Genomic DNA, 144,179 nt, shown 5'->3' with positions numbered 1-144,179 from the left:
AAGTACTGACCCAGTGTTTACAAAGTGAATGTGCAAGGAGGGTCAAACATTCTTTACAAAAAAAGGTAAAACAGCGATGTAGGACGATTTTGAAGTTGGAGGAGAAAAAGAGATGGGAGTTTTTCAACATACCCTAACTGCCTTGAACCAGCGTGCACAGAGTACGAATGTGCATCGCAGAGCTAGACAAGATGAGCATTTGTGGTTAAAAAGTGTATAAATCTTAATATTTTTAAGAAAATTACCAATCCTTTCGCTAGATATAAGACCCTTATTCCTCGGCTGGGATCATTTAGAGCTCTTTGAAGCTGCATTGAAACTGTTTTTTAACCTTCAATCCATTGAGCACCATTGAAGTCCACTATATGGAGAAAAATCCTGGAATGTTTTCCTCAAAAACACTTAACTTCTTTGCTACTGATGAAAGAAAGACATGAATATTTGGGGTGATTTAATTATCAGAAATTTTTTATTCAGAAGTAAGTATACATAGACAAAAAAAGCTGTTTTGTTTCGCTAAGAAAAAGATGTCACATTCATATACCCCTTTTTCTGCATCATAGTCGTAGTAGGATATCTTATCCTGCGTGAGTACAAACAGCCTTTCTTTGAAGTTTAAAGGTGATGTCTTCTTCTTCTGCTGGGACCGTTTAATAAAAATCTCCTCCAGAATGCTGTCTGGCATGTTCTTTTATATCTGATGTGCCCTTGGGGTGGAAAAAAGGCAAACTGTTATGTTGAACATGTTTCATGTCGAACATGTTTCATATCTTTTGATAGTTAACTAAGTGATGGGTAACTGTATTGGTTTAGCTATAAATGGGTTTCCTCTTCATGAAGGGAAATGTGTTTATATCCCCTGCAATAAAACCTCTTTTATATCTAAATGTTAGTATTTAATGGTAGCATGTATGCTACATCCAGTTTTCCATCATGGTCTAACGCTGAAGATGGATCCAAGCGACTGTGCCTGATTAGAAATGGTTTGCATGAGGCCTGCTGACAGTGTCAATGACATCCTTTGTTGCCAATATTTCCTCCTGTAGATCATCTCTTTCCTTTGAACACTTCTTCCTTCTCTGGTCTAAGCTGTGTAGCCACAACCTCACTCATCATCATTTATCTTCACTATCTACAAACCAAAAGCTGAACATTCACATCCTTCTCCCCAAAAGGCTTGCGTCTTATTTTAATGCAACAGCAACACTATGCACAATATTTTCATTCAGTATTGACACTGGAGGTTGAAATATATATGTAGACAATATGTGACCCTGGACCACAAAACCAGTCTTAAGTCGCTGGGGTATATTTGTAGCAATAGCCAAAAATACATTGCATGGGTCAAAATTTTTGATTTTTCTTTTATGCCAAAAATCATTAAGAAATTAAGTAAAGTTCATGTTCCATGAAGATTTTTTGTAAAATTCCTACTATAAATATATCAAAATCTAATTTTTGATTAGTAATATGCATTGTTAAGAAGTTAATTTGGAGAACTTTAAAGGTGATTTTCTCAGTATTTTGATTTTTTTTGCACCCACAGATTCCAGATTTTCAAATAGATGTATCTCGACCAAATATTGCCCTATCCTATCAAACCATACACCAATAGAAAGCTTATTTATTGAGCTTTCATATGATCTATACATCTCAGTTTTGTAAAATTTTACCTTATGACTGGTTTTGTGGTCCAGGGTCACATATAAAAAAAAACCTAAATCAACAGTATCCAGTAAATGGATGAGAAAGAATGTGTTGAGGAAAAAAGCATTTGTTAATCATTAATGACCTTGTTCATGAACATTGCGAATGAACACAGCTTTTAAGTTTGCTCTGCAGTCTCTAACCTATGTAACTTCACACATTTACATGAAGCAGTAAAGATTGGCCTACTAGGTTTTTGCTTAATATCTTTTAAATATACAAATATGTTGTATTCTGTTTAAAATATGGAAATTAAAAAAGACGTTTTACTCCAAAGAAGCATTTGCTAAAGTTACCTGTATCTCAGTGTCCTTTAAAACATCTCAGTTAGTTCTGTTCCTCATTACTTTCAGTGCCTCCGCACTAAGCTTCTCTCACATAGTCGTGTTAAATGCTGAGTCGTCTGTGTTCTGTGGTAGAGAAACTGAACTGCCTATTTTAAACATGTTGCGAGCATTTCCTGGTTTCTTCTTTTGCCACCAACACCGCCTTTTAACACCTTCAAAAGCTTGTCACAAAAGGTTTGAGATAAAAACTGTGACAAATGTGAACACTATCACAACTTTGTTTGAGTTGACTCTATATTCGCTATTAAAAGACTACAAGCAGCCACTGCTGTATTAAACACACTCTATTAAACACCTGGATGATAATAGTGTGGGTTTGGGGTTGGTTTGGTATTTTAGACCTGCACATGTACTGGTTTTAACAGCCGTGTTTACCATGAAGCTCAACAGCTTTTTCAAAGGGCAATGACTTATAAGACTTGACACAGGGAAGTTGCATCAATGTTTCTCTGTGATACAGAGGAAGGGGAAACACAGTTCGTATCAGCATCAGTAAGCAGTACGAGTCAGATAATTACTGTTAAGCTTGTCTCTGTTTCACATCAGGGTTTTTTTTTTCAGGCAGATGTTGCACATTTGTTGATTTACCTAATACTGCCAAGATTGTGACTTCCTATGTTACTTAGTGTCAGGTCTTAGGCCAAATTTTACAAAAATTGGTAAAACGTTACAGAAAGTTGGATGTCAATGAAACATAATGTCTGTTTTAAGCTTGAAAGAACTCATGCACACCCATGAATATACTCCCTGTGGTTAACAGTTTACATACTTGCTTATTTGACTCGTGTTCATTGAAAGTCATGTTGAGCAACAGGAACCTTCTAGAGTGTCCTGTGTCTGTAAGGTTCCTGAATGATAAGTATGCAAGTATCACTCATGTTCAGAGGGAGGGAACTGGGCAAAAGATAGACTGTCACATTTTTCTGACCACAATTTATCTATACCTCTCTAGTTCTATACCAAGTATCCCTTGGCTAATTTAAACTCAAATGCAGTATTATATGCGTATGTTTTCGTATAATTCTATAATAACCTTAGTATAAACAGGACAGGCCTACTGAATGTCACAGATGATGACGAGCATCACAGTAAATGTTATACGCTGGAATTTCAATTTGCATTACATCACGGATATCCACTAAAATGGACTCTTTTCATTGTGTGATGTACAAATGCAAAGCACTTTTTTTCCTGATTGTATCTTGTCGTGCATTTAGCCTTACAAACATGGTGTCCACATAGATGTGTAGGAGTATGGACATTTGTTTAAATGTTTATACAATACATATATTACCAGTGTTGGGGAAAGTGTTTAAAAGTAATGCATTACAACATTGCGTTACTCCTTAAAAAAGTAACTAATTATGTTTTATGTAAAGTAATACGTTACATTACTTTGGTGGTACTTTATAATTCTGGGCAGGGCTTGCTTTGTTTGTTTTTAATATAAAAAGTACGATTTTTAGCAAATGTAAAAGGCTTATTCATTTCACTTTTTGGTGTGAAAGGGCTAAGGCTGAAGGAAAAGTAAATTCACGTCTCTACAGTAGAACTGTAGAAGGAAGTCCAAGCACAAATGTTAGTTAATCTAAAGTAAGTTTTGCTTATTAGTATGGTTGAATTGGAACAACAAATAGGTTAATAAAATGGGATTAAATACATTAAATAATCAAACAGTAACTTAAGATATTTTCTTGTAAATGAAAAAGTTAAGGCCTTTCCACAATGAGCACGAAAAAGCGAAGCGAATTTCGCATGCGATGACATGCTGGAATAAGCACCAAGAAGCAAATGTTTTTATAACAACCAGTCTGACTAATCTTTTCAATTTCGCAAACAAAAACACGGCCATCCAATAAGATTTGAGCATTACATCACGTGCCTGGAGCAGCTGCTGTTGCACAAAAGGACGAGACTGGTGGCGCTATTTCGAAACCCAGTGTACACAAACACAGAAGAAGAGTATTTACGAGAGAGTAATATAATAATAGTATGATTCTTAGTATAATTTCTGTTAATTCTCCACTGAATTATGTGATCTGGAGGAGAACACTCTTTTTATTTTTCACTCGTTGTCTTCCACGTGCACGATTGTTTTATGAGTCAGAGCCAGCGCGTTCACACTCAAAATCATCTGTAAACATTTTTCTACTGTTCTACACATGAAATATAAAAGCAAACCGACATATGATTATGTTATGTTATATATGTATGACATATTTTCTGTTTTGTATGCAGCTCAGGGGCGGATTTAGCCATTTTGGGGCCCAAGACAAACACAGACATGGGGCCCTCTACATATTTTGTTCCTCCTTGTAAAACCGTATTCTCATAATATATTACCTGTGCAATAATATTTATTATCTATTCACAAGGAAGAGTTGCCATTTGTTCTATTTACCTTGGTTTCCAAGCAGAATCTCCTAACTAGATCTGTTTGCTGCTGCCTAAATTGGAAAAGTTGTTTATAGTCTTCTATCTTGTTTTTCTAAAGCGAGAAGAAACACACGCCATAAATCATGTAAATGATCAATATGGACACATAAATGTAAAATGCTGTATTACAGTCTTCGTCATTACTATAATGGCCAAAAGTGAACAGGGACGTGCTGTTACCTGCACAGGGCTTGAAATTAACTTTTTTACTTGGTAGCACTGGTGCCCCCACGTTCAAAAAGTTAGGAGCACCAAAACAAATTTAGGAGCACCCAATTTCTTTTAATAATGCACGATGCACCGATCTTGATTATTCATGGCCGATTCTGATTGTCGATGTTTTACAAGCAAATGGGCTAATTCTGAAAGCCTTTTTTAATATATTTATGTTACGCCTTAAGCAAGGGACAAGAATTAATGTAAACATGAGTACATGAACAAGCTGGTTAATTTCTCTATTGTAGGTAGAGGCAGAGCCATTTAAATTAGAGGCAGCCACTGCATTTTTAAACAATCTACAGTAGAAATGACAAAAAATAAACGACACAGTTCTTTCTTAGTGGTGTTGACAAATGCAACCATAATCAAAGTAGGCTACTCTGTTAATATTCAAATTGCAAATAGAGACCGAATTTTTCAAGCATGATACAGAGCTATAGACAACATTATCATCTTATTATCTGCTCACATACTAATAACAGCCTATATATTTTATGTAGCCTAATTTGCGCGCATTGGGAAGTCACTCTCTAAACTTGAGGTATTAAAATTGCTTTTGAATGTGCGTGTGCGTTTTACTTTTGGTTTCGTTTTAACAATCGCGCGAAACTCTCGACGGCGCTGAGCATGTTATAACACAAGAGATTACTTTAACAAAGCCATTTGAAAGTAGGAGGACACAAACGGGATTTTGAAAAGTGCGTCCTCAATGGAAATTACGCCCCTGCGTGAGTGGAACTCTGCCGCTGAGTTATCATTTGACGTGGATGTATGCTGCGTTGTTCAGTATATTGAGACGGAGGCGCCAGAATGTATCTGACAGAATGTACGCTGTAGCACGAAATATAGAATATTTCTTCAATCACTTCCGCAGTTCTGCAGCAGATGCAACGTGAAATAATGGAATAGTCCAACAGTGTGGTGTTCGAGGGAGGCGCCAGTTTCCATAAAATATATTCTATAGTATTCTGATGACTTTTCAGAGAATCTTTGACATTTGCCATAAAGTAAAAAAAAAAAAAAATCACCTCGACCAAATTTTTTTGAGGGGGCCCCCTTGCAGCTCGGGGCCCAAGGCAACTGTCTACATTTGCCTAATGGCAAAGTCCGCCCCTGATGCAGCTTTATGTATTTTTATAACAATAAAGGATATTTATGATAATAAGCAGTGTGGCATTATTAAACATACAAAGAGTGCATCTGCCCATCAAAATCAACTGCAGATCACAATCAAACGTTATTACAAGCACTCAGCAAATACACATTAATAATTATATGCATTTTCAAATGTGTCATGATGCTAATTTGACTTCTATTTATATTTTAAGATGTAAGCATAGTTGTGTTTCTGGTGTAAACCCCAAACTTTGTTTATCTCAAGTTAATGCTGTATATTGAGCAGCGGATGATGTTTAAATCCACAATACAAGATACATATTTGAGGTAAAATGCATTTTTGGTCGACGCCACCCAGCGTGCAAGCGTGAATTAGCAGAAGGCGAACAATCGGTTCGCACTCAGTGTGAAAGCACCATTTGTCGTCGAATCGCCTCGCGTTTTCGCATCGCGCTCAGTGTGGAAAAGCCTTAAAGCGTTACTTCACTAGTTACTTAAAAAAGTAATCTGATTACGTAACTCGCGTTACTTGAAATGCGTTACCCCCAACACCCCTGCTGAAAAAAACAGCTAAGACCAGCCTAGGCTGGTTGGCTGGTCTTTGCTGGTTTAAGCTGGAAGTAGCTGGTTTAAGCTGGTCTCCCAGCCTGGCCAGGCTGGTCAGGATGGTTTTAGCTGGTGGTTTCCCAGCCTGACCAGCTAAGACTGGAAAAATGGCCAAAACCCCTTTAAAACCAGCCTGCCTTCCAGCTATGACCAGTTAAAACCCGGCTGGTTGACCAGCTAAAACCAGCCAACCAGCCTGGCTGGTTTTAGCTGTTTTTTTCATCAGGGACTGCATATCACCACTATGAGATTACACTATAATCACCATAGCCTATACATAATTTCTTAATAAATGTCTCAGTCCTAAACTTTAATATCTAGTCCCCTTGTATCTTTCATGTTAGGTTACATTGTGGCTGAAAGAGGTGACATTGCTGCAGCGCATGTCTCTAAAATGAATCCTTATTGTACTTTTCATATTTGATCAGTTGTTTGTTCACAGCCATTTTGGATAAAACAATCTACTACATGGAGAACTATAAATGCACTTTATACATGCAAATGACCCTTACTAATAATGCTATCAACTTACAATATTGTCTTCAAACCACTGTGGTATAGTCTGCGGATCTGTTTTAACAAAGTGCAGTAACAGGAAAGGGAAAGTGTAAAATAGACCAACCAGTGGAGATGACTATTTTCATGTGCAAATAGTTTCACTGTTTGTTCATTTCATATTAATGCATATAAACATCTATTCTATGTAGTAAATGCCAAACAAACAAAACAAGGCCCTTAATTCTCCATATGTGCCAGATATGTATGCAGGATCCATCTAATTTAGCACAGGAATATTGAGTTAACCCCTCTTTATATAATTTATGAACAAGTAGATAATGTGAAATGATACTATAGTGAGATCTGTAAGTACATGTAAGTAATTTTCATGTTTTATTATTATTTATTATTTTACTCATGCATTCTAATTTCTGTAGACATAAGCAGTAGAATTAGTATTTGAATCGACCAGAAACAGGACCTTAAATGGTTTAGTTAATCATGGAGTGTCTCTCTCTCTCTCTGTTACATTGTTAGAATCTCTCATTTAACATGTTCTGATATATTAAATAACCTAAATTGTTTGCTAGTTGGTTAGTCACTTTGTATCTTAAGTAACCGCAATATTCTATGTCACAGCTAATGGCAAATTGCATAGTCTTACTCCTTGACAGAGAAACTCCTGAGAAAGATCTAAGAGATTTAAGAAATCTTACCTGAGGTCTTTTTTTTCTTCACTGTGATCTAGCACCAAGATGAAACCAGTCAGACTGAGTGCAGACTATTAAACTGGACTGTGAATGTGATCAACAGTGGACAAAACTCCACCCAGCCACAGGACTCTTGTTACTCAGTTCCCCTTTTGCTTCCTGCTCATTTTCATACTGTCGCTCATGCAGGGCTACTGTTAACAGTTTCATGCAATCTGTTGATACTTACATATGCTGCGTGCAACTGATCTGTATGCATCTTTGGTGTACTGTTTGAAAAGGCTGAATGTGGTTAATTCAAATCATTTAATCTAAAGCCTGCTTGACTTGATAAATATGACATTACAGTTGGTTTCACATTTGGTCAGCACCATTTAAACCAATAAAATATTACAAATGATGCACAAAATGTGATCTGAGGTCTTATCAATAAAATCTGTTAATTTACCTAATCAAATAGTTGACCTATTCCTGCTCTCACATGCCAATCACTCATATACAACAGAGCGAAAAATATGTAAAATGATGCAAAAGCTGCAAAGTTCATAATGTCAAAAACTTCCAGATGGTTTTTGGTCATATGCTGCAATTCATGCATGTGTGGATGACAGGAATGAACCCACTGACCCACTATGTAAGCAATCATGTGCCTCCCAAACACAAGGTGGTGCTATTACAATGTATCCATCTTTTTTTTGTATAATATGTGATGGTTGATTCATTTTTGTTATATGTGACTCTTTGTTTTTTAAAACGAACTAATTTTTTGTACTCACATTTTGTTTGTGTTTATCAAGATTGACATGTCATTTCCAACACAATGCAGATTTTATTATAATTTGACATTCATTCAATCAATCTGACCAGTGTTTGTAAGAACAGAAGAGACTTAAGAGATACATGAAATACAGCTTCACCAGTATATTGATTACAATATTGCATAGTAAAAGGTAAAAATGCAAAAAGTTGCACTGAAACGTACACAAATCAATTACACTACCAGTCAAAAGTTTTTGAACAGTAAGATTTTTAATGTATTTAAAACAGTCTGTTCTTCTCAACAAGCCTGTATATATTAGATTGAAAGTACAGTAAAAACCCTAATATTGTGAAATATTTTTACTGTTTTAAATAACTGCTTTCTATTTGAATACATTTTAAAATGTAACTTATTCCTGTGATCAAAGCTAAATTTTCAGTATAATTACTCCAGTTTTTAGTGTCATGATCCTTTACAAATCATATTGAAATGCTGATTTGCTGTTCAAGAAACATTTATTGTTATTATTGTCATCAATATTTCAAACACTTGAGTATTTCTTTAATAAACAGAGAGATCCAAAGATCATTTTATTTCATTTATCTGAAATAAAATGCTTTTGTAACATACACTATACCGTTCAAAAGCTTGGAGTCCCAGTTTTTGGGAAATACATTATAGAAATGAAAACTTTTATTTAGCAAGGATTAAGTAGAGGAAAGTACAGCAAAAACAGTAAATGTATTGATGATAAAGGCATTTATAATGTAAAAAAATCTATTTCAGATAAATGCTGTTCTTCTAAACTTTCTATTCATCAAAGAAACCTGAAAAAAAAATTCTACTCAGCTGTTATCAACAAAATAAATGTTTTTTGAGCAGCAAAGCAGAAAATTACAATGTTTTCTGGAGGATCACATGACTGGAGTAATGATGCTAAAAATTCAGCTTTGAAATCGCAGAAATAAATTATATTTTAAAATATATTCAAATAGAAAAGTTTTTTTAAATATTAAAAATATTTCAAAATTTTACAGTTTTTGCTGTACAATGAATCAAATAAATGCAGGCTTGGTGAGCAGAAGAGACTTCTTTAAAAAAACATTAAACCTCTCTTGGTAGTGTATGTCCATTTCAGAACAAGACATGAGCTGCCAAATGATCTATAAAATCCCTGAGGGTCTTTATGCATGTTAAAACAAAAAGTTTTTTGGCACTGCAACCTTTAAACACATTGTAAGTCTTCACTGTGAAGTGGAACAGATGATTGATGCATATTTTGATATGTTTCTGTACATCTTACAGTTCTAAGAGTTAAAGTGCTTTGTAAATGTACAGTAAAATGATCCGTTGCTACAACTTCTGAATTTTGATTCCTTAGTGTGCCCTTCTAAAAATGTAAAAAATCATTCTACAGCAGTATTCAAAAGGAAAAGTTTAACTTGATTCCATTAGTGCAATAATACATTTCCCATTTCTTCGGAAAGTTTTGCTTTCCAAGTCACAGGATGTCATGAGGATTGCTTTTGATAGGGCTGACAGTGAGAAGTGTTGTGCCTGTAGGATTGACTTGCACCATCACCTTTGAAAAGAGATTCTGGACACCCATTTCTTGGTAGACAGGCAGGATCTGCGTTACATTGCACTTCGGGTCGCAGAGCTGCCAACTAGGCATCGTCGCCACAGAAATGATAAATCTGCGTGGACCGCCAATCTCCTGTCTATTCATCACTGCCACAGCCAGCCTGTTGCCTGACAAGGGCCGTTCCCACACCTCAAAACTGTCACCCTGTGAACAAGATAAATGTATTCCAGCTTGCTGACAGATACCGTAATGAAACAAAGAATAGGTTAAGACCGTCATTTGAAACTAAGCTGAGATACTTTACCTTTAATGTACGATAGCCCTGCTTGCCCAGAGGGTCCTGGTTGATGGCAATGATCTGTTTGTTCTGCAGCAGTTCTTTCGCTTTAGGACAAATGTTTCGCAGGTCGTTGGACATGAGAAGTGGGGAAGCCATGATAGCCCACAAAGCCATCTGAGTCTGTTGCTGATCGTGGCTGAGGCCGAAGTTCCCTAAAATCAGCTTGAGTCGTCGTAACAAGAAATATGTTATGATTTGAAGGATTAGTACACATCTTGATAATTTATTCAGCCCCCATGTCATCCAAGATGTTCATGTCTTTCTTTCTTCAGTCAAAAAGAAATTAATATTTTTAAGGAAAACATTCCAGGATTATACTTCACATAGTGGACTTCAATGGTGGCCAATGGGTTGAAGGTCAAAATTGCAGTTTCAGTTCAGCTTCAAAGGGCTCTACATGATCCCAGCTGAGAAATAAGTGTATTATCTAGCGAAACGATCTGTCATTTTCTTAAACAAATAAAAATGTATATACTTTTAAACCACAAATGCTCGACTTGCACCAGCCTGACCTCATGCATTACGTAGTGGTTAGCTCTTTGCCTGTGTACTTTGGTTCAAAAACATAATGTGAGGCAAAAATCTGCATCTCATGTTCTCCTCCAACTTCAAAATTGCCCAACATTATTGTTTTACCTTTTTTGTAAAAGACGACTGACTTTCTTTGCATGTTCGCTTTGTAAACACTGGGGCGGTACGTCCGCCAGTGTCATGTGTGACCGTTCCAATGTTAAAAAGTATATAAACTTTTATTTATTTTTTAGACTCTTATTTCTCAGCTGGGATTGTGTAGAGTCCTTTGAAGCTGCAATTTAGACCTTCAACCCACTGGCCACCATTGAAGTCCACTATATGGAGAAAACTCCTGGAATGTTTTCCTCAAATACCTTTATTTCTTTTCGACTGAAGAAACAAAGACATGAACATCTTGGATGAAAGAGGGTGAGTAAATTATCAGGAAATTTTGATTCTAGAAGTTAACTTATTCTTTAAATTCATTCACATTAAGCTTGAATTAAATTACCCAGTGTGAATTTGTGATTTGAGAGTAAAATTATCAGATGAGAGGCTTCATACCATGTCAGGGTCATTCCACCCACCTGGTCCTGCCGCTGGGACCAGGATCTTCTGATGATCAGCTGTCCAGTCCAGGATGCCCTTCACACTGGTCCACTGGTCATAAACATCTCCATAATTTCGCCAGTGGTTACAGGCCTTGCGAATTGCCTCATAGTCAGGCTGAAATATAAGATACATAAAACACTTTTATTTAAGAAAACTATATAAATTATATTACAGAAGTTTCATTTGTAGATAAACTATCCCTTTAAAGGTATAGTTCACCCAAAAATGTAAATTCTTCTATTAATTACTCACCCTCATGTTGTTCCAAACCCGCAAGACCTTCGTTCATCTTCTGAACAGAAGATGTTTTTGATTAAATCTGAGACCTTTTTTGACCCTCCATTAAAAGCAAGGATACTACCATAGTCAAGACATAGAAATGTAGTAAAGACATGTAATTTTATAAAGCTACAAGAATACTTTTGTGCACAATAAAAACAAAAATAATGATTCAGCGATTTATTCTCTCCCGGGACAGTCCTCTGTCACAGGTCTATGTCTATTGCTGTCTATGCAGGGTCAGAAAGCTCTCGGACTTCATTAAAAATATCTTAATTTGTGTTCCAAAGATGAACAAAGGTCTTACAGGTTTGAAACGACATGAGAGTGAGTAATTAATGACATAATTTTCATTTTTTGGGTGAACTATCCCATTAAGATTGCAATGTTGCAAAACTGAAAAATTACTTACTGTACATTAATTAAAAAAATCTCCATTTGTCTCACCTGTTGGTGTTTCCACTCATATAATGGCCATTCACAGGAGTATACAATACTCCTACCTGTCTGGTTTAGAGCTATCGACATGTTGGTGTAACCTGGGAGACATCAAAAGAGTGTAAGCATTTTGTTGCAAAACACAGCAACTTATTATCATACTGCTGAGGCTTGCATATTGACCTACCTTCTCCTAGTTTTTGCCAGTCAGGCATGTAGCATCCATCGAATTTTAACAGATCCACACCCCAGTCTGCAAAGGTTTTAGCATCAATGTCATAATAGCCCAAACTCCCAGGGTAGCCTTCACATGTGTTTGTGCCAACATCTGCATATATTCCCAGCTTCAGACCTTTGGCATGGACCTTGGAACACAATAAAGATATAATATTTATTATAAAAGATAATACATTAAGACAGAATGTCGTTTTATTGTGATATCTGAAAGGCAACAGTAGGGGGCGATATATAACTGGCCAAAAAGATTTGGAGAAGCCAAGTTATGGCAACAAAATATAATTTCTCAGTATTGTTATTGTGTGGTGAAAAGTTAAGTGTGTGCTAATTTACTATTGAAATGACATTTATGTGGACATGAAGACACTTTTATTAAAGGGACAAAATTTCAATGTACTGTACATAATCATATGTTTTGTTCTACTATCGAACACAAAAAAATAATTTGATTTATTAAAACGTTTTATTTAATTAAATTAGTAATTATTGAAAATAATATTTTTAACTGATTTAGAATAATTCATTTATTAGCTTTATTAATTAAAATATAGTTAATAATGTTAATTATTTTACCAAAATAAGAGGGATCACACAAAATGCATGTTATTTTTATTTAGTACTGACCTGAATAAGATATTTCACATAAAATACATTTACAAATAGTCCACAAGAGAAAATAATAGTTGAATTTATAAAAACAACCCTATTCTAAACTTAACATACCCTTGATTCTTAAAACTGTGTTGTTACCTGAATGATCCACACACCTGTGTTTTTTGTTTAGTGAGAGTTGTTCATGAGTCCCTTGTTTGTCCTGAACAGTTAAACAGTTAAAGTGCCCTTCAGAAAAATACTTCAGGTCTCACGAATTCTTTGGTGTTTCAGCATTTCTGTATATTTGAACCCTTTCCATCAATGGCTGTATGATTTTGAGATCCATCTTTTCACACTGAGGACACCTGAGAGACTCGAATGCAAATATTACAGAAGGTTCAAATGCTCACTGATGCTCCAGAAGGAAACATGATGCATTAAGAGCCAGGGGTGTAAACTTTTGAACAGAATGAAGATGTGTACATTTACTTTATTTTGCCTTAATATATATTATATTATATATATTTAATTTAGTACTGCCCTTAAGAAGCTACTTACATGTTTCCCAAGAGACAAAATAAGTTAAATTAACCCTGATCTGGTTCTTAATGCATAATGTTTTCTTCGGAAGCATCAGTGAGCATTTGAACCTTCTGTAATAGTTGCATATGAGTCCCTCAGTTGTCCTCAGTGTGAAAAGATGGATCTCAAAACCATACAATTATTGATGGAAAGGGTTAAAATACACAAAAAAAAAAAAAAATCAAAGAATTTGTGGGATCTGAAGGATTATTTTGAAGAACAGCAGGCAGTTTAACCTTTCAGGACAAACAAGGGACTGATGAACAACTATCACTAAACATAAAACACAGCTGTGGATCATCCAGGTAACAACACAGTATTAAGAATCAAGATTCTGCAAAGTTGAAGGTAACTTTTTAACTTCAACTGTATTTATTAGATTATTTTAATAATATTAAAATATATTATTTATTGCAATAAGTAATTTAATTGAGCCAGATGCACGTATCCTCTTCTAGCCTTTCATGATGCCAACAGATACTCACATAATCAGCCAGTTTTTTTATCCCACTGGGAAACCTCTTTGGGTCGGCCTGCAGACGCCCCTGGCCGTCCCTCTCGTGCAAGGGCCAGCAATCATCAATGCACACAAACTCATATCCAGCATCCTTCCATCCTTCCTTCACCATCACATCTGCCATCTCCATGAACAGCTCCTCTCTGCCAGGACACACAAGGGCATGAGGAACAGGGCATCATGCTCGAACATCTGCCCACTGTACGGGACAGATTGTCTGAGTGTGCAAGTGTTAAAAACAGCATCTGTTATAAACAGTTTTATAAACTGTTTAAGACCCATAAACGCCATTTGCTCTTTGTATGCAGGATGAGAAGATCTCCGTGTATGAAGAGATCTTACATCACATGCTTTAGCAGATACTCATGTGACATTAGTACTTAGGTATGTAGTTTTCTACAAACCTCATTATCTTACCATTTTATGCATGAAAATAATTTAGCTAACTATTTTGTCAATTTGACTCTATATACAAGCATTTAGATTTTATATATATATATATATTTATTTATGAGCACCACAGAAACATTTTAAATAAGCTAGTGAAAGCAAAAAGGTTTTATTATTTTATTTTTTGGAATTGGTTACCAGTCACAGGATCTATGTCAGGACTTTTTTTCTTATAGAATCATATAAATTTTGTTTAAAAATCATTGCACATTACTATATATTTACCTAGTAATTCTGTTTTCTTTGTTCTTTATGATTTGTTTGGTAAAACGTTGACAGTAATCAGGTCACTCGCTCACCTAATGCAGTTCTGAGGATCCGCATCACAGTCGATGTTGCACATGAATCTCTCCCAGTGCAACCAGCCCATTGTGGGAGTTATCGCCAGCCCATTATCCAGCGCCGAAGCTGGGACTAATAAAGACACAAGCCCGAAAAAGACTATATTTGAGGCACTCATTGTTGTGCAGATGAATGACTGAATCTAGGGCAACAAGTTGATTCACTTCCGTGTCACTGTTCACAGCGTATCAGTCAGGTGCAAACATGAACGCTCCTCCACCGGTGACGTCACACGCACGCTCCAGTCAAGACAAATCCCAAACGTGGGAATGATTTTATTGGCTTTAATTTTTTTGGCGGTTTATTTGATGTTGACAGTGTTTTGTCTGGTACATAAAAGAAGAAACGCAAATATAAAGTTACATATGCGCTATTAAGGAGTGTAACGCATTCAATCTTGAATTGTGTAGCGTCTGTTTGCACTTGTAAGTAATTTTTTATCCACTACAATTGTTTAGAAATCTACTACTTGACCTTAAACTGTGTACATTAATGTCAAGTGCAATGTGTCCTGTTGTTTAGCTGGTCATAGCTGGTCAGCAGGCTGGTTTTAGAGGGGTTTTGGCCACTTTTCCAGCCTGGTCAAGCTGGTCTTCTTAGCTGGTCAGACTGGGAAACCACAAGCTAAAACCAGCCTAGCCTGGGGACCAGCTAAAACCAGCTACTTCCAGCTTAAACCAGCTAAGACCAGCCAACCAGCCTAGGCTGGTTTTAGATGTTTTTTTCAGCAGGGTATTTATTAGCAACAATTATTAACCAACCCAAATACAAAATACACATAATGAATGTGGGTTCACACAAGTGTTGCAACCCTTCACCATTATATTTTAAATTTGTCATGTTACAAATCAGTTTAAACTGATTTAGTTGATGCTAGTTTTGTCATTTAATTTTTGTCATTTATCAAAGAACATGATCACAAAACAAATAGAGGGTTTGCACTTATGTCACAATTGGATCAGTTACCTGGATGCAAGGCCATACTAGAGATATTCGGATGTAAACAACAGCATGGATTGCATGGTTAATGTACTACTGAATAAGTTTTTCTGCTAATTTATGCTGTCTAAACCATGGAAAAAATGTGAGGAAGTTGCTAAATCATACAGAGATGGACTTCGTAAGCTGGAAAGGGTGCAATATTTTGACAAACTAAAGTTAATAGGTGGTAAAGATACGTACAAGCAGTATTAATTAAGATATTAGTCTATTATTTGACATACCTGACCAGAAATGATAAGAACAAACAAGAATGTTGTCAAGATTCTTGGAAATCCTGGTTCAATTTGGCCAACCACAAATGCCTTGTTTCCTCAGATAGTTTTTTGCACTCTTTTTCTTGATTTGTTATAACTTTTGGCAGTCTATAGTACTCCAAATGATTTTCAATCCAAAACATGACAATAATTGATCATTTTCAGCAGCAATAATCCGCAAAATGTGCTAGTTTTGTTCGGTTCAGTGGCATTGTTTATGTTCAGTGCCGCCAATATGGCCGATTGATGACGCGTTGACGTGATACCGAGGGTGGTCATCCTGTAAGCTATCCATTGCATTTCTTTTAAAGCATGGGTGTTAGGTAGAAATATAGATTGGAATGCTATATTTACTCTCAGATTTACCCCTGTAGTTCATTTCTAATTGATTGAGCTGGTGATGTTACAACTCACCCAGTGTTACAACACCAAGTTTTTTGAGTTAGGCTATTCATTTTTTCTTCAAGCATGGGTGTTAAGTAGAAATATAGATTGGAATGCTATTTACTCTCAGATTCATTCAATCTTACCATTGTTTTAGGCTGAACACCTCCAGGTATAACTCTTGTGCTTTTGTCGAGTGCATTGAAAAGGTTGGCTGCTATAAAAGACAGAATTGATTGTTATAACAGCAATAGCAGTTTGCTGAACACTCTTCATCTTAGCTAATTAATTTCCTAACTATCGATTTTCTTGAGTTGATTCACAGTGATCAGATTTTTTTCCAGGTGTGGGAAAATAAAGATCTCTTGCAAAAAGCACTTGGCAGAGCATCTGTGCACAATTTATCACACACTCCATAATCTGGCATTACTTTAATATGAAGTTTTGCATTTCCTCGCTGTCCATGCCTAAAAAAAATTGACTGTTTTGAGGAAACAAAGTCTGACCTTTTTCCAAATGTCAAGAGTTTGGGTAACAGTAATATCAACCTAAATGTTGTACCAAGTGGGGCAGGCTTGGTACAAACAATTTATCACTCACAGTAGTTTCTATCAAAGCCAAAGCAATGGTGCAAAGGACTCCAAATGTCAGAGTTCAGTTTTTCTTGGGCTTCTTGATGGATGGAGCAGTCAGTGGGTCTGGTAACAAAACTGGTTTCAGTAGCGTGGCAGAATCCGGGTTTGCAACAGTGATAGATTCTCCCATTTTTTGATGTTTGTTTCGTTGCATTGGAGGAACTGCCTATCTCCACCTCAGCTGTGTTTTTCATAGGATGGATTGTGGAGGCCCACATCCCACTCTTTTCTTCCTGGGGCACAAATGCCTATCCATCACTTTCCGTTTTGCCACTGTGCCATTTAATTGAACAGGTTGTCACCTCTGGCTTATGTATAGACATGTAATGAAATAGCGGATAAAAATGGAAAGGAGTCTGGGAGGCCAGGAGGTGGGATTGGTGGGAGGCTCCCCAGTGTGGTTTTATTGTAGTTTATAAGATCTGACATCAGGATCTTTTGATAAAACAGCCCACCATAGCTTTAGCAGATGAAATTGATTTAATTCATATTATTTAAGAGTTGAAAGCACTGGAAATTCCCTAATTACCTTTTCACAGGCCTTTCTGGTTCTTTGTGAATGTGTAATATTTCACTGCCTTCTAAACCATTAGTCTGGATGGAGCTGGTTGTACCAAACTAAAATTGGACGGTGTTTGCAACAGCACCCCTCCCCCTTACTGCTCCTCTCCTTTATGAAGATGCCTGTCAAATGTGCAACTTGAGAAATTATAGTCTTAATTATAATCTTAGTGTTGGGTTGCTTTGAAAATGGTTTCCAATAATGGTTTGTTTTTTATTACTCTCCAACATTATTAACAATGATCTCATAGCAACTCCTTCACTGAGGAGTTACAAGGCTGAGGTGAGAGAGCTTTAGTATATTTTGAGAAAATCAATTTTAATATTGTGATCAATACATGATCCTGCTTGCAGTCTTCCGAAGCACCGTGGAGTGAGCAGAAATGACCTTCTTGAACGGCATGATTACTGTACTGTAATAGTGTGGCCTTTTACATTCTACTTTTTGTAAAGACTGAATGATCTTTTGCTCTTGTAGTAATTAGATAGAACTGCTTATTACTGCGGTGTTGCCAGTAAATAGGACACGGTTAAATCAATGACCTGCAACAGTGGTGGTGTACTCCTAAAAGAAATTTTGGAATCTGCCTCCCTTCTCACTTTTCTTGCCAAGAGGAAAATCCAAGGAGCTTTTCAACCTGATGGGTTTTGTTGGAATGCGTTGTGTGTTTGCTTTTACATTGTTAAACTAAGGAGTGGCAAATGATGGAGGAATTGTTGCAAAGACATGAAAGACAAGATGGGACAAAAATTTTGTTTAAAATGTTATTGGCAATATCTAAGGCATCCGTCACATTGACAGTGATTAGCCCCTTTCACACAGTAATACCAGTGAATTGCTGTAAATTTACAGGTAAAGCACAATTGCAGCTGTTTTTGTCCCAGATACATCGTATTAGACAACTTCAGACATTTCTTTGACTTTTGTAAACAGTGCGAAGTAAATGCATCACCAGCGTCAGAATGTTATGATTGGCTGTGTGTTCTGAACTCGTATGAGCTCATATCGGTAATTTTGTTCTGCGCTTACACAGAGCACATTACAAGTAATTTACTGGGAATGTTACAACATCTCATACCGGTAAACTTTTTTTGAAAAGTTCCTGTTTACACATGATATTTTTGGCTACGTCTACATTAATCTGAATACTGAGTTTCCGTTTTAAAGGAACACTCCACTTTTTTTGGAAATAGGCTCATTCTCTAACTCCCCCCGAGTTAATAAGTTGAGTTTTACCGTTTTGAAATTCATTCAGCCGTTTTCCTGTTCTGGCGATATCACTTTTAGCATAGCTTAGCATAGATCATTGAATCCTATTAGACCAATAGCATCACGTTCAAAAATGACCAACGAGTTTCGGTATTTGTCCTATTTAAAACTTGACACTTCTGTAGTTATATCGTGTACTAAGACCGGTGGAAATGCAAAGCTTCAATTTTCTAGGCTGATAAGATTAGGAACTACACTTCCATTCGGGCGTAATAGTCAAGGAAGTTTGCTGTCGTAATAAGGCTGAAGCAGGAGCAGTAATACCACGCAGCACATGTGCAAATGCTAAACTAGCTGGGAACTCATTTCTGATAATACTCTGCCTGCTTCGGCCATATTACGGCAGCAAACTTCCTTACGCCGGAATGGAAGTGTAGTTCCTAATCTTATCAGCCTAGAAACTCGCAGCTTTGCATTTCCACCGGTCTTAGTACACGATATAACTACAGAAGAGTCAAGTTTTAAATACAACAAATATGGAAACTCGTTGGTCATTTTTGAACGCGATGCTATTGGTCTAATAGGATTCAATGATCTATGCTAAGCTATGCTAAAAGTGATATCACCAGAACAGGAGAATGGCTGAATGGATTTCAAAACGGTAAAAATCAACTTATTAACTCGGGGGGAGTTGGAGAATGAGCCTATTTCCAAAAAAAGTGGAGTGTTCCTTTAAAATGCTCTCTGTCCAAATTAGCATTTTCGAGCATTTTCCAAAAGTTTATCATCCATACTGAAACGTCAGAAAATGTTAAATTTGCCTTACTGCGCATGTGTAAAACCCATAGACTGTAAAAAATATGGATGTAGTGTCTGTGACGTCACCCGTAGGTTTCTGAAGAGCGTTTTTGAAGCTCATAGTGGGCACCTCACTCTCGGAAAATTGAAAATGGGCAATAAAAAACTAAATGAAACCACGCTATCTACTGGCAAGATCAGAAATATCTCATCATTCACTGGCGCGTCCTCACTCATGTTTGATCTGAAAAGCAGCTCCTCTCATGTTTTGCTGCAGGACAGCAATTGTGAGTAAATTTTCAGTCATCTTTTAGGACTGTAATATGAAGAGTGTACAAAGTAAATACATTTACCAACAGTGTGAAAGTGAATAGCACATAGCAGGCATAATTACTGGTATACACATATATGTCTGTTGGTATACTATGCGTCACATGAGTAAACATGCGTCATCGTTTCCAAAAGTTTTCAAATTTATCCACTTTGAAGAGCGTTTTTAAAAAGCTCCATTTTCCTTGACAAAAACGCTGTCTCATTGTGGACTGAAGGCCAAAACGGAGAGAAAAATATGTGTTTTCAAATGAAAATGTATTAGTGTGAACATTGCCTTAAAGGTGACATATAATGAAAATCTGACTTTTTCTGTTTAAGTGCTATAATCGGGTCCACAGTGCATCTACCAATCCAGAAAACATCAGTTAAATTATTGCGTCACAAAATGATTCATTGTTTCAAGGTGCTCTAATGGGATCGTGTATCGCGTAACATTTGTTTAAGATTGGGACTTCAAATCGCATATCACAAATTATTTGATTCAGGTCTGGACTTTGGAGCACGATTGCAAATCATTTGATTTAGATAAAAAAAAAAATAAATGATTCAAATCATGATTCTTGATACGATTTGAAGTGATTTGAAGTCCCAAACTAAGTCAAATGAGTCACGATCCGAGTCTTGATCTGAAATTATGGTTCGCGAATAATTATTAAGATCGGGACGTCAGAGCGTGGATCGTGAATCATTTGATTGAGATTAGAAATTCGGAGTGCAAATTGTTTGATTTAGATCGGAACTTCAGTGCAGGTTCACAATCACAAACAGGATTTATGAGCGATTTTCGCAAATCTGTTTTTTTTTTCATGAACAGTAGAAAACATCAAACCATTAAGGCAGCACAGTTTTAAAAACAAAACAAAGAAAAATAAAGAAAGTATACACAAATACAAATCCCTTAAAAATGTTATTTGGTTTTACTAAAAAGTGTAGTGTACTTTGTAATACATCCCTTTATTTTCCCCATTTTTTATTAGTATATTTTTATTTATTTATTTCTCTTTTTTAGAATCTGAAATATAAGACATTGTTTGATAAGTGAGATCTCTGAATGTAGTACTTGAAAATCAAAAAAGTAGTGCTTAAAAAGTCCTTGAAAGTCCTGGAATTTAATTTTACAGTACCTGTACGAACCCTGATAGTCTTATATTAGATATTGTAAAAAAGGGGCATAATAGGTTGGCGCCGATAGCCATGCAGTGCTGTTGCCCAACTCGAGGACCTTTACCGCTCCCGCTCCCTATTTCTCTCCCACTTCACTTCCTGTCAATTCTGATCTGTCCTATCAAAATAAAGACACAAATGCCAAAAATAAATATTAAAAAAGGGGCATAATAGGTCTCCTTTAACAGTAATTTACCAGTAAAGATTGTATTTGTGAAAGGGGCTATTAATATTAATATTATTAATTGCCACATTGATTTGCAGCTTATTTGCAAAAAGTTGAGCTCTTTGTTGCATCACTTATATAATGTAGCTTTGTCTTAAAGAAATAGTGTACCCAAAAAGTAAAATTCTGTCATCATTTACACACTTATAATGTCATTGGGCCAAATAAGTAAAATTATTTTTTGAATATCTTGTTTTTGGTTTGGAATGATATGAAGAGGAATAATTCCATAATGTGTTTACTTACAATTATGATTATCTTTCTTCTTTATTAAGTTAATTCTTTTTAATAATATCAGTCTGTCTTTTTTTTCGCTGTAACTATGTTTATAAAATGATGTTTCTAAAATGATGTGAAATTAGATAAGATACGCCATACTAAATTTCTATTAAATAATTCTTCAGTTTATTCGTTTCTCAGACATTGGCCAATGCTAAACTCTTGAGAAAGTTTGATTTCCTCTCTGCGCTGTCATAATCATTCACACGGCACAGTTGACTTGCTGGATCAAATTGCCTAATCCAGGCTTGAGCATTCTGGTGTTTTTCTCCAGTGCACTCCATTGCGGATTGTCCATTACACTAAATGAAGCCAACACAATCCATTTCCTTTTTGTTACACATGAGTAGCACACCTAGCAGCATGGGATCCACTTGCTGTTGGCTAAATTGGATCAAAATTAGTTTGTGTCCTGTTTGAACAAATCAATTTTGGGCATGTGTATGAAATGGCTCCTGCAGGACTTTATGCCAGAATTATTTTAAGTGCAAATTCATAAAACCTGTAAGGCACTGCCTCTGAATGATTCTACTCTGGGACCAACTTCTAATTATTGTTTTATAGGAACCACGATAGTCATATGCCTTGTAGGTTTAGCAGCGAGCCGTGGTGTGACCCTAAAGTGCTGACTGCATGGGACCACCAAATTCTTGTTTTTTATGTTTATGTCACTTCCGCCAATAATTATGAGCAGCAATATTGTGCAGAGTTGTCAGGGGAATTGCCTACTTCTTGGAGCGAATGTCAACACAACTTTCAGCTTAAGAGATTCGGCTTCATTATGTGTTATGCCTCATACAGTTTTCCTCACCTCAGCCGTTTACTGTCAAGAGGCGGGAAACCGCCTAATTAAGTTTCGCCCCCAATTACTGGATTTGTTTTGGGTTGTTGTTGACAAACCTGGCTGCACAGAAAAAGTAAGCTAGCAAAGGGGAAATGTAATACTAAGAGCTGAATGCTTGACAGATAACTGCCATCTATTGTGTATTTATTTATTTACATTACACAGCTGTGTCTGGAAAGACAAATGTGAGCTCTTCCGGCGTTGCTCTACGCCCAGCGGTTTAAATGAAACATTGCAGAGAGTTGTCGGGAATGCCTGTTTGGACAGCGTGCAGCTCCGTGGGCGGCGAGCAGTAAATAATGGGGTATAGGAACTCCTTCAGCTCGATCCTTCCCTCTGGATGCGGCACGTCGCTGGCCCCTGGACTGAAACGCCATCCTCCATGGGTGATGAGGCAAGCCTGAGCTGCTCTACCACAGTTGTAATAAAGAGAGATGATGTGATTTTTATGATGGAGGCCCCAGCAGAGACAAATGTTGTTGATAGTGATAATGATGGCACTGGGAGTTGAGGGTGGAGGTGGAGAAATGGTGCATGAGCTCAATTCACTTGAGCTCCAGTTACATCTTTTTCCTCTCCTCCTTTCCCTCCACACCACATTCCCACTCTCATCTATTTGCCTCCCTTTGGGTTTGGTAACATACTCCCCCACCCCCCTGCCACTCCCATAGACTTATTACTTCTCCGTCCTTGGTAGGCAATGGTTACCGTGGCAACAAGGGCTGTTCTGTACCACTTGTTTCCCCCATTAGACTATCAAAATTTTTTTGTTAAATAAAGTGTCAAATGCAAATGATGGCATGCTGATTGTATACTCAAAACCTCAAAACTTTAGATTATGTTATACAGACATATATCATCTCCCTGCTTAGTGCTGATCATTATGCTTGGGTAAATAATGAGATGCACAGCTACACTGTAATTTTTTTTTTGTTTGTTTGGTTAAAAAGCTCAACAAATACTAGGGAAGCACAGTACAGTTGAGGTCAAAAGTTTACATACACCTTGCAGGATGTGCAAAATGTTTTTTTTACTAAAATAAGAGGAATCATACAAAATGCATGTTATTTTTTATTTAGTACTGACCTAAATAAGATATTTTACATAAAAGACATATACATATAGTCCACATGAGAAAATAATAGTTCACAGCTGTGTTTTTTGTTTGTTTGTTTGTTTAGTGATAGTTGTTCACATGAGTCCCTTGTTTGTCCTGAACAGTTTTTCAGAAAAAAAACTCAGGTCCCACAAAATCTTTGGTTTTTCAGCATTTTTGTGTATTTGAACCCTTTCCAGCAATGATTGTATAATTTTGAGATCCATCAATACAGCTATTACAGGAAGTTCAAACGTTCACTGATGCTTCAGAAGGAAACGCAATGCATTTGTAAGTATCTTCTGTAGCTTCTGAAGGGCAGTATTAAATGGAAAAAATATATATTTAGGCAAAATAAGAAAAAGAAACACATCTTCATTCTGCTCAAAAGTGTTCACCCCCTGGCTCTTAATGCATTGTTTCCTTCTGGAGCATCAATGATCATTTAAACCTTCTGTAATAGTTGCATTTGAGTCCTTCAGTTGTCCTCAGTGTGAAAAGATGGATCTCAAAATCATACAGTCATTGTTGGAAAAGGTTGAAATACACAAAATGTTGAAAAACAAAGAATTTGTGGGACCTGAAGGATTTTTCTAAAGAACAGCAGGCAGTTTAACTGTTCAGGACAAACAAGGGATGATTCAGATAACAACACAGCATTAAGAATCAAGGGTATGTAAACTTTAGAACGGGGTCGTTTTTATAAATTCAACTATTATTTTCTCTTGTGGACTATTTGTAAATGTCTTTTATGTAAAATATCTTATTCAGGTCAGTACTCAATAAAAACTAACATACATTTTGCATGATTCCTCTTTTTTTGATAAAATAATTGACATTTTGCAGATTCTGCAAGGTGTATGTAAACTTTTGACCTCAACTGTAAATGACATTATACTATATCAATTGTATTAGTATCAGTCAATATTGAATATTTAATTTTAAATGCACATTTCTCCTGTTTTTACATTTAGATGTGATTTCCATTACAGCATTTTAAAACTATGATCATGTCCACCCGTGTTAATCTGAATAACCATTTCCAGTGCTCTTTTATTAAGTTATTTTGTAGAATTGTCCATTGAGAAACTGTTTTCTAGTCACATTCAAGTATAAATAATACGCAACAGTCATCATTTATGTGATAAGTTTGGCAGTTGTGGTAAATTACCCCTTACTACATAGATTTGCACTGCATTTCAGTAAGATAGTAGGCAAATAATCTTCCACAATCACTGCAGCCTGGTGTTTTCATTATGTGTCTGAGATTCCTTATTAAATAGACAAAGTGCATTATTTTAAAACCCGTATAAAGCTTTCTATAAGTAATTCAGTCTGTCCTTGTTTTGTTTTTGTTGTGAAAAAAAATATATTGACATATTGAGGCTACTTAAAGCATTTTATGTGGCTTCCAGAACATTTTTAAGCATCATATTTCGACGTTATCTACCTGCAACCGAAACGCAATGTTGTGAAATGTAGTAAAAACATTTTATGAATGCTGGGCACTTCCAGTCACAATAGGATTCTGAAAATGTATTTCTGTTGAGGTGATAAAAACAGTATATCACAAACTGTAGTCTAAATCTCTGAACTGTCTCTGTTGTTGGTTTCTGCTTATTACCTAGAGCTTGTGTATTGATTATGTGCTGAAAAGCGAGGAAAGTGCTCTGTAAGATTCCCTCAACAATCCGAGTAAACAGTGTCTGTCTGTTACTGAAGCAACAAGCAAAGACAATGTAACAAACAAGCCTAACCTTAAGAAACATCACAAGTGGTCATTAATATGCTGCAGGTGACATTCTGAGAAATCCAATGTGATATTTAGCAGGAGGACTTACCCCTTTTTAATTGCTATGGAAAAAGTGACCTTTTTATTTATCACTAGCCTGTTCTCTCTGGAGCCAATAGGGCAGTGCAGAGGTTATTCCTTCTACAGATGTGTCTCTTCATTTTTAGCTTTCTAGTAGACCGTTAAGACAAATTCACACTTGCTTTGAACATGTGACATTACTACAGACTCTGCAACAGGATATGATGTCACACTGTAGGATTTTGGTTTTATTATCCACCTTATTCTTTAATGTGGAAGTAAGCCTATGGGTGAGACTTCTGGTTCATTATCTGTTATAGGGAAATAACCAGAAGAATAGTAAAACAGTTTGCACTACAAACCAGTGCTTACATAATTAAGATAATACATTAAAATAATATGGTAAGACACACTAAGTTGCAATATCATGCCCACGGGAAAAATAAGGTGAATAGAAAAGTCACAATTATAAAAAATATAATAGAAAAACTGACAATTATCTTTGTTTTATGAGCAATGTTAAAAATAATAATTTTACAGTGTATTATCACATTGTCTATGATAGTAAGGTAATTATTGTTTTTGACATTATTTTGTATATTGCAATATATAGGCCTATATGTTACTGTACAGTATATACTGAAATTGATGTATTAAAATACATTTAGCTGCTAAATCATATAGAGAAGGACTTATTAAGCAGGAAAGGGTGCAATATTTTGACAAACTAAAGTTAATAGGTGGTAAAGATACGTACGAGCAGTATTAATTAAGCCTAATAATTATTTTACCTGACCAGAAATTATATAGAACAAACAAATGTTGTCCCAATTCTTGCCCTAGAAATCCTGGTTCAGTTTGGCCAACCGCAAACGCCCTTTGTTCCTCAGATAGATTTTTGTCCTGTTCTCTCCTTGATTTGTTATAACTTTTGGCAGTATATAATACTCCAAATGTTTTTTCCCTGTCTGACAGATTAGTACGGCTCAAAACATGACAACAACTGACCATGTTTAGCAGCAATAATCAGCTAAATATGCGAGTTTCGTTCAGTTTAGTGGCATTGTTTAAGTTCATTGCCGCTAATATGTTCCATTGATGATGCATTGTGATTCTTGAAAACACTATATAACGGAACGATTGCAAATGTGATATTGATGAACAGCTCAAAAAAACAATAAATTAATATTAAGTGTGTTACATTTTAGACACAACAGTTTTTGTTTTTTGCTATGAAAAGCAGTGAATGAAAGAGAATGAAAGCAGTTCCACAGCAGTTGAATGAATGACCCAATAACTCACTCATGCAGTGATTTGCCACTCCTACTGACAATTTTAGGTTTATATTTAAAGTTGGGGTATCAGACGATTACAATTTTTTTATCTAATTAATTACATGATCTTTTAATTAATTAATCTAATTCATTGCAAAATAAGTTTAACTGTGCAAATACCCACAAAAGATTATTTAAAAATATTTTTGTGTTAAATGAGAAAGTATCAAGTAGACATTACAAATTGTAGCTTTAGAAAGAAACATTTTATTTAATCCAACATAAACTTTATTACGCACAAACATTTAGGCTGTAACGGCCATAAACTATGGAACTTAATTTAAAAAAAAACATCTCAGTTTTTTTTTTTTTTGGGGGGGGGGGGGGGGGTCATCACGCGTCACTCCCGGATAATCAAAAATGGGCAAAAAGGCGGGATGTGGGTGGAGCTGGTTGCTGAAACCACGCCCGCCTAGAGCGACAGTGGTGACAGCAGCGGCAATCCCCCTGTCACTCAAGTGGCCACGCCCTTAATTATGCTGAACTTTAAGGCTTAATATAACTTAAACCGATGCGTTATAAAAAAATTCACCCCCCCTCACAGTTGACATGAAGGGCAAAACTAGCTATATAGACCAAAACCATTTTTTGAACCAGGCTGTAAACATACTTTTTTCTGCTGTAAAGTTGGGCATTTTAACATGGAGTGTCAATGGGATTGGCTCCCTTTTGCAGCCAGCCTCAAGCGGCCAGTCGATGAATTGCAGTTTCAGTCACTTCCGTGTTGGTTTCACGAGGGAGACCGGAAGGTTGCCCCTTGGTGCGTTCACACTACAGCGTCAAATCCATGCTCAGTGCCGCTGGCAGCGCTACAACGCCACTGCTTTGGGGAGTGGCAAATTTAGAGCAGAGCACGCCTATGGAAAAACAATGTTTACACCCTGTTTGCGTTTCATTTGTCTTTTTTAACGGTGGTTCGCAAACTAAACTGTAGCATAATGAAAACATGCAAAGTACATTTACTTTTGCGTGACTTTTTCAATAATATGTGATTTCAGCTCAGTAATCCACCAGTTTCGGAAACATGCGTCATAGTCTTGCCTACTTCTCACAGCGATCAAGAGGACCTGGCTGCAGACATACGGCGAGTGGAGCTCCACCGGAAATACGTCACCTCCACCCTCAAACCGGAAATACGTCACCTCCACTAATTTTATTTTTTTATTTTTAATCAATTTATACAATTTGAATACAAACTTTAACGGCACATTTCAAAACATAACACATATTGCTAGTGTTGATACATCGATTTGAAAAAAACAAAACAAATTTTTTTAAAATTTTTAATTGTAGCCTATTAATTTATCATCACTACAATAGCGAGTTACAACGAGGTTATCATATCATAACCAAACTACTTGTAAAATTTCAATGGACGGAAAACATTGTGGGAAACATTATTTTAATGTGATATGTACATGCTGTTATTTTGTTTAAAATACAAGTTGTGATTAAGATGTTTAATAAAATAACTTCTCATTTAATGTCCAGTGATATTATAGATCTACTGTTTTATTTACTGTTTTTACTGATTTAAAGTCTTTTTTGCCTCTTTTAAGAATGTGTCCAAACCATTGAACTCGAAAGCTTTTAAAACTTTTAAAATTCTTGAGTCAGTTGTACATCTTTGAGGTGTCTTTTTCTCTTCAATATGTGTAATATATTGTTGTTCTGTGAAGCTCATAACTGTATGTGATGCTGTCCTTTGTTTGTTACACCGCAATGGTTATTATTAATGATATAAATAAATGTATATATAATTTTATTTGGAAAAATACACATCATTATTTGAATTAAAAAATACTTTGTAATCCACTTAATCAAGGTGGGCTAAATGTAGGCTACTTGATTTTGAAATATCTAACACTATTTCTAAAATTAAATCGATACAAAATTATGTTCATTTAAAAAAGATAAATAATGGTATTATATCCCTAATATTATGTTTGAAAAAGTAGGTGGAATTGAATTTCTCCTTAATTGTAACTTTAATATTAGCAAGCTTCCCATAAAACTTTCCAATTTTCACAGACAGGCATTATTATCATGGATAATGATATACAAACATATTTTTTTCCCCCTCACAAGTGCTTAATTTGGAATAATAAATACATTACACACCAAAATAAATCTCTTTTTTTTAGTTAATTGGTTTAGAAAAAAATGTTTGGTTGGTTTCACAACTGTAGAATTCTGATGGTCACGTGCTTACGTATGCAGAGTTCTTAAAAAAAAAAAATATATATATATATATATATATATATATATATATATACCTGTAAAGGAGTATGTAATGGTAATTAATGCCATTCCTTCAGAACTTAGAAAATTATTAGTAAATGATATAGATAAAGATCCAAATGTTGATCTCTGTCTTAAATTGAAAGGTATAAATATAAAATAAAAATAAAATGTAATAATAATTATCTTAGAATGATTTGCCAAATTTTTATTGTTCATTTAGCCATTGGTTTATTGTGATTCATCATTATTGTAATCTTTAATTGTGCAGTAAAAAAGATCTACTTTCTAAAATATATTTATATACACATAGCCTATAACTTGCCACGGTAAACGTTTTAATGATAAAATGTACAGAAAATGTAAATATTACGAACATGTATATGTAACTATAAATAATACAAAACGAAAAATTAAACAATAAGTTTTAAATATGCAATTTCTTAAAATTTTGCCCGGACCATCAAGGCGACCGCGTCATGCCCGGACCAATATGGCGTAACATACGTCGGAAGTGGAGGTGACGCATTTCCGTTCTTGAGTGGAGCTCCACTCGCATCCACGGTCTGCAGCCAGACCCTTCTACTGGGCACTATCCGTCCTCAAGACCAAATTCCATTCATGGCTGTAGCGTGTCGGCTTTAGTTTCACGAATTTATCATAATTGGGACGCTAATCGGCCATTTTAATTGAAAGATGAAGGCGGTGATATTAATGTTGTCCACTAGATGGAGCCACAGGAGAAGGAATCTTCTACCCCTAATATAAGTGGGACTGACAGCTTGACATCCATTTTTCCCAGTGAACTCATCTGGCCACAGCACACATGTCCACTGTCTCTTTGACTATCTGAGATGAGCTCTGGCCCAGTGGACCAGCAGCATCACTTGATATATAGCTTTCTGATGAGCCAAACCTGATAACCTTATATATTACTAATTTACCCTGCTCACAAACTGCTCCAAAACAGCCCAATTTAGATTAAAACCCTGTTTTATTTTGCCTCTGTCCCGTTTTTTAGTGTGGTGTAGCCATCAAAATCAAAATTTATTTATATTTACAAAATATATTTAAGTTGGTCAGTGAAACTTTGAAAATCTTTTCTTTGTACCTTTGTCAATTAAATAAAAGTTAAAGAGAATTATCAAATCAACAGATTCCTGATTTTTATTGCATTTTACAATTTGTTATTAAATGATTAAACATTTATCTGAAACATTACGTATTGTTCTTGTTGGGATTTTTATTCATGCTGGAAAATGTATTAATTATTTTAAAAACATTGTGTCTATTTTGTATTTTTTTAGTCATCAAAATAATTGGATAATAAAATGAAAGTGTACTTTGATTTTTATTCTTATGATTTTTTTTCTATTGATCTAGTATTCTAACAATCTATAACTTATGATTTCATTCTTAGCTTAATTCCATGTGCAAGGAGAGTAAGAACAGTGCCTTCAAGTGATGAGATTTTAAAAACAAAAACAATAACTTTTTTTGTATCACAGAAGAAAGAAAATAACAAAAGGACTGAAATTAAATTAAAATGATTAGCCTATAGTGATTACTTGGTTTTGAAGTTCTTGATTTTCATTAACTATCCCTTTAAGTAAAATGCAAATACATCCCTTTAAATAAAATAAAACACAAGGCTATATCCATAAAAAAAACGTGTATCATTCGTCCTTTCCATTTTCAATTGATAAATGAAAATCAAAAAATGAAAATCTTATTGGTTTTTTGTTATTTGATTTTGAATCAGAAACGAAAAATGAAAATTGTCTTGTTTTTCATATTTTAAAATTTCGTTTTGGATCAAAAATACAAAATTGAAAAGGGTCCACACAACAGAATCTGTTTTTAATATTTAATTGCTGGGTTCCCAGCAAGCAATTTCGCGTCTAATAGACGTCTAAACATAGCCCAAGAATAGACAGCTATTAAACGACTACATATATACGTCTAATAGACGTCTAACCATAGCCCAAGAATAGACAGCTATTGAATGACTACATATATACGTCTAATAGACGTCTAAACATAGCCCAAGCTATTGAATGACTACATATATACGTCTAATAGATGTCTAACCATAGCCCAAGAATAGACAGCTATTGAATGACTACATATATACGTCTAATAGACGTCTAACCATAGCCCAAGAATAGACAGCTATTGAATGACTACATATATACGTCTAATAGACGTCTAACCATAGCCCAAGAATAGACAGCTATTGAATGACTACATATATACGTCTAATAGACGTCTAACCATAGCCCAAGAATAGACAGCTATTGAATGACTACATATATACGTCTAATAGACGTCTAAACATAGCCCAAGAATAGACAGCTATTAAACGACTACATATATACGTCTAATAGACGTCTAACCATAGCCCAAGAATAGACAGCTATTGAATGACTACATATATACGTCTAATAGACGTCTAAACATAGCCCAAGCTATTGAATGACTACATATATATGTCTAATAGACGTCTAACCATAGCCCAAGAATAGACAGCTATTGAATGACTACATATATACGTCTAATAGACGTCTAACCATAGCCCAAGAATAGACAGCTATTGAATGACTACATATATACGTCTAATAGACGTCTAAACATAGCCCAAGAATAGACAGCTATTGAATGACTACATATATACGTCTAATAGACGTCTAACCATAGCCCAAGAATAGACAGCTATTGAATGACTACATATATACGTCTAATAGACGTCTAAACATAGCCCAAGAATAGACAGCTATTAAACGACTACATATATACGTCTAATAGACGTCTAACCATAGCCCAAGAATAGACAGCTATTGAATGACTACATATATACGTCTAATAGACGTCTAACCATAGCCCAAGAATAGACAGCTATTGAACGACTACATATATACGTCTAATAGACGTCTAACCATAGCCCAAGAATAGACAGCTATTGAACGACTACATATATACGTCTAATAGACGTCTAACCATAGCCCAAGAATAGACAGCTATTGAACGACTACATATATACGTCTAATAGACGTCTAACCATAGCCCAAGAATAGACAGCTATTGAACGACTACATATATACGTCTAATAGACGTCTAACCATAGCCCAAGAATAGACAGCTATTGAACGACTACATATATACGTCTAATAGACGTCTAACCATAGCCCAAGAATAGACAGCTATTGAATGACTACATATATACGTCTAATAGACGTCTAACTATAGCCCAAGAATAGACAGCTATTGAATGACTACATATATACGTCTAATAGACGTCTAAACATAGCCCAAGAATAGACAGCTATTAAACGACTACATATATACGTCTAATAGACGTCTAACCATAGCCCAAGAATAGACAGCTATTGAATGACTACATATATACGTCTAATAGACGTCTAACCATAGCCCAAGAATAGACAGCTATTGAACGACTACATATATACGTCTAATAGACGTCTAACCATAGCCCAAGAATAGACAGCTATTGAATGACTACATATATATGTCTAATAGACGTCTAACCATAGCCCAAGAATAGACAGCTATTGAACGACTACATATATACGTCTAATAGACGTCTAACCATAGCCCAAGAATAGACAGCTATTGAACGACTACATATATACGTCTAATAGACGTCTAACCATAGCCCAAGAATAGACAGCTATTGAATGACTACATATATACGTCTAATAGACGTCTAAACATAGCCCAAGAATAGACAGCTATTGAACGACTACATATATACGTCTAATAGACGTCTAACCATAGCCCAAGAATAGACAGCTATTGAACGACTACATATATACGTCTAATAGACGTCTAACCATAGCCCAAGAATAGACAGCTATTGAACGACTACATATATACGTCTAATAGACGTCTAACCATAGCCCAAGAATAGACAGCTATTGAACGACTACATATATACGTCTAATAGACGTCTAACCATAGCCCAAGAATAGACAGCTATTGAACGACTACATATATACGTCTAATAGACGTCTAACCATAGCCCAAGAATAGACAGCTATTGAACGACTACATATATACGTCTAATAGACGTCTAACCATAGCCCAAGAATAGACAGCTATTGAATGACTACATATATATGTCTAATAGACGTCTAACCATAGCCCAAGAATAGACAGCTATTGAACGACTACATATATACGTCTAATAGACGTCTAACCATAGCCCAAGAATAGACAGCTATTGAATGACTACATATATACGTCTAATAGACGTCTAAACATAGCCCAAGAATAGACAGCTATTAAACGACTACATATATACGTCTAATAGACGTCTAACCATAGCCCAAGAATAGACAGCTATTGAACGACTACATATATACGTCTAATAGACGTCTAACCATAGCCCAAGAATAGACAGCTATTGAACGACTACATATATACGACTACATATATACGTCTAATAGACGTCTAACCATAGCCCAAGAATAGACAGCTATTGAATGACTACATATATATGTCTAATAGACGTCTAACCATAGCCCAAGAATAGACAGCTATTGAATGACTACATATATACGTCTAATAGACGTCTAACCATAGCCCAAGAATAGACAGCTATTGAATGACTACATATATACGTCTAATAGACGTCTAACCATAGCCCAAGAATAGACAGCTATTGAATGACTACATATATACGTCTAATAGACGTCTAACCATAGCCCAAGAATAGACAGCTATTGAACGACTACATATATACGTCTAATAGACGTCTAACCATAGCCCAAGAATAGACAGCTATTGAATGACTACATATATACGTCTAATAGACGTCTAACTATAGCCCAAGCTATTGAATGACTACATATATATGTCTAATAGACGTCTAACCATAGCCCAAGAATAGACAGCTATTGAATGACTACATATATACGTCTAATAGACGTCTAACCATAGCCCAAGAATAGACAGCTATTGAACGACTACATATATACGTCTAATAGACGTCTAACCATAGCCCAAGAATAGACAGCTATTGAATGACTACATATATATGTCTAATAGACGTCTAACCATAGCCCAAGAATAGACAGCTATTGAACGACTACATATATACGTCTAATAGACGTCTAACCATAGCCCAAGAATAGACAGCTATTGAACGACTACATATATACGTCTAATAGACGTCTAACCATAGCCCAAGAATAGACAGCTATTGAATGACTACATATATATGTCTAATAGACGTCTAACCATAGCCCAAGAATAGACAGCTATTGAACGACTACATATATACGTCTAATAGACGTCTAACCATAGCCCAAGAATAGACAGCTATTGAACGACTACATATATACGTCTAATAGACGTCTAACCATAGCCCAAGAATAGACAGCTATTGAATGACTACATATATACGTCTAATAGACGTCTAAACATAGCCCAAGAATAGACAGCTATTGAACGACTACATATATACGTCTAATAGACGTCTAACCATAGCCCAAGAATAGACAGCTATTGAACGACTACATATATACGTCTAATAGACGTCTAACCATAGCCCAAGAATAGACAGCTATTGAACGACTACATATATACGTCTAATAGACGTCTAACCATAGCCCAAGAATAGACAGCTATTGAACGACTACATATATACGTCTAATAGACGTCTAACCATAGCCCAAGAATAGACAGCTATTGAATGACTACATATATACGTCTAATAGACGTCTAACTATAGCCCAAGAATAGACAGCTATTGAATGACTACATATATACGTCTAATAGACGTCTAAACATAGCCCAAGAATAGACAGCTATTAAACGACTACATATATACGTCTAATAGACGTCTAACCATAGCCCAAGAATAGACAGCTATTGAATGACTACATATATACGTCTAATAGACGTCTAACCATAGCCCAAGAATAGACAGCTATTGAACGACTACATATATACGTCTAATAGACGTCTAACCATAGCCCAAGAATAGACAGCTATTGAATGACTACATATATATGTCTAATAGACGTCTAACCATAGCCCAAGAATAGACAGCTATTGAACGACTACATATATACGTCTAATAGACGTCTAACCATAGCCCAAGAATAGACAGCTATTGAATGACTACATATATACGTCTAATAGACGTCTAACCATAGCCCAAGAATAGACAGCTATTGAATGACTACATATATACGTCTAATAGACGTCTAAACATAGCCCAAGAATAGACAGCTATTGAACGACTACATATATACGTCTAATAGACGTCTAACCATAGCCCAAGAATAGACAGCTATTAAACGACTACATATATACGTCTAATAGACGTCTAAACATAGCCCAAGAATAGACAGCTATTAAACGACTACATATATACGTCTAATAGACGTCTAACCATAGCCCAAGAATAGACAGCTATTGAACGACTACATATATACGTCTAATAGACGTCTAACCATAGCCCAAGAATAGACAGCTATTGAACGACTACATATATACGACTACATATATACGTCTAATAGACGTCTAACCATAGCCCAAGAATAGACAGCTATTGAATGACTACATATATATGTCTAATAGACGTCTAACCATAGCCCAAGAATAGACAGCTATTGAATGACTACATATATACGTCTAATAGACGTCTAACCATAGCCCAAGAATAGACAGCTATTGAATGACTACATATATACGTCTAATAGACGTCTAACCATAGCCCAAGAATAGACAGCTATTAAACGACTACATATATACGTCTAATAGACGTCTAACCATAGCCCAAGAATAGACAGCTATTGAATGACTACATATATACGTCTAATAGACGTCTAAACATAGCCCAAGAATAGACAGCTATTAAACGACTACATATATACGTCTAATAGACGTCTAACCATAGCCCAAGAATAGACAGCTATTGAATGACTACATATATACGTCTAATAGACGTCTAACCATAGCCCAAGAATAGACAGCTATTGAACGACTACATATATACGTCTAATAGACGTCTAACCATAGCCCAAGAATAGACAGCTATTGAACGACTACATATATACGTCTAATAGACGTCTAACCATAGCCCAAGAATAGACAGCTATTGAATGACTACATATATACGTCTAATAGACGTCTAACCATAGCCCAAGAATAGACAGCTATTGAACGACTACATATATACGTCTAATAGACGTCTAACCATAGCCCAAGAATAGACAGCTATTGAACGACTACATATATACGTCTAATAGACGTCTAACCATAGCCCAAGAATAGACAGCTATTGAACGACTACATATATACGTCTAATAGACGTCTAACCATAGCCCAAGAATAGACAGCTATTAAACGACTACATATATACGTCTAATAGACGTCTAACCATAGCCCAAGAATAGACAGCTATTAAACGACTACATATATACGTCTAATAGACGTCTAACCATAGCCCAAGAATAGACAGCTATTGAACGACTACATATATACGTCTAATAGACGTCTAACCATAGCCCAAGAATAGACAGCTATTGAACGACTACATATATACGTCTAATAGACGTCTAACCATAGCCCAAGAATAGACAGCTATTGAATGACTACATATATACGTCTAATAGACGTCTAACCATAGCCCAAGAATAGACAGCTATTAAACGACTACATATATACGTCTAATAGACGTCTAACCATAGCCCAAGAATAGACAGCTATTGAATGACTACATATATACGTCTAATAGACGTCTAACCATAGCCCAAGAATAGACAGCTATTGAACGACTACATATATACGTCTAATAGACGTCTAACCATAGCCCAAGAATAGACAGCTATTGAATGACTACATATATACGTCTAATAGACGTCTAACCATAGCCCAAGAATAGACAGCTATTGAACGACTACATATATACGTCTAATAGACGTCTAACCATAGCCCAAGAATAGACAGCTATTGAATGACTACATATATACGTCTAATAGACGTCTAACCATAGCCCAAGAATAGACAGCTATTGAACGACTACATATATACGTCTAATAGACGTCTAACCATAGCCCAAGAATAGACAGCTATTAAACGACTACATATATACGTCTAATAGACGTCTAACCATAGCCCAAGAATAGACAGCTATTGAACGACTACATATATACGTCTAATAGACGTCTAACCATAGCCCAAGAATAGACAGCTATTGAACGACTACATATATACGTCTAATAGACGTCTAACCATAGCCCAAGAATAGACAGCTATTGAACGACTACATATATACGTCTAATAGACGTCTAACCATAGCCCAAGAATAGACAGCTATTGAATGACTACATATATACGTCTAATAGACGTCTAACCATAGCCCAAGAATAGACTAGTCATCAATTACACTACATATGTAATAGACAACAAAATGAGGCATAAGCATTCTTTTCACTCAAATATACCAGGTTCTCATAAATGAAAATCCATCCAAGCTAATTGAATATAAAGGGATTTATTTTGAACAATTATATAGACAACAACAACTTAGACAACATTCAAACATAAAAATGAACAAATAAACATTGGAAAAATATGTAAAACAAATTAAGATATTAAAATTTTTAAGAATTAACTGTTTACTTTAGATCCATAACCCCCACCCCCTGCCCTCCCTGGTGCTTGTTTATTTTGATGAATGTTGGTAACAAGACATTTAATGGTAGTCATTGACAAGTGTTCTGTATATTCAATTGTTGTACTTTGTTGACTGATTGCTGGATAATTTGCAATAAACAGTGTCTTTAAATCAAATAAAGTGGATTACATCACTCCAGTTCTGAGGTTTTTACACTGGCTATCTGTCTGTCAAAACATTCATATCAAAAAACTACAGTTGGTTATTAAATTAACATTTTAAGGCCAAAGTAAATTTCTAATCTTCTGATGCACTATGAACCATCCAGAGCAGACCTCTCAGGTCATCTGGGACAGTAGCCACAGCCAGCTACTTTTCTCCAAAGTCAAAACAAAACATGGAGAAGCAGCATTCAGTTTTATATCTGAAACAAATTCACTGAAAACTGAATGTATGCTGCATATTGTAATTATTTAAAAACAAGTTTAAAGACTATATGTTTGCCACTACCTTTTATTAATTGGAAAGGATTTTTTTTTTTTATCATTTCTTTTCATGTTGCACTATGCTGCTGTTAAATTTTATGTAAAGTACTTACAAAATTTGCTTTAAATCAAAAACTATTATTTATTACTCTAATTTAAAAACAATATACTGGTATCTTTATAATAATAAAAAATAGTAATGATAAGTTTCATAGTTTCATGCTTACCACATTCATTGAATTTAGATACATTTGCAATAACACGTGCAGGTAACGTTAACTTTTTGGAGAAAAATAGTTCTCTGCAATGTTAATGTTAAAATGTCACGGTTTCTACACATTATAACAACTAACTAATTTAAACAATGAACATATCAAAAATAACACGCATACTTACAAGATCGAAGTAGAAATGTGAAGGTTTTCACTCAGCCTGTTGCTCGCCCGTTGCTCTCCGACAGCTGCCTTGTCTGTTATCACGCTTGCCGGTTTTACGCCAGTTTGCGGAACACTGCCGCATAGTGGTGAAAATCGGAACAGCGGATGAAATACCGAACTGAGCAAACTTTTGATATTGTACCGTTTAAAAAAAATAAATACCGGTATTTTCACAGTACCGGTATACCGCACATCCCTACTGCACTCAGACCCAGAGGCAGTGATGGGCAAGCTACTTGGAAAATGTAGTGAGCTAAGCTAACAGTTACTCTTCATTAAATGAAGCTTAACTACACTAAAGCTACAGCCTTGGGTAATGTAGCAAGCTAAGCTACAGCATCATGGCAAAAGTAGTTCACTACATCTAAGCTATTTTTTAAAATTTCATTTTTCTGTTGAACCAACATCATACCAAGTCAATGCTCTCTCAGTGATCAATTAAATTGTCAGTCATATAGGCATACAAGTTCAGTTTAATGGTTTATTTAACCACTCTTCCAAACCAATTTGGCAAAAAAAAAATCTGTATCATGTACAGGCCTGGATTTATCTCATATTTTGGGGGGTTGAATTCTTTCTTGAAAAAAATAAAAACAAAAAAAGCAATGGCACCAGTTTCACAATATTAAACGAATAAAACGGGGAAAACACACAATTTGTAAATAAAATAATTGTATACATATTATTGAATAACATAGTCTATATATGAATGGGTGTTCGTCAACTGACTGCATGTCGTCAGAGTTTACAGTGTTGACAGCTTCGTAAAAAACAGCCTAATGGAAGCGCTGTAGATTTGCTGTATACAGCTACTAAAATATGACAGACCGCACAAAAACAGCACTTTAATTTACTGCCGTGTTTGAACAAAGATAGTGATTGATTTCATGAATACAGGAGCCTGTTTTTTTTAATTGTCAGAATCTATAGTACATAACAAATACAAAAATAAAAACAAATCACAAACTTTTGCAGTCAAGACTGTGAATAAAAGACAAGTGTGGAATGTAAGTCAGATTTGGCCCAGACCCTGTTACTATCTGGGAAGCAAAGCTAAATTCTATTGTAAATTTGTTACCTGACAGTAAGAATATATAACCGAGTCAAGCGGCTATTTTCGTTTGCAGAAGGTAAAACACATTAACGTAAATTGTAAGTCTTTGAGAGGAAAAATTAAACCGACAGGTCACAGCGGCTAGGCCTATAAGTCACATTTTATTATATTCTGAAATAAACAGGCCTACAGCATAATGTTATGACATTATTTCCCTCACTCCACAACAAATCCTTTAACTTTAATCTTATTCAGAACAGAACAATGATTAAATAAATAAATAAATAAATTTGCCTAAACAATCCAAAACAAATTAAATGTGAAACTGAAAGTAGTTGGGCTTATGTAGACTACCTCTCTTGCCACAAATACAAATGTTTCCATATCTGCAATGTATTTGAAGCAAAATTATTATGCATTGGGTAAGCTTTGTACTTCATGCACGTCGATGGAAAATATCATGATGAGCAAAAATGTGCCACGGGACCGGTGGTCATGCTGAACTGCACGTAATACACACTATTTAAATTGACTAATGTAACTTTTGGGTGACTGTTTTATTTTTCAAATGTGTGCGCGTAAGACACCAGCGCGATCAAACAGCTGAATATCATATTCTGTCATGTTGGTCATAGTAAAGGCATAATTCACTACTGCAAAGTCCAAAGCAGTTTGAAGTATTAAGAATATTAGCAAAGATTATTATAATTCGTTTAGACGAATGGAACCTGGTCGTTTTATGTTTGTTTGTTTTTACTAACGAACCGAAACATTTTGCCTTTCGCCATGAATTTAGCTAAAATATCGACAACAAAAGTCTCGACAACAAGTGTTAGACTAAGACACACTTTTCTCATCTCCTCGAATGCAAAAAAAACTTTAGCCTTTATAAATACAGTGCTGTGTTATAAATACAGAAAACATGTACTTTCAATCAACACTTCTTTATTTACCTCAAGTCTGCAAACAAGCTGAGATGCTTCAAACTGCGCGCCGCACGCACTTCATTGACGAGAGAGGCGGGACTCGGGAGGAATACGGTTTGACTGACAGTTTAATGAGCCAATGGCGTCACGAGGTTTAGTGGAGGTGGCGCCACTTACTGACCAGGATCAGTGATCCGTAGCAGTTATATTTCCGATTTGAGCTTAAAGTATAGAACAATATATAGCTTGTAGCTTTTGTTGACGCTACCGCGTTACTTGATCAAAATAATAGCTTAGCTACTGAAAAGCTATTTGATTCAGAAAACAGCGACGCTACCACCACGCTACTGAGAAATGTAGTTAAGCTAGTAGCGTCACTACTTGTAGCGACGCTACTGCCCAACACTGCCCAGAGGATATGACTAACAACAAATCCAAATACTAACCCAAAGAGAAAAAAAAAGAGAACTGACAAACGATTTGATTGTATTATGATGATGAGGAGGAGGATTTCGTTCTGTTTTAAAATGGGAAAAACATAAGCCAGAATTTTCGTATTTTTTGTTCATTTTTCCTCTGTACTGTCTGTATACCATCATGCAGAATAAATGTTTGTCTAATGTACCGCTCTGCAAATTAGTCACAATAACGTTTCTTCATAATGGTTGGCTATATTTCTTGCAAATATACATCTCATATAAAGCGCAACACTGCACTTCTCGGGTGGGCAGAGGAAATAAATATAAATGTCTTCTTTATTTTATGTACTTCCACAATAACAACACAACGTTATAAAATGCTTTTGTAAAAATACAGGGTGCGCTGTCGCAACGTCTATAGACAGCTTGAAAGGTCTACTTCAATAAAACAATAGAAAACAAATCGTGTTAATTTAATTCGTATAAATCCAACAAGAGGTAGTGTTCAGTCTTTCTCGTGTTAGTTCATTATCTGTAACCTGTACCATAGTGCTTACACCCATCAGCGCAGCCTATTTCCACAGCGTAAAGAACAACCCGATGCCGCTGCTTGATTCAGCTAAAGATATAATGTAATAATATATAATAAATAGTATATAATTTATATATAATCAGACTAAGTATCGATCCTTTGTCATTTTTCTTTATTTCTTTCGGTTAGTATTTGGATTTGTTGTTAGTCATATATCCTCTGGGTCTGAGTGCAGTTGTTGTAGACAGATTAATCCTAATAAACATGCTGCTACAACTGAAACCATTACATTAAATACTTCAAACTAGGGATGCTCATTTCGGTTAATTTTCCTGACCGACAACCGCTGCTCGTTATCCGAACATTAACCGTTAACTGATAAAATTAGAATAATAAATTAGTTTAAAATAAAAATAGAATGCACGAGTATCTGTGATGATACATTAAAAATACAAGCAAATGTTTTATTTTAACGTGCAAACAGCAGCATACAGACTCAGAGCAACAACAAAAACTGCATTGACATATACTTAAATTATCACGCATCAGCAGCGGTTCTGAGAACAGAGAAAATCTGAATGAAAAAAAAAAGAATAATATAAATAGGCCTACACTAAATATGTATAAATTAAATAACTACCTAATTAAGATGACAAAACTAAAACACACTGAATCATTTTATGCGCTTTGAAGAACTGTACCGGTCTTATTCTTCTCATCAGACATAAAAAAATATATAGCAGGCCAGCCAATACCTCAGTGTGCCTAGTTTTTAACATGTCCACATGCTGTACGGATAGGCAGGACCGCTGCCTGTTAACTCTTAGATCCGCGAAAAAAACACCATCACAAAAACCCTTTCAATTTGCGGTTCGGGACTTCCATCCACTGTCATATGCGTGTGGAGAAGCGCGTGTTTTACAGCGTTCAGCAATAGCCAATCACAGACATGTATGTTTAGTAGATTATCACTGTGGCCAATCAGAGGAGGCTATGTTACAATCCATTCACCAACCAAAGTGCCGGTTTCAGTTTTGCTGATTTCTACACTTTCGCAAACTCTCTTATTAAAACAAACAAAGTGTTGACATTATGTCCAGTGATTGTAACGGGAGCGCCTATTGCGCACTTTCTATCTAGACTATAATTCATTCAGAATTTGAATACATTCACTCACGGATTCACTCTCTAATAACCCAATAATGCCACTTGTCATTGAGTTGCATATACTACATCAGTTTACTAAGTAAAGGTGAAGCGAAATATGTCTGTACAGCCACACTGCACGTGTCGACACGCGCGTGAGTAAACAGATAACTTACAAATAGCATTATTTCTTTCACCATGCAGCAAACGTAAAAAAAAGAATAGAAAAAAACCCTTTTAAACCGTTTAACTGATAGTAATAATCGGTTAAAATTCTTACTGTCGGTTAACGGTTAAACGGTCAATATGAGCATCCCTACTTCAAACAGTGTATTTCTATAGACCATTTCAAGGATGTAAACAATAACAAGCGCGTTGGAACGTTACTGCGCATGTCCGGTCCTGAAACATTTCCGGTAGCGCTATTTCTCCGATCTGTCAATACGAACACATTCTTTTAAAATCTAGCGAAAAAGCTAGTTAAGGTAAAAAAAAGCTGCTCATTAACTAATCGATGCTGCGTGCGTGTACACGGGAGATTGCTAAAAGCATATCACATGAACGGAAATATTGTGAACATTTATTCGTACAATGGATGTCATCAGTCTGAAGCAAGCAGTGCAACTTACTTCATGTTTTGTTCCCAAGATATCCGGAGGTTGTTCGTGATTAATTTACTTGCATTGCGTGGTCAGTCTGTATTTCCGTTTAAATATTTGTTTTCATTAGTAGCCTACATTACTTTTCACAATACATATCGTTCCAAACAACGCTAAATGTATGCTATTAAACTAAGCGCTCGATGCTATTATTACGTGTTGAATTCATTTCAACATGTGTTCAACGTTAGTTTGGTCAAGTTTGTTGCTGTGGAACAGTGCAAGTGGAGGGTATGAATGCTCCGAGTCATCATGTGATCACAAATAAACAAGATCGTCGCAATTCAATGCTGGCTAACGTGTTTTACATAAACCTGTATATCTGCAGATTAATAAACGCACACAAACACACATAAAGCATTCATATATGTTTTTTTGCACGTATTTACTGTTCACACCCACACACATATATATATATATATATATATATATATATATATATATATATATATATATATATATATATATATATATATATATTCATGTGAAAATGAATACTGGTGTAATGTAAAGGCTGATGGCTAATTCAGCTTTGCACAACATATTTTTTATAATAGAAATCATTTAAATAATTAATCATGTTAATAAACATAAAATACTTATTTCAAAAACATAAAAAAACTACTTTGTCCAAACTTTTGACCAGTACTGTATATAAACAAAAAGCATTCTCTCACTTTCAACTGTTTTTATTTCCAGCACATGTATTGATATGTAAATATTTGTATGAACATAAAATGCTTCAACAAATGAAACAACAACTGAAACAACATTTGAACTGAAATGGAGTACAAAGGGGGAACAAATATCAAAAGCAGCAGTCTGTATCTGGCCTGGTCATCAGTCGCTTTAAGTACTACACTAAATTACGGAATACTACACTCAAGTTCTCAATCACATCTGGGTGTTGATATGGTCAGATGTGGTTTGTCACTGCAGGATGATCAGCTGTCCTTGGGTGTCTACAGATGATGGCTCTCCTTACACTGCCTTCTCAGATTTGGTGACCGTTCTGTATTTCTGCAACTGTTTACATCAGTTTAGAATACTTTCTAGAAAACAAAACAAAGGATATTAGCCATCATTATGAAAATGTATATAACATTTAACCAATTCTATGGGAATTACAGGGAGCTAACAAATTTCAGTATTACACTGTATTGTCAGATTTAGTGACCCTGCTGCATATTTACAACTGCTTACATCAAAATGCTTCCTAGACTAAGAAACAAATGATATTAGAAATCACCTGTATAAATTTTGTTTACATTATATAAGGATAAAAGTAGAAAAACAATTATTTAATATAATGCACAATATAAAAAAAATAATAATGCTATTATTGCTTAATACGTCAGTACATCTTGGAATTAACATTACCAAAGCTTATGTGATGGAAAATAATATTTACCATAAACATTACCTTTTGTAAACTACTGCCGTTAACTGTTACACAATACGACATTCACGTACTTTCATGTTACTGACTGCATTTGTCAACTGACAAAATAACTAGACGACTAATATGAATTTAACCCACATAACACTTAGCAATAAAACAGAAATAAAAAACTTGCCTTTTTTCATTAACGTTACACACGAAAGCTAGATGCATATGTAAACAATGACAAAATGCTACTTTAAAATATGCAGCATCATACTTGAAGAGTTAACGTAAAGATATACAAATAAACCGATTAATTAAAAACGATTGTTGTTATCCAGCCTTCTCCTTCACTGCCGCAACACGGGTACGTTTCGCGGAAATCTACCGTTAAACACGTCTCAGAATGTTAGTACCGCCCCAGAGGGAGCACACAACCACCGAACGACAAGGATCTAATTTTAATTTAGACATATAAGCAGGATGTTTGTATATATATGACCGCAATCCCACTGTTCATAAAGCGCTTCTCGCCATTGTTTTGAATGCGCTGGATCACTAACCGGAAACGTCCTGGGACCAACAACGTCACTTCCTTAAGCCGCCGAATAGCGCTTGAAATGGTCTATAACTTCAGCAGCGTGCAGATCCTCCTTTATGTCAGGACTGTGGCGAAGGCAGCGCGGTCAATCACCTATAGCTCACTCACATCATGTTATCATATATTTTCTATAACGGGAAATCATATCGTTTTTATGACATAATATGTTGTTTTAACAAGACAAGATCTCCGTTTCCTATTGTGCTTTGCCAGAAAGTGTCACAAATGAACAGAAACTAAAGTCAGAATTGCGATATAGAGTTGCAATTGCGAGAAAAAAAAGTCAGATTTCTGACTTTTGTATCTTTATATCTCACAATTCTGAGAAAAAAAGTCGCAATATTTTATTATTATTTTTTATTCAGTGGGTAAATCATTTTTTTTTTTTTTTCATCCATAGGGTGATGCACAACCCAGCAATTAAATATTAAAAACAGATTCTGTTGTGTGGACCCTTTTCAATTTTGTATTTTTGATCCAAAACGAAATTTTAAAATATGAAAAACAAGACAATTTTCATTTTTCGTTTCTGATTCAAAATCAAATAACAAAAAAAAAAAAATCAGATTTTCATTTTTTGATTTTTATTTATCAATTGAAAATGGAGAGGACAAATGATACACGGATTATCAAAATATACTTAAAATAATTGTTTTTATTACTTATTTTGTTACTTGATTTTAAATAAACATGTTTATCTTTGATTTTTCTTGTATGAAACTGGGGAAATTACAGCTGTGCTGACAATGTATTACAAATTCAACAAATCTAACAGAGACATTCTTATCAGAATCAGAATTCCTTCATTTATCCCCGAGGGGAAATTCTATTCACACGTCTATTGAGGCGACGTAACTTATCATGCGTCTGTTGAGGCGACATACTTCTCTACGGCGTTGGTGTCACGCGTCTGTGTGGCGACATAACCCTTCTCAAACGGAAAAGTACACGACCGTCGCCTTCGGCTGGTAATCCGTGGCACGATCCAATCGCCATATTCGAGCTCATGCTGCGCTGCGCAGACCGATCGGCGAGATTAGCCGAAAGCAGTCGGGGAGGAGCTGAAAACGGAGCCGTCAAGTCGGACAAGTTGGAGATCTCGTTGCTCCCTCAAACATGGCAGATCACGTGACGTTTGCCTACTTTATTGCAGATGAATTGGAAGCTATAGAAATACCTTTTTTGTTGGAAGAAATGCAGCACATACAGGTGAAGCAGCAACTACAGATTTCAGCATCAATCAGTGTTGACCACATTACATTAAATGTCTGTGACATTTTAGTTATTCCATAAAAAAATATTACTTAAATATGCAGCTGAATACTATAAGTGGTCTGTATGAAAAAAAGTACAATAATAAACTTATGCACAAATCCAATATAAAGAATTTAAGGGAATAAAATGTACTGCAGTCAAAAGATCGTAAACTATTTACGAAATGGCATGCAAATTGATTTGTTATGCACGAAACACGCGTGATCATCGTCATGTGGTGAATGTGGCCAATCATGAGAAGCTGTGACGTCATCACAGCCTGGCGCAGTCCCTTCTGAAATGCTGCGCTGGCTGAGCAAGCCGGCTGTTCTCGAAACGTTCTCGCGTTACTTTGATGCCACACGTGAACGTCACGTGGCGTCGGCGCCGGTTTCAAGTCGGACAAAATTTCTAACCGGCATGCACTACTTCAAGTCAGCCGCCGATCGGTCTGCGAATTTTTCAACTTCTGCCGCGAGCAACGCCAGTGAAGCGCCGCCGACGGAAGCGTCAGCCAATCAGGATCGCTCTATGCAAATACAGTAGCCAGGTGACAGCCAATCACGTTCGTCCTGTTCAAGAGCAGCAAACGGTCTAATTTCATTGGCTGACGCTGCTATGACCATGGCGTCAGTGCCAAACTTCAGCCATGCCTTCCCGTGTGAATGTACAGTCAGCTGCTCTCAACGCCTTCTCTGCGCCGCTTCCAATCCCAAAATGCACCACGCAACCGTTTACACTCAACTTCCACATGAATGAATTGAAAACGCTCGCTTCGCCCCGCTCGCTACGTGCCAGTGTGAACGCACCGTTAATGGTTTTATTAGTAGTAGTAGTAGTAGTAGTATTTAATGAAATAATTTTTCATAACAAATAATTAAGTTAATGCATTAAACTCACAGCCGTAATATTTTCTTTTTTTTCTCTGAATCATTTGTTGATACTTTTTAAAATTTAATTTGGTTAGTAACAGCCCTAGTGTGTTACTATTGAAATTTATAGATTAAATTTTAGACTTTGACACAAAAGATAAAAGATACATTTAATTAGGTAAGAAAAAAATTGCTTTATAAAGGTAAAGATGCCCATAAAAGGTAAAAATCTATTTAAAGTTAAAATAAATAAAAGTAAATAAAAAAATATACTTTACCACAACGCTGCAAACCATGCAGCTTTAAATGTTTTAGAGCTACAAGGTCAATCTGTGACATACAGATCCTCCAATGGTCAAATTTCTTTTCGTGCTACAAATTTGTGGGTCACCAAATGTCTTTGATCCATAGCATGGGTGTGAATTCATATGCATTAGAATGAAAGCAAATTATAGTGTGAATAGCAGCTTTTCACCATGACTTTTGTGGCATTAGACCAATGCTCGTCTGTTGTATTTTGATTTAAACTATGTGTGTATATATACACATACACACATATATATACATTTACATTTACATTTATTCATTTGGCTGACGCTTTTATCCAAAGCGACTTACAATTGGGGAGAACAGCAAGCGATTCATCCTAAGAGTCAGATCGAAGCGGGAAGTGCTCGAAAATACCATACATCAGGCATCGTTATATGAGTACATGCTATAAAGACAAGATCAAGAAAGATTTTTTTTTTTTTTTTATTGGGTCAGATAGATTTGAAAAAGATGGGTTTTTAGCAGTCGTTTGAAAACTGTTAAGGAGGCAGCATTCCTGATAGGTGTGGGAAGAACGTTCCACCAGGCAGGAACAGTGACCGAGAATGTTCTGGAAAGTGATTTCATGCCTCTCTGTGGTGGTACAATGAGGCGTCTTTCACTAGAGGATCTCAGACTTCTGGAAGGAGTGTAGATGTGTAGTAGTGAACGGAGGTAGGCAGGTGAAGAGCCGGTGACTGTTCTATATGCCAGCATCAGTGTCTTGAATTTGATGCATGCTGTAACCATAGCCAGTGCAGGGATATAAAGAGAGGTGAGACATGGGCCTTTGTGGGCTCATTGAAGACCAGTCGTGCTGTTGCATTCTGAATCATTTGTAGAGGCCTGATTGTACATGCTGGAAGACCAGCTAAAAGAGCATTGCAGTAGTCCAGCCTAGAAATAACCAGGGCCTGGACGAGGAGTTGTGCAGCATGCTCTGTTAGGAAGGGCCTGATCTTTCTGATGTTGTACAACGCAAACCTGCAAGATCGAGCAGTTTTAGCAATGTGGTCTTTGAAAGTTAATTTGTCATCAAAGATTACACCAAGATTTCTGGCTGAAGTCGATGGGGTAATTGTTGATGAACCTAACTGGATGGTGAAGTCATGCTGTAGAGTTGGAGTGGCAGGAAAGACAAGGAGCTCAGTCTTTGCCAGATTGAGCTGTAGATGGTGCTCCTTCATCCATGCAGAGATATCCGCCAGGCAGCCCTGAGATCCGTGCAGCTACCGATGGATCATCTGGTTTGAATGAAAGATAGAGCTGTGTGTCATCAGCATATATATATATATATATATATATATATATATATATATATATATATACGAGAGTTTTAAACCTTCAGTAGATAGATCTAAAAAAAAAATGTAGAGTCCTTTAAGGTATAAAGTGGGATTTGCAGTATGTATGTGTGTGTGCCAGTTGTCATGGTGACAGACGGCTAGTGATGTCGGCTTGCAGTGCAGCGCTGTGTGTGTGTTGCAGCAGGTTGGTCCTGGCTTCACTTCGCCAATGGTAAAAACTGTAAAGCTATTGCACTTTAACCTGACCGCCTGTGAATCAGGAACATCTACCTCCCTCTCTCCGCAGAAAGTCATTATTTCTCATCTCACACCGCTGACCTGCGGCACTGATTCAGTGTCAACATGGCGAAGGAATAGCACACAGGTTGTGCTTTTCCAGCTGTCTCCAAGGTATTAAAGTGTGAAGGATGTCTAAGGGGTGGGGAGAAAGAGCAAGGAGAAGAAATCCTCTGTTTACCCTGAATGCATATGAAGAGGAAAAGGAAGAATTCAAGGAATTTTTCACCTGAAAATATCAGATTTCTATAAAACAGCAGTTCATAGTGACTAAAAGCTGTAAATATCCTAAGGACAAAACAAAAGTAATCCATTTGGTTTGTGTTCTGAAGCTTTATGATAGGTTTGTGTGAGAAACAGCATGTGGTTTCATTGATTATTCACTGATAGTTTTTCCCTCCAGCTCTCAAATCAAATATGACGGTATGGTGCAAGTTGAACGTCAATAACTTCATATGTCATTGGTCTCGAAACCAAATGTTGCTGTTGTTGTTTTTGCCCTTTTTGGAGCTTGACAGCCTGTGATCACAATGAACTGTTGTTTTGCTTTTTTTCTAAAAATCTATGTGAGGTTTCTTTAAAAACTTTTTCGTTTGTGTTCTGTGGAAATGACGTGACAGTGAGTAAATAATAACAGATTTTTGCCTCTCCTCTGTTCTATTTTCTTTTTGAAAAGAGCTTTGCCTTTTTGCCTGTTCCTCCCGCTGAACGAACCATACAGATAAAGAAAAAAGGACTTTGCAAAAAGATCAATGGTCAGAGACAGCACTGTAAATGTTGTCAGCTAATGCACACCTGAAGTGGAGTAAAACACCTGGCTGGCAAAAGATACGCTTTCTTACTGGATATAGAATGGAGGCTCTAGAAATGCACAAGGCGAAACAATTAAAGAAATTGCCAGAGTCTCTTACTGCACTAACCGGTATATGATTTCCTATCATTTTCTCAGTTAGCTCACCTCAGGCAGCCCCGCTTGAAATCATTAACACAAGCGGCGAGAAAACTTACAGTGAAGTTAGAGAGAAAAGCAGGAATGACATTAAGAAGTGGGAGAAATGGTGAAGGGGTGGAGAGAAGCAGAGTTGTTCACTTTTTCTGAGCATTTCACTCTAATGTAAAGAAGTCTTTTATGTAGGGAAGTTACTGGTGAATTTAAAAGTTACAGCTTTGCTGTTCTGCCCATTCCAGACAAGACTGAATATGCTATTAGAAGAGCACATTTTTCTTTACATTTCACTCTGTCTGCAATTTACATTGTTATGCCAGTGACCCATGGAAGCCCATTTCAGCCAATGAATAAAAAAAAAGGTTATTGCAACTTTTATCTCACAATTCTGACTTTTTTCTCGCAATTGTGAGTTATAAAGCCAGAATTGTGAGCTTTTATCACTATTTTTTTCTTGCAAATGCAAATTTGTGTCTTGATATTCTGACAATTCTGACTTTTTTTTCTTAGAACTGTGAGATATAAACTCACGATTGCAAGTTATAAAGTTTTAAGGGAGAAAAAGAGGAATATGTTTTCAGAACTGTTTTTGAACTGTTTTCATTTGTATCTCAATTCTGAGAAAAAAGTCAATATTGCAATTTTGTGATATGCAATTCTGAGAAAAATAGCAATATTTGCCTGTTTAAATCACGCAATTCTGACATTATTTATCAGAGAGAGAGAACTGTGTCTTTATAACTTGCAATTGTGAGTTTATATAAAAATCTGAGAAAAAAGTCAGAATTGTGATTTTGTATCACGCAATTCTGAGAAAAAGTCAGTACTGCAGGTTTGTATCACACAATTCTGTGTTACGAGAGTTACGAGAGGTAAACTGGCAATTGCGAAAAAAATCTGAATTGTGAGATAAAAAGTTGCAATTCTGAGAAAAAAAGAGTCCTAATTGTCAGTTTACAGTTTACAAGTTTATATCTCAATTCTGAGAAAAAAGTCAGTATTGCATTTCTATCACGCAATTCTGATTTAATGTCTTAGATTTGCGAGTTTATATCTCACAATTCTGGCTTTATAACTTACAATTGCGAGTTTATGTCTCAATTGTGAGAAAAAAAAGTCTGAAAAAAAAAAAATCAGTATTGCGAGTTTCTGAGTTCTGAGGATTTTTTTTATCAAACTGTCAGTTTATATCTTGCAATTCTGAGAAATAAAAATTATATCTCACAATTCTGACTTCATATCTCATTTCTGAGAAAAAAAAGTGAATTGCGATTTTGTATCACACAATTCTGAAAAAAATCAGTAGTGTGAGTTTGTAACACGCAATTCTGAGAAAGTCCGAATTCTGAGATAAAAAGTCACAATTCTAAGATTTTTTTCCCCAAATTGTCAGTTTATATCTTGCCATTCTGAGAAATAAAGTTTATATCTCAAAATTCTGACTTTATAATTGCGAGTTTATATCTCAATTCTGAGAAAAAAGTCAGAATTGCAATTTTGTATCACACAATTCTGAAAATAAAAAGTCAGAATTACGAGTTTGTAATGCATTTCTGAAAAAAAAGTCAGAATTACGATCCGTGAATTGCAATTGCAAGAAATAAAGTCAGAATTGTGAGATAAAAAGTCACAATTATCCTTTATTAAATATTTTATTCAGCAGCAGAGACGGCTTTCCATATATGACTGTTTTTGAATGAGTCGGCAAATTGTTCATTCTACTGATTTGTTTAAATACATTAATTCATTCCGAAGCGAAACAAGTGACCAATGTAATGACCAATGAGTTAATAACTTCTTATGGGTTTGTTTCTTACATGCAGATGTTAAATAATGAACTTTAGATTACTTGTGAATTTTTGTGATGTTTTTCAGCTGTTTGGACTCTCATGAAGGCACCCATTCTCTACAGAGGATTGGTGAGCAAGTTGTGTATGCTACATTTCTCAGACTCTCTTCTGATGAAGAAACTAACTCATCTACATCTTCGATGCCCTGAGGATAAGTAGGTTATTACTATTCCTTTAATTTCATGTTTATTGAACTCACTCGTAATCTTTCTGTTATTACGAATATTGTCACCACTGTGTTTACTTGCCATGGGATTATATATTTGGGAACAACAGCACTTGCTTGTGCTTAATCAGTGTTTTCTTTTTTTTTAATCGTCTGCAAATTTTCTGGAAGGGCATCAATCTTTTTTCAATTGTCTTCTTATCTGCTATCCTTTAATTCTGAGTGAGGCCGAATGAAACTCAGAGAAAGTAATGTAAAGCAAGACCTCAATCATGTGAGTAATTCTAGCTGAATGATTGAAAGGGTTGCTGCAGCAAAGAGCTTGGAGGGTGGTACGGTTGCGTAAGGCTGTCTGTTCCCCCATCCCTCCTCCTCCTTTCTCCTTGCTTTTTTAACTGGGCCCAGTTTGTTTTTAAAAATCTATATTCTATATCAAATATTGTCTCATCGTGACCTCTGGGCTCCATCAATTACAGGGGCTTTTAAGGCACCCACCCTGGGGTTGGCTCTGACAGATGGGCGCCTGGGCAGGAGAAAAATACTTTCCTCTTTGTGTACTTGATCTTGAAAAACACCTGAAGCATACCTAGCTAGCCTCCAAAATTAGTTTTCATCTCCGTAATGGGTACGTCTCTTTCCCTGCAGACATGATTTGGCTCAAATAGAAAATGTGAAAGGAGGAAAAAAACTGAGACTTGGATTCACTAAAATTCCACTTTTATTGAATGTAATGACTATGATTGCTTTTATATGTTTGTTTAATGTGAGTGATAATATGCACGGCTTAACTTTGTGTATGTCGTAAAGCTGCCAGTTGCTTTAATGTAGATGTGACATTCACTGAGAAATAGACCTTGACAGGAGCCTTTATAAGGTTGTCAAGGGACATCTTAAGAGTATCAGAGAAATAGGATCACTCCACACTACACCCAAAGGCAGAGAAAGCCGGTGACATGACCACATGTGAAAGGTACATTTCAATCCATTTTGACAAGCCTGCTCATATAGAACAATTCACTTCTTACGCATACAAAACTACTTATATAAAGTGCCTTGCAAAAGCATTTGGACACTTAAACAACACTTTATTTTAAATGCAAATGTCACAGTGTTTTAAATTTTAAGTAAATATATGATTTTTTTGGTCTTGTACCAATATTTATTTTAAATGTGTTTGAGATCATTATTTACTGTATTTCACATAAAGGCTTCAAAGGGGATGTTTTTGCAGTGATGCTACAGAAGAACCATTTTTGGCTCCTCAAAGAGCTTTTCAGTGAACAGTTCTTAAAAGAACCGTTTTGAAGAACATTTAAAAAAAATCTAAACAACCCTTTTCCACTATAAAGGACTTTTTCTGCATTTGAAAGGTTCCATGGATGTTCAAGGTTCTTCATGGAACCATCAATGCCAGTAAAGAACCTTTATTTTTAAGAGTGTATTGAATGGACATTTTCTTAATATACATATACATCTATCTATCTATCTATCTATCTATCTATCTATCTATATATATATATATATATATATATATATATATATATATATATATAACTGCAGCATGTTTTCTTGCAGTATTTCTCTGTATTTCTGTATTCTCTGTTATATTGTTCCTTTTAAAACCTTTTTTTTTTTACTGTAGCTCTTTTAAGTAACTGCTAGTCCCTCTGAGGCATCCCTCTCTCAAGATTTTGGTTTGAAAAGGCTTTCTAACAGGGGTTTGATATAGTTTTAAATTGCTGATAATTGGACAGAGACTGGGACATCTTTTTGTTCTTTTGTACCCTTTTTCTATTTTGTGAATTTATTGCATTGCATCTATAGCTTTCAATGTTTTCAGTCAGATTCAGTAATAGGTGTTTTAGGGCAACTGCTTCTTGTCTGTTCTTTCTTTCTTTCTTTCTTTCTTTCTTTCTTTCTTTCTTTCTTTCTTTCTTTCTTTCTTTCTTTCTTTCTTTCATAACAATGGATTTGAACTTATAACATGTAGTTGGACAAAAAAGCTTGAGACCATTAATGAAATGTTTCTGTTTTTGTACTTTTCTAATACAATCAAATTATGTTTTCATTAGAAATTATATTATCAGCACAAAAAAAGAAAAAAAATCAGTGAATTGAAGAATTAACATAATAGAATTTCAGAATGTCTTTGTATTTGGTTCATGTAAACCCTGATGATCTAAGTGATCTGAGAATTATACAAATCTTGTGCTTCAAAAAAGCAAGAACATCTGACCTTTTGGTTCACAAGCTCAATGCACAAATTGTAATTTCCACGAAAATTTTAAGCAGCACAGCCATACACCAAAACAGAATATTAGAAAGATTTCTGAAGCATGTGAATAGTGAAATTCAGCTTTGCCATCACAGGAATAAATTACATTTTTAAATATGTCAAAAAAGAAAACACTTACATTAAACTGTAATATAATTTTTCAGTTTTACTATTTCTACTTGATCAAATAAATGCAGCCTTGGTGAGCATAAGAGACTTCATTTAAATTGAACTCCGGTTATTAAGACTTGTATGGTTTAATACAACATAAATGATATCTCTTACTAAAATATGTAGCAGAAAACCCATGAAAGACTTATTTTATTTAAAAACATTCATGTTTTAATACGTTTTGAAATATGGGGGTAGATATTATTTCAATAACATGAAATGGCTGCACTCAGTGAGCTACTGCTGATACTTGTTGCGATTTTTATCGTAACGCAAATCATTGTGGAGGAAATCGATAGTACAACATTGGGTTTAAGCCTACACTTACAGTGGTGTGAAAAAGTGTTGGCCCCCTTCCTGATTTTTTTATTTTATTTTTTTGCATGTTTGTCACACTTTATTGTTTCAGATCATCAAACAAATATAAATATTAATTAAAGATAACATAAGTAAACACAACATGCAGTTTTTGAATGAAGGTTTTTTTTTTATTATGAAGGGAAAACAAAATCCAAACCCACATGACCCTGTGTGAAAAAGTGTTTGCCCCCTAAACTTAATAACTGGTTGGGCCACCCTTATGCCGAGTTCAGACTGCACGATTTTCAAAGCAATCGCGTCACAGATGTTTTCACACTGCATGACTATCTGGGGTAGCATTCCGTCACTGCTGTGTTCACACTGCACGATGGATCGGCGACAGGGGGTTTCACACTGCATGACTTTACAATAGGAAGAATCGCCGACAACTTTGTCCCGGTCCGCAAACTACGTCTCACAACCAAACACACGCGAGAAGTGACATGGAAACAACGCGAGGTCAGGCGTGCAAGTTCTCACGTGAGACTGGGATTATTATTAAAAAAAATGGTAGCCCGCAAGAAGCTTGTCATACAAATTGCATGTGCACTCATTTGCAGCGAAAAGAAAAGAAGCGAAACTATGCTTGTTGATATTGTGGTCTAATACCTTCGTAACTCCTCCCCCAACTTCCCGCTGGCCATGATGTTGCTGTCTCATTGGCTGTAGGTAATCGCCGACGTTATGTTCAGTCAGATTACCTTTCACACGGCATGATTTTGAATCGCGATTCTCTCAGATCGCGTCTTTGATAGTTCACACTGTGTGATTGTCACTCACGTGAACGAGCACCGATTTGCCTGTGATTTCGGGCATTTGTCGGCGATTTCTCAAAACCTGTCGGCGAGTCAAAATCGGGGCTGAAATCATGCAGTCTGAACTCGGCATTAGCAGCAACAACTGCAATCAAGCGTTTGCGATAACTTGCAATGAGTCTGTTACAGCGCTGTGCAGGAATTTTGGCCCACCCATCTTGGAAGAATTGTTGTATTAGAGCCACATTGGAGGGTTTTCGAGTATGAACTGCCTTTTTAAGGTCATGCCACAGCATCTCAATAGGATTCAGGTCAGGACTTTGACTAGGCCACTCCAAGTTCCATTTATCACAGCAAGTCTTCCAGGTCCAGAAGCACCAAAGCAGCCCCAGACCATCACACTACCACCACCATATTTTACTGTTGGTATGATGTTCTTTTTCTGAAATGCTGTGTTACTGTTGCGCTAGATGTAATGGGACACATACCTTCCAAAAAGTTCAACTTTTGTCTCGTCAGTCCACAGAATATTTTCCCAAAAGTCTTGGCGATCAGTAAAATGTGTTCTGGCAAAACTGAGATGAGCCTTTATGTTCTTTTTGCTCAGCAGTGGTTTTCGTCTTGGAACTCTGCCATGCAGGCCATTTTTGCCTAGTCTCTTTCTTATGGTGGAGTCATGAACACTGACCTTAACTGAGGCAAGAGAGACCTGCAGTTCTTTAGATGTTGTTGTGTGGTCTTTTGTGTCATTCTTGGATGAGTCGGCACTGCGGTCTTGGGGTAATTTTGGTCGGCCAGCCACTCCTGGGAAGGTTCACCACTGTTCCATGTTTTTGCCATTTGTGGATAATGGTTCGCTAAATCCCAAAGCTTTAGAAATGGCTTAATATCCTTTTCCAGACTGATAGATTTCAATTACTTACTTTCTCATTTGTTCCTAAATGTCTTTGGATCTCAACATGGTGTGTAGCTTTTGAGGATCCTTTGGTCTACTTCACTTTGTCAGGCAGGTCTTATTTAAGTGATTTCTTGATTGTGAACAGGTGTGGCAGTAATCAGGCCTGGGTGTGGCTAGAGAAACTGAACTCAGGTGTGATAAACCACAGTTATGTTTTAACAGGGGGAACCACTTTTTCACACAGGGCCATGTGGTTTTGGATTTTTTTTCCTTCATAAAAAAACCCCTTCATTTAAAAACTGCATGTTATGTTTACTTGTGTTATCTTTGATTAATATTTAAATTAGTTTGATGATCTGAAACATTAAAGTGTGACAAACATGCAACAAAAAAAAACATTAAGGGGCCAAACACTTTTTCACACCACTGTATATATCTATCACCACCCAAGCTCATTCATCAGCTGTGGTCATCGTATCAGTATTTTTTTTCCAGAGTTGTGTTTTCTGGTAAAAATAGCAACAGGTAGCGGCAGTAGCTCACTGATCGCAGCCATTTCACGTCATAGTCCAAAATATGTATAAAACAATGTGGATTTTTCATGGGTTTTCTACTACATATTTCAGTAAGAGACATCATTTACATTATATTGAGCCATATAAATCTTAATACCCTGGGTTCCCTTTAGAAAAAAAACATTTAAAAAATCGTACCAAATCGTTTGTGTATATGTTGTTGGATGTATATTTAGGTTCAAACAGTTCAACCCCCCAAATCTGATATAGCTGAAATTGTGAATGAGAAAGTGCTTCCAACAATATTACTTTCCCCAAGGGTCTATTAACATTCTACTCCGATGCTGATTATTCCCTTGGGTTGGTGCAAGGACAGACCCAGGATAAGATCTGAACCTCCCATTCATCACACCAACAGCCCTGCCCACTTCCCATGTTATTGACTGCTTACATGAAGATGAACAATAAATGCGAGGACCTCAGTTGCTCTCCAGAGAATATGACTAATGCGTTTGGCTTCTGCTTTGTGGCGATTTGAACCGAATTCTTCAGGGAGAGAGTGAGATAAACAGAATATCGAATCATTCGTTTGTGGCCACACTTCATTCATAACAGCATATTTCGAATCAATAAATGTAGAGGAATATTGTTTCATTGATTTCTCTCAGGGATGTCCTTGAATGCATGCTTCTCTGTTTTTCTGTTGCTCTTTCTTTTATATCCATCTCTCATTTCCTCTCTTGCGTACACATTTTCCGAGGTCTCATTATCCAAAGTCTCAAGACACCTGCACAGATCAGATACGCACATTTGTAGAAGTAAATGTTGTGGGGATGTATAGCGTAATGATGTTAGCTTATGAATCCTTGGTGCTTATTGAGGGGAAGAGCCACCGCACAATCTCACAGGAGGTGTCTGTTTGATTTCCTCTGTGATTGAAATCCATTAGACTTTCTGTATCTGTGATAGAGGCAGCACTGGGGGGAGATACACTAATCGAGGGGAGGGCAGGGGGAGTGTATAAATCACAGTCCTATTTTGTGTTTGTCAGTCATGGGCTGCAGATTTAGAAAATCTTCTTAAATCCTTCAAAGGCACAGTTTGCCCCCTAAAAACCAATTCAAAGAACTCCATGTAACAAAAGGGTTACGGCTAGAGAAAATGAAGAAAACCAAACGGTTTCTGCTTGAGAAAAATATCCTTACTCTTTCTTTCTTTTGTTCTTTCGTTCTATCTTTCTTTCTTGCTTGCTCATTCTATCCTTCATGGTTTGCGTGGACCTTCTCAGTGGCAGTAAATGCAGTATCCCACTGTGTTAACTCAAAAAGCCTCTCATGGAAAATGCACATCGTGAGATACAATAGCCAATCTTTCTGACATTTGCCAATTGCCCCCAGATTTCTTCTTGGAAAAAAATCTACTTAAACTGTCAGCATGTGTGCAGGGCTTAAGCGAATATGTCAAGCCACCACATTTGCTCAAATTGAGAAACCTTAAAGCGTCCAAGGCTAGCTGCCGTTTGAGTGGGGTGTTGGTTTGTATTTGAATTAAAAAAACATTGCCATCATCGGACTAAATCTTGACAGCAGTGCATTATAGCTTGATAGGACTCCTACATCTTAGCAGTTAGTACAGAGCTGGATTGGATTTCTAGACATTTTTTGAAACCCGTGAAGTCAAGTAGAATTGCATAATATGCATGATCTCACTGGCTATGATTACATTCAACTGTAGTTACTGACAGATACGATTCCTGAATTATCCTGTTCATACAACATTTTATGAATAACTAAAGGAACTTTTATATTCTTGCAAAAGCAGAGAATATAATCTGTATCCATAGTAACTGTAGCAGAAATAAATACCAAAGACAGTTTTTTTTTTTGTCATAATTCAAACAAATTGGTTCAACTAAGTTCATCCATCAAATCTCTGGAGTTAAAGAAAAAACCCTAGAAGAACATTTAAAGCATTAGTTCACACAAAAATGAAAATTCTGTCAATAATTACTCACCCTCATGTTGTTTCAAACCCCTAAGACCTTTGTTCATCTTCGGAACACAAATTAAGATATTATCGATGAAATCCGAGAGCTTTCGGGCCCTACATAGACAGCAAGGGTCCTACCACGTTCAAGGCCCACAAAGGTAGTAAGGACATCAATAAACTAACCCATGTGACACTAGTGGTTCAATCGTAATTTTATGAAGCTACCAGAATACTTGTGTGCAAAAAAAAACCCCAAAACTTTATCCCTACTAAACTTTAACTATTTTTTTTGTGTTGTATTTTATTATTGTGCATTTCAATTGACCAATCATAACACTGAATCTGTCATTTTGTCCGACAAGCAAATCAGACAGGAGAGTAGATTAACTTTGGTCGACTTAAACTTGAAAAATTGTGTGTATTGACATCTTTCCGCGGTTGAAACAAAATACATTGTGATGTTCATTCATGTTTATTTTGTGCTTTAAGTAAATAAGAAAAGACCATCGGTTCAAATGCCGTTTGCACTTTTTTATTATTCTGTCACGACATATTAAAGAGCCACAAAATGGTATTTATTGTTTTAATTTCTTAACAGCTAAGACCTCCCAGATAGCACACGTACATCTGAAAGATGTCTGTTAAAGATCACTTGATCTGGAAAGCATCTGTTGTGTACAGACATCTGACAGACAACTGTAAGATGTTATTCCAAATCATAAACATCTTAAAGACATCTAATAGACGTCTATTTGACATCTAATAGGTTCTAAACTCTCTAAAATATACATCTTCTAGATGTAAATGCAGACATCAAATAGATGTCTGGACTGTCGGCATGTTGTCAGTTTCTTTTTTGTTCCGCAATGTATTTTTCACTGCGTGAGAACATGATGTCTAGTGCGTTTGGTTTTAAAATGCATAACCTTTGCTACAGTTACACCCAGCATTTACACTACTCTAGCATTTTTCAACAGTCGAAAATGGAGACTTTCGAAAACTTTTTAGTTTGAAAACTCCAGGGTTGCATTTCATTGTAAACATACCAAAATAGAGACTTTTTAAAAAAGATGGTGTGGCTGCCATTCACTCTGCACATCCTTGACGACTGTGTAAAAAATAACAGCATTCTCATTATAAATGGCCATTTGACGTGCATTTTTGGTTGTGTAGTGTGGACTGAGATCGAGAATCGTTTTCATTTTAAAACAGTTTTAAAACGCATTAAAATGCATTAGTGTAAACAGAGCTTAACTTTTAACCTCTATTTTAATTAGACAGGAGGTTAAGGGACTGAAAAGGACTTCGATGCTATCTGAATAACTTTAAGGTTGCTATGAAAAAGATGTAGCGACAGATGTTTTTCTTCCAGAATGTGATATACAGATTGAATGAAAATGACACTGTCTACTTTGGACGTGAGTAGCATGACGCGACGAGATGGGACAAAATACTATAGAACCCATTATAATCAATGAAGCTGCCTACACTGGACTCGGAGCGACGTAGCACGAAAAAAATCCATGACAGTAAATTGGTGCCACATTCTATTTATGACGTGCTGACACAAAGTTAAAATGATTTGCAATGGTCGCTTGTTGCATCTGGTGAAGACGCTGCATCCAAAAACTGAAAAATAACACAAAAAAGGGACACATTTCAAGCTAAGTTGGAATTCAATGTTAGCTTCACTTCCGTCCTCCTGAGACACCTTCATCTGGTCGATTTTTGAACGCAGCATAGATGTATCCTTCGCTGCCTTTGCTATCCCACAATTCTGTGCTTTCCATTCCATGATGGTTGAGCACAAACATAAAGATGGTGTTTAGGGCCAGTTTGTGTGTAAATGTATATTTCTGATTAACTTCTTGCACTTTTGATGTTATTTCTAGCAAGGAATTACTATAATAGTAATTAAATATTTACTTAGTTATCACCAAAGCTCATTTTATTTTGTTGTAGAACATTAAACCATTACACCGTCTCAGACACACGTCCGAAATCATGAGCTTGCAGTTGATTGTAAGAAAGGAGCAGGGTTTAAAAAGACAAATTGACTGGAGAAATCTGACATTGATTACCAGTTGGAAGTCTGTCGTTCAAACGGAAGATTGAGTTATGACATTTTGTTTAAAATTAAGTCAAAAAGTTTATAAAATCATTCATAATAAGTCCAATAAGATGCATTTCAAAAATACACTACCATTCAAAAGTTTTTGATCAGTAGCCTAAGATTTTAAGCAGCAAATTAGAATGATTTCTGAAGGATCATGTTTTTGCTACATTTTGGATCAAATAAATGCAGGCTTGGTGAGCAGAAGAGACTTCTTTAAAAAACATTAAAAAGTCTTACTGTTCAAAAACTTTTGACTCGTGGTGTAAATGAATAAGGTGAACGAAATAGGGTTGAATTTCCATTTCATGTTGACTTTAATGAGCATAGCAGTTGGTTAAGTGTTTGAAACCTGGTTAATCTGTGAACAAATGGGGTGGCATTAATCTGCATTTATCACTTCCTCCACAAAGCATTGTTTCCTTTTCCACGTGTTCGTCTGTACATACGCTCACTCACCCGTGGGACACTAGCATACAGAAGACTAGATTAGTTACTCCTTAGACAAAGGGCTGTGCGCAGAGGTTGACGGCCTTAATTCATTGTCATTAGCAAAGAACGCAGAGTCCTTTTCAAACTCATTAGCTGATAAAAAACACCTTGTGATTCCCATTAAAATCCTCATCCGTCCTCCTTCAGCACTAAGGCTTTTCTCCTTCACCCTGCATCTCTGCACATCCTCCAACGGCTCTCTGGACAGGAAAATAAACGAGGGCTTTTATGTTGGACTGAGGGACACATTTGGGGCTAGAAATAATAAAGAATGGCTGTGATGTGTGATACATGTCTCTGTTTGTTGACAATTAAAGCCTAGTGCTGCCACATTGATAGAGCGTCACAAATCATCCGTTTCTTTCAGGCATTAGTTTAAGCAATTTAACACATGATGGAATGATTTGGATTGTTGCATTTTCTAAATAGAATGATTAATGTTAATAAACAGAAAAATCACTCTGAATGAGTTCATAATACTGAAATAATGCTTTTGTGTAACGTTTTGCACCACAGTACAAAACAACTCCAACTTCCTGGTAGAATATCCATTTATTCAAAGTCAAAAGACAAAAAGAAATACACATTTGTGCTGTCTGCAGTCTGTGAACAACTCTGCATATATACACTTTATACAGTCATATATATTTATAATCTCATTATTTAGTAAAACAGTAGCCTATACCGTTCCTCTGTAACTATTTCCATGAATAATAAATCCCAATCCTCCCCTTCACAGCCCATTAGTTTGGCATTTTAAGATGTAAAAAACACATTTGTTTTGAGGTTTTCAAAAACATTCATTCAAGGATGCGCCTTGTGGTAAAATTCAAGTCGAAAAAATTTTCTATCCAGCCGAGAATCTTTCAGCCAATAACTCAAATGGAGCCTACAAAGTGAGGACAATAGCACTGGCTATTAGTGCAATCCACTCGAAATGAAGATGTGAAAGAGAGGAGAGCCAGGTCCCCCAACAGCAGCATTTGCATCTACGAGCCCCCTTCGCTCTGAGTGGGCACTTTAAAATCTTTTTGAAATCCAGAAGTCACACCTGAGCACATGGTTTTAGCACTGATGGCATTTCTGGAGTGAATATGCCTTTGAAATACACTTCTAGTGTGAACATGATAGGCGGTTTTGGTTCAAATTAGAAGATTAAGAAAAGAAAAGAAGCAGTAAGATGAACAAGTGGCGATTACAGGCTGGCGTGGATGTCCTCGTGTCGCAACACTTTGTAGGTGATCCAGTAGAAGACGTTGAATATGAGGAAGCTGAGAGGAAACACGGCTCTTGATATGGTGTCGATTCGCTTGGCTCGGTCCACGAAACGCTTCCGGACGGCCTCTCCGTCGTACAGCACTTGCACTGGGGGTGGTGGGGCGAATACGGTGGACCCCTCCACGGTTGTCCCGTCTTTCGCTTGTAAGCAATGGCCCAGTCCGTACCCACGAAAGTAAAAGCCACGGCTTTCCCGAACAAGCTCCTCCTCCTTTAACAGAAGGAAAAGCATTTTGAGTGTTTCAGAGGCAGGCAACAAAGAAAAATTGATAAATGCTCCTCTCCCATATAACAAAAAAGTGCCAGTCCATTACTGAAACTGCAGGGCATTTTGAAATAAAAGCACTAAAAAGACTGTGGGCTCAACTTTACTCGGTGTTTGAGAAAGTGCACACCTGTTTAGTTTTTAGATGGCAATATACTTAAATGCAGATACTGTATGTAAAAAGTAAAATGTCAAGTGAATATGCTTTCTTGAACAGTACAGCTTCATTTTGACCCTTTGATCCAATATTTTAGAGGTCATTACTGGAAACATTGATTTTCTTACTCTGTATTTTGTCTTGTTTCTGTGTACCAATATCTAAACATTATTAAGATGCATTTACTTATATAGAAAATGACATATTTTTCTGAAAATTTCAGCTAAAATAATTGACTTTTTACTTAAAACAAGGAAAAAAATCTTCTAATGGGGTGAGGAAAAAACAAGTTTATTTTTCTTACTCCAGATGTTTTTTTCTTGTTTTAAATCTATTTTTCTTTAAGAATTTGTATTAGGCATAAACCCTTGGTATATTTTAATTATTTTTTTTTAATATACTGTAATTTTAATTGAATTTTGTATTTTAATTGAAGAATGTTTAGATGTTTGTATATGAAAAAAATCAAAGTGAAAGAAAAGGTCTTTTTCTCTTTTTTTCTCAATTCATACTATAGTGCCATATGTGACCCTGGACCACAAAACCAATCATAAGGGTAACTTTTTTGAAATTGAGATTTATCATTCTTTTCATTGATGTATGGTTTGTAAGGATAGGATAAGATTTGACCGAGATACAGCTATTTAAAAATCTCGAATCTGAGGGTGCAACAAAATTGAAAAAGAAAGAGAAAATTGCCTTTAAAGTTGTCCAAATGAAGTTCTTAGCAATGCATATTACTAATCAGAAATTAAGTTTTGATATATTTACGGTTGGAAATGTACAAAATATCTTCATGAAACACAATCTTTACTTAATATACAAATGATTTGTGGCATAAAAGAAAAATCGATAATTTTGACCCATACAATGAATTGTTGGCTATTGCTACAGACTGGTTTTGTGGTCCAGAGTCACATATTATGTTCGATCTCAGACGACAAAACAGGATGCATACTTGCGTTTAATATGGGTAGATGGAGCTTAACAGAGCTTTTAATTTGACAGCATCCCAACAAACGTTGTTAAACTGATTTGGTGAATATCGACAGAAGCATGCTTTCTGCATGGTTTCCTTTCCCCAAAAAAGAAGGCTTTATTTCTATATTCCCCTTACTTTTCCACATGTAACACTTTGGCCTAGTTCGTTGTCTCTAATGCCATATAAATTAGTCATTTGGATCAGTTTATCTGTCAATCTATGACAAATTACCCCTTTCCTCGAGAGGATAAGAAGATTAAGTTCTCGTTTAGCTCTTCATTAAATCCTCTGCTTGCACCTAAAAACAATCCAGTCAATCACGTGCCTTGGAATAACGATGTGTTTGGTTTAAGATAAAGACACCCTTTAAAGTTAGTGAATGTCACCTATGAGCACAGTTTAGGACAGTGCTTACCTTATTAATCATGGCCAGGCCGTATCCAGACTCAGAGTCTGAGTCTAGCATGTAAGAAGAACTCTGCTGCAAAAACGTTTAAGTATAAAACAAGTCAGTTCCATTTGCGTGAGGACTAGGGCTACTGGACACTGGGGTCACTCAACAAAATACGGTCTAAAGGAAAAAAACATACCGGGTGGAGGTGGGAATATTTTACCTTAAGCACATACTTCAGTAATATCCATCGTTGCTCAAGTCATACAGTTGAGGTCAAAAGTTTACATACACCTTGCTGATTCTGCAAAATGTTAATTATTTAACCAAAATTAAAGGGCTCATACAAAATGCATGTTTTTTTTATTTGTACCGACCTGAATGAGATATTTTACATAAAAGATGTTACAATATAGTCCACAAAAGAAAATTGACCATGTTTAAAGGTTTATACACTTGATTCTTAATACTGTGTTGTTACCTGAATGATCCACAGCTGTGTTTGTTTCTTTTTTTTTCTTTGTTTGTTTAGTGATAGCTGTCCCTTGTTTGTCCTGAACAGTTAAACTGCCCAATGTTCTTCAGTAAAATCCTTCAGGTCCCACAAAATCATTGGTTTTTCAGCTTTTTGTGTATTTGAACCCTTTCCAACAATGACTGTATGGTTTTGAGATCTTTTTCAAACCTGAAGACACCTGAGGGACTCATGTATGCGATTATTATAGAAGGTTCAAACACTGATATTCCAGAAGGAAACACAATGCATTAAGAGCCGGGGGTGAAAACTTTTGCACAGAATGAAGATGTGTCCATTTTTCTTATTTTTTTTTTTTTAATTTCATACTGCCCTTCAGAAGCTACAGAAGATACTTGTTTTCCAGAAGACCAAATCAGTTAAATTTTTACCCTTATCTTAAAATTATTAAACAATGTAAGCTCTTAGGCCCGGTTTCCCAGACAGGGCTTAGACTAAGCCAGTATTAGACCATAGTTCAATTAGGACATTTAAGTAATTTTTATAAACATGCTTAGAAAAAAACATTACTGGTGTGCATCTTGAGACAAAACAAAGGCACTGATATATTTTAAAATCAATCAGTGCAATTTTATTTCAGTTGAAACAACTCAGACTTACATTTTAGTCTAGGACTAGGCTTAAGCCTTGTCTGCGAAACCGGGCCTTAATGCTTTGTATTTCCTTCTAAAGCATCAATGATTGTTTGAACCTTCTGTAATAGTTGCATATGAGTCCCTTAGTTGTCCTCAGTGTGAAAAGATGGATCTCAAAATCATACAGTCATTGTTGGAAAGTGATTTAAATACACAAAAATGCTGAAAAACCAAATAATTTGTGGGCCCTGACGATTTTTTCTGAAGAACAGCAGGCAGTTTAACTGTTCAGGACAAATAAGGGACACATGAACAACTATCACTAAACAACAGAGTGTATGTAAACTTTTGAAAGGGGTCAAAAATAACATGCATTTTGTATGATCCCTCTTGTGTATGTAAACTTTTGACCTCAACTGTACATATGCGCTGAAAGTCTGCTTTATGCATTTAAGGGGTATAAGGGAAGTGTGTGGACAATACAAAACGCCACATTTTACACCTGGCATTAACATTAATTTATCTATCCAATCACAAGTGATCACAGGAGATGCATTACTATCAGGGGCAAACGACAATTGTAAGTGATCACTTGAGAAGTACAGTTGCAATCAAAATTATTCAACCCCCTTGACCTGCAAGACATTTTGCTGCAGAGAACAAAATTTTGTGAAAACAATTCAACAAAGGCATCAGTACACTATTAGAGAAAGTTTATTCATACACATTTGAGTAATTTTGAGAATGTAAGTTGATGACTAATGAAAGAAAATTAAATTGGCTCTAAATGTTCATGTTCAAAATTATTCAACCCCTGTTCAACATTGCTGTTTTTTAGTCAGTTATTTTTATGGTGGGGAACAAAATTGTCTTAAAACACAATAAAGCCTTTAGAAACACTATTTAAAAACAGAATGAGCTTGAGCTGTTACACATACATACAGTTAGTCCATGCATGTGCTGAAGTTGAGTAGCAAATATGGTAGTCAACAGAGCTCTCACAAAAGCTATAGAGAAGAAATGGTTTTATTATATTATAAAGTCTAAGGCTGTATGAAGATTTTCAAGACATTTAAAAGTTCCTAGAGACACAGCTGGCAGCATTATTCTTTAGTTTAAAGTGTGTTGTACCAGAAAACCTTTGAGGGTGTTGAACAAAAAAACACAATATCATAAAATGTTTGATCAGAGCAACTGAGAAAAACCTGTAATGTACAGCCAAATACTTGCAAGATGACCCAACGAAAGGAGGAAAAACATTTCAATGCAGAGCACAAGATGAACACTAGACAAGTATGGCCTTCATGTTGTGGCATCTTGCCGAATACCACTCTTGACCAAGAAGAACAAAAAGACCGACTTGAACATCCTAAAATTGATCTGGATAGACCTGTGGAGTTCTGGAAGAATGTTTTTTGGAGTGATGTGACCAAACTGGAACTTTTTGGAACCATGGATCAGCGGTATGTCTGGTGCAAAAAAGGCAAAACTTGTAAGCAGAAGAACACCATCTCCATCGTCAAACTTTGAGGTGGATCAGTCCTGATATGGGGTTGTTTTACTTTAGCAGGAAGTGGAAAACATGACTGTATGAAGGACATCCTGGATTCTTTGAAGTATCAGGACATTTTTGCAAGAATTGTGATGCCTTTGGTGCAAAGGCTGAAGCTATTAATCAATTGTCTTTCCTGCAGGACAGTCATCCCAAAGTAAACATCCAAATCTACTTAAGCTTGGTTCAGGGATCAGTCACAGAATGTTCTTGAGTGGCCTGTTCAGTCTCCAGATTTAATTCTCATTGAAAATATTTAGTTGAATTTGAAGAAAGCAGTAGCAATGTGAAACTAAATATTATCAGTGGTGTAAAAGCTTTTTCAGGCGAGGAATGGGCCAAGATTGCAGTAGAGAGGTGACAGAAGCTTCTAAACACTTCCAAGCAGTGTTTATTGCTAGTTTTAAAGAATAAAAGATTCTTCACCAGGTTTTACTTTTGGGGGTTGAATTATTTTGAACATGAACATTTAGAGCCAATTTAATTTTCTTTCATTAGTCATCAACTTACATTCTCAAAATTACTCAAATGTGTAATAGTGTACTGATGCCTTCGTTGAATTGTTTTCACAAAATGTTGTTCTCTGCAGCAAAATGTCTTGCAGGTCAAGGGGGTTGAATAATTTTGATTGCAACTGTATGTTCATACCAGCTGTGAACTGGGCCAGTAGGACGGAGGGGGTTCTGGGTTTATGGGACTCAGTTTTTGCCCGTGGGCAAATAAGATGGGGATACAGATGGTATTTTTACCCTGGCGCAGGTGTTGCAGTGCTGGTTGAATTTGCCGTTGCCATTGCCAGGGAGCTTGTTCACTCTCCGCAGTGAGTCGAAGCTTCCTGGCTGCATTGCTCGATCCTTCATGAGGAAGAATGGCAGTGAGCATGGCACATCGTGAAATGTTTTGTTTCACAGTTCTTGTTATAAAACAGTTTGGAACATCTGTCTCGTTTTTTCTCTAAATTAACTTCTGGGGATCAATAGAGCGCATCCATCCATCCATCAATCTGTCATTCTTATGTATCTTGCACAGTTCAGTGCATCTTCAAGCATCAAATAGTCCGTAACATTTCTAGGCAGGCTTGAGCAGACTCATTTTCATTAATATTGGCAGCTGTGTAAATACTTCAACAAGAATTTAAGAGACAACAGCCATCAAGCCGCTGCTCTCCAGCACCATCCAAGTTGCTAGGCAACACTGCTTGTGAGTGTACACTTCTTTGCAGGTTGCTGAGGGACACTCCAATAAAGTGCACACTCAAGCTAAATCCGACCATTATCTTTCAGACTCTTCAGCAAAACTTTTATAAAGTTCGTAGACAAGTTGATAATGATCATGCTGATGTTTAAGACACATGTCTTGGATTATGAATCACGATGGTTGACTAATCATTTTGGCACATCTCAAAACTTTTGCAATCTATTTCATTCCATTGTGCTCTGACTAGATGTTTTCGAATGCAGCAGTTGTATCTCAGAATTGTGAGATACAAACTCAGTAATTGTTATCTAAAACTAAAACTATTCAAATTGTTTTGGTAATTGAAATAAAGATTAAATAAAACGAATATTAAATGGAAAAGCTTAAAAATATATATTGCCTTGGCAACTATTTGAAATGTATGGAAGCCCATTTCCACCACTGAATAAAAAATAAAAGGTAATTGCAACTTTTTATCTCACAATTCATCAGAATTGTGAGATATAAACTCGCAATAGCTATCAATTCTGAGAAATAAACTCATATTGCAATTCTGACTTTATAACATGCAATTGCGAGTTTTTAAAACAGAATTGTGGGATATAAACTCACAATTCTGATAACATATCTGAACCCCCCCCCCCCCCACTCAAAACTGGATTTATAACTCGCACTTGTGAGTTTATATCTCACAATAAAAAGGAAAAAAAAGTCAGAATTGTGAGATACAGACTCACATTTGCGAGAAAAAAGTCAGAATTGCATGATATAAACTCACAATGAAGTCAGAATTGCGACTTTATGTCTCGCAATTCTTACTTTAAACTAAAGAAACTTGTCGCAATTCTGAGTTCATATCTCTCAATTGTGACTTTTTTTCTTAGATTTGAGAGTGTATGTCGCAATTCTGACTTTATACCACGCAATTGCAAGTTTTTCACTCTGAGAACATATCAGTCTTTTTTCTCCCTCAAAATTGGACTTTATAACTGACAATTGCGAGTTTATATCTTACAGTTCTGAGAAAAAAGTCAGAATTGCAAGCTTGTGTTACACAATTATGAGAAAAAAAGTCAGAATTGTGAGATACAAACGAAAAGTCAGAAATGCTTTAGAAATTCATATCATGCAATTCTGAATAAAAAAGGTTATTGTGACTTTATTTCACAATTCAGATTGTTTTTTTTCAGAATTGCGATGTAAACTTGCAACTGCGAGTTACAAAGTCAGAAGTGCGTGATATAAACTGGCAATAAAGTCAGAATTGTGAGACAAAGTCGCAATTCTAAGAAATAAACAAGTCACAATTATCTTGCAATTTAGATTTTTTTCTTAGATTTGCGAGTGTATGTCGCAATTCTGACTTTATAACACGCAATTGTAAGTTTTAAGTGAGAACTGTAACATAAAGTCGCAATTCTCAGAACATATCAGTCTTTTATCCCCTCAAAATTAGAGCTATATCTCACAATTTTAAGAAAAAAGTCTAAAGTTTATAACTTGCAATTGCGAGTTTATGTCATGCAGTTCTTTGAAAAATAGTCTGAATTGTAAAATAAAAAGTATTTTTTATTTTTTTATTCAGTGGTGGAAATGGGCTTCCAGAGAAATTACTACTAAAGTTACCAAATAAAATAAAATAAATTCAAAATATTACAAAAAAAACTAAAGCTAATAAAAATGGCAAAAGCACACACTTAAAAATGAAAACTTAAAATATAAAAGCTAATTAAAAAATTAACAATTACTATAATATCTATAAATAATACTAATATAACAGCAATGTTTTTTTTTTTTTATATATAAACACCCCTAAAAAACCATCACATGAATCTAAAACAGCCTAATTCTACGTCTAATAAGTCGACTAGACAATTCATGCAACCCACAACTGTTTAATTCAGAAAATATGTGGTTTTGTGCATCCCTGAACCGGGCACGATCCTCTCAGCACCCATCTGTTTGTGTTTTCTTTAGCAGGAACATGTGGCCTAATTTGTCTGTAGTGTTATTAAGGCAGGATAAAGCCAAGGATTTGTGGTATTGATTAATTCTGGCCAGTAGTTGGTCCATCAGCCTAACAGCTCTCTCAGCCAGTGACCCATGCATCGATACCACCCAGATTGATCATTCAGACCAGAGACTTTCTTGGCGGGAGAGAATAGGACGAAGACTAATGGCCGCCTAGATCTCCAAGGCAGGAGGGGGAGGAAAACCCGCTCATTCTTAAAGGGAGTTATTCTCATTTTTCTCTCATTATTGATTCAGATCCAACCAACACACTCGTAAATCTCCAGCACTGTGAGCTTGGGCGGTGAACACTGTCGTACAAGCCAAGAAAGTACCCTAGATGGTTTAGCCAATAGTAGTTTTAAATGTGATTGTTGGGCTTTGATCTGTATTATAGTCCAAAATTTAGCATTTCAGGATTTATAAAAATTACATTTAAAATCTGTTAGCATTTAATGTGTTCAGAGTGATTTTACACTCCAAAGTCCTAAGGGTATTTTCTAAGCTTTTCGTTTAGAAGCCTCAGTCAGTGTCTGTGATCTCGGATCAGGAAGCAGGTTGCTGGCCTTTGGAAATTGGCTGTGGCAAGGCTTTACAAGGTGGCACAAACGGTGGGCTCAGCACAGGGGACTGTTCACTATGGAAACAGGCTGATCTAAATTCCCCCACACGAGATGTGACAGCCAGCTGTAGCCTAGTGTGGCCGTTGCCAGTGTTTGGATATGTGGCTGAGCACAATGAGAAGAGATGCGAGTCAAAGTGTAATCCAGGGTGACAGAACAGCCTGTATTTGTTTGTGTGTATGTGTGTCTGTGTGTGTTTGTCGCACTTACTATTCTCTGCCTTCGCTGCTTCTTGCGCAGCCTGATGAACTCCTTGTGTTGCCTTGAGACGAAGTTGACTGCTGCGTACTCCAACAACGCAGCAAACACAAACAACAGACAAACGGCCATCCAGATGTCAATGGCCTTCACGTAGGACACCTGGGAATCACAAGGACAAAACCAGTATCAATAGCTAATCAATAAAGGCATTGCTAGGAATAATGAGGCAGTGTTGACATTAAACACATTTTTATTTGATGTAATTGTTACTTTTTTACATAGCCTTTAGTACAAAAAAATCTGAAGCAGCCATTATTTCAATTTGGTTTAAAATGGATATGTCCAATTTTACAACTGTTAATTTATGTTTATTCATGTTCATTTTAATTTCCGTCTAATTTATGCTTAATTATATATACTTTTTTTTCACTTAATGAGTCCAATTTTTATAATCACCTTATTATTATAAAACCATATGTTGTTATTAATGCTAAATACTTACATTTACCCAATTAATCAATATTTTAAATGTTGTCAATAATAAGACAACAATAGACTAAATTGACTATGTAACTAAATTATACATGTAAACAACAGGAGCTCATAGGGCTGCAATATTATGACAAAATTCTTTATTGTAGATTATTGCTATTAATATTGTAATGATTATTAATATGGATATAGAAAACTATATACAACATCTTTGTTTCGTTTTGGGCATGTCACATTCTGGCTTCAAAGACAAACGTTAGCCACGTTTAGCTCAAGTTATGCAAAAACTCTTGCTATAGTCACTGAAGCTATGAAATTAATATTTTACTTACATATTACATCTTAGCTGCACTGTGTTGTTTATGATGATGTTATTCGCGATACCGCGCACTCATCACAGCGCTGACTAATCTAAGCGCCTCTGATTGGCTCGTTTTCAGCTTTGACTAATCTAAGCGCCTCTGATTGGCCAGTGCATTCTTAAATTCAACTGAAATGCGTTTGATTGGTTATAAGGCTCAACACTGCACAAAACAGAGCGTACAAGCAATTTTTGCACCTTTGTCTTGAATTTATGGGCAATTTTTGTTCAGTTGGTGGCATTTTTGCCACAAAGCCTTGTATTTCCAACCCTGGTGTGAAGAGTCAAAATATATTTAATTTTTTGAGTTCTTCGGACCTACAGAATTCATGTAAGTGACAGTTTGGATTCAGAAAAGCAAATGATTTATTAAGGAGTAATGCATAATAGCCTACATTTAGGCTGTATAGCTCTCAGCATAAGGTTTGTATTATTTGCATTAAAAACACCCCCCCAAAAACAATTGTAATCTGTCAAGTTTTTTAGATCTGCATGTCTTATTTCACTTAAAGGAATAGTTACCCCAAAATGAAAATTCTGTCTTTATTACCTGAAATGTCCTAAAAGTTTATGACTGTGTTTCGTGGTTCTTTGAACACAAATGTGAATTTTAAAAGAGTAATCCTGGCCACTCTTTTCTACTACAGCTATCAAGCTAAATGATCTTTAAGGTAAATCACTTTACAAAACCAATAATTTGTTCATTAACCAAACTGATCCGAATCTCAAGTTCAAAACAATCACTGATCTGATCTGATAGTACTCAGGAAATACAGTAAGAATTTTTTTGGGTTATGTCTTCTTATTATAGGAACTGTTTATGGATTTGTTAAGGAATTGTAATTGTTGGAAGATTAGTTCACTTCCAAAATAAAAATTTCCTGATAGTTAATTCACCCACATGCCATTCAAGATGTTAATGTCTTTCTCTCTTCAGTCGAAAATAAATAAATTAAATTTCTAGAATTTTTCTACATGTAGTCGACTTTATAGTGGACCTTAATCCTGTTGGCACCTATTGAAGTCTACTATATGGAGTAAAATCCTGAAATGTTTTCCTCAAAAATCTTAATTTCTTTTCGACTAAAGAAAGAGAGACATGAATATCTTGGATGACATGGGGGTGGGAAAATGATCAGGAAATGTTATTCTCAAAGTGAACTAATCCTTTGAGAGGATTGCATTTGAAAGATAATTCATAAAATGAGTTTTTTAGTGAACAAATTCTGAAACAAAATCAATCCATCCTTTTCCTGCTAATTTAACAAAAAGCTCTTTAGGCTTATTCCCACCTCTCTCTGCTCTCATATGTTTTCCCTCATTTTTATTGATTGTCTCATTATTGCACTCATTATTTTATAACTGCAGTTTCTGAATTGTTTCTCTGTTTTTCCCCCACACAGGAACTGAGTCATTTTGGTTATGTTACCTTGGGTAGAGAGGCTCGTGAACCGGAGCTCTGGGTGGTCATGGTGAGCACAGTGGTGATACCCAAGCCTACCCGAGCAGGTGCGGCATCCATGTTGATCCAGAAAGACACCCAAGACAGGATGACAATCAGCAGACTGGGGATGTACATCTGAATAAGATAGTAGCCCATCTGTCTCTCTAAGTGAAACTTCACCTCAATGCAGGTGAATTTACCTTGGAGATCACAAAGAGTTTCATGACTGGTAAGTAATTATGTATAGCAACTTTTAATGCATTTTTACAGCTAGTTAAGTATCTCTGGTTGGGAATTACTGCTGGAGTATATTCAATAATTGTATTGCAGGTTTATATATTGGCGACACCATTTAAATGCATTCCATTTTTTAAAATATATATCTGTTGATGTGTGTGAAGGTCATAGTGAAACGTACCTGTGTTGTAGTGCTTAGTGCAGTAGCCAAGATCCTTTTCCTCCTTCAGTAAAAATTGAGGAAGAGTCAAGTCATCCGCCACCTGCACAGGGCTATCAGAAAGCCACTCGAAGATCAGATCGTTCATGGTGTAGCCAACTGTGAAAAAGCAGAGAGAATAAGTTAGAAAAATGCATATCTGTGCAAAAGAGTGTGAATTGGACCTGTCATGCTTCCTCTTTCATCCCATACTTTGTACATTGTGTAAAAGGTCATGGAATCGAATTTATGAATAGAATGGATAGAGTGAAGATGTTATGCTGTGGATTATTACACTATAGACAGTGTACCGTAGTCTAGAAATGACGTACACTATGACCAGCCTGAAGTATTTAAGCAAATTAATTGAAAATCTCCCTCTCATATCATTATTTCATGCTTGTTGCCTCAATTTCTTTACATCCCCCACATCATTTCTAACAGCTCTGTAGTACACGGTGAGATTAGGGGCCTATTAAAAATGCATGAGGCATGCAATAACAGTGTAGAATACTTGACAAATCTGAATAATATTGATGTCTATCAGAGACCCTCAGGGATTTACAAAGACATCTATTATTCACTAAACTCTCATCCCCCCTCCGTCTTCAAAACAACAAACCCATGAAAAAAGGATGAAGACTGAAAGTCCTTGAATGTCACGGCGTCTTTGAAAAGTTTGGTGTGGTTCTAAACATTGTATTCAAACTAGAACAAGGAATATGAATGTTTTCCAATATGAGGAAGGTTTTCTTTTCGTCTACTGTCTCAAATGTCAATATATATCAAAAAGGAATTAAAGGAACCGTATGTAAGAAATGTATGTCAGTTAATCATAAAATGGCCCTGACATGTCACTAGACATTAAGAAATCATGTTCATTTCAAATACTTATATCACTGACAACAGTGGTCCGGCCAGGATATTGTCATTTAAAAGTGAGAGTTGCAGCCCTCAACTGATGTTATTGTTGTCGTTTTGTGTTTTGGTCTGAGGCTCCACCCTCCAGCTATCTACCAATCACGAAGTCAGTAGAGTTTCGTGAGACGGGTTGCCAGCTATGCTCTAGTTAGTTACAGCTGCTGCTAAGAACGAGTCGAATAAAACATGTATAAAGTTACGAAACCTAAAAGACCTCGTTATGAATCCGAAATACGTCGTGACAAAGTCCGAAATAAAACAAGGATTTGTATAGGAGATGCCTTTGAAAGATGGAGACGGCTGAAAACGGAGAATAATTTGAAGATAGACGCCAACGTTGCTAATTTTCTCCTTGACAGGTAAGATTCATCTATGTTTGGCTAACTTTGCTTCCGTACACAGTGGATTTTCTGCGGTCGCCCGTGCTAAATGCGTTCATAAAAAGCTTTATATCGCACCACGAGCAGGGTATGAAAACAATCTATGTTCCGACTGAAATGTGGTATTACAGTACATCTTTACGAAATATTTGGCTAATCGCCATCTGTAAATTTTTGCGATACATAATTACTTCGCAAAACATCTCTTGTGAAGCATAAACATAATTAACAGAAGAAAAACAAATTACTGTGTAAGACTCGTCACTTGCCATTGGAAGCTCCTTGTAGCAGCCTACTCCTACAGCTTAGCTGGCAACCTCGAGTCGGGGGGGAGCGGGAGGGGATACACCGTTCTACAGTATTTTGAAAGTGATTGCAGTACCAGTTTTGGCCACAATCCTACATACGGTTCCTTTAAATGCAATATAATATGCCATAATGTTAGTCTTTTAGAACTCACTTGTTGCAGACATTTTTCTGATTAAAAATATTGTGACATATAATATACAATTATATTATATTATATATTTTGGATGACTCGAAACCGCAGGCACCCACTCATATCGGATCAACCCACGCATCACTGATGGATATGGATATCGATGGATAGTTCTACAATACGGGCTTTGGTTCTACTAGCGATTTGATTGGAGACCAACAGCCAATCACAAATGACTTTTAATTTTCCGATTGGTTGATTTTGTGGCACACTTGTAACACTGTTGCAAGTTGAGCGAGCGTGTGTGTCAAGAGTTGAGCGCGCACAGAATTAAGAGGTTGAGAGAGAGGGGGACTTGACAGGAGCGCAGAGAATACGTTTGTGAGAGAGCACCTGAGTAAACTGCGTGAGAGGGGTTATTATTGCACGTTAATATGGATAATAGCAAATACATTTATTGAGCATGGAATCGTTTTTTCTTTGCTCAAACGATTTTTTTTTGCGATTTGTTAATTTCTGTTCAAAATATAATGTAATGTGCTTGCAAAATATAGTTCTCTGTGCTCAAAACTTACAATTACTCGCTCAGGATTGAGGCACACATATAACGCTATAGTTACAACATCCGGAAAGCAAAACATATGGGGCTGTAATCATAACTGTGTACAGTTAGGATTGCAGCCCCAGTTATGATTATGATGTTGGAAACTGCAGTAATATGTACTTGCGAAAATATATACGTTTTCGTCATGAGATCCGGTTGCGCTTTCCAGTGTTACTCTGGGTCAAAACATTTTTTATTAGTCTGTGCAGCCTGTTTGATTTGTGTGCCCCTTATAATCCACAAAAGCATCTGTTCACTAAATCTGTATCAGTAATACCTAAAAAAATACCATTCATTTTTGAAGCCTTAATGCTAAAGGCTCACAGCCTGTTTTTACAGTAATCTTACATTGATCTAATTTGTCATGTTCCTACTTGTCCTCCATTTTCTTGCTTTGTCATCGTTCTGTTTAAAATATTTGTTCCCTTATCAACGCTTTTGCACACCCAGTTTTTTAAAACACACTTTCCTCCTTTGTTTTACTGTTCACACCTTTGCTTTAATCTATACTTCTTGCCATCAGCGTCAGATTTCTCTTTCAGGATGTGTCCTTTCCAGACAAGGTGATCCCACCCCTCGGCTGCGTCCTAACACTTGTCAAAACAGTTTTCAGTGGGTGCTTTCAAAGCCCTAAAAAAAGTGCTCTTGTCTAATCAGAAATGATTATGCCCTCCGTAACCACTTTGTTAGGCAATAAACCTGCCTGTCTTCCTATGTGCGTCTCTTTCTGTCTGACCCTACTTCCTAGAGGAGGGCACTTTTAACTGCGGCCACAGAGGAGGGATTTTTCCACTCATTGAATAAATACTGTAGACATACAGAGGACGTAGAAAGGACAGTAAAACACACTGTCTGGGTGTAGTACGTCCCCTAAATCTTTTAAACCATGAGTCATTGAATGTTGAATGAATATAGTTCAGGTGCTGTCTGCGTTCACAACACTTAAATGGGGATTCAAATCAAATAATCCAACAGGCATATCCAGACATGGCATCTGCAGTGCATTTCTGCATTTCACGGATTCCTCATTTGACGCTTCTGGTGGTTAGAAAGGGTGTTCTTTTGTCTCAGGGAGGTGGAATTAAAAGCCTCTCGGGCAACTGAGGTGGGTCACATAATAAAGGGGACACAAGATGAAAGTTTCATTATTGATATCCTTTAAATTGGTTTCAGGAGTTAAGATGCTATCTGCTCTGAGGGCACTGGGGTGGTGAATAGTCTATTTCTTTGACCTCCTCTTTCTTTTATCAAGGTAATAAGGAAGACACTTTACGCACAATTTTAAAATGAGGATGCTGTGTCGCTGATACTTTCTCTAGCCGATTGTTCTTCTTTTTGTGCAGTGAGACATAGAAAACTGTCTGTGTTTTATCTATTTTTTTTAATCCGATAATGCTCAAGGTTACTGGGTTTGGAAGTGGAAATAGACAAACAGTGGATTGTCATTACCATGTTAACAGGATTTGTTAATGGCAGTAGTTCATGGTATAAACTGACCTTCAAAAGATTGAGGTCAGTAAGATGTTATTTAAGCATCAATTCAGCATATTAAAATGCTTTCTGAAGTATCGTGTGACACTGAAGACTGGAATAATTTCATGCTGCTGACAATTAGTTATTTTACAATATTACTATTTTTACTGTATTTTTAAATTGAAGAAATGTCGGCTTGATAAGCATAAGAGAATTATTTCTAAAACATTTCTGATCCCAAACCTTATAACGGTTATTGTATATGTTCACCTTATGCAACAGTGCACACAAGAAGGTTTTAAATATGTTCACTGTGTTTTATTCATTGTTGCCAGTGCATACATTAAAACATATCAGTGTCAAAAGAATAGAATGCAGCAAAGTGTGAAGAGGAGAAAGGAGAGAAGGGACGGGGGAGGGAAAAGCGAAGAGAAGAATAGAGTACTCACAGCTTTCTAGCTGCATGGTACAGGTCTGAGTATCCATTGGGAAATTCTTCAAGTCCATGGGACAAGACAGGATGAGTGTTAGCCTAAGACAGAGTGCAAAATGGGAAATCAGAAAGTGGGAAAGAGTCAGAGTGAAACCACAAAGGGTAGAAATAGGTGTTAAATAGAGAATAGAGAAAGAACCAAGGAGTTTGCAAGGAAGACTCAGAAATGAAAATTGTCATTATTTACTCACCCATATGTCTCTCTTTCTCTCTTTTTAACAAATATCTGACCAAGCTTTTCAATATAACTTAAAGGAGAAGTCCATCCAAGAAGTTATTTTTGAGGAAAACATTCAAGGAATTTTCTCCATGTAGTGGACTTTAATGGTGACCAACGGGTTGAAGGTCCAATAATAAACTTGGTATAAACTTCCACCTATGCGCCACATAATGTGCCAAGCTAGTGCAAAATGAGCATTTGTGATTAAAAAGTATTTACTTTTTTTTTTTTTAAGAAAATGACTGATTTTTTTGCTAGATAAGACCCTTATTCCTCAGCTGGGATTGTGATAAGCCATTTGAAACTGCATTAAAACTGCGATTTGGACCTTAAACCTTCGATGGCCACCATTGAAGTTCATACGCTATATAATCCTGGAATGTTTTCCAAAAATATTCAATTCTTTACAACTGAAGAAAGAAAGATATGAACATCTTGGATGAAATGGGGGTGAGTATATTATCAGGAAATTTTCATTCTGGAAGTACACTCTTAAAAATAAAGGTGCTTTAAAAGGTTCACAGGTTCACCGCGATGCCATAGAAAAAACATTTTTGGTTCCACAAAGAACCATTCAGTTAAAGGATCTTTAAAGAACCATCTCTTTCTTACCTTTTTATAGTCTGAAGAACCTTCTTTTGCCACAAATAACCTTTTGTGAAACAGAAAGGTTCTTCAGATGTTAAAGGCTCTTTATAGAACCATTTAGACAAAAAGGTTCCATAGGTATGACATTGTAAAGAACCTTTATTTTTAAGAGTGTAAACTTCCCCTTTAAGTGAATGCGAATAAGGCTGTCAAGCTTCAAAATGACACAAAAGCACCATAAACAATATCATAGTAATGGTCCATATGACTCATGCACAACATTTGTGTGGCTTGTTTATAATCAAAGTAGTGTTTTGTGAATAAATTATCTGTTGAATTAAGATGCTTTTGCATTTTCAAGTTTAAAACCTCTAGATCCAGTAATTGTAATGTAATTGAAAATATTCTTTAAAATATCTTATTTGGTGTTCCACAGAAGGAAAGTCATAAGTTTGGAACAACATGAGTTTGAGTAAATGATGACTGAATTTTCATCTAATCTAATTTCAGAATGCACCAATATTCAGAATCCCAGTTTATACTTTCTCTGTACGAGATCGGATCTGTACGGCAGGACACTTCATCCCTTTGATTTGTGATTACAGAGTGAATCCCCAAACAAGGCAGTGAATTGCTGTTTTTGGATCATCTGCCTTCTTGATAATAGCAAACTACCAGACAGTTTTTTCTTTTACATTTATTTATCATGCTGCTGACACATTAAGGTTTTAGCTGTGAGGAAGAGTCGCCGCTAATAGAAAGTTTGGATAGAGGAAACAGTGTAATTACCTGTTGTAATGCAGTGCCTCCGAGAACGACAAAAGCCACCAGTGCTTTTTTGAAAAGCCAGTTTCTTTTGTGCTGTGATAACCCTAAATTCAATCCCCAAAATATCTACACTTACACACTCTGATGTGGAGACCTTTTTAGCCTTAACACGTGACATTTTTTCCACCATAGTTCCCAAAGAGCAACCCTGGCATGATTGTAATTCCATTCACCCTTAGAATAAACTTTAAATTATTAGAATTTTTTTTTTTAAATAGCAAAATAAAAAAGGTGTTAACTTAAAACATTTGTAGTTGGTTTCTCTTTCATCTAACGTATTGTAGTTTTACTATGATTAATAATTGATCAGATTGTGATTATTGTGCTATTAACCAACTCTGTTTACTTTGGCTTATGTCTTTAGCATATATTTCTAAAGGAATATTTTTATGCAAAACAAAATTCTGTGTTCACGTGAGAGACTTCTCTCCTTACCTAATGCTGTATAGTACATTCCCATTTTGAAAGATCCTCAGCAGTTTGTTGTCTGTTGTGACTTCATGGAAGTTTGCACCTTTTTCATTAGCAAAGAACAAGTCAGGTTTCCATATGGAGTCCAGCATAGAAGGGTCCAGGTCTAGAGAAGCATCCGGATATTCACTATAGGCCAACCGAGGGTCGTTCCACTGCTGGCGTAGAAAGACGTTAAGCCTGTAATCCTGTAGGAAGAGAGGGGAAAAAATGTTAGGTCCTGAAATCTTATAGGTCAATTTCTGGATTTGTTTATTATTAATGTACTTAGCTCTTCTTTTTGTATTGTTTTAATTGCAAACCTAACTCAGGCTAAATCAGATACGCTCTTAACATATAACTTGTTCTCCCTTGACATTAATTTCTGTAGGAAGTCCTCCATTTCCAATGATCAAATCCCAGGTTAACTGACTAACAGACCGTTAACAATGGCAATCTGTAATGGTCAACTGAAACATTCTGCTGACAGAGACATTTAGTGCTAAGCTCAGGCTTTAGAGGATGGGTATATCACCCTTTAATTTTTTCCCCCTCAAGATCCTGGCCGTTTTCTCAATTTTTCATTTTAATTGCGTGGTGGACAGTTCATTATCAGCACATCAGCTGACCCACTGGACTCTAAACTTCTAAGTGATGTGCTTCTCGAGACAAGGGGAAGTCAGGTAAGCGACTAAAACTCACTCAGCAGTATTATAATTGTAAGAGAGCAAACTGCCTGAAAGAGAAGGAATTCCCTTTTGCATTTTAGGTCAAAGTCTTGAGTTGCATGAGAAGATATGTGCAATGCTGAATCTGTGATATTATGAACCAGTGTGATTACATACCATAGTTGTCTCAGTAATGGATCCAAAACTGTTGATGAAAATATTACAGGTGACATTTACTGGTGGTCCTGTTGAAATAGAAGAGAGAGGTTTCTTACATTTGGATTTGGACTAACACTTACTTTTGTTTGGAGAAGTTAAGAGAGTTAAAGGGATAGTTCACCCACAAATGATAATTTGATGTTTGTCTGCTTACCCCCAGGGCATCCAAGATGTAGGTGACTTTGTTTCTTCAGTAGAACACAAACAAAGATTTTTAACTCAAACCGTTGCAGTCAGTCAGTCATATAATGGCAGTCAATGGGACCCATGGCGTTGATAGTCATACACAGACAAAACCAGATTAAACCCTGCGGCTCATGGCGATACATTGAGGTGTTAACACACAAAACAATCAGTCTGTGCAAGAAACTGAATAGTATTTATCTAATTTTTTACCTCTGATCAACCGCAATGTCCAACTGTCCTGAGCCCTTTTAGTTTTTAATCGGTTGCAACAATCAGGATAAGCACAAGAAATTACCATTTTGAGTAGTCATCGTACCCACAATCTCTCTATGTATACAATGAGTGATGTATACACGCAACAGATCGCTTCGGCGCATGTGTCTACTATGCCAGAGCAATTTGACACGTCACGCGCCAGCTGTTGTAAATGCGCTCAGGACAGTTGGACAGTCAGACTGATTGTTTTGTGTGTTAAGACCGCAATGTATCGTCACGAGCCGCAGGGTTTCATTTGGTTTTGTCTGTGTATGTTTTTTTACTGTCAAAGCCGTGGGTGCCATTATATTATACAGACTGACAGACTGCAACGGTTTGAGTAAAAAAATCTTCATTTGTGTTCTACTGAAGAAACAATGTGGATGCCCTGGGGATAAGCAAATAAACATAAAATTTTCACTTTTGGGTGAACTATCCCTTTAAAGGGGTAGTTAACACAAAAAAAATTGAAATTATATCATGATTTACCTACCCAATTTTCTACCTACAAAAAAGTAAAAGTTTAGCTAAATGTTTACTCTTATTTTCTAAAATAAAGCACTATCAAAGCTCTTCTGAAACCATATGGTTGGTGTGATGTATCTTAAAGGATTAGTTGACTTCCAGAATAAAAATTTCCTGATGATTTACTCACCGCATGTCATCCAAGAGGTTCATGTCTTTATTATTCAGTCAAAAAGACGGTTTTTTCGAGGAAAGCATTCCAGGATTTTTCTCCGTATAGTAGACTTCAATAGGGATCAATGGGTTAAAGGTCCAAATTGCAATTTCATTGCAGCTTCAAAGGACTCTAAACGATCCAAGTTAAGGAATAAGGGTCTTATTTAACGAAACAATTGGTCATTTTCAAAAAAAAAAATAAAAATTTCTATACTTTTTAACCACAAATGCTCATCACGCACTAGCTCGACATCACGTTTTTTTACAACACGAACGTGCTCAAAGGCAAAAAAGGTAAAACAGCAATGTTGGACAATTTTGAAGTTTTCGCCTACGTTACTTTTTTGAACCAAAGTACACAGACGAAGAACTAACCACATATGACTTTTCCAACATGATTATGTATTGCGTGAAGACACAAATGTGCATCACAGAACTTGTGCAAGATGAGCATTTGTGGTTAAAAAGTATATACATTTTTATTGTTTAAAAAAAATGACGATTGTTTTGCTAGATAAGACCCCTATTCCTCGACTTGGATCATGTAGAACCCTTTGAAGCTGCAATTTGGACCTTCAACCTGTTAGGCCACCATTAAAGTCCACTATATGGAAAAAAAACCTGGAATGTTTCCTCAAAAACCTTAATTTCTTGTGACTTAAGACAGGAAGACATGAATATTTTGGATCACATGAAGGTAAGTAAATTATCAGGAAATTTTTATTCCGGAAGTGAACTTCTCTTTTAATAATTACACCAGAACACCTTTAGTAGAGCCTTCCTGATCCCTAATGTACTTGGAGTAATAGTACACAGTCAGGTCACTGGGTTCTTTCTACTGTCACTTCATTTCGTTTCCAGGAGCCACTACTGTCAAGCCTCTACCAGTTTCACAAGTATGTTGCATATATCCCGACAAATCCTGTTTGTTTACATTCTGTCACACCTTTGAAGTTGGGTCTGATGCGAGCGTCATAGCCGGAGGTTCTTCCCATCAGCTTGTCCAGAAAGTCCGATGGGGACATAGGCTTCGGGGCTGGCCTGCTGGAGGACTTTATCTCCTCTTTACAGGAGCCCAGTCTGCCAGAGATAGAGAAAGCGCAGAAGAAGGGGTGTAGAAAAGAAACCAGAAAGAGAAAGGTGAGGAAAAGGACGACAGATACAGTCAGCGATAATGACAGAGAAGACAGTCATGAACCTTTTTAACGCATCTTTTAAAAAGAACTCTTCAAACAGATTTGTTGAAAAGACCAGGATGCATTTCGTAGCTGGTGGAACTAGCACAGCAACATTCAAAACTTATGCTTGTGACCTGCAATACTGGTCTATTCAGAAGGGAATACAGAGGCGTAATGCATTAAACATACGTTCTTCATGCTGTGTTTATACAGAAGCCTGTCACAGTGATCATGACAAAGAAAAACAGAACCCACTAAATCCCTAGGCAAGGGGAGGCATTGTGTCTGACAGACTGATGGCTCAATTGAAATGCTGTGAGTGTCACAGTTAGGGGAGACGACTTTGATTCCAGTTCCAGCGAGACTCAGTCTGTGCCTGACAGACCTGCCAGGCCGGAGCAAGTGGATCCCAGAGGCTGGAGTCTTGGATTCGACTGGATCTTTTTCTTTCTTGATACTTCAGAAGAAGTGTTTTCTCCTCGTTTTTGATTCAGTTTTGAATGGATCAGTCATGACCCCAGTCCCCAGACCCTGAGGAGCAAAGGGGCATCAAACTCCCTGTCTCTTCGCAACGTCAAACTTTCTGATCAGTGAGTCTTTCTCAGTGTTTTTAACCACAGAAAATATGGAGTGAATTTTAGTGGAAGCTCCTAGGTGAATCTCTTGGATTGCATAGTGTTTGAAAAAAAAAAAAAACGTAACCAGGGGCTGTGTTCTTTCCCAAAGCCCTGGAAGATACAAATCTCTCTTGGAGTGGAAAAAAGTCCAATATGGGTTTAAATTTGCCTCACAGGCTCCAGGGCTTACTCATCATCCAGTTCAGCTCTTGTTTATCCGAAACAGAAGAGAAAAGCTGCTAAGTGAATCACCCCCACTTTTTCATGTGGTCCAACTGCCTTAGAAAATCTGGCTTTTCACTCACATTCCCCGCTTTTTCAGCAGGGTTTATGACGAGAGCGTGCTTGAACGGAACATGCATTTTTAAAGAGTTGCAGGAGAGCAAGGCAGCAATCAAGTTTGTTTCTCAACCTTGAGTGTCTGACTCACGTTTGCATCCAAGTACCATCAGCATCAGATTGTGTTTATAAACCTCACAGCCCCACGGCTGATAGGCAACTGTGCCAAGTTCATATCTAAGTCTTTCTGAACTTGGGAGGCTTCATTCCATTGAGCTCTTTACAGATTGGTTTTCCCCTTTCTTGCTTTTTCGTTCACTAGGAGAGAAACCATATGTTCTCTCTTTCTCTGTCTCACCTAAACAATAAATGTTCTTCTTAATACCACAGTGTATTACGGACAGTCCGATTACATTCTAATCCCCAGTAAAATGGTTTATATAATATATGGCTCAGGAACACAAAGAACAGCCATGGCAAAGGTCCATTGCTGGTGTTTGTGCTGGGTGTAATCCATGGTTTCTGTTGTTTTGGCTGTCTGGTATTCAGCACCACTTCTAATATTTCAAAGAGATTACGCAGTCGCATTTGAAATGCACAAACTTGTCATTTCAAGCCAGTGATAAGACTGTCTACAGGCTTACAATATCCACTGTGAAGCTGTGGTGGGTGTAGTGGTATTATAGTATATATGTCCATCTGTGATAGCAAAATGAAAGGTTTTAATTATGTAAAGTGGTAGATTCTAGAGCCATTCTTGAAAAAATAGGAAAAAAGAGTCTTGTAGCTAATATATATACCTTATATTTAGAAATAAAGAGATTTTAAATACAAAAAGTATTCTTTGATTCTAAAAAAAATTGGCCCAATTTTTTTAAACCTTTTCCTGGCTAGTTTATGACTATCATGTGCATCAAGATAAGACTTTGGAATGGGGTTTTATATTTTTTTTATACATATATATATATATTTGCATTTACATTTATTTATATTTGCAAGCATTCTGCTTACATCTTGGTATTTTGAAGTACATTACCAGTCAAAAGTTTTTGAACAGTAAGATTTGTAATGTTTTTTAAAGAGGTCTCTTCTGCTCACTAAGTCTGCATTTATTTGATCCAAGGTACAGCAAAAACATCAATATTTTTGAAATATTTTTACTATTTAAGATAACTGTTTTCTATTTGAATATATTTTAAAATGTAATTTATTCCTGTGATTTCAAAGCTGAATTTTGAGCATCATTACTCCAGTCACATGATCCTTCAGAAATCCTTCTAAAATTCTGATTTGCTGCTCAAAAAACATTTATTATTATTATTATGTTGAACACAGCTTAGTAGAATTTTGTCAGGTTTCTGTAATGAATAGAAAGTTCAGAAGAACAGCATTTATCTGAAAAAGAAATCTTTTGTAACAATATAAATGACTTTATCATCACTTTTCATCAATTTAAAGAATCCTCTCTAAATAAAAATATTGACTAGTATATAGTGTTACAAAAGCATTTTATTTCAAATAAATGCTGATCTTTTGATCTTTCTATTCATCAAAGAATCCTGAAAAAAATGTACTCAACTGTTTTAAATATTGATGATAATAAAAATAATAATAATAAAATGTTTCTTGAACATCAATTAGCATATTAGAATGATTTCTGAAGGATCATGTGACACTGAAGACTGGAGTAATGATGAAAATTTAGCTTTGATCACAGACATAAATTACATTTTAAAATATATTCAAATAGAAAACGGTTATACTAAATACTAAATATATTACAAAATTTTACTGTTTTTTCTGTACTTTGGATCAGATAAATGCAGGCTTGATGAGCAGAAGAGACTTTAAAAAACATTAAATATCTTACTGTTCAAAAACTTTTGACTGGTAGTGTATTCAATAAAACAATATGCATTAGCATTTTATCTGTATTTTAAAATTTACATAATGTTTCAATTATTTTATTATAATTATAATTGCCTTTGGATGCACTATAATGATTCATCTGCAATATGATTTCCACTGACAGCTTAGTAACATTATTTCAGGGCTGCATGTGGAGAAAACCGTTGAAAGACAAATTCCTATGACAGTTATCTCTTTAGTCTGCATATTGACACATGATCTCCTTTAATACAATTTCCCATGTTAGCAATTATTTCTTGGAAATTGTGACAGGAATGAACATTAGCTGAACACGACTAGCTCAGAGAGAACGATACAACAGAAAAAAGGGGGATGTGAGTAGTGGTGTAATAAATCTGTCAGACAGTCAACAGAAAAGTTCAATAAGGTCACAAAAAGAATTATTCACATGCGTTGAAAAGATTAAGTTGCCAAAGCCAGTCGCATGTGATTACCTGCCATCTCTTACAAAAGCAGTCTGTCAACAGTGTTCAATTAAAAAGTCGTTAATTAACTTCTATGATTGACCTACTGCCCTGTGAAACTCTCTGGAATTGTCTAGAGGTTTTACTGCATTTGATTATAGAGATGCCAACTACCTGTGTGTTGAATCTTCCATAGCTACTGTCTGTTTTTCAATATTTCTGCTTTTTATTTTTGTCGAGATTATGTGGAAAGATTCATGACTGAATTTCTTCCCCCTCCCCATGAGTTCTTAGTCATCAGAAATGGTTTGAGATGGTGAATACATCAGCATAATGTATTAAACCATGCCTAATTTTTCAACGACAACGCAAAAAAGTTTAGAAGGTGGCACAATTAAAGATTAGAATAAAATTCCCCTTTTTGAACTTTTTAGAGGAGGGGGGATGTTACACGAGGCAGATCTAAGCTTGTTTCATGCTAGGTCGATGCCTTCAACTGGATGATGACCACAACATTTTTTTTATTACTGTAAGCCTCGAGAGATGGCTGACCCCTTCATCAGCCGTCATGAATTTATAATAACTGCCTTATACCATTGCTAACTTCACAGCATCTCAGATCCATTCCCAAAAGACAGAACTGTACCAGCACAGCAATCCAGTCACGTAACTGTGCGAACATGAGAGCTACTCATCAAAGTGTGAGTGGAGTGTTCCTGAGGTGTGGAAATTCTGGGATACAGTGAGAGGCAGTCGCTTAGGGGATTCCCAGGATGGCAGCTTATAAACACAGATCTGCTGTGTAGGGATGAGAAGCTAGAAACTTAAAGACAGAAAACAACAGTTCATAAGGCTCAACAGCTCATAAGGCCACTGGGGTTGCTGGTAATAGCTCCGCTGGAAGGTTTACAGGGGTACCAGAAGCCTGTTTAATGAAAGCCTGAGCTTTTTCTTGAATCATTGAGATGCAAGTAAGGGACTTTTAATGAGCCTGACCTTTCAGGGCCCGATACCACTGTCTGATCCCTGAGTCCCTGTCTGAGGAATGACAAGAATATTTAACACTCGTTCCTTGCTCGACACTAGCTCAGATATTTTCTCTTGTTTTATCAGCATCCTGAAATTAATCACCGAGATGGCACCGTCATATGCACACACACATATTATAAAAAAATAAATAATAATGCTTGAAAATCCGTTTTAAAAAGCTGTGACAGTTTTGCCTTTTAAAAAGATGACTGTTTTGTTTGTTTCTAAAGAAAGACACAAATCTAAGATCCAAGTTTGACTCATTCATGTCAATGGCTCTTTTAAATTTTTATTTGATTTGGTTAAACAACAAACAATATATAACAGTTCTTTTGACGTTATTATGTGAAAGATTTCTGTTTATTACAGTTTTCTTTCAAGGCTTGTGATTTCATGTACCCCAGTTTTGTTTGTTGAAGTCATGATTTAGCTCATAAAAGCAAAAAGTAATTTATTCCCTAAATATCGTTTAGATTTGCAATTCAGATACGTCTTTTAACAATTTTTTGCCTGTTTAAATACAATATTTATTTATTAGAATGTGTTGTTGATAAAACTCTAATACAGTGATGTTTCAAACATTTTATTTGATAAGATAACTTTTCAATCCCATCCTTGGTGCATCTTTTTCAAATGCTCTTAGTATCAGCTCTCATATTTTTATGTTGGCTAATTGTGAGGGGAGAGATTTAGCCTCTGCAGATATGTTATACAGTGCTACAATCTGCCAACTCTTTCAAAGGCAAGTAAATCTGGACTGATTTCAGCCCAGTCAGCTGCAATATTATCAGACAGACCTTGGGGTAACATGCTGGAATGAGAGGCTTCATAAGAGGTCTGACTCTGCTGATACACATGATTTGAGTCCTTATGTTCTTCACAGTAAGTACAGTGCCTCATGTGACCCTCAACAAAGTCCTGGTTTCCTTCATAGTCTCTTAAACCACAATTGGACTGATAAAATTCATTTAGTGTTAAGGGTTAAACGTACAATCTTTGTCACCTACTGAGACTAGAGAATAATATTACTTTTTTAATTTTAACTAACTTTTAAGAGTGTAGATGTCCGTTATAGAGCTCATAGAAGACTATAAGGGTCTCCTTTCTCCATTTTGCTCATCACTGCCCCATAATCCTAAAAGGTAATGATATAAAGGTGAATAAATGCAGATATAATTTGTATTTTTAGGTGAATTCTGGTGCCATGATGACTTTCACTTGAGTATTTTTAAACCTCTTTGTCATGGAAACAGGGGAACTTTAACAAAGGTAGCACTGCTGTGAACCTCCTCAAAAATGTTGGGTTTTAGTTTCTGATTTTAATTAGCAACAAGCTTCATCAAGTTTTGCACTGCCATGCTGGTTCACCAGCCAAACTAGCATGAACCATTATGGGAGTTCATCACATAGTGCATGATAATCACACTTACCACCCTGGTTTCAATTAGTCCCAGCATATACTCTGCACATGACTTGCAAACATATGCTGCTAATTGCTTTTCATTAGGAAGCCAGTGATCAGAGAGCATATTAATTTTCAAAGTGGCCACTTTTTACCAAAGGCATGGGAAATGATAGTCATTAGACACACGTGGATGGTTGTCCAGATTTTTAGGGCTATTATCAGCATAATATGAGATGGAGTTTAATAGGTCTTACAACCTGTCATCAAAATACATCTCTGATCATTTCCTTGAATGCTTGCATTCAAGCATATTTTATGCTTTGGATCTTCACATCTTTTAAATGTTGTATTTCTTGTGGAGGTTTGAGTATGATCATTTGTGTTAAATGTTCTGTATATTTGAATTAGAATGGAATCCACTCTATTGTCAGTTTCTTGCTTTTTTACCCAAATCTCAATTTAAAGGGTTAATTTACCCAAAAATGAAAAGTAGCCCATTATTTACTCATCCTCCAGGCATCCAAGGTGTATATGACTTCCTTCTTTCAGACGAATGCAATCAGAGTTATATTAAAAATTGTTCCTGCTCCTTCAAGCTTTATAATGCAGTGGACGAATGTTTGTCTTCATCAGTCCAAAACAAGTCCAATAAAGCGCATCCATCCATAACAAAAAGTGCCTCACACGACTCCAGCTCCGGGCGGATGACGTAGGACGTCATGTGCCTTTGAGTCTCGTGAAAAACAACATTTGTTTACAAGAGCAAAGTGTAGGGATTATGTACATTTAATTTAGCTCAAAGGGAATCGAATATGATTCAATAGGGAATTTGAACAGAATCGCTGTTTTACAGCTGTTCAGAGTCGACCCGCGATTCATTAAACGAGCCGTGTAACAGAAACTCTGCAATGGATATTACTATCCAGAATAGAGTGAAAAAACTATATATTAGCACAGTAGCAAAATCGGCAGTTTAAGACATTAACTTGTGAGCACAAAACACAAGATACTTAAGTTTATCCAATAAAATCATAATTTTATTAGAAAAGATAACACATACAAACTAATCTAACATAAACACGCATTCACACAGGTTGCAGAAAGAGAAAGTGAGGAAAGAATGAGTTTAAAAGAATGAAAATATGAAGTCCCAAGTTTATAGCAATATGTGCAATTGCTTAGACCTGAACAACCATCAATCACTTAATTAACCCTCATATTGAGTCTCTCAAAGAGGTTATTAAACTTTATATCAAATGCACCAGTTCAGTGGAACTTGCGTTGCCTTTGTGTAAAGGGAATTCCTTTCGTCGCTCGTTCCAGAAAGGGTTTTCCCGAGGTTGCTGATTGGTTGGTGGTCGGTCGATGTGATGTTTTCTTGGGCGTTGGCTGGATATGCAGAATTATGCGCTGGTTAAAGTTCAGGTCAGCACAGACATTTGTTTCGCGGCTTGAGGCAAAACTTAACTAGAACACGAAACTCTCAACGGAAAGAAATAAAATAATTAAAGTAAAAGACAGAAGTGTAACGGACTCCTCGTGTTTCCTTTAGAGGAGCAGCTGGCATGCAGGCCAGGCAGCGTCGAGATGCGGCGGCACGAAGCCGTAAGAGAGTGAGAGCGTAAGAGTAAGGAGTAAGAGTAAGTGCGCGCTTTGATGGTGTCCTGAGTATTTAAACTCAGCTTTTGGACACATCCCAAATGGTGTCTTGACCAATTAGAATATTGTCCTAAGTCGGGGTACTGCTGGTTCCTCCGCCCCAAACCATAAATCACAATGTTATCTGATCAGTCCCGTGGTCCCACTTTCCTGCTCTTGGCAGAGACAAATTTGGACATGATTTCTATAACAAGACTATAATACATTTTACAAAGAATTGAATTGCAGAAACATTTCGAGAATGCAATTTTGAATTCAAGCATATCAAACACCAATATAAACCATTAAACTATTCAATAGTTATCAAAAGGGACATACACAATAAGTGATTAAAACATAATAGGCAAATGTGTGGGTTACATAAATGATAGGAAATGTGCATAGAAATGACGAGTTGCTCATGAGTCCTTTTTTAATCATCATTTTAGGTGTATATGTGAACAGGCAGTTTCCTGTGCCATACTGTGAGTGTAAGGATGTGTTCTGTGAGGAACGAAAGGTCAAGAGGGCTGTTAGGAGTTTGGGTGTTATTCTGCCCTCTGGTATTCCTTCTGGGTATTTGCTTTTTTCTCAGATGGGTGTTCCTCCAGATAATTCACCGGACGATTGGTTTGTCTCCACAACCAACCAGAATAAAAGGATCACCCCAAACACCTTCCAGAGGCCCTTTTGTGCCACCGCGTGCCTGCGTCGCTGCCTTTTGATTCGTTCTTCGTAGAATGGAGTATCTTGCCAGAGAGAAAGCGTTCGTCTAATGCTATGTCTTGCTATTTGATATGAATTTTAATCTATCTAAATTACCTCTTGTAAATATTGGGTGATTTGTACTGTTAACGTATTAAGGGCGGTAGGAGGTTTGACGCCATTTCTTTTGTTATATATATATTGCACTTTGTTTTTGTATTAGGGAGCTAGGGAAGGATTGTGTATTTCATTTTCTTTTCTTTTGATTTAGGAATTTAGTTCATCTAACACGAAGGTGGTTTTGTTTATTATTTTGGCCTTGTCAACCTCTGAAGTTGGAATTTGTTTCCTTTTGCCCTTAAATAAAAGTAAATACGTTTTCCTAATCTCTCTGGTAGTGAGACTCATTTTACTCTCTTTTAGTTACGACACAGACCCCTAGAAGGTCGTAACAAATTGGGGGCTCGTCCTATTTTCTTTTAACGGAAGAGAAAACAAATGAAATTGGCTTTGTATGTTTGCGTTTCTCTAGTGGTTTTCATTTTAAGGGGAAGGGAATTGGAAATGACCTCTAAATTTGAATTAGATCAATTTGCTATTCAGCCATCAGCACAGCAATTAGATATTTGTCGCAAGGATGATTTGTTGGCTATTGCGGATTTGTATCAGATTCAGGTTGCTCGTGGTGCGAGGAAAGCAGAAGTGAAAGGAGTGATTCATAAGCATTTGATTGAGCAGGGGGTTTTACCTCAGGAACGTGAAGCAGGTGTTGCACTTGACATGTCGGCTTCCGTGGGCGAGGGGGCGGTGGAACCCAAACCCATGGAGCTGGCTAGCATAGATCCTGCTAATTTCCGTCTCCTAGAGATCCTTTGCTGGCAATCCGATTGAAAGAGCTGGAGTTAGAGCTGAGTAGACAGCAGTATCAGAGTCAGCTGTTGCAGGTGCGGGCAGTTGAACTTGAAACTCAGCGAACAATCAGGCTCAAGGAGCTGGATCTGGGGCTAAAAGCCCAACAACCAGCTCACTTCCCTGCTGATGGGGCGCCCAGCGTGAATGTGCCAGTTTCAGCTCCTGTTGATGCTTCCACTCCGAGTTCCGTTCCCGCACCACGATCGCCTTTTCAAGTAAGTGAATTTGATATTAGTAGACAAATCGCTTTAGTCCCTTTGTTCCGTGAGAGCGAGGTTGATACATATTTTAATGTATTTGAGTGTATCGCAGCTACATTGAAATGGCCGCGTACTGTCTGGCCACTTTTGTTACAATGTAAATTAGTTGGAAAAGCGCAAGAGGTCTGTTCTGCTTTAACGCTCGAACAGAGTTTAAATTATGATGAGATGAAGAATGCTGTCTTACGCGCTTATGAGTTGGTGCCTGAAGCCTACCGGCAGAGATTTCGTCATCAGGTGAAAACCACTAGGCAAATGTTTGTAGAATTCGCACGTGATAAGGAAAATTTGTTCGAGAAGTGGTGTGTAGCGAGCAAAATTACTATGTTTGAACAGTTAAAAGAATTGATGCTGTTGGAAGAATTTAAGAATTGTCTTCCCGAGAAAATCGTGATTTATTTAAATGAGCAGAAAGTTTCTTCTCTTTCTGAAGCAGCGGTGTTTGCGGATGAGTTTGTGCTGACTCATAGAGTCGTGTATTCGTCTCCCATGAGACGAAATGTTTCCGATCGTGTTCGTAACGTTAGTCCTAAAGATACCACAGCTGTATCAAAGAAGGTGTTAGGGGCTGTTAATGATGAAACTCGTGAGTGTTTTTACTGTCATGAAGTGGGACATCTCATCGCTGTCTGTCCCTCTCTCAAGCGTAAAGCGGGCAGGAAAACATATGCACCGAAAGGCGTTGCTTTGGTTGAACGTTCCCTAGTTACTATTGGGTCAGCAGATACTGACGCAGGGTTTGAGCCGTTTATTGTTGACGGTGTTGTTTCACTTACGGAAGACTCGGAAATGAGAAATGTTCGTATCCTCCGTGATACTGGTGCGAGCCAATCCTTAATTTTAGAAAGTGTGTTACCGTTTTCAGAGCAGTCAAGCTGCGGTTCGAGTGTATTGTTGCAAGGTCTTCGTTTGTCAGTCGTTAGATTTCCTCTGCACCATGTACATATGCGCTCGGGTATTGTGTCGGGGAAAGTTAAACTGGCTGTGCGTGCAGAGTTACCAGTTAAAGGTGTATCGCTCATATTAGGAAATGACTTGGCAGGTGACAAAGTTTTTTGTTTACCAGAAGTGGTAGATGTTCCGGTTGCGTACGATGATTATGACGATTTGCAGGAAGAATTTCCGAATGTGTTTAGCACATGTGTAGTAACCCGAGCACAGGCTAAAAAGTGTAAAGACACTGTTGACCTGTCAGAAACCTTTTTGAGTGAGGATAATTCCGAGGAATCTGATGTAGTAGAGCTAAAAATGTACGCAATTTCTAATGTTGATTTACCGTGTGAGCGGGCTACGTTAATTGAGGCACAATGTACCGATCAAACTCTTTCTCACTGTTTTGCAGCAGCTGTCGAGCAGACCGTTTTGCCAGAACACCCCGTTGCCTATTTTGTTGAAGAGGGCGTGCTGATGCGTAAGTGGTCACCAAATCGGGTCGGAGATGACTGGGGCACTGTTTTTCAGGTGGTGATTCCAAAAACTTTTAGAGAACAGGTGTTGAGTGTGGCACATGACCATGAACTTTCCGGCCACCTAAGTATTCGAAAGACATCAGGCATCAGGTATCTAGTGCATTTCATCCGCAGTCGCAAGGTGCTCTTGAACGGTTTCACCAAACACTTAAGTCTATGCTTCGAACCTTTTGCGTTGAACAACCGAAGGAATGGGATGAGGAAATTCCTCTCTTGTTGTTTGCCATTCGAACTACCATTCAAGCGTCGCTCGGATTTAGTCCGTCAGAGCTGATCTTTGGACAATTTGAAAATTTTGCAGGAGCAGTTTTTGTCTCCTACTCTCCAAGCCCCCGTGAAAAATGTCCCAGAATATGTTAGTTCTTTTCGCGAAAAGCTACACAAAATGTGGAAACTGGCAAACGATCGCTTGACTCGGCACAAGACCATATGAAGTGTCGCTATGATCAAAAAGCTGTCCAACGTTCATTTTGTGTCGGAGATAAAGTTTTAGTCTTACTACCTGTGCCTGGTGCAGTACTGAGAGCTAAATTCAGTGGGCCCTATGAAATTAGCAAAAAATTGAGTGATACTAACTATGTTGTTTCCACTCCTGAGCGTAGGAAGAAGTCACGGGTCTGTCATGTCAATATGCTTAAAGCATATGTGACCCGGCGTGATTCTGTGAAGAAGTCTCCTGTTGTCACTGTTGCACCAGCAGTGGAGTCCCTCGCAGAATACTCACCAGAAAGTGATGATTTGATGATGAATAGCGCCGCTTTCACCACTGCCCGTTTGTCTAACTCGGAAACCTTGTTGAATCTTTCTTCCAAGTTATCTCACTTATCAGTTTCTAACCAAGCAGATATTAGAACCTTGATTCAGAGTTATCAAACCTTGTTCGGTGATTTTCCTTCGATGACACAAGTGTTAATGCACGACATTGATGTCAGTTCACATGCGCCTATTAAACAAAATGCTTATCATGTAAATCCAGTTAAGAGGGAACTTATGAGACAAGAAACACGGTATTTACTTGAACATAGTTTGGCGGTCCCAAGTTTTAGTCCTTGGTGTTCTCCATGTCTTATAGTGCCCAAATCAGACGTGTCGTCACGTTTTTGTACCGATTACAGGAAGGTAAATTCGGTGACAAAAAATGATTCTTTCCCCATGCCACGCATGGAAGATTGTGTTGACCGGGTCGGGAACGCAAAGTTTGTGACGAAATTAGACTTGCTAAAAGGATATTGGCAGGTGCCCCTTACAGCACGCGCATCTGAGATTTCGGCGTTCGCCACCCCTGACGTGTTCCTACAATATCTGGTAATGCCTTTCGGGCTTCGAAACTCGGGTGCCACTTTTCAACGACTTATGTCTGTTGTGTTGTCCAACATGTCTAATTGTGAGGCTTATTTAGACAGTGTCGTGTGTTATGGAAATACATGGGAAGATCATCTGAAAACCTTGCGTGAAGTCTTTGAGCGACTTAAAGCTGCTAACCTCACTCTGAACTTAGCCAAGTGCGAATTTGGATGTGCTACCGTCACCTATTTAGGGAAAGAGGTTGGAAGTGGTAAAGTTCATCCTTTGAATACGAAGGTTGAAGCAATCCTTCATTTCCCGGTTCCTGAGAACAAAAGAGAGCTGCGACGATTTCTAGGAATGATCGGGTATTACCGCTGTTTCTGTAGGAATTTCTCCATAGTTGCGGGTCCCCTAACAGGACTACTCCGGAAAGCAGTCTCATTTAAATGGTCTGATGAATGTGAAGCTGCATTTAATGCTCTAAAGATGTTGCTGTGTACAAACCCTGTGCTTATTGCCCCTGACTTTGAAAAACCATTTCTGTTGGAAGTTGACGCTAGTGGTAGTGGTGCTGGTGCTGTATTATTACAGGTTGGGAATGATGGTCTAAATCATCCTATCAGTTTTTTTTTCAAAGAAGTTCCTGAAACATCAGCTAAGCTACAGTACCATTGAAAAGGAGGCCCTTGCTTTAATTTTTGCTTTGCAACACTTTGAAGTGTACATCGGTTCCACTTTACAACCAGTTAATGTTTACACTGACCATGACCCATTGATATTTCTCCAACGCATGTCCAATGCCAACCATCGTCTCATGCGCTGGTCGTTAATTTGTCAAGGTTACAGTTTGAACATTTGTCATAAAAAAGGTACCGACAATGTGGTGGCTGATTCTCTATCCCGTGTTAATTAGTATTTAAAACATGTTTTATTTTATGGATGGGGGTGTTAGGAGTTTGGGTGTTATTCTGCCCTCTGGTGTTCCTTCTGGGTATTTGCTTGTTTTTCAGATGGGTGTTCCTCCAGATAATTCACCGGACGTGGCGATTGGTTTGTCTCCACAACCAACCAGAATAAAAGGACCACCCCAAACACCTTCCAGAGGCCCTTTTGTGCCACCGCGTGCCTGCGTCGCTGCCTTTTGATTCGTTCTTCGTAGAATGGAGTATCTTGCCAGAGAGAAAGCGTTCGTAGTGAGACTCATTTTACTCTCTTTTAGTTACGACACAGACCCCTAGACGGTCGTAACAGGGCGTAGAAAGAATTTAGTCTGTGTCCTGTGCGTGGGGGAGCCCAAGCACAGTCTAGTCTCTACTAGTGATCTCCCTCATGTGATGTTCAAGATCTCTTTGACCATTAATCTTGGTTACTTGCTCCAAATTTGACAATCTCCTTCCTTGCGATTATGAACAAGTGTCCTTTTGTGTTAATGTTGCGAGTTCTTAGTTAGTTAGGTTTGCTTCAGGCTGGCTGGGGCCAGGGTGTCAAATGACAAATTTTACGACATGCTGGGCCTCTTGTGGAATTTGGGTTTGAAGAAGTGTTTCAAAACTTCGAATTGAATCGCCTGAATTGTCTGATTCGCGCTGAGATCCTACAAAAGGAAGCAAATTTTCCTGACTTTAGCAAAGGAAAACCAAAGGATATCCTCTGACATTTTACAAATCCTCGTTTTGTAGTTCTAATTCATGACCGTTGTATTATTTTGATCTCTCCACTGCGCATACTACGTCTTCCTTGTACACCTGTCAGTTCAAGCTAGAGAAAAGTGATTATTACATTCTAATTATAGATATTTTTTTTTACAAAATGCATCGATTCACTGCAGGAGGCCTTTATTCACCCCCTGGAGCCATGTGAGTCACTTTTTATTATGAATGGATGCGCTTTATTAGACTGATGAAGAGAAACACCCGCCCATTGCATTATAAAGCTTGAAGCAGCCAGAACAGCTTTTATTATAACTCCAATTGCATTTGTCTGAAAGAAGGAAGTCATATGCACCTAGGATGCCTTGAGGGTGAGTAAATAATGGGGTAATTTTCTTTTTTGGGTGAGCTAACCCTTTAGGTCTGGCTATTCCTTTTGGTTTCCTCTCTAAAAGAGACTTTTTCTATCCATGCTTTACTTTTGATCAACAGCACCATAGGAGGAATAGGATTTGGTTTTCGTTCTGCAATTTTCCGAGGTGCATTTGTCTTGGCTGATGTGATCTATGTCTTTTCTGTGGTAATGTTCCCGTGTCCATGGAGACACAGGGGGATATAGTGGTAGTATGTGGACTCAATCACCCACTGCCCTTAAGCAGTGACTGGACAGATGCCTTGGTAAAAAAAAAAAAAAAAAAAAAATCATGTTTGGAATCTAACACGGCTCACACATACAGGTCAAAGCTGCCCTTTGTGAACATGGAAGTAAAAAAAAACCTCTAGAATGAACAATATTTGTCAGAGATAATAATACCACAGGAATATCTTACAAGCCTTTAGTGTGATTTTTTATTTTAGCTTGACTTTCACATAGGAACTACCAGAAACAATACAAGGTAGAAATCAGACCACTAAATATAGTGGACATTCAACCTTTCAGTTAAAAGTCAAAAGCCAGTCATTTTCTTAAAGGAGTGGTTCAATTCCAGAATTAAAATTTCCTGATACTGCCCCCATGTCATCTAAGACGTTCATGTCTTTTTTCTTCATTCGAAAAGAAATTGTTTTTCTCCATATAGTGGGAATCAATTGTGGCCAATGGGGTTGAAGGTCCAAATTGCGATTTAAGTTCAGCTTTAAAGGGCTCTCCACGATCCCAGCCAAGGAAAATAGGGTCTTATCTATCGTTTTGCTAGATAAGACCCTTATTCCTTGGCTGGGATCGAGTAGAGCACTTTGAAGCTGCAGTTTGAAACTTCAACCCGTTGGCCACCATTGAAGTCCACTATATTGAGCAAAATCCTGGAATGTTTTCTTTTTTGACTAAAGAAGGATTTTTAACTGTATAATTTTTTTCATCAATCTGGTTTTAGAGTGAGCTTGAAAGCTGTAAAATCATTAGCGATGCTTCACAGCTCTTTCCCAAGATGGTTTTATTCCTCGCTGTTTACAAATCCTGCATCATGATTAGTGTCTGTAGAAAACTCATTGTTCTAAACTAGATCTATGATGTGGTGCAAAAGCAACTCAGTGGAAATGTATATCTCACTGGCTTATTGCAAGTCTGAAACCCAGTTCATAACTTTATTAAAAGTCGAGCTCAGCTGAAACTCCTCACAGCCTGCAGATTACACATTTTAATTCATAATGCAGTCTTTAACCTTGGGGGAGGCTGTCTCTGACATCTCTGAAGACCCATTAGATTGGATCATGTTTCAATGCTAAATTTATTCTCTGTTGCTGAAAACCTTGAGAAATGCATTTAATGCCGTTATGGTCTCATTTTTTAATCTGATCTTTCTCTTTGCCCCTAGCCACCGTTCTCCCCAGATTTACGATTTGTTTAAACTGTGATTTAGCTGTAGTTTTCCCAAGTTATCAGCTTAATGCTTTGGTGTGCCATAATTAAGACACAAGAGCTGTTTTTGAAGTTCATACTGATTTGCAGAGAAATATTTTCTCTTTTTGATCACAAAATTAATCAATTGGATGATGAATAGATATTTGAATGTGAAACTAAATGCACATTTCATCTTCCAGCAACTGTCTTTTTAAAAATTGTCTGTACAGTATGTAGTGAAAAAAGTCATCAGTGTTGCTTGGTTACATAAAGCCCCGTTGTATCAATTAATAGAATAGGCTTTGTTGTGCAAGTAATTTTTTGGAAAACCACTCATCTGATTGTTTATTCACCAAGGCTGTTATTTACATTAATTGTAATCAAACCGTAGCATAGCTAATTGGTGCTTCATCTCACAAAAATGTACGACAAATGAGCCCACCTGCTTTTCCCACTTAATTTGTAGACAATCAAACAAACAAACAAGATATGAATACATTACCATTTAGATAAAGCACCATTAAAAAAAAGTTTAATCTAAAAGAAAGTTTCTCAATATCTATTATTGTCCCCTCAGCCTTCATCTTTCTCCCGTACAGAGTTAGACCTTGGGTCAGTGGGGAACGTCTGTTGTCAGTCCGTGAGACAGCACTCCAACTTCTCTGATTACTTGTCTGATGGTGCCTGCGCTCTGACAGAGAGCTGTGATGGGTCTTTTTGTGACATGATCTGCTCTGTCAGTGCAATAAGCAGCGGAGCCTATCAGATTCACCCTCCCATGAGGGTCCCACATGCCCATCTCTCTCAGCAGGAACCATGGTTGGCATTTCAGGATCGTCAATCTGCCATGTTTTAGACCTTTCCCTTGTGAATGTTCATTACACATTTTTTAGTTTAAAAATATCAAACCCTTCTGAAAAGGCCAGCATATGTTAAAGGAACCGTATGTAAGAAATTTATGTCAGTTAATCAAAAAAATGGCCCTGACATGTCACTAGACATTAAGAAATCATGTTCATTTCAAATACTTATATCACTGACAACAGTGGTCCGGCCAGGATATCGTCATTTAAAAGTGAGAGGTGCAGCCCTCAACTGATGTTATTGTTGTCGTTTTGTGTTTTGGTCTGAGGCTCCACCCTCCAGCTATCTACCTATCACGAAGTCAGTAGAGTTTCGTGATCCGGGTTGCCAGCTCTGTTACAGCTGCAGCTATACGAACGTGTCGGATAAAACATGTATAACGTTACGAAACCTAAAAGACCTCGTTATGAATCCAAAATACGTCGTGACAAAGTCCGAAATAAAACAAGGATTGGTATAGGAGATGCCTTTGAAAGATGGAGACGGCTGAAAACGGAGAAGAATTTGAAGATAGACGCCTTATTGCTTATTTTTTCCTGGACAGGTAAGATTCATCTATGTTTGGCTAACTTTGCTTCCGTACACAGTGGATTTTCCACTGTCGCCCGTGCTAAATGCGTTCATAAAAAGCTTTATATCGCACCACTAGCAGGGTATGAAAACAATCTATGTTCCGACTGAAATGTGGTATTACAGTACATCTTTGCGAAATATTTGGCTAATCCCATCTGTAAATTTTTGCGATACATAATTACTTCGCAAAACATTTCTTGTGAAGCATAAACATAATTAATAGAAGAAAAACAAATTTCTGTGTAGGACTCGTCACTTGCCATTGGAAGCTCCTTGTAGCAGCCTACTCCTACAGCTTAGCTGGCAACTTCGAGTCAGGGGGGGGGGGGTGGGAGGGGACACACCGTTCTACAGTATTTTGAAAGTGATTGCAGTACCAGTTTTGGCCACAATCCTACATACGGTTCCTTTAATGAAAAGAAATTAAGTTTTTGAGGAAAACATTCCAGGATTTTTCTCCATATAGTGGACTTCAGTGGGGATCAACATGTTGAAGGTCCAAATTGCAATTTCAATGCAGCTTCAAAGGGCTAACAATTAGTCAAATTAGTATTATTAAACAATTAGTCATTTTCTAGAAATATTACAAATTTATATACTTTTTAACCCCAAATGCTCATCTTGCTCAAGCTTGACATAATAGTCATGTTGGAAAGGTTACACGTGATGTAGGCGGAAATACCAATGCAGAGTTTACAAAGCAAACTTGCAAAGAAAGTCAAACGCCCTTTTACAAAAAAAGGTTAAACAAGGTCAGACATTTTTGAAGTTGGAGGAGAAAATTAGATGGATTTTCAGGCCCTACCCTACCTTTTTGAACCAAAGTTCACAGAGAAAGAACTAACCGTGCATGACCTTTCCAAAGTGAAAGTCATGGACGCGCATCGCAGAGCTAGTGTAAGAAAAGCATTTGTGGTTAAAAAGTATATACATTTACATTTTTTTAGAAAATGACCAATTGTATCGCTAGATAAGACCCTTATTCCTCAGCTGGGATCATGTAAAGCCCTTTGAAGTTGCACTGAAACTGCAATTCAGAACATCAACCCGCAAGTCCACTATATGGAGTAAAATCCTGGAATGTTTTCCTCAAAAACCTTAATTTTCTTTCAACTAAAGAAAGGAAGACATGAAAATCTTGAATGACATGGGGGTGAGTAAATTATCAGGAAATTTTTATTATGGAAGTGAACTAATCATTTGAACAAGACCAAGTAATTCTTTCTGTCAGTATATACTACTGTATATACTGTAAATGAAGTGTATGCTCACCAAGGCTGCATTTATTTAATCAAAAATACAGTTAAAACAGTGATATTGAGAAAGAGTACAATTTAAAATAACTGTGTTTAATATATTTTAAAATGGAATTCATTCCTGTGATGGCAAAGCAGAAATTTCAGCAGTCATTATTCCAGTCTTCGGTGTCACATGATGCTTCAGAAATCATTCTAATATGCTGATTTGCTCAAGAAACATTTTTATTATTATCAATGTTAAAAAAAGTTGCTTAATATTTTGTAGAAACTGATATAATTTTTGTACATTTTTTGAGAAATAGAAAGTCACTTTTGATCAATTTAATCCTTACTTGCTAAATAGTATTAATATTGTATTATTTCTAGGGTTGCCCCCAATAGTCGACTGTTAGTCGACAAGAAGAGGCTTGGTCGACCAAAATATTTTTTTTAGCTTAGTTGCAGAAAAAAAATCCACAGAAAGTTCTGAAGTAATGCAGTCTGTGACAAACAGATAATCAATGACTGGTCTATGTTGTAATACAGTACATCGAGCAGGACATAATCTCTTAATACTGTCATTTTTGGTCTTACAGATAAAATGAATACATCTTTCAAATCTGTAAAGACTCTGTTTATTTGTGTGCACTCAAAATAGCGAAATGTTGTGCTTTTGTAGAATAATTAAAGAAAACAGGATGCACTTTCAGCGCAAAACTTAGAAACTCTGTGTATACTTGCCTTACAGACATGAAAAATATATCTATAGACAGTGAAATGTCTACTTTTAAATGAACCAATTCAAATAGAAAACAAATATTATGTAGATTATGTGATCCGTATGAAACACGCATACAGGTGCATCACTACTGCGGAGATGACACTGAGTCATCTCTTAAGCCGAAAACAAAAAAAGCAGTAGTTTATCAGTAGATTATTAAAGCGTTAAGTCTACTTGCTGTTTTTCCCTGAAACATTCATAATTATTATACCTGCCAGTGTGCTGTGGCTTTTTTGCATGCGTTGAGCACTACTAGGCTATGTAGGATATTAAAGGCTCATTATTATGATTTATATGGTTTAACATGCAACTAATAGTTGACTAATGCTTATAATGAACGACTACTAGTCGACCAGAAAAATCTTTAGTCGAGGACACCCCTAATTAATTCTAAAAAGTATTGATTTCTTTAAAAAAAAAAAAAAAATCTGTTTAAATTCTTAAAAAAGAGCATTTGTTAAAACTAAAATTGTGTGCTTTGTATGTACTAAGAGAAAGAATCTCAAAAAATGGAATGAAGATTTTATCTGAAATGCATAATTTTTCTGAAACCTAAATGGAAACTCTCTGCTTCACTGTCTGATGCAAAGACGTCACTACAGAGAAGAAAGATTAGCCTCCTGGCAGAGGAGCGCAGCCGTGATTTTTCTCTGTGTGCCCATTCAGGTTAATGAAATAAGAGTTCAGAGAAATTGGGCTGGAATTCAGGTGTGACAGAGAAATGAAGGCCAGGGAGCGGAAGCATTTAATGAGTGAAGTTGAGCAGCAGCGCAGTCAATCTGTCCCTTCCTTATCTGTGACAGACAATGCTGTTTCCTGCTTACATCCAAAAACACATCTCACACGTGTACGTATGTTCAGTAAATGGCTAATTAGGACCTGCAGCCACAGGATGATAAATGTGGCCCATTAAATGCCCATGCTGTATGAATATGGATGGACGTGTCAGTTCTCATCAGGTTCTGGATTATTCCCACGGACTTAAACAAGTCTCTGTACACCATCCATCCACTCGGAGATCTGCTTCTTGTTGTTTCACACATTTATCTGCTACACTCTCTAGCTTGCTCAGGTAATGAGGCCCTCCCGTCTGCTCGCCTCAGGGGCTGTGGCGCACTTGCAGTTGTGCTGGGTAGTTCACAGCTCTCCTCCCTGTTTTCACTAGCTCTCCCTCAGGTGGTCCTGACTCATTCTACCTTCAGCAACGCTCCACCTGTCTGTGAAGCCTGTACTAGGGGTCTGGTGCCGATTTGGGCTGAAAAGTGTGTGGAGAGGTCACTCACTGCATTTTAGAGCCTCCAGCTGTTCCTGCCCTCACTGTCAGTGTGTGCTTTTGCTTCGCATGAAAGAGATTGAGGACCACAATGGCTTGTGTTTGAGTGGACGTTTCCAGTCTTCCTGGGATTCTGGGAGAGGAACTCTTTGAGGTCCTGTGGTGCGCTGCGGCCTCTCAGCATATGTTTCAAAAAGAATTTATTTATTTATTTATTTTTTTTGACTGTTTTTTGAAGTATCAGTGCTTTTGATATTGTATAGTAATGTAGTTTCTGATATAATAATAGAGCTTTAATAGATTATTTAAAATATATAAATATTGAGTATTTTTTCTGGTAGCTCATTACTATTATCTTTCAGCTTTTTATAGCCATATCAGTTTTAAACTTCTGATATACGCTTTTCTGAGTTCACATATTGGAAACATGCGCATAGAAAGCGGCTGGCACGTGCCGTGTGAGTACTAAACTAAGTTCTCTTTCATGTCTTATTGCACTTAAACTGTCAAATAAACACAAGTTTATGTTAAAACACACATAATTTATAAAAACACAGTCGGATATGTCTGTGAATGTCATGGCATTAGAACTGGGACACTGTTGTTGCTTGCGGAAACAAAATGGCGACACCGTGAGTGGAAACGTGCAGATTAAGGGTGGTAATATTATAATAAGATCCCCTTCCTATGTCACTAGGGAAGCGAAATCTGAGCGGCTCGTTTTTTCACATGCTTGCAGAGAAAGGCTAACCAAAACTGGATTGTCCTTTTTTAGGTTTTCTGGGTTGGTAGATTCACCAGGGACCCGATTATAGCAGTTAAACATGGAAAAAGTCAGATTTTCATGATATGTTCCCTCTAAAATATAATCTTAAATGGCTGTAACTCTTTTTTTAATCCTTAGAAATCACAAAATGTTCCAATTTTAAAAGGACTACAGTGCCTTGCAAAAGTATTCATACGCCTTCATGTTCCTGTTTTATGTTGCTGCCTTATGTTAAACATTCCATGCACCATAATGACAAAGCAAAAACAGAATTGTCACAACTTCATACATTTATTACATAATTTATATTACATAAAAACTGAAATAAGTACTTTGCATAAGTATTCATACCCTTAACTCAGTAATTAGCCGAAGCACCTTTACAGCCTCAAATCTTTTTGGGTATGATGCAATGAGATTTGCACATCAACATTTGGCAATTATCTGCCATTCTTCACCTCACCTCTCAAGCTCTGTCAGTTTGGATGGAGTCTGGTAGACATTTTCAGATTTCTTCAGAAATGTTTGACTGGGTTCAAGCCCAGGCTTAGGCTCGGTCACAGAGTTGTCTACAAACCACTCTTGCTGTGTGCTTAGGGTCATTGTCCTGTTGGAAGGTGAACCTTCTGCCCAGTCTGAGGTTCTGAATGCTCTGGACTGGGTTTTTTATTAAGTCTATCTCAATATTTTAGTGCATTGAGCTTTTCTTCTACTCTGACGAGTCCCTCAGTCCCTGCCACTGAAAAACAGCCCCACAGCATGAGGCTGCTACCAGCACACTTTACTTTTGGGATGGTACTCTGCAGGTGATGACCGGTTCCTGGTTTCTTTCAAATATGATGCCTGGAATTTAGGTTCATCAGACCAGAGAATCTTGTATCTCACAGTCTGAGAGTCCTTTATGTGATATTTTTTTTTGCAAATTCCAAGTGTGTTTTTATATGTTTTTACTGAGGAGAGGTTTGAGTCTTGCCACAACACCATAAAGCCCAGGTCTGTGGAGTGTTGCAGTGATGTTTGTCCTTCTCCTTTGGCCTTCCAGGAGGTCAACTCTAGGAGGAGTTGTGGTTGTTTCAAACTTCTTTCATTAAGGGTAATGGAGACTACATGCTTCTGTGAACCTTCAATGCAGCAGATTTTTTTCTGAACTCTTCCCCAGATGTGTTGCTTGATGCAGTCCTACCTGTTTACAGGCAGTTTATTTTTTACCTCAGGGCTTGGTTTTTGGTCTGCTATTCATTTTCAGCTGTTAGATCTTTTATTAAGAAGTGTGTGCCTTTCCAAATCTTACCCATTCAATTGAATTTGCCACAGGTTAACTGCCACAGGTAGTATTATCTACAAGCAATATGAACACTCCTGAGCTAAATCTCAACTGTCCCAGGTATGGATACTTATGCAATGGAATAATTTAGGTTAGGTAAATTTGCAAAGATGTTAAAAACTGTTTTTTTGCTTTGCCATGATTGTGTATGGAGTGTAGATTGAAAAAAAAAAAGTAATTTATACAGTTTAACTTTAGGTAGCAATATAAAACGTGAAAAAATGGGGTATGAATACTTTTGCAAAGCACTGTATCTGTAATATTTACCTTGGTAGTACTTGCTGTCAAATTAAAAAGACAATAATCAGTGCTACCCAACCTTGCAAACAATAGCATATGTTATATAGCATTAATGTCATCTGACCTGTTATTCAATTGTTACTTCCACAGTAGCAGGTTCCTGATAGTTTCAAAACTACTTCAATCCAGATGCTTGTATGTTCATCAATTTCTCAAAGCTATCTGCCGAATGCAGTGTCGTCTGAATATCTGATGCGTAGAAACAATTTGCATAGTATGGATGCTGCACATTTGAATTTAGCACATCTGTATGCGATTTTCACAAATGATAAATGGTTTGGATGAGTCTCCAGGGTTCTCTTGCGTTGTAAAGGTCAGGAGGTTCCTCTCACCTTTATTTAGAGAGACACATGGGGCTGTAGATAGTCTGCTCAAGTACACCTGAAATAACCACTTTAATTGGAGTGCTCTCCAATGTACTGAAAACCGGCAGAGTGACAAATTATTTTTTCAGGGCACTGTTGACCCACTGCAAACGAGTACATTGTGGAGCTGGTTCATTCAGGAAGAGCTGTGATTAATCTTTATAAACAGAGAGAGGTATACAGTTTGTCTCCCCTTAAGCTCACAGTGTGGGTGGTATGTCATACACAAGCACCCTAGAAGCACTTAGTGGATGAAGTCCATACTTTGCTTAAGGGGGTGAAGGAATCCAGAGTCTAGACTAAGTTTGGCCTCACTCCCAGAAGCTCACTTATAAGTCTAAGAGACTATGTGGAGGAAAGCACTGCTTCTTACTAAAAACCAACTATACAGAGTAAAATTCCTTTACTTCTTGTTCATTTACCTCAAACATTAAGGTTTAACCACTGATGTCACATGGACCATTTCAACAATGTCCTTACTACCTTTCGGGGTCTTGAACATAGTAGTTGCGTTGCTGTCTATGCAGGGTCAGAAAGCTCAATTTCAAAACTCATATTTCAAGATGCATATGAAAAGCCAAAAACCTTTCACACCCAAAAAATGGCTTCAGATCACACCAAAAGCTCTAGCTTGCAGTGCTCTAAAAGGCTTGAACGTGAAATCCTTACAGGGGTGTTTGAGAAACAGTTTTTTAGATGAAGTCACCATGCTGCATGACTTGAATGGCTCTACACTCATTTAACTGCTAATAGCTCTGTGTTCTTTCATGCTGTGTACAAGCAGGGAGTGTAGTCTCCAATCTAGAAGGTACACTGACAACACAACAGTCACACAGACAGACATGTTCCATTGTACTGATGCAAATATTCTCTCTGACCTCCAGGAAGCCTGCACTGGTGCCATTCGTCATAGCAAACAGTGCCTAATGTGGTCTGGCTTGGGCCCGGAAGATTGGTGGCCAGAAACCACCTTCTTGGACATCAAGGTGAGGGTGAAAATAAAGACAGAGAAGAAAGGGAAAACAGGGAAGTGATGTGGGAAGACCCGATGAGCTGATAGTGGAGGGCTTGGTTAATGGATGAGGCATGGGCTTGCAGCTGGTTGTGCAGACAGAGATAAAGAGCAAGCCAGCATGGTCATGCATGTCTAATTCAACCTTTTGGCTCTGGCTCTAACCCTTGGCAAACAGAAGGGATCATATGCAGGTTATATACAATATATAAAGGGATAGCTAACCTGAAAATGAAAAGTCTGTCATTAATTACTCACCCTTGTGTTGTTCCAAACCTGTAAGACTTTCGTTCATCTTTGGAAATTAAGATAGTTTTGAGCAATTCCGAGAGCTTTCTGACCCGGCATAGACAGCAACGCAACTGACACGTTCAAGGCCCAGAAAGGTAGTAAGGACATTGTTAAAACAGTCCATGTGACATCAGTGGTTCAACCTTAATTTAGTGTAGCTACGAGAATACTTTTTGTGCGCACAGAAAATAAAAAATTATGACTTTTTTAACAATTTTCTCTCTCCCTTGTCAGTTTTTGAGACAGATTCACAAGAGTATCATGACAAATGCGTGTGGTGCTGCTTTTTAAATGCCTTGTTTAAAAGCCGAGGAAGATGCACTGATGTCACATGGACTATTTTAATGATATCTTGCTACCTTTCTGGGCTTCAGTACGGTAGTTGCATTGCTGTTTATGGTCAGAAAGCCCTCGGATTTCACCAAAAATATCTTAATTTGTGTCCCGAAGATGAACAAAGAACTTATGGGTTTGAAACTCTAAACAGGGAAGACTAGGGCCACTTGTCACATAGGAGCGTTGTCCAAAGCGCTAGTAAACTAAGGGTTTGAGTAAAACTGAAATTACACAAATGCTTGATTGTCTAGCAGAGGCTTTTTAAATTGGCACCCTTTTTATTTCATAAGCCTCTTAAAAAATACAGTTATAGAATTGTTAATTTTATCTTCCAAAATCCAATATCATAATATTTATAGTTCCTGTTAGGTAAATAAGTGAAGTGTATTAAATGTCATTTATGTTGGTCAAAAAATTACATGACATTTGTTCTGACATCTGATTTATGAATTGTTTAGTGTTTCGTAATTTGACTTAAAGACTTAATTCTGTCATTAATTACTCACCCTCATGTCATTCAAAACCCGTGAGACCTTCGTTTACCCTCAGAATACAATTATAGAGATATTTTTTGATGAAATCTGAGAGCTCTCTGATCCTCCATAGACAGTACTACCACATTCAAGGTTCAGAAAGGTACCAAGAACATTGACAAAAAAGTCAATGTGATATAATTGGGTTATCGGTAATTTTATGAAGCTACGAAAATAGTTTTTCTGCGCAAAAAATCTAAAATAACTATTATTTAACAATTCTCCTATGCGTCACCCTATCGCAGTGGACTATTTTGTCTATGTCCTCTTGTTACCTTTCTGGGCCTTGAACATGGTAGTAGTGTTGCTTTCTTTGCAGGCTCAGAAAGCTCTTGGATTTCATCAAAAATATTCAATTTGTGTTTCAAAGATGAACGAAGGTCTTACGGGTTTAGAACTACATGCGGGTGAGTAATTGATGCCAGAATGTTTTTATGTTTTAATTGTACTAAAAAGCCTATAATAGGGTGATTAATGGCAAGTTATATTGTGACATGTTACCGCACTACAGGGGGTCAATTTGTGTTCAGTAAACTGTATTTGTTTTTCCTGTGCAATGGTGATAAAAATGTCTGTTTTTTTAATAGTAGAAATCAATCCGAGAACGATATTCACTGGAGTCGAAAGTGAGACAACTAGCCCTACCTACTACTAGTCACTCCTATAACATGCTATATTTATGTTCATAAACAGATATATAATAGCATGGGTTGCATTCTACTCACTTGATTGAACTATTAAATCAAGGTAAACAAAGTTAATCTATTTTCTGTTTAGGCATAAGTATATAGACAAATTTGATTGTTTTCAGAATAAAGACAGCTATCTTTATTAGGACCATGTCTTAAAAATATAGCAATGGTATGTTACGGTAAATACACTTAACTCAGACTCAGCGGCTCCATCCTCATGACCTGTTGTACTTCCCTTGTCAAGCCAGTCATACAGTCATGCTAATGGTTATGAACGTATTTCTGATGCCTGTGGCGTGACCTTAGGCTATTTGCATCCTCCTTGACCACTGCTGCTTTGCTCTTGAGAAACTGCAGCTGCTTCCGTCTTTCCATTAGGAAAAAATCATCTGTCGTACAGGGTTAATGGATAAGGCCATAAGCTAAATAGATCAATAAACCAGAATTGTCATGGCAACTGACCGGCGGAGCAAATCTCCAGCCGCTAGCATCGGCACTCTCGTAACTGCCGTTACACCAGAAATATCAATAAACCAAACACTGGGTCGGCGCGGCCCGGTTTCTGAGCCCGTCTGGAGGTCAGAGCGTTAGTCAGGCATTTACTGAAAAGCTGTGATTAGCACTATTGAATTTAATTTGTTCCTACAATAGTGGGCTGGAGTCAAGGGGTGCCCTTACAGAGGGTAATAATTTATTCCACGTTCAGAGGAATTACACGGCTCCAGTGTGCTTGTGTTCTCATTTCATGCCGAAAAAAGTGCCGCCTCGCTCCCTGACATTGTGTTATCTGACGAGCACAGTTGTAATCCCCATTTCAACTTCCATCTCCCCCCACCCACCTCCCAAAACTGCTTCACCAGTCATGCGTGACATAGGCTAGTGAATAAGAAAGTGGAGCAAAAGATAAAGCGAGGGACAGAGAGACTGATGTGTCCTGGTGGGTGTTGTTACTTGTGTTTACCATCCATCCCTGAAGTAAATGACCTTGTGTCATGTAGCACAGTCTGGGGATGTGCTGTTTGCATGCTTCATTTTCCTGATCTGCAGGTATTGCGCTCATTCATTCCCAATGGCTATGCAATTGTATTATTTTTTCATTAGAAACAGTACCTCCTGCCAAGACCTCTGTTTGCTTCCTATTTTCTTTTTGAAAGATCTCCCCTCAGGATTATATGAGTCAAAGCTGTCCAGCTGTTATGAGATCTTCTGCTTCAGCCAAACAACTTTGTTGTACCATCATTGCATGTGACAAAGTGACCAGCATGAACAGCGGCAAGACAAATGCTTTATTCCTAAAGCTAGTGGGCTGATTACGGAGGCAGAATTTAAAGGCATCAAAGGCTGTTTACAAAACGTAGGCATCCTAATTATGATGCTTCCTAAGGCAGTTTTTGTTTTGGCCGAATTCTTTGAAGACTTGATATAGTGTCTCCCATTAAGCTTACACTTACACTTTTCATAACACAGTGTCCAAATTTGATCCTGGAGGGCCACTGTCCTGCATAGTTTAACTCCAGCATCAATTAAACACACCTGCACCAACTAATCAAGGTCTTACTAGGCTACTAGAAACTTGGAGCAAGTTAAAACTAAACTTTGCAGGACAGTGGCCCTCTAGGACTGAATTTGGGCACCCCTTTCATAACATAAAAGATCTGTAACATTGTGTTTTGCTACATTTCTTTGGCAAAGTAAAACTATTAGGACTTCAACAATTCCTTGACTCTATTTGAGTATTTGATTTTTTTTAAAAATCCTCTATTTCATTTTGCCCATGTCGAGTTATCGGAAAAACACAGCAAGTGGCACATTTTCACATATTAAACCCATTTAAAAACATAATAAAAAATATCTCAATCTCTGCATATTGTTGTGAGTTGTGAGTTTGAGTTTTTGAATTATAACGTTCATCTGGGAACCCAACCTGCGCTATTTCATCTGACTTGTAAGGTAAATCATTTGTAAACCCACGCAAAACACAGAAGAATACATCAATATCTTTCTCAATATGATAACTGTTCTTCGTGATTTCAAAAAAGTTTAAACCCTCACTCTTTTTTTCAATTTACACATTTTGATGTCCACATATTCAGTAAATGACAGTGGCTATAGCATTTCTCTGTCATAAAGAAATGGCCAAATATTAAAGATTACGTGGACATTTAAATGTTGCCAATGAGTCAATATTTAAAAAGGTTTAGATAAAGCAGTAAAGTGTAAAAACTCTCTGCATGCATTTGCTATAACACATAATGTACATTAGCTCTATTGATTATAATACAGTATGTATTTTAACAGTTATGTCCAATAAAACCGTATGATTACTTGCTTTTGCTTTTTTATTTGAACTAATTATCGTTAATCGTTAGTGACAGCCCTACTGTCAACCAAACAAAATCGCACAATAGCTTAGTGCTTTTATCAAACTGCAAAAAAGTTGCGATTTAAATACATTCCTAGTCTGTGGCATTGTGATTATTTATATGCAAACAGCTCATGATCTGTTGTTTTCAGCATCTCAGAGCTGAGTAAACTCCATTTCTCCAAGTACTCTGAATTTAATGTTCATTTGGGAACACAATGTGCTCTAGTTATGCTTTTTCACTTCATTTTTGTGGGCAGATGATTATAGCATTTTGCTGGATTTGTATTGAAAAGTTTTTGTAAACCTGTCACAGAAACTTAGAGGTCTCCTTGAAGTTTTCTGCCAAAATTATTAAAAAGTTCTCTTGCAAGGTTAGAAATGAAGACATAATTATTGTTTGGCTATCTGTAGCCTGTTAAGTTACAGTAGGGCCTACATACAGTTTTACTTACCACATAAACAGAGTAAGGAAAGGTGAATGATAGGACAATGGCAAAGGATTTGCAGATCCTGAGCACCACTGACAAACACCTACTAAATGTGTGGTTCTCGAATCTCGAAAGTGAAAGTAAAAAGCAAACGCGCATTCAAAAGTGCGTTTAATTCCTTGCATATTAATAGCAATTTATATACAGAATAATTACACAACGATATAATTGCGAGAGAAAGCACTGCCTATTTATTCCATTTAGGAGTTTCTTAGTACACGTGATTTCCTTTCCAAACACAGTATTCAGGTTTAGGTACATCCCTATTTGTGTGTACTGCTTATATGAGAATTGCTAGCTTAGCAACAAGCTAACATCACACTACTCTAATACACTGTACAATGCTCTATCTCTATGAGATCCTGTGGTGGTATTGATGCTATCTTAGAAGACAGCTTTGTATGCAATGAGTTGCCTTTCATTACATTTTGAAACAGCACAATATATAGATTTCTTCAAACATTGATCTATCTGTCGTTCCATCTCCCCTCCTACTTATTCGTTGGACGCTAACCTGTTTTGCCATCTCTGAATTAGTAACACCATAAAGACTTCTTTATGTGCTTTTAATTGCGCTGAAAGTAATAGCTCAATGTAGCAGCTTCCAGTAGGGCTTTTCCAACAGGGCTTCAATCTGTTAAACCACGAGCAGGAGGAGAATCCCACAGGCCCTTCATTTAAATGAGGCGCTGTGGCCCAACCGCATTAGTTACACTTCATGTTGTGCTTCTCTTGTTGTGGTGCTGTATGGAAACTGGCAGTGGAAAGAAATTCATTTCACCATAGCCCACTGGCTATGCGCTCAGGCTCAAAATCATTTTTGCCAGGTTAAGAGTCAAGTACCAAAACGTAAGGCAATAGTTTATGTTTGGGAACATTTTTGAACAAATGTACTGGTTCTCTATCACTGCTCAATTTTTAACAAGATCTCTCATCCTTCGAGTTTTCAGGTGCCCCACATGCAGTACACCTTTCATTTTGTAAAAAGCGAAGGGCATGCACCTTTCTCACACCTCAATGGTAAGAGAAATTGGCCAAGAACAATCATTCACAGTGCTGCACAGCAGTCTGTCACCTCTCGGCTGTGTGCTCATGCTCACATCACCGAACCACTTGTGCTGCTGTCCCAGAGTTTTGTTGCAAACCCATGGGTTAAGTCTGCCTTGCCATCTACTGCTCTGCATACTGTTGTATGCTCTCTTTGTTTTCACAGTAGAGCTGCTGAGGTAGACAGACAAATATTTGTGGGTGCAAGGTCTGGTTTGTTGTGAGCATCAGAGTTGTTTGTTGAATCCTGATTAGCAGATATTTAAAATAACCCAAAAAGCGGTAAAAAATGAACTAACATTAGTTATAATTCTTTGTAATATAATATATTATTTCTAAACACATATTCAGCAAGTAGCCTACACACATTCAACTGAAAAGTGACATTGGTACAAAATATTTCTATCAAAGTTTCCATTAAGATATTAAGGTGCATAACTGTTGCCAACATTGATAATAATAAGAAATGTTTTTTGAGCAACAAATAAGCATATTAGAATGATTTCTAAAAGACTGAGTGACACAAAAAATGTAATGGGTGTTGAATATTCAGCTTTGCTATCATAGGAAAAAATGTATTAAAATAGAAAGCAGTGATTTAAAATTGTAGCAATATTTAGCCTTGATGAGCGCAACAGACTTCTTTCAAAAAATGAAAAAATCTTACCAACCCCATATGGTAGTTTATATTAAATGTAAAACAAAAACTATGTAAATATATTAATATGTAAATATGCTAAGAAAAAATATATTATTTTGTATTATCAGCACAGCTACTTTTTTGTATATTATATTATATTATATTATATTATATTATATTATATTATATTATCAGCATGGCTACTTGTTTGAGTATCATTATGTTTTGTTACATTTTAAAAAATCAAAAAAGAGAGCAGTTATTTAAAGTATTTGCAATATTTAACAATATTCCTGTTTTTACTGTATTTAAAAAAAATAAAAATAGTTTATATTAAATGAAAAAAAAGTTAAAATTATATTATATTATATTATATTATATTATATTATATTATATTATATTATATTATATTTATTATATTATATTTTAGTTTTATTATATGTGACCCTGGACTACAAAACTAATTAAATAGTTTTATTTTTATTTTATTTTTTTAAATTAAGATTTATACATTATGAAAGATGAAAAAAGCTGAATAAATAAGCTTTCCATTTGTATGGCTTGTTAGGATAGTACAATAGTTGACCGAGATAGTAAGTAACTATTTGAAAATATTATATTATATTATATTATATTATATTATATTATATTATATTATATTATATTATATTATATTATATTATATTATATTATATTATATTATATTATATTATATTGTTTTGTTATGCTATGTGTACGTATGAAATATTTATTAGAGTTGAAAATATTCATCATGTAGAGACTGTGGAGCTCTAGAGGTGCAGTGTTGCTGTGGACGATGATCATTATTCAGAAATATTTCAGATTCAGCCAGCCAATCAGAATCAAGTATTCCAGAGATGTGTGCAGTGAATCTATATATAACAAGTATTTTGCTCAGTAGCCCCTGACCTCTGCATTACTTTTGCTGCTGAGATGTGCTGGTGTGACATAGGGGTCAGATTTGGCACACACTCCTTATGGTTAGAAATGCTGTACTCATGCCTGAATTTCTTAGCTCAACGTTGAAAACTATGCACTGCTTCATTATTAATAAGAGACTAAATCTGAGCTGTGCAAACTCCCTTTTGTTTTCAATCTCTGCATCTTTTATTTCCTTACAAATCCCACTGTTTGTGCCTTGACAGACGTCTTTATTTCACACAGTGCCAGCTGCTCTTTCAAACTCAGCTAGTGTCTTTTCTCGAGGTAATATTTTCCCTGAAGTCATGCTCTGTTCAAAACTTTCATTATGAAACCAAAAGATGTTTGTGAAAACCGACAGTGACGCTCTCATAATCATGTTCACTCAATCACCACAGGGCTGACCTGTAGACTACGCCGACATGCTGAAGATGTTCTAAGCCGCTCTTCCTCCCAGTATGTTTCGTAAGTTCCTGCTGATGTCTGTGGCCCTGTTGCTCCACGCTTGTGACCTGTCTACCTGCTAATCAGCCACCTGCTGGATTTCTACCTAGGTCTCTGCACGGCTCCTTTCACAGCCATTCTCGCCCCCTCACCTCAGAGTCGGACAGCTCAGCCCAAACAGCGCTCATCTCTGCCTCCATGTTCTGTCCGCTCTGAATCGCCCACACAGTGTCTGCAGGTTGACACACTGAGCTGGTGAGTGCCATCGCTAAGGGATGTCATCTCCCGCCTGCAAGTCACACCACAGGCCCTTCAGAGACACAGAAGTCTTTCTGTGCTCATGTGTACATGTAACATGTGACATACCGCAACATCTACAACATGTTCCTCTGCCAGTCAGCCTGTCTCATACCCTCTCGTCTCACACCTTCACTAGATGTACCTTTCGTTACATCATCATGACTCCCAGCACTTCTCCTGTAATTTCATCTAGAATGACTTCACTCCATCTTCTCTTCATTCCTTACTCTGATTCTCGATGGAGTTCCCGTCAACGTCTCGCTCTCTTAGAGCGGATGCTCGTCGCAAGACCCAGGCTTTGGGATTATGCAAATTTAACTCCAGCCTGTTCACACCTGGACGCAATGGGGCGTGAAACAGGTAGTGCACTCGCTGCAAAACTTTTCACTTTTTTCATTCAGACAGAGAGAGGGAAGGGAGAAAATCATTTTCCTTTTTAACAGTTACTGTATGTAGCTTCTTTAAATCGCTGGATGTTTTATTTTATTTAAAAGCTATCGCATGATTTAAATAGCACTGAGATTCTCGACTTTCAAATTCTTTAAAATCTTGCTTTGTTAATGGATTAAAAAATATAGAGACAAAACTCTTACTGTGAGCTAATGAGTTTTGTGTGGCTGGATATTGTTTATGTGGTTTCTTAGACACTCCAGGCTGTAAAAATGCATATATATACACTGACATTCAAAAGTTTAGGATCAGTAAGACTTGTAATGTTTTTTAAGCCTCTTATGCTCATCTAGACTGCATTTATTTGATCAAAAATACTGAAAATGTAATACTGCAAAATGTTAGTAAAATATAAAATAATGGTTTCTTTTAATATAAATTAAAATATTTTTTCCTTTAATGCAAAGCAGAATTTTCATCAGCCATTACTCTGGTCTTCAGTGTCAATTGGTCCTTCAGAAATCATTTTAATATGCTGATTTATTCTTAGAATAATCTATGTTGGCAACAGTTGTGCTGCCAGATATTTTTTTTGCAACCTGTTATCTTTTTCAGAATTCTTTGATGATTAAAAAGTTTAAAAGAACAGTATTTATTCAAAATATAAATCTTTTCTAACAATATAAGTCTTTGCTATCACTTTTTTATCAATTTAACACATCCTTGCTGAATGAAAGTATTAATTTCTTTCAAATCAATTTACTTACTCCGAGCTTTTAGATGGTAGTTATAAAAATTGTTACAAAAGATTTCTATTTTAAATAAACGCTGTTCATTTCAACGTTTTATTTTGTTAAAAAATCCTGGGAAAAAATCATAGGTTCCAACAAAATATTAAGCAGCACAATTGTTTTCAACATTGATAATAAATCAGCATATTAGAATGATTTCTGAAGGATCATGTGACACTAAAGACTTGAGTAATGATGCTGAAAATTCAGATTTGTATCACAGGAATTAAATACATGTTAAAATATAGAAACAGAGAAAACAGTTATGTTAAATTGAAATAATATTTTGAAAATTAAATTTTTTTCTTTATTTTGTTGCTTAAATAAATGCAGCCTTGATGAGCATAATAAACGTTTTTAAAAAACATTAAAAATCTTACTGATCACAAACTTTTGTATATATATACAAAAATATATAAGCAGTTTCTATTTATTTATTTTACAAAGAGCTTATTTCAGCAGCTTTCATCATCTCTCCTTTCAGTTTGCTTGAATTGGCACGAGAGGAGCACTGCATTTTTCTTTGAAAATGACCACATTTCCATAGACTGACTACTTTCTTTTCAGAAAGTTAAAATTCACCAGTCATGATTTTGAAATATAAAAAGTTTAGTTTACAGTCCAAGTAGAGTGATGCAATTTTTTACGTTTGATCCAAAATCTCCCCCAAGTATTACACTTAAGAAGAAGAAGAAAAAAAGAAATCAATATGATGTTTCTTACAATAAAACCACACAGCAAATACATGCATGCTATCAAAAACCACTGCTTGTCTTACCTGATAAAGCCCCCTTGGAAAAAGAAAAAAGACAAGATGTATAAAATCCTTATGACCTGAGGGAGCATTCTCTTGCTCAGTCTCTCTCTCTTTCTCAGACCGTTTGAAGAACTTACAGTCTACAGAATTACCAAATCCAAAGAGGAGCAGGTAAAACTCGACAGGAATGCATTGTCTTGCAGAGTGATCCGTGCCTGTCTGTGAAGAAACTTCTTCTGCCTTCCTCCCTGCTCACTTCTGCTGGCTGGAAAATCCTCCACAGTGGCCCCCCCACCCTCAGATGTCAGGGAGAATAGGTGAGAGAGCAAGCATGTCTGTGTGTGTCTGGGTTTGTGTTTTGAAGAGACTATGTGCTTTTCCCTTTCTTTCTCGCTCTTTTTTTATGGCCAGCTGCTCGCTCCAGGAATTATAATGGAGAGGATTTAAAGGGCCAGCAGCGCATTTGAAGGCTGGGAGATGGCGTGCGGTGAGCCCACTGAGAAGCGGAGCAGAAAGAGGAGGATCTGAGAGATCAGAGAGGGGGATGGAGGTTTTTTCCTGGCTTTGTTTATGTTAGTTATTTTTTTCTCTCTCTCTTTTTCTCAGCGTGGAGGGATAACCACTTTTAGGATTTGGTTCAATGCACAGATATATGTGTGTACTTGAATAAAGGGGAATAAAGGGGATCTAAAAACATGAGTGCTTATAACATATGCTAGCTTTCATATTAATATTTAAAAGCTGGATTATAATGGTAAATACTATTTACTTTAATGTACTCGTACAGTATATACATGACACCTGCTCTAATTGAAGCACTTAAATATTTAAAACAATTTAAAATTTAAACAGTGAAATGTTTGTTCATCTAGCATTGCAAACAGGTATAAAATAGGTAAATATTTTAAGTAATTATAATGCATTTGTTTAAATTACGTTTTAATTCAATCTAAACCAAACCTTCATGAACCATCTCAGACCAGCATGGAAATTCTATTCAGCAGGGTGTTGAAGAAAAAAAAAAGAAAGGGGCTGTTTTTGCCTTTGTAAACTCGAGATGAAAAGGCACCACATGAGAAATTTCATTCTGAATGAAAAATTACTTGTGGCTCCTGACCATCAAATTACCTCAGCTGGAGTCATTCATCTTCTCAACGGATGACACCGCTGATACCACCGTCTCCTAAGGAGATAAAGGTCTCGCTCTTTTTAATCTTTTCAGGGGAAAACACGTGAGATTAAACGCTCACCTCTACAATTATCTTTGTGCTTCTGGTGTACGCTGCCTGGCTTATGAAAGACGCATTAGAGCCTGTTAAAAAAATGAATCAGAAATGTGAAGCTTGAAAACACAAGCAACCCCTCTGTATTTCTGTTCTTTGTTATGACTGTGAAATTCATTGCCTCAGAAAACATCCCAGAATGAATCCAACCAAAAATTCTGCTTTGTCTATCTATCTATTTATCTATAGGGAGGCAGTGTCAAAAATTTTTGTACAAAAATAAAACATTGCCAATATTACAAAATATAGGATTAAAAAAGTGTATAAATCGTTAATTTTCCTAAAGAAACATTGTCCAACAGCGACAGCAGCAGGTAAAGTTACATTGAGAGTCCACGTCTCTCTGGCCTTTTGAGACCTTTGAGTTTTAACAGACTCCATTAAGCGTGCCGTGAGTTTGGTGGGGGGTAATTGAAAATGAATGGGTCATGCAAGTCATGCCTTGCCTCCATCGCAATATGATTGGATATGACTGGTTATGATCGGCTGTGATTGGTTCATGCGATAAATCCAACTTGATCTCATAACGAAAACGTACCTGTGGGAACCTTTTCGCAAGTTCTTTTTTTCCATGGAACAGATGAACCAACATATGGTATGCTGTAGGGGAGAGTGGGGTGAGTTGTCCCAGTTTTTACTCAAAGTGACTTTATAGTGAAGCCATGACAGTAATCCCTCCAATTTAAGCATGTACATATATTTCAGGATGTTGTGCATCTCTGGGAACAATAACTTTGGATCTGAAATAAACTGCTTCAGAATTATAGCTTTCAGAAAAAAGTGGTCTTGTGGCACAACTTGCCCCCGGTGCGGCAGAACTCTGGCACAACTTAACCCTGCCCCTTTGGCACAAATCACCCCAGCCCGACAATTTTGAAAGACTAGCATGATCCAGCAGTTTAGAGCTAAATTATGCTAACTGTATAGACTCACTGTGTAGCCAACTAAAGCACTAAAACATGTGTAAAATATTTTCAAACATGTCTATAATTGTTCAGACACAACAATCAAAAAACCTTGATCATATAAATTTTACTTTGCAAGGCAAAAAGCTCTCATGCCATGTGTCTCTCTTCTTTGGGGGATAGGTAAATTGGATGGCTCTTCAAAAGTATGTGGTCACATGACCAATTTCTTCTATGGTTTTCTAGAAACAAGGGGTGGAACTACTTCCCCCCTGGCACAAATCACCCCACTCTCTCCTATGTGACATTGGTTTTGTGCATGTCACCGCAGTTCTGACTTCAAATGTCCAGTAAGTGGTTCTATAACTGTAATGCTCTGTGATGTTTTAAAACAATGTACCATCTGCACTACATCTAAACCTACCCGATAGTATGAACAAAAGCGAATGTGACGTAAAAACGCAAGCATGTCATTTTAGCTTGTTTTTTCGATCTCTCATCTTTCAGCTCTTTAATCTTGAGTCATGTTTTCACAGAATTCATACCCAAGGATTCCGCATCCTAACACTGTTCTAACTAAATGCGATGTGACACCGCGACACACAATAAAAGGTATATTTTCCATTTTTGGAAAATTAGTTAATTTCCTAACTAGCCACGTCGGCGACACGCAAAATTTCTATTTAAGAAACAGTTTCTATTTCTGCAATGTCGCAGCTGCTTGTTGCTAGAATCTTGTTGCGTCGCGTGTAGTTAGGACACGGTGTAAGTCCTATTCTGTGCAGGCTGAGCTACTGAGCAAGCTTGTTAAGTCCGGTGTTGTGTCCATGTTCGACCCCCTGCTGAATTATTATCCCCTCTCGTTGAAATTGAACCCCTTGAACCTAACCCTAAACCTACCAATACTATTGAGTAGGAAAAGGTGATACATATGGAGTTGAAATCATAACTGTGTATGTAAACGATTATAAATAGTCAGTTTTACTGCCCCTATTGTTCATTTCTGTTGGAAACTGCAGTGATATGTACTTATTGGTACATATCTTGCATCTTGTGAAAAAGTTCCCACAGGTTATGTTTTCCTCATGAGATCAGGTAGGATAAATCCCACCTCGTGTTTGTGCGTGCTCTGCATTCCCGAATCAGTCTGAATAAACAATAGAATGAGTTGATGGGAAGACTGATTTGAAAAATAAGTAAACAACTCACACACTTAGATATAAGCACTTTGTGACTTAAAATGGCATGAAAACATGATATGTGGGAATTTTAGTGAGTAATCAGCAATTATAGCATCTGGCGACTCTCAATTAAATTAGAAATTTTGTAGTATTAAGTATTTTTTACAATACATATATTTTGACTGTGTTTGTACCCCACAGCTTAGGGTTGCCAATACTGCCGTAACACTTTTATGCTGATCTGATTTTCTGGTTTCCCTTGTGTATGGTGCTCACATGGCTGTAGGTTGACACAAAGAGCCCTATAGGACTGCTGACATATGGAGCTGGAGATCCATCCGTCACCCTGCTGGGACCAAACACCATGAAGGGGCATAGAAGTGGAAACCAAATATAGTCGAATATCAATTGCTGTGACATCTTTGCCCTATTGGCTGCTATGGCTCGGCCACAAATCAAGCTGTTAAGTCACCCGTTTGTACCCGTTGTCTGTCTCTGTTGTCCTTCACAGCCTCAGGAGTCCTGTTGCCTTCTTGAAACACTCCACTGTAGTGCTGCAGATCTCAAATGAATCCACCAGCAGGTACCACTGAGCATTTATTCGCAAATCTGTTCCGATCCAAAGGGTTTAGACTTGTTGTGTGCATTTAAAAAAAGATACACTGATTAATGCATTAATGTAATGTCTCTAAATTATCTTATGTTTGTTTTAATATGTGACCCTGGACCAAAAACCAGTATTAAGTAGCATGGGTATATTTGTAGCAAAAGCCAAAAATACATTGTATGGATCAAAATTATAGATTTTTCTTGTATGCCAAAAAACATTAGGATATTAAGTAAAGATCATGTTCCATAAAGAGATCTTGTAAATTTCCTATCGTAAATATATCAAAACCTATTTTTGATGAGTAATATACATTGCTAAGAACTTTAAAAGCAATTTTCTCAGAATTTAGATATTTTCCCCTCCTTAGATTTCAGATTTTCAAATAGTTATATCTCCAAATATTGTCCTATCATAACAAACAATACATCAATAGAAAGATTATTTATAATTGACCCTTATGTCTGGATTTGTGGTCTAGGGCCACATATATAAATCTGAAGGAGTGATTAAATTTTATTTTTTTATCTTGTCATTTTATAAATATAAATGAATATAAATTGGAATATTTCGACATGTTAAATGACAGCCCTTAACTGCAAACAGACTGAGTTAAATCTACAACATAAAGTAATCATAAAAGCTGTGATAGTCTAAATGCAGCAAAGAGATGTTTAGACAGCTAATCAAGTTCTTACATAGCTAAGGGGTGTTTTACATCTTCACTCATTTGGTTCTCTATGTAGATCACTCTCTCACTATAAGAGAACGTCCCTATTTGAATATTGTGCACATAACAATTAAGCCTGATTGTCTTTTTTTATCCAGAGAGGATTGAATTACAGTCTCAAGTATCTGTGATGACCCTCTTCCTGATCCACAATGACACACTAAAGACCAGCAACTTCATTTCAAAGGTTTGCTGTTTCCTTTTTTCAGTGGTATTTAGACAGTACCCTTTGTATTTTAGTATGTCCTTGTTTGAACTGTTTCAGAATGGCAGTTCCATTGCATTGTAAATAGTTTTGATTGTTAATTGTCTGCTGTTACGGTGCATATCAAATCTTCAGATCGATAATCATCCAAACCACAGATGACAAGAATGCCACAGTGATTTAGTTTGATGTCAAGAGTCAGTGCTTACATAGATCCGTATGATTAGAAAGTCTCTTCATAGATCCAAATCTTAAATGGTCTTTCAGAGAAGTGTTCATATAATTCTGAATGCCGTTTTGGATGTCAAAGGGTTTTGTGAGGCTGTTGAGAGAGCATGAATCTCCCCGGTATGTGCCTGCTCATATCTCAAGCCCTCATGCATAAAGATGCCACTCTCCTCTTTAAATCCAATCTCTGTGGCCTTTATCTGCTCTCACACATGCATTTTCATACTTCTGTGGAACTTCTTTTTCTTTGTGATTAGACACACACTTGCTCTATTTGAATTAGTTACTACTACTTGATTGAGGAACGCTTTCATGAACATTAATGTTGACAGACAGCACTTAATTCCTTCAGTGCCATATTAAGTCAGATAAGGGCAAGCATCCAAACCAACTTAGTTACTTAAAAGAGTGTTAGATTGGGCTTTTGGAATCAGTGTGGGAGTGAAATGCTAAATACCACTTAAAGGGATAGTTCACCCAAATATGAAAATTCTGTCATTAATTACCCATAAGACCTTCATTCATCTTCTGAACAGAAATTAAAATATTTTTGATGAAATCCCAGAGCTTTCTGAACCTGCGTAGACAGCAACACATCTGACATCTAACATTTAACATGATGGGTAAAATGCAATCACAGGGTGGTTGGTATAAAGAAGAAAAAAGGCTTTCTCTGTTAGTATATACATCAGCGTACATAAATAATCACAGTAATCTTTCAGCCTTTATGTGCCTTTTATTATCATTTCAATGGTTATTGATTGCATATTATTTGCTGTTGTAGCATTATATAGATATTTACAATCACCAACACTGTTATTGATTCTAGCATGTAGGTGGATTTCAAATGGAATCGTACAGCAAACCCCTCCAGCTCTCCTCAATTCCAACAGTGGGGTTTCACATTGTATCTGGTCCATCTTAATAAACACTTGTGTAGGATAAGGCATCTCAGCACATTTCATTTGTCACTTCAGGTCTTTGTTGTGTTTTTACATGTCAGTATTTTAAATAATGCTTCAAAGCAGCACATATTTCATGCCCCGAGGCTGATATTTCATTCCTTTAGCTGACACACAATTACATTGGAATCTGTGAGAATCAAGAAGGATGATAACCTTTGAAAGCCATACCAATTCCACAGTGAAGATAAAAACTGGGGTTGTTGGGAATTCCTCTTCCAAATAGTTGAATCCACCTTATTTTTCAATGTGAAAGTAAGCTGTTTTGTGAGGTTTGTTTTGAGAATGTAAGATTTGAACCAAATGATTAATGTTTGATTAGTAATCTGAACTTCATTGAACAACTTTATCTCGGCCAAATATTTTCAGCTTTTATTCAGCTTTCAGATGATGTATAAACCAGGGTTCAAGCACTTTAGGCCATTGAAGCACATATTCAAAAAGGCATTATGTAGAAGGCCTTTGTTTGCCAATACAAGTAATTTACCATAGAAATATTATGTTTTGTAACGTTTATGACTGTTATCATATGTGCTCACCAAGTTTCGTGATGTTTTGAGTTTTTCTTTAGGCTTTATAGGATTTTAGGTCAATTCGGACAGGCCCTTTTTCTAAATTACCCCGTTATAGCTTCCCAAAGAGTACATTTCAACAGTTTAATGATAATTATTAAGCTAAAGAATTAAAAATTGTTCTGCATTGTTTTGTTTTACTTAGACTGAACAAAAAACCTAGAATTAGTTAGCAAAAGTAGGTTTTTACGTCTTCTTAATCATTTAACAAACAATCGGCCTCCGTTAACCATGTCTAATAGGTGCCCTTCATCGGCAAATAGCAGCCATGTTTTTTTGAAATACGCAAATGTCCTTATAGACACTTGTGGCACTTTGGACGAAGGACGTGGACAGTAATTTTCAATATGACAAATGGTTGCATAAGTACAGCAATTTTGATGTTTTTTCTCTCTTATAGCACCTCCAAGTTCCGCGAGTTCTTTCCTTTTTTTACGTAAAAATAAGGTGTATAACATTACATATGGGCTTGTCAAAAAGTCACATGTCCTCTTCTTTTTCCTTATGTTGACCTTTCTGCCTCTGACCTCTTTGTCTTTTTCCTGCATGTCAGGTTTTGATGGAGCCTAGCAGCTGTGGTGTATATGAATGCTCAGAGCTTTGCCATTAACATTAATAGCTGGACAAGCTCAACATGACATGAAAAGGTCACATTGTAATGATGAAATAAGTTGCTTGGGGTTGCAGAGTGGCAAAAGTCAGTGAGAGAACAGGCTGCCCACCTATAAAAAGTTAAAGCAGAATTCCCAACACGCTAAACATGTGTTACTGTATTTTCATATCTACAAGAAAAGAATTTCCATCTTGATGTTTCATTGGATTTTTGTACGCATTTGTGCACATTCCCATATGACAGCACACAATCTCCCTGCTTGCAGGAGCCGCACTTGACAGTGGCATAAAGAGCCAATGACCATTTCCATAGCTAGCAGATAAGAAGTTTATAGACACTAAATGTCTTTTCCTCAGACGTTCCACTTTTTAATCTTCCCGTGGTTCATTTTGAGACTCTTGAGTGTGTTTCTACACCTGATAATGCCGTCTTTCAAGTACAACTAGGCCAAGTTAGCATGGCAATTCTGTGATCTCTGGCCCTATCACCCTGTTTAGTCCCTTTACATTTTCTCCCGCTTTCCCCTTGCTCAGCAGTGTCCATTGTCACATTTGATTGAAAATGTTTGAAGAAATAATTGTGTGGCTTACGTATAAAGATAACCCTGCGCTCTTGTTTACCGGTAGCTCTTCGTCTTGCTGTATGCCTGCTCTCTGGCAGCTTGCTGGCAAAACGTCAAGCTCTAGGTGTGAGCAACTTTGAGCAGTTGTCTAATTGCTTTGTTCCCAGCATGTGTACATTTTTACAGCACTGGAAGATGAGTATAAATCAACCAGCGCTGTTTTCTTTAAAAGCCCATTTGTCTTTCTGCTCTGGGTTTATCTCTTTGTTGCCTCCTGTTTAGCTCAACATACATACATAATCTACAACTAACACAACTATAATAATAATACAGCTAATATTTATTCCTGTCAACCAGCTTCTAGAAAACCCAAGACAATTTATTTTTAAAGAATTTTTAATTAAAACGCTTTATCCATTTATTTATAAATGATAGTAGGGTTGTTCATGAGTCCCTTGTTTGTCTGAACAGTTAAAAGAAAAGGCCTTTAGGTCCCACAGATTCTTTGGTTTTTCAGCATTTTTGTGTATTTGAACACTTTCCAGCAATGACTGTATGCTTTTGAGATCCATCTTTTCACATTGAAGACAACTGAGGGACTCATATGCAACTATTACAGAAGGTTCAAATGTTCACTGATGTTTCAAAAGGAAATGCATTAAGAGCTGAGGGTGAAAACTTTTGAACAGAATGATGTGTACATTTTTTTCATTTAGTACTGCCCTTTAGAAGCTACAGAAGATACTTAAATGTTCCCCAGAAGACAAAATAAGTTAAATTTACCCTGATCTTCAAATTAATGCATCATTTTTCATTCTGGAGCATCAGTGAGCGTTTGAACCTTCTGTTATAGTTGCATATGAGTCCCTCAGTTCTCTTCAGTATGAAAAGATGCATCTCAAAATCATACAGTCGTTGTTCAGCATCATTTGCTTTTTTCCCTGTGGTAAACATACTCCATAGTTTGAGGCACATTGACTTGCTTGAATGCACCACACTGTTAAAGTGTCAAAGTATTTAGGTACTTAGTAGTATTTAGATTACTAGATTGAACTTTAGTTTCTGGCTGTGAGGATGTCATAGTGTCACTACTACGTTTGGAGTAATAGTACGTTCTGGTTAATAGTATACAGCGTGTTGCCTCAATGTTTTTTTCTTCCTGCACTTCTAGACGCTTTTGTTTGTTTGTTTTTTCTCAAATATGTGTTGCCTTGTGAAATGTTATAAAATTGATGTTCACAAACATACATTTTTCATTAAGCATATGTTTTTTTTAAGCACTGTCTCCAGGGTAGAACATACACAGCCAGTATTTCCAGGGTTACAGAGAATGGCATTAAAGACCATCCTGCATCTTGTCTGACTGATGTGAAGAGATGTTGACTTTCCCTCAGTGTTTACGCTGCTGTTGTTCTTTATCGGCTGCGTCATCTAGGTTAGGGTCTGTCGTGGAAAATAGCTGTCATGTTGTCATGTTTGTCAAAGAGTGATGGTGTCCTTTTGCCATGTAAAGCATTTTAGATAAGGTCTCCTAACGGCTGACATATGAAATCAGGATGTGAAATTGGTTTACCGCACTATACTTAAAGAGTAAGTGGCTGCAAATGAAAGGTGATAAAGTGAGTGATGTAGCATCTAAACTTGGAGTCGTGCTGTGATTTGGTTTGGACAAAGAGCAGTGAACTCTGCTCCTTCATTAAAACTTCATATCGATTGATTGTATTTGTGATTCTCATGTCTGAGAAATGATATGCACATTTTGTGAATAAAGCCAAATGCATAGAAACAAACTACCTAGCAGTTCAAGTGTGAAATTAACCCAGAAGAATGTGGCCTGGTTAACATTGTGTTTATGTATTCTTGTGTGGTCAGGAGCAATGAGGGGTTTAGAGTTCATTTGTTTTTCTCTGATTGTTATTGATGGAGGGAAGGAACAGTGGTGCACCAAAGTTGAAGAGGGGCTTCTGGAGAGAAACTTAATAGGCACGTGTGGGAATTATGTGTGATTTCATAAATTCATTCAAGTTTTCAACCTGATCTCATGACGAAAACGTTATCTCTGAAATGTGCTCTGAGTGGCACTAAAAGAGTGTTCGTGTTTTTTTCCTGGAACAGATGAATGTACATACAGTACGTTTTATGTGATGTTGGTTTTGTACGTGCCATCACATTTCTGACTTGAAATGTCCGTTGAGTGGCGCTATAACTAATTTGACGCTTTCAAATAACTAGTGATGCTCCGATTGATCGGCCACCGATCATGATCGGCCGATATTGGCTTAAAATAGCTTGATCGGCGAACCCCAAAAGCGCCGATCAAAAAAGCCGATCACTTGACGTAAATTACTTGCGCGACTTTTTCACACGTGCATGCACGGTGCACAGGTAAACAACAGCAGAGCGGAGTACTAAATTGCTTATTCGTTTTGTAAGGGTAGTCTTGTTATTGGGCATGTGACTAAGTTGTGCGTGTACAGAGCGCTGACTGTTGTTTTGCCTGTGAAGTTCAAGTTTACTTTCGGTTTCATTCTCTGCTATCTTCAGTGAGTGGTAAATGTGCGTGCTTGAATGTAAATGAATGTATCTTTCTTTACCCGTCATATTGCAATAATGTTACCGCTGTATGTCTGATTGTTGTCATCAGTTCATGTTGTAGTTCAGTTCATATAGAATGAGGAGAAACGGTGCCCGTGTAATTCACGTGCGTATGTTTAGCGCCATTTTATCGCATCGTAATTCTAATGAACGCATATAAATGTTACTGAGGTGAATGTTTATGTTTCCTATATACAGACGGATTCTGATATATCGTATTTAATTCAGCCTAAACCACATTTTACTACCTTTAACCTAATGACTGTGCAATGCTGGATAATATAATCCTTACATCATCTTAAAAAGCAGCTACAAATAACAAGCAAAGAACATTTACATTATCAAAGAACTTCACCACTAACTAGTGTAGCCTAGTCCCGTTATAATCAGTTTATCTATCTACACTGTATGATGAATAAATCTCTTACCCATGCGGCACGTTAAGGCGACGTGGCCACTCTATGCGTGTGTTTATACCACGCCAAGTTTCTGAAGCATCCTAGAACCGACTCTCTGCACTGCATCGCTAAAGTTAGGCACCTTTTTGACGGATAATAATAATAATCGTCTTGCTATCGTCAAAGGCATCAGCAACTGGCGATATCTCTAACTATCGTCGATACACAATACTATCCTCTACAACCCTAACTTGGTGGTTCTTCAAGATCTTGTCTGTATCCTATTTCTACAGTTTTTTTTTTTAATATAGTTAATTTAGAGTTAGTTTCATTTCTACAAATGGTGCGAACTCTGCTAGATTATAGATAAAAGATTCCCATTCCCCTGCCATTCTGTGATCGGCAGTGATCGGCAATCGGTGATCGGCCCCAAAAATGCTGATCGGAGCATCTCTACAAATAACGTACCATCTGCAGTACACCTAAACCTACCTGATAGTATGAACAAAAGTGAATGTGATGTAAAAACGCAATATCAAGCATGCCGTTTTAGTTTGTTTTTGCGATCTTTCATTTTTTAGCTCTTTCATTGTGAGTCATGTTTTTTTACAGGATTTGTACCCAAGGATTCTGCATTCTAAGTCCAATGTGCGGGCTGAGCTACCTTGCTGTTTTACCAACTCTAGTGTTCCTTTCTGTTGAAAACGGTTTGATATGTACTTGTTGGTCCATATTATTTCGTGCCTTGTAAAAGTTGGAACGTTTTCATCATGAGATCAGGTAGCAAGTTTTAGACTACCTGGGCCCTCCAGTCTCTGGGCATTCATAATTTAACATTTAGCATTCATAATTGGGTTTTTATTATTATTATTATTATTATTATTATTATTATTATTATTATTATTATTATTATTATTATTCAGGTGTTGATGAATGTAGGAGTATGAAAAAGAACATTTTAACTCTTAAAAGACCAATTAAACCCATGTTTTTCAACAACAACAGTCAGCTTTATTCCAAACATTTTTATTCTTGCTGTCAAAATGTGTACCTTTACTCCAAATATGACCTTGCCTTGTCAAGACCAGCTATAATAACTTTCAGACCTGCATCATATTAAGTTATTAGTATTCTGTTATTTTTTTTATTCACCCTCATGTCGTTTAAAACCTGTATTATGATTTTTGTTTTGTGGAAATTCTGTTTCCCACACAAAGCTATGCTTTGTCCTTACAAAAGTACTTTTTTGTCACTTTTTTCCTTATGCGTCCTTTCTAAACTTGGAATCTTTAGACAAACCAACATTTCCGTTTTGGTTTTTAGGGAAAAAAAGCAAGTTAAATGGTTCGAAACAACATGAGGGTGAGTAAATAATGCAAAATTTTGTGATCAATTTTGTTGAGAGAAACTAAGGGTGTGTTCACACTTCGGTTCACTAGTTCGGTTCGTTTGGTCTAGACCAAAAAGGAAATTGATACATTTGGTATTTTTTACAGCGAACCTAAAGATACCGAACCTAAAGGCATATTGATACGTTCACAACTTAATTGCTTGATAGGTTGAAGGACGTATATTTCGTGACAGAACTCACCAAATACTCCAAACAAAAGGAAAATGTGCATTCGACTTAAAGCAGCGCTCAAGTACTCATTCACTGATCTGTCTGCTGATTGCCGCTTTAAGTTGAATACACACAATGCCGTCTGCTGGACTAAGTATGCTCATTGTCACCAGGGTTCAGATGGCAGCATTCACACTTACTCAAATGAACCGCACTAATGGAGCAATCGCACCAGAGTTAGTTTGAATCGAATCAAACATGACAAGTGTGAACACACCCTAAAAGTTTTCTTTTATCTAGTAAACGTTAAACTGTGTTTATATTCACCATTTAATGAGTCTGATTCTGATTCTAATGCACTTCTGGTTCTTATATGAGCAGAAATGGTTTGTCTGTGCTGCTCAGATGCCCCTTTTAAAGTTCAAACGCCATAAGCTATTGTTCTTACAAAGGCCTTTCTGAGAGAGACTGATCTGTCAAGGTACAAAAGGTTAGGCTTCATCTGTACACCCTTGCTCTCTTTAGGGCACACTCAGGTTAGACTGCGGGGATTTCTTTCCTCAAGCAAGTGGTTTCTAATCCTTTCAAGGCCGTTTTTGTTCTCCCATCTGAGAACTGGTAACATTGGAAAACACAGCTACTGAATGCTAAGCTTTCTTTTGGCTAAGCTTGTCCATCTTTGCTCATGCCAAGTCTCTCATGTTTACCAAGGCTGCATTTATTTGATCAAAAATACAGTGGAACAGTAATATTGTGAAATATTATTACAGTTTAAAATAACAGGTTTTAATGAAAACTATTTCTTTTAAAATGTAATTTATTCCTGTGATGGGAGAATTACTGGAGTTTTCATTATCACATGATCATTTAGAAATCATACTTATATGCTGATTTGATGCTCAATAAACGTTTATTATCAGTGTTGAAAACAGTTATGCTGCTTAAAGGTGAAGTTCAGTTCCAGAACAAAAATGTACAAATTATTTTTAATTTACTTACCCCCTTGTCATCCAAGATGTTCATGTCTTTCTTTCTTCAGTCGTAAAGAAATTATGTTTTTTGAGGAAAACATTTCAGGAATGTTCTCCATATAGTGGACTTCTATGGTGCCCACGAGTTTAAACCTCCAAAATGCAGCTTCAAAGGGCTCTAAACAATCCCAGCCGAGGAAGAAGGGTCTTATCTAGTGCAACAATCGGTTATTTTCTAAAAAAAATTACAGTTTTATATTTTTTAAACTCAAATGCTTGTCTTCTGTAGCTCTGCGTATTACAGTTCAAGACCTACCTTAACTGTCTTGAACTGGAATACACGTTCCAGAGTTAGAGTTCACACAGAGCTAGACAAGATGAGCGTTTGAGGTTAAAAAAAGTATAAAATTGTATAAAAAGTATAAAACACTATTTTTTTTTTTTTTTTTTTTAGAAAATAACAAATTATTTCCTAGATAAGACCCTTCTTACTCGGCTGGGATCATTTAGAGCTCTTGAAACTGCATTCAAACTGCATTTGGAAGTTCAAACTCACGGGCACCATAGAAGTCCACTATATGGAGAACGTTCCTGAAATGTTTTACTCAAAAAACAACTGAAGAAAGAAAGACATGAACATCTTAGATGATTGGGTGAGTAAATTCTCTGTACATTTTTGTTCTGGAAGTGAACTTCTCCTTTAATATAATCTTTAACACACTTTTCTTTTAGTAGCCACAGTGTAGTGTTGTACTTTTAAACAAGCTCAAGGCCCACATTCTAGTATAAGTTCACTGCAGAAGCAAACAGTCTTGCGTACTCTGTGACAGCAAGCAACACTTCTCAAACTAATGTAGGTTAATTGCTTCCCACCTTAGCTGGATAATTCATTAAACCCTTTGCCGTGCTCCTCCAACACAAGACGTCTGGTGCTCCCAGGAGCACACAACTCTTGGCATTCTAGAGTTTTGGGTTTAGTTAGAACAGCTGAGATTTCACTCCCACCCACATCCGAATGCTTGGACTGTAGTGGGTGCAAGTATAGTAATGCATTTGTCTGCTGGATCACTGGAGAGAGAAGTATCAAAGAGTGCTGCTAATTGCAGTGCTCCCTTCATACATCACTGAGTCAAGTGGAAATAATTCGACATTGCATTCAGATTTGTTTTGTTAAAAGATCCCCTGACACCCCGGAGGAGGAGGAAGGCAAGACAGAAGGGGGGGGAGTGTGAGGGGAGAAATGCGTGTGGAGGAATTCTATGCAGAGCTGAGCGTTATGCTGATTTGGGTTTTGCATCACACCGACTGTATGTGCCGTGTTTTTGTCTGCAGATTTGTGATGGAGGAGAAGTGGATGAAAGGAATGTAAACCTGGTTCAAGGTGGCTTTGATATTTGTTTATGAATCCTATAAGGTTCATAGCATGTTGAATTCAAATGTTGCATTTATTTCTGTGTTTGAACCTGTGCTGTACAGTAACTTATGTAGAAATGCCATCAAGAGCTTCTTCTTGTCAAAAATGACATTTGATGTGTCTAACATGAGGTTTCTGAGGTGATTAATATTCAGAAATCACAACCCTGAATTTTTCTACTTCATTTTAGCAGATGTTGTACTCACAGTGGCATGTCAATTATCCACATAGAATTCCAGCATTTCTCTGTCCTTGTCCAAGCGTTTCAAACTTTCCACTTTCATCTCACTTTCAGGCTGTTGAGATAGCCACTGGGACATCCTAGAAAAGCGGAAAACACCTCCAAAGACTCGCTTTCACACTTTCACTCACTTTATTCCCACAGCTGTCACAGCATTGCCAGATCCCTCAACACACCACAAGCACTCCCTCTTGAGATACATTGCTCACTTCACCCGAGCAAACTGTGTTCACCTCAGAGAGAATTTTTGATACTGCCATTAAACACTCTAGGTACCCAATGCCCTGTGGAGAAACTCCTGTGGAGCAGTTTTATTTATTAATATATCTGTTAGCGAAAGAAGAGTCAAGGCCTGTTCACATCAAGGGTGATTACTATAGTTTTAAAAAAGTATCCACACTACAACCCTAACTATAATGGCACAGAGAAACAGTATCATTGGGAATCACTTTCAGAATTAGTTTTTTGATGACAGAACTGCAACACGCACCGATAATAAAAAGAATGCTGTTGTTCTTGGTGTCATTGGGCCCTTTAGGTGCACATTTGGATTTGTTTGTCATAAAACTAACATTAAAAGTGTTTACGTGCACTACAATGTGCTGATAATTATAAAAAATGGCTTAGAATGTACAAACATTACATGTTTACATTAGATTTAGAATGATCTTTCTAAATCACCTTAAAGGAACCTTGGGGGGGAAAAAAGAATGCCAGTGGAGAATAGCAGAAAAAAATATGATTTATTCACCTTCAAGCTATCCTGGGTGTATATGATTTTCTTCTTATAGACAAATACAATTGTAGTTACATTAAAAAATGTCCTGGCCCTTCCGAGCTTTATAATGGAAGTGAATGGCTGTTGGTATTTTGAAGTCCAATAAAGTGCATCCATCCATCTTTAAAAAAAAAAGCGTTCCACGTCATTGGCTCCAGATGGTTAGTAAGTAAGTAAACCAATGCATTTGTGTACAAAAAGTATCCATATTTAAAACTTAATAAACCATAATCTCTAGCTTTCTTTAACTGTCATACATATGCTCATGAGAGAGTAGCGTTTTAGCAGATGAAGTAGGATGTAGGTGAACTAGTGACGAACATGGAATTGCAGAGGAGAGAGGAAAACAAAACTGGCTTAGAATATGTAAACATGAAAACATGTTTACATGAGATTTAGAATGATCTTTCTAAATCACCTTAAAGGCACCTTGGGGTAAAAAAAAAAAAAAGAATGCCAGTGGGGAAAAGCAGAGAAAAATTTTAAAGGAATAGTTCACCCAAAAATAAAAATAACCCACTGAATTACTCACCCTCAAGCCGTCCTAGGTGTATATGACTTTCTTCTTTCATACAAATACAATTGGAGTTATTTTGAAAAATGTTCTGGCTCTTCCAAGCTTTATAATGGCAGTGAATGGCTGTTTAAGTCCAATAAAGTGTATCCATCCATCCTGAAAAACGTGCTCCACGTGGCTTCAGGTGGTTAATAAAGGCCTTCTTAAATGAACCAATGCGTTTGTGTAGTTTGTGTAGTGAGTAGTGTTTTAGCAGATGATGTAGGATGTAGATGGGATGTAACTATTGACGAACATGGAAGCGCAAATGAGAGAGCAAAACAAAACACTGGTCACGAATTAGAAGAACAAAATTGAATTTGTAAAGAAAAATGTCAGAGGATTCTGATATAATCCAAGATGAGACTGGTTTTCCTTTGCTGTAAACAAAATTTGTGAGACAAGCATGTCCTATGTCATCTTTTAGTGCAAACTAAAGATTATAGTTTATAAAGTTTTAAATATGGATATTTGTCTTACACAAACGCACACTTTGCTTCAGAAGGCCTTTATTAACCTCCCAGAGCCGTGTGGAGCACTTTTTACGATGGATCGATGCACCTTATTGGACTTCAAAATCTCAACAGCTATTTACTGGCATTATAAAGCTTGGAAGCATTTTTTTTTATATAACTCTGATTTTATTCATCTGAAAGAAGAAATCATATACACTGTTAAAAATTACTGTGAATTTAATGGTAAAAGACTGTTAAATGGTTAAAGGTAAGTTCCCCTACTATATACGGTGAAAACTCAATGCATGTAATTTTACGGTAGCATACCATTTTTTGAAATTAAAAACAAATGTAAAATTCACAGTAAATAACCGTAAATTGACATTCCCAGAATTCCCTGCATTACTTTTTTTTTAATGTTTTTTTTTGTTGTTGTTGTTGAAATAACTGCTTTTTCTATTATTTTTCTTATCATTTTTATAGATTAGGGTTGAATGTTACACCTAATGAATGAATGTTTTTTTTTACAGTGTAGGACTCGAGGGTACGTAAATCATGGGGTAATTTACATTTTTGGGTAAACTGCCCCTTTAATGTTGAAAAAAAACAAATATATATATATATATATATATATATATATATATATATATATATATATATATATATATATATAAAATATATTATATATATTGGTATAGTTTCTTGGTACTTATATATCCATGCACAAAAACACTTGTGCACCCATGTTTGTATTTGTTTTTCTCTCAACCTGTTAAATAATAAATACACTGTGGAGTAAATTTGAATAAAACAGGAAAACAGCAATGCGAAATTCAATAAGCTGAATTAAATAAGGTTTTCACAAGACTAGGCAGATGGATCTAATCCTTTTAATTAGACTGAATGTCCACATTCCACTCTGCTCTGGCTGGAGGAATGTGGGATGACACGTCCAATCAAGTGGCAGATAAACAAAATGCAAATTAAAAATCTGAAACGGACCTGAATGCAAGGAGAAAGTACCACTTATACAATCTGAATTGAAGTCACATAATCCTTTCACACAGGCATGAAATAACTGGAAAATAGAAGTAGGCTTAAGATAGGATTTGGGAAACCTGTGTTATCCATTTATTTATTATCACAGTAATCATAACAGTATCATCAGCTAATTTCTAATGAATCTGTGTATTTACATATTAGATTATTATTGTGAATTTGCCCAAGACATGCTCCAAAGATTCCCAAAACAATTCATTACACACAAATGTGTCTGAACCATAAAGCACTTGTTGTATGCGGCTGGCAATAATGACTGTTGTGTGAGCTCTACACATTTCTACAAAACACATTTACTCTAATGACATGATTTCAAAGCAGCTAGGGGCCATAGTAGTTTCTCGGGTCTCTAGAGTGAGGTATTGCATCAATAAATATGGGTAATGGGCGAACATGTCAGAGGGAGGTAAAACACTTCAATAAGGGGAAGACGGAGGATGACAGCTGAAGGGATCCATCAGAAGAGTGGAATCTGTTTAAATATGATTAAATAGCTTATTATTCATACACTGACTAATGATTGTTCATGTCTAGGTGGGAGGGACAAAGAGCGGGAGGGACGATGGCCACCAAAAAGAACTAAAGATCTGTCTATTTGGTATAATTGTGTCCTATTGTAAGTATTTATAACATACAAAAGAAGCTAGTAAATTTGAAAAATAAATACAAAGAAAAGGCAAGTAAATCAAACATATGAATGATCCACAGCTGTTTTGTTGTTGTTGTTGTTGTTGTTGTTGTTGTTGTTGTTGTTGTTGTTGTTTTATTGATAGTTGTTTGTGAGTTCTTTGTTTGTCCTGAACAGTTAAACTTCAGGTCGCACAAATTCTTTGGTTTTTCAGCATTTTTGCATATTTTAACCCTTTCCAACAATTACTGTATGGTTTTGAGATCCATCTTTTCACACTGAGGAAAACTGAGGAACTCATATGCAACTATTACAGAAGGTTCAAATGCTCACAAAAGAAAACACAATGCATTAAGAGACAGGGGTGAAAACTTTTGAACAGAATAAAAATGTGTACATTTTTCTTATTTTGCCTAAACATATTTTTTTAATTTAGTACTGCCCTTCAAGAGCAACAGAAGATGCTTACAGGTTTTCACCCCTCGGCTCTTAAGGCATTGTGTTTCCTTCTGAAGCATCAGTGAGTGTTTGAACCTTCTCTAATAGTTGAATATGAGTCTCTCAGTTGTCCTCAGTGTGGAAAAAAAATGGATCATGAGTCATACAGTCATTGTTCAAAATGGTTCAAATAAACAAAAATGCTGAAAAAAAACAAAGAATTTCCCTGCTGAAAAAAAAACAGCTAATACCAGCCTAGGCTGGTTGGCTGGTCTTAGCTGGTTTAAGCTGGAAGTAGCTGGTTTAAGCTGGTCTCCAAGCCTGGCCAGGCTGGTCAGGCTGGTTTTAGCTGGTGGTTTCCCAGCCTGACCAGCTAAGACCATCCTGACCAGCCTGGCCAGGCTGGAAAAGTGGCCAAAACCCCTCTAAAACCAGCCTGCCTTCCAGCTATGACCAGCTAAAACCAGGCTGGTTGACCAGCTAAAACCAGCCAACCAGCCTAGGCTGGTTTTAGCTGTTTTTTTCACCAGGGTTGTGGGAACTGAAGGATTTTTCTGAAGAACAGTGGGCAGTTTAACTGCTCAGGACTATTAAGGGACTCATGAACAACTATCACTTTAACTATCACAAAAAGATCCATTGACAACGATATGACCCCTTTAAAGGTTCTTACATTCACATGTTTTAACACAAAATGGCTGAGTACATAGTGTTTACTGAAAGCATGCGATGTATATCATTTAAAGCACAGCTTCAGATTTTTCTTTGCAACCGTTTTAGCTGTTCCCTGCCCTCGGTATCGCTATGGCAACTGTAACCATAGCCCACTCAGATGTTCATAAAGCGAGGAGTGGAATTTCACCCGCAGCTGTGCGGGTGTTGAGGTGATGGACGTGTGCGGAGCAGATGAGGTTGAATGTGACTGACTGATTGATTTACAGTTGCTAGAGTGATGTGTGACACTAGGATGTGGACCCCAGATGTGATCCAAGAGTAGCTGACCCTGAGGACTGAGGGCTCGCTGTGTTTTATGAGGCTGTTAACTCTTACTCAGTGTTCCCCAAACTAGAGCTCTATACGTGACCCCACAGGTAATAGCATATAGAATTTTCCCATTAGCCTACTGCTTTTGTTATTGATCTTTTACTGAAGTGTGAGTGACTGATGTTTTAATATTTGCCATTTTATATCAAATATTTCATCATTTTTTATTACTTTTTGACAAAATGACATGCTAAAGAAGATGTGTTTTTGTTCTTTTGTTCTATGTTCTTGTTGTTAATCACACGTTGTAGACTGCAGACTACTGTCTAAAAATATAGCTAATAGCCTACTGGCAGCTATAGTTGCCAGATTTTCACATACTGGTAGTTATTTTAATAGCTGTATCTCTTGATATACAGTCAAGCCCACAATTATTCATACCCCCGGCAGAGAGCTTCTGTTTTCACCTGTTGAGTTGATTAAAACAGCTGTTCCCAATGAATCAGGGTAATTAGGATGCTTTCGAACAGCTTGGACTATTTGGAATGGTATAGAACTTTGGATTTTCCCATAGACTGTGACCGTTTGCAAAGGGTATGAATAATTTTGGACATGCCACTTTTTGTTAAAATGTAAATGAAAGCTGAGAATTTTTTTTTTTCTCCACAATGATGCCTCTTGTACATCATCTTATTATCTTTTGCGAGAAGCCTGTGTCATTTCCGGTCGAAACAAAACTTGCTGGTTGAATAAAAGTAACTTTAAGTCAGCATTTGAATAATTTCGGGCTTGACTGAAAACATACATAAACGTCCACTGTATATATACACACCACACAGTGGTGGCCAAAGTTATTAGAACACCAGCTAAAAATGATTTTAAGTCAGTTATTTCTATATTTTGCTGTAGTGTGTCAGTAGGATATGTCAGTTTACATTTCCAAACATTCATTTTGCCAGTAATTGTAATAATCCAGTGAGATTTTGGTTTGCAGAAGGAGTCTGACACCAGCCAGTGCTCCAACCAGAGATCTGATCTCATCATCATCCAGTCTGTCTGGAATGAAATGAAGAAACGGAACAAACTGAGACAGACTAAATCCAGAACAACTTTGGTAGTGTCTTCAAGATGCTTTAAGAAACCTACCTGGCTGTTGTCAGACTCCTTGTGCAAACAAATTTCACTGGATTATTGCAATTAATGGCAGAATGAATGTTTGGAAATGTGAATTGATATTTTCTACTGACACACTACAGCAAAATATAGAAATAACTCACTTAAAGGCTCACTTATATATATATATATATATATATATATATATATATATATATATATATATATATATAGATAGATAGATAGATAGATAGATATTATATATATTAGCAAAACGGTCTTTTACTGTAACATTTTTTTATTCTATCTCAGTTTGAATTCCAGGCATTTTTTTATAGTGCGCTGTGAGGATGCTTGTTTGCTTTGCAGTTCATTGTGATGTGCATCTGTGGTATGAGGGTAGGTGGAAAGGCATTCTCCAAACAACATTCTGGATGTCACACAGTGTTGACTTACAGTACCGCATTTGGCAAAAAGGGAAATGAGTTTGACAGTTTGACTGCTTGTTTGATCTTAGCCTAGCTGGCGTGTCAACAGCTGCACACAAACACACACTTTTTCATCTTAGCTCATGACTGTATCAAGGTCAAAACAGTTTCACACATGCAGTGATCTTTGATCAAACAGAGCAGAACATATAAGCCCTCTTGACTTTTCATCTCTTAAGCAACTTTCACTATATCAGCATGTGGGAAACTAGGGGGCTTAAATGATGAAGAGCATTTAGAATCAAATTCAAATTCAGTTCCGAACAGGATTCACCCAAGAATATAAACTCTGCCATTAATTACTCAGTTAATTAATTACTTCCAAACCCATAAGAAATTTGTTAATCTTCAGAAAATCTGAAATCTGAGAGCTTTCTGACCCTGCATAGCCAGCAAGGCAACTGATGTGTTCAAGACCCAGAAAGGTAGTAAGGACATCGTTAAAATAGTCCATGTGACTTCAGTGGTTCAACCATAATTTTATGAAGCTACGAGAATACTTTTTGTGTGCAAAGAAAACAAACTTGATTAGCAATTTCTTCTCTTCTTCTTCTTCTTTTCTTAGTGTTCTGTAGATGAACAAAGGTCTTATGGATTCGGAATGACATTAGGGTGATTAATTAATGACAGAATTTTCATTTTTGGATGAACTATCCCTTTAAATAAAAGATCTTATAATAAATATTTTATTTTATTTTAAGTCCCAGCTCATGAAGTGAAAGATTCAGCCAGTTCTTAAATTCAGACTTCTTCCAGTCCTGTAAAGAGTAAATAAATACTCTTGAGCGCTTTATTGAACAGAACATCCACACATGTTTGGAGAACCCAAGATAGATGTGCCACACGTGTGGATTTGAGATCTTTCTGTCAGGCGTTCCTTAGATTTATTAAGGGCAGAAGATAGGCAAGCTGCGTAGATCTGCCATTCTCAATCTCATCAGAACAGAATCCTTGCCAGCATCTTGGAAAAAAATGCAATCATAAGCTATATTTCAGCACTGCTCGTTCTTTTTTTTTTTGCTCCTTAGAAAGCAGGATGAAACCATCCCTGAGATGGATGTTTAATAAAACAATGCTATAAACCTTTACACACCGAAGGAAACTCTGCATATAATAAATGTATACGAGATAAGGGCAAATGGCATATTAATCTTAAGTGATGCATGTACATTCATGTTCTTGTGATTGACTGGAGATCTGGTTAAATATCATGACTGAAATTGGTTTAACCCAATAATCTGAATTTTGTAAGGTTGGGGAAATTAACTCAGACATTTACACTTGGGTGTAATAAGATCTAAGGTGCAGAAGTAAAATGCAAGTAATGTGATTCATCGTTTTTCATTGTATAATATCACTCTACACTCGTAAAAATAAAGGTTCTTTATTGGTATCGATGTTTCCACGAAGAACCTCGAACATCCATGAAATCTTTCAAATGCAGAAAAAGATTCTTTATAGTCAAAACAGGTTCTTTAGATGTTCTTCAAAATGGATCTTTTCAGAAATGTTCACTGGAAGGTTCTTTGGGGAACCAAAAATAGTTCTTCAATGGGATCACTGCAAAAACACCCTTTTGAAACCTTTATTTTTAAGAGTGTAAATGTGACCCTAGTACACAAAACCACTCATAAAAGTCAATTGAGTTTTACATCATCTGAAAACTGAGTTAATAAGCTTTCCATTGATGTATAGGACAATATTTGGCAGAGATACAACTATTTGAATATCTGGAATCTGAGGGTACAAAAGAATCAAAATATTGAGAAATTTGCCTTTAAAGTTGTCCAAATTAAGTTCTTGGCAATGCATATTAATAATTGAAAATTAAGTTTTGACATATTTATGGTAGGAAATGTACAAAATATCTTCATAGAATATGATTTTTACTTAATATACTAATGATTTTTGGCATAAAAGAAAAATTTTGACCAATACAATGCATTTTTAGTTATTGCCAAACATATTCCTGTGCTACTTAAGACTGTTATTGTGGTCCAGGGTCACATTTGACAAAATAGAAATAGAAGCTGGTTTTGTAACCAACCTAAACTCAAATAAATTCTAAACTGCATATAAATGTTCTTGACAATTTAATGCAAGTTACAGCTCAATACGAACCACTTCATTATGTATGCGTTCTTACATTTACCATGCTTATGCGCAGCTGCGTTTTGGACTATTCTTTTGAAGATGACTCAATTTCAGGCAGGAGTGATATATTCAGTATGCAAAGTCGAACTTCAAAGTTCCACCTTGTGATTGGATGTATTTGTTTAGTGCTTTTCTATGTCGCCTCAGGCCCAACTCACCCAATTCACGCATCTTAAAATTGTCGGATAGCTGCTACAATCTTCCAAAAGCACCGTAAAGCTTTCAAAAGGCTCCTGCTGTCATAATTTACAGGTTCACCTAAAGAACCCATACCACCGGTTTTAGAAATGTGCAGTGAGAACGTCAGCAATGTGTCATCCCACATATGTCACAGGCTGCTTCACATAAAAAGACTATAACTGTTAGACGAACTGTGGAGTGTTTAAAACGCGCCCTGCGTTCTCTTTTACAGTGCTAATGGTGTCAAGGTCTCAATGTCTAGCTCGGAGTGACACAGGTGACAGGGCTGGAATGGGCTGTGAGGTCTGATAGAGGTGCGATTCCATTTCTATTGCCGCCGTTGTGCCTGCAGCGCTTCTTCCACGGTGCGTATCCTCCACAGTCACCTCTCTCCCCCTCCCGCTTGCTCTCTGTTCTTCTCTCCTTGACATGTTCCTTCCCCCCTCCCCACATCTAATTTAAAATTGGCTGGTCAGCACAGACCTGACCTCTCCATTACATAACTCATAATTGACTTCCTAGAGAATTTAAGTCATTTAAGTGTCTCTTTCCCAAATCAGCAGGTTAGCAGGCAGGTCTCAGGGAATCTGAGGATGTGAACAAGTGTAGGTGTCTTTCTGTGTACGTGAAAAGCCTTTAATGCAATTTTCTCGGCTTGCAAATTGACATATCTTTGCAGTGACGACTCTATCCTGAAGTTACGCTTGTTGTAATCTTCATAAGCATGCATTTTCTGGAGAGGTGAATATTCGACTTCAAAGAAATGCAGATGACTATGTGTGCTTCCAAAATAGGCGACTTTTCCAGCTGCGGAAACCTGCCGCAGACCCGTACTGATTGGCTTTGTGGGTTGGCCAGGTATGATGGGCTTAGACAGGCTTATTTAGGATAATCTGTGACATCGCATGAGGGAATCGTCCTCACATGTCGGCAATCCAGACAGCCTGCGCTCCTTCTAGCATACCAATCAGTGGCTTGAAAAGCTCTTGGCTTCTTAGATTTTCCTTATGAGATGCAAAGAAAGTGTTAAAGACCCTCCAAACTTTGGAGGGGTTCAAGCCTTAATTAAGTGATCTAGACACCCCGAAACCTTCATTGTTCACACCCTGGCATCAACACAATAGTGTGTTTTACTCAGGTTTCACTTCAGCAAGGTGATAGAAGACACACAGGATCTCACAACCAACTGACAAAGGTTTTTTTATTCACAAAATACGGCACGGAATTAATCAACACCCACTGAAGAGCGTCTCTGTGAATAAATCTCTCTTAATTGGGATATTTTACTCAGTTTTGAAAATGCATATGCCATTATCAACACCCCTGATGCCCTATGGTGATGATGAGAATATGATAAACCTACAGAGTGAATGGGGATTTCAATTAGGAAACGGATCATAATCTCCAGAGCCTGTTTTTTTATTCATACATTACTAGGATTGAGAGTCTGGAAGTCATTATTCCACCACTAATAGGATGAAAAACGTATAAATTGCTTTTATTTTAACCCTGAATAGGGATACTATCGAAATCTGATTAAAAAATTAATCATCTTGATTGTCTCCATCATACCTTTTCTTTTAAATTGACTTTCTGCTCTTTATATTTAGGGAAATACCATGGGAGCGAATCTGTTGTGATATTATAATTGCAGAACGATCACGAAGTGGACACTGCAAATGGAGAACCCTTTTTTCCTGACAGGATGATGCTCAGGTGCATGTAAATGAAACCGGCATCTAGTTGGAGACTGGTGCGATGGAGAAGTAAAATGGAGTCTGACAGTGACAGATGGGGTGTGTCTCAAGCTATCGTTTTGGGCTCCGCCTCTACGCCACGTTGCACTGCCCTTTGAAGGGTGCCAGAAAGATGTGCCCTATAACTCAACAGCAGATTTGGGCGTAAGCGGACGGAGGGGGAGAGCTGGCCGCTGCTGATAAAGCCTCGCCCTTGAGAGGTGAGTAAGGGACGGGAAAGGTGAGGAGGGGACAGACATTCACTTGGACATTTACCAGCAGCTCCGAGGATTAATTCAACATGCACCTGCAATCCCATAATTCCCAGAGCTCATCATTATTAGAGAGTTCTCCATTCACATGTGCCAGCAGTTGAAATCACTGTAGTTTGGGAAATGTCCGTGGAATTGCTGTGTTTAAATAGTGATGAGGAAAGCCAGGCTGTGAGAATCAGGAACAGACAAAAAGCAGTGAAGGCAATGAACAGGAATTGAAAATGCTACATTCACTTACACTGCTGAAAAAACAGCATTAACCAGCCTAAGGTTATAAGCTGGTTTGTATGGCTGGTTTGAAGGAGTGTTATGAACCTCTCTTCTGGTCAGGATGGGAAATCACTTTGCTGACTGGCTAAAGCTGTGACCCAACTGGCAGTCCAACTTAAA

The 144,179-nt window shown here is 36.8% G+C and overlaps 3 protein-coding genes across 3 annotated transcripts in view; all 3 read right to left on the bottom strand.

Moving 5' to 3' along the window:
* The window catches only part of btk (Bruton agammaglobulinemia tyrosine kinase), a 19,230-nt gene extending 11,520 nt beyond the window's left edge, over positions 1 to 7,710 (bottom strand). The window contains exons 1-2 of the mRNA XM_073820544.1: positions 7,646 to 7,710; positions 545 to 707 (exon numbers count right to left, since the gene is read on the bottom strand). Of these exons, the coding sequence (XP_073676645.1) occupies positions 545 to 685 (141 nt within the window). The 5' untranslated portion in view covers positions 686 to 707; positions 7,646 to 7,710. The remainder of the gene's footprint in view (positions 1 to 544; positions 708 to 7,645) is intronic.
* Positions 7,711 to 9,558: 1,848 nt separating this feature from the next.
* gla (galactosidase, alpha) lies at positions 9,559 to 15,064 on the bottom strand. Its single transcript, XM_073820671.1, has 7 exons — positions 14,846 to 15,064; positions 14,065 to 14,239; positions 12,354 to 12,531; positions 12,176 to 12,267; positions 11,402 to 11,563; positions 10,289 to 10,486; positions 9,559 to 10,188 (listed from the first exon to the last, which is right to left on the bottom strand). Exons 1-7 carry the CDS (start codon positions 15,004 to 15,006, stop codon positions 9,901 to 9,903), a joined length of 1,254 nt encoding a protein of 417 aa, XP_073676772.1. The 5' UTR covers positions 15,007 to 15,064; the 3' UTR covers positions 9,559 to 9,900.
* Positions 15,065 to 62,445: 47,381 nt separating this feature from the next.
* On the bottom strand, positions 62,446 to 118,300 carry glra4a (glycine receptor, alpha 4a). The gene is made up of 9 exons (XM_073820456.1): positions 117,939 to 118,300; positions 83,751 to 83,884; positions 81,641 to 81,708; positions 80,781 to 81,004; positions 78,666 to 78,748; positions 74,382 to 74,519; positions 73,949 to 74,163; positions 71,676 to 71,825; positions 62,446 to 63,389 (listed from the first exon to the last, which is right to left on the bottom strand). The coding sequence occupies exons 1-9, from the start codon at positions 118,004 to 118,006 to the stop codon at positions 63,096 to 63,098; spliced, it is 1,374 nt and encodes a 457-aa protein (XP_073676557.1). The 5' UTR covers positions 118,007 to 118,300; the 3' UTR covers positions 62,446 to 63,095.
* Between the last annotated feature and the right edge of the window lie 25,879 nt (positions 118,301 to 144,179).

This window comes from Garra rufa, chromosome 16 (assembly GCF_049309525.1).
Source record: "Garra rufa chromosome 16, GarRuf1.0, whole genome shotgun sequence".
NCBI classification, from domain to species: domain Eukaryota; kingdom Metazoa; phylum Chordata; class Actinopteri; order Cypriniformes; family Cyprinidae; genus Garra; species Garra rufa.
The sequence above is the reverse complement of the archived record's forward strand: the minus strand, read 5'-3'. Positions and strand labels throughout refer to the sequence as shown.

What these genes read in the sequence shown, in the direction of transcription:
- gla (XM_073820671.1), bottom strand. Translation starts at nt 15,006, where the DNA reads ATGAGTGCCTCAAATATAGTCTTTTTCGGGCTTGTGTCTTTATTAGTC. An exon ending in GATCCTCAGAACTGCATTAG is followed by an intron (nt 14,240 to 14,845) that starts GTGAGCGAGTGA and finishes GTGTCCTGGCAG; the next exon opens with AGAGGAGCTGTTCATGGAGA. An exon ending in AGGGCTATCGTACATTAAAG is followed by an intron (nt 10,189 to 10,288) that starts GTAAAGTATCTC and finishes TCTTGTTCACAG; the next exon opens with GGTGACAGTTTTGAGGTGTG.
- glra4a (XM_073820456.1), bottom strand. Translation starts at nt 118,006, where the DNA reads ATGCTCCCTCAGGTCATAAGGATTTTATACATCTTGTCTTTTTTCTTT. An exon ending in CATCAGACCCAACTTCAAAG is followed by an intron (nt 81,709 to 83,750) that starts GTGTGACAGAAT and finishes CTATTTCAACAG; the next exon opens with GACCACCAGTAAATGTCACC. An exon ending in TACCATGCAGCTAGAAAGCT is followed by an intron (nt 74,520 to 78,665) that starts GTGAGTACTCTA and finishes GCTTTTTCACAG; the next exon opens with TTGGCTACACCATGAACGAT.